Source organism: Macaca mulatta, chromosome 9 (genome assembly GCF_049350105.2).
Source record: "Macaca mulatta isolate MMU2019108-1 chromosome 9, T2T-MMU8v2.0, whole genome shotgun sequence".
Taxonomy (NCBI): Eukaryota; Metazoa; Chordata; class Mammalia; order Primates; family Cercopithecidae; genus Macaca; species Macaca mulatta.
The window spans coordinates 101,344,313-101,453,241 of record NC_133414.1 but is presented as its reverse complement, the minus strand read 5'-3'; the positions used below and the strand labels follow the sequence as shown (position 1 = coordinate 101,453,241).

General features: G+C 41.4%; 3 protein-coding genes and 2 long non-coding RNA genes across 6 annotated transcripts in view; 1 reads left to right on the top strand and 4 right to left on the bottom strand.

Moving 5' to 3' along the window:
• The window catches only part of IFIT1B (interferon induced protein with tetratricopeptide repeats 1B), a 7,338-nt gene extending 620 nt beyond the window's left edge, over positions 1–6,718 (bottom strand). The window contains exons 1-2 of the mRNA XM_015147650.3: positions 6,465–6,718; positions 1–1,267 (exon numbers count right to left, since the gene is read on the bottom strand). The exon at positions 1–1,267 is cut by the window's left edge and continues 620 nt beyond it. Coding sequence (XP_015003136.3) covers positions 1–1,267; positions 6,465–6,469 — 1,272 coding nt within the window. The 5' untranslated portion in view covers positions 6,470–6,718. The remainder of the gene's footprint in view (positions 1,268–6,464) is intronic.
• Positions 6,719–38,560: 31,842 nt separating this feature from the next.
• On the bottom strand, positions 38,561–49,902 carry IFIT3 (interferon induced protein with tetratricopeptide repeats 3). 2 transcript variants are annotated; one of them, XM_001086192.5, is made up of 2 exons: positions 49,796–49,902; positions 38,561–40,550 (listed from the first exon to the last, which is right to left on the bottom strand). In XM_001086192.5, exons 1-2 carry the CDS (start codon positions 49,798–49,800, stop codon positions 39,092–39,094), a joined length of 1,464 nt encoding a protein of 487 aa, XP_001086192.3. In that variant the 5' UTR covers positions 49,801–49,902; the 3' UTR covers positions 38,561–39,091. The 2 variants fall into 2 exon arrangements, with proteins under 2 accessions (XP_001086192.3, XP_028682465.2); XM_028826632.2 differs by lacking the exon at positions 49,796–49,902 and adding an exon at positions 45,685–46,070.
• Positions 49,903–49,924: 22 nt separating this feature from the next.
• Positions 49,925–85,086, top strand: LOC144331164 (uncharacterized). Its single transcript, XR_013398117.1, has 4 exons — positions 49,925–50,048; positions 80,520–80,645; positions 82,104–82,209; positions 83,444–85,086. It is a non-coding gene; the product is annotated as an uncharacterized LOC144331164 (long non-coding RNA).
• Positions 50,150–64,834, bottom strand: LOC144331163 (uncharacterized). Its single transcript, XR_013398116.1, has 3 exons — positions 64,684–64,834; positions 60,976–61,043; positions 50,150–50,204 (listed from the first exon to the last, which is right to left on the bottom strand). It is a non-coding gene; the product is annotated as an uncharacterized LOC144331163 (long non-coding RNA).
• Positions 66,476–73,439, bottom strand: IFIT2 (interferon induced protein with tetratricopeptide repeats 2). Its single transcript, NM_001261730.2, is given in 2 exon segments — positions 66,476–69,102; positions 73,291–73,439. Coding segments are annotated over 2 exon segments (1,419 nt in total). The 5' UTR covers positions 73,296–73,439; the 3' UTR covers positions 66,476–67,688.
• Positions 85,087–108,929: the final 23,843 nt, after the last annotated feature.

The window sequence follows — 108,929 nt, the reverse complement described above, 5'->3', positions numbered from 1 at the left end:
TTTCTCTAAAGCATTGAGAAGTTTTTCCCTGGAAAGGGACATTTTTTCTATTTTCAAACCTTTTAAATAGTGGGTGATTGCTTTATCTTCAGATTTCCCATGGTGTTCTTGGAAAGAGCCGTAGCGGTAATGAATCTCTTGCTTTAGCTGATCTTCAAAGATCTTCATGCGTAACACTTTCTGAAAATGTTCCTCAGCCTTTCTGTGGTGGCCTATTTCTGCATACATTTCAGCCAGCTCAACATAGGCCATCTCAAATGTGGGCTTTAACATTATAGTCTTTTCAAATTTGCATATAGCCAGTTGAACCAATCTGTTCACAGTTTCCCTATCTTGCCCTCTAGGCTGCCAGTTTGTAGCTTCCTTGATTTGGATCATTTGTGTCTTGTAGCAAAGCCCCATTTGGTGATGCAGGAAGGCAGAAGTGGGTGTTGTCTCCAAGGCCATTTTTAAGAGCTCAAGAGCTTTATCCACAGACCCTTTTCTTCGATAAAACTTGGCTGCATATCGAAAGACGTAGGTCTGTGAAGACATACTGGTCAGAGCTTCTTCAATGTATTTTTCTCCTTCAGCTTCCTGTCCTCCATCCTGAAGCTTCAGGGCAAGGAGAACCCTAATATATACATCATCTGGATTTAGCCTGACAGCTCGTTTTAGGACGTGCAGAGAAAATGTCTCATTCCTCTCTGCTGCTATGTTAAAGTTATCCAGGCGATAGACAGTGATCGCATACCCGGTATTGAATTCAGGGTTTTCAGGGTCCCCTTCCAGAGCCTTTTCAAAGCAGGCCTTGGCCCGTTCATAATTCTTCCCTCCACACTTCGCCAAGGCCCATCCTTCCTCACAGTCCATCTCTGGACACTCCATTCTATAGCAGGAAGGATTTGCAAACTTCTTGCAAGTGTTCTCCACCTTGTCCAGGTAAGTCTGGGCTTCTGCCAGTCTGCCCATGTGGTAATACACCCAGGCAAAGTTGCCCCAGGTCACCAGACTTCTCATATCTGCTTGGTTGGCATGTTCTTTCTGGATTAAGTCTTCAGCCTTTTTCAAGGTCACCAGGGCTTCCTCATTCTGGCCTTTCAGGTGTTCCACGTAGGCTAGTAGGTTGTGTATTCCCACATTGTATTTGGTATCCAGGAACTGAATCTCTTCCCAGATCCTGTTTTCTAAATCAGGAATTTCAGGGGCTTCAATTAACAACTTCCATGTAAAGTGACATCTCAGCTGAATCAGGCTGTCTTCGATAAGCTTTCCATCAGATTCTTCACTGTAAAAGTATGCAGGAATTAATTACGTTTTAGGAAAGTGTTCAGTCCACTGAAAATGAAGCCAGCACTTCAAATAGTCAAATATTCTCTGTCCTAGTATCCCTGCCTCCATTATCGGGTGCGTCTCTGGGTTCTACGGCCATGTCATTAGGAAAGAGAACAGGTTGACATAAAAACCATGGGGAAATGCTAATCATCTCGTAGTGCCAACAGATAGGTTACGTGAAGTTGAAAAGTCAACTCAAAAGAAGTTAATTCTGTTAACATCAAAATAATCTCAGCACCACCCTCAAGATTGCAAAACCCATCTTCTTTCTGCTTCCTCCCGACTTTGCAGTGCATGACTAATGCTGTCAGAAGAAATGTGGAGAGAGGGTTCACAGAAAGGTGGGTTCCTTACTCATTTTTTTCAAGTTCTCAACACGTAAACACATTTTGGTTTTCTCTCCTCCCATGAAGTGTTCTGAGTAAAATATGAGAGCTGAATACGGTTTCAAATGCTGGACTTCATGAATGCTCAAGCCAGGCTGGAGAACGTGGTAGTGTTTCCTATCTCCTTTGCCTGTGTGAACTTACTCAACCAATCCTAAATGGAGGGGTTCCAAATGGGTGGAACTATCTCACAATGGCAGCCTTACTGATGGGGACAAAAGGAGAGGCATGAATGAACATTACATAGGGAAGATGTGTGTCTTTGAAGAAGTGGCACGTCCCACTTTTGTAAGTCAGTGTTCCTGATGTCAGGTAACCGTGAAGCCTAGTGGAGTACAGGCTACCAAAATCTCAACAATTGGAGTAATCCTCAGCCACCCACGAGGAAGAGAGAATAATATGAGGTCAGTGGGACCAGAAGGGTTTTTTTCCCCATTGGTTCACGCTCCTCTGAAGTGGAACTGAAGTCCTAGTGTCCCTATAAGAACATGAAGGAAGAAAAAGACATTCGTCCTTAATAGTTGAAAAAGTGGTCCTCACATCCCATGTAAGTATATTTGCTTCTGTGTTCTCAACTAATTACCTACCTTATAGTCTATACTTGACATATTTTCTATCCATTAGGCCCAAGGAATGATCCCAGAGAGGACCATTATGAAATTTTCTTTTACTCTCTATATAGCAACGTATAGCAAAAACTATTTTTATATGAATCCTGACTCAATATAACCATAATATAATATAACCACAATCTAATCCCAAATAAACAGACTATTAAACATTCTTTTTTGAAAATAAAGGGAAAGAAAAAGTTCATGGCCGGGTGTGGTGGCTCACACCTGTAATCCTAGCATTTTGGGAGGCTGAGGTAGGTGGATTGCCTGAGCTCAGGAGTTCAAAACTAGCCTGGGCAACATGGTGAAAACTCATCTCTACATCTCTACTAAAAGTACAAAAAATTAGCCAGCGTCATGGCACATGTCTGTAGTCCCAGCTACTCTGGAGACTGAGGCACAAGAATTGCTTGAATCTGGAAAGTGGAGGTTACAGTGAGCTGAGATCATGCCACTGCACTCCAGGCTGGGCAATAGAGCCAGACTCTGTCTCAGAAAAAAAATTAATAATGAAGAAAAGAAAGGAAAGGAAAGAAAGGAAGAAAGGAAAGGATTCACAAGATAATGAATAGCACCACAAAGTTGGGCAGAGGATACTCAGGCTTATGACTGCCGCTTCGAGCACAGCTGGCAGCTCAATACAGCCCTTGCTTTTCCCTCAGAGTCTCCCCCTAAAAAACTCCCTACTATGCTTAGACCTTCCTTGAGAGCATTCCTGCCCACAATCCCAAGCCATCTTCTCCATCCTTGAGTCTGTGGAATATGAGAGTCCTGGCACTGTCTCTTCTTGCTTTATGATAGCATTGTGTAGTTGACTGCTGAGATGAGGAGTTTCAGAAATCTTCCTTCCAACTGTGGCCCAGGAAGATTACCCAATGAAACTTGTGTGTGAAAGTGTGTGTGGGGGACATATGCTGGGTGAGGTGGGGTCAGGAGTAGGTAAAATCAATATTCTGCTTAAGAATCCTCACTGAAAATAGTCACCACCCATATAGAAGATGGAATCAGCAGGAGTTTTTGACCCAAATCCTCCACTCATGCCCACTGTGGCCTGTGCTATATGATGAGAACAGACACTACCCAGGGAAAATAATCCACACATGCTTCCATTACTCTAGAGCTTCTGGAATATTTGAAGATAAGCCATTCCAAGCTTTCTAAATATGTACCCAATCTCAGCATCTCAGCTGCTGGCCCACCCAGCACATTTGTGAGCAGTAGAAAGATATCAGTCTTCCTCTGAGTGATCTAATCATGGCCATGCATTGATAGATGGAAAAAAGTATACTAGATTTTTGTCTTTCACTGAGATTGTAGAATTTCAAGTGCACAACTTACACAACCTTATAAGGCTGCCCTGCCAAATTCCAGAAGAGAATTATTGCTCTTTCTTATAGGTGGTTGTTCATCAACAGGTATTTTCTTGACTTGGACCCTGGGAAGACTACGGAGTAGACTATCACCCTAGAGGTGTCCTCACTCTCTAAAATAGAAATGCTGAGAGCCTAAAGTCCTCCTTTTACCTGGTGAGCATACAGAAAGTGCTGTTATTAGTAGTATACATATTATCATCAAATTAGGCCCCAGCGTGGTGGCTAATGCCTGTAATCCCAACACTTTGAGAGTTCAAGGGAGGTGAATTGCTTAAGCCCAGAAGTTCATGACCAGCATGGGCAACAAACACAGCGAAACCCTGTCTCTCAAAAAAATACAAAAAGTAGCCAGGCCTGATGATTCACACCAGTAGTCCCAGCGACTTGGGCTGAGGTGAGAGCATCACCTGAGCCTGGGGAGGTGGAGGTTGCAGTGAGCTGTGATCATGCCACTGCACTCGAGACTGAGTGACAGAGGGAGGCCCTATCTGAAAAAAAAAAAAAAAAATGAGTTTGTGCATGTATGTAGTGGCCTAATCCCTGTATGCCTGTGGCAGACAGGGACTCATCACCATATTTTGTCAGGCATTTCCCTGGATCTTGTCCACTTAAGCTCCACTTAAGCTGTCTTGATCAATAAGCATGAATGGAAGGAGGAGCTCAGTCTGCTCCTTTATCCCTGAACCAGTGGGATCAGGAGTATTCTGATGTGGGCATTATTCAGTCTGGGATAGTCCAGATTCCCCTTAGGCCACCTCAGGTCAGTGGCTTCTAGAAACATAGGCACAGGCCATTGCAAAACCTTTCACACAGACTAGCTACCAAAGCAGCGGGGAATGAAAGGCTTGTTTTCTGTCAACTCCACAGATGCAGACACAACTAACACATTTTTTTTTTTTTTTTGAGACAGAGTCTCACTCTGTTGCCCAGGCTGGAGTGCAGTGGCACAATCCCGGCTCACTTCAAGCTCTGCCTCCCAGGTTCACACCATTCTCCCGCCTTAGCCTCCCGAGTAACTGGGACAACAGGCGCCTGCCACCACACCCGGCTAATTTTTTGTATTTTTTAGTAGAGACGGGGTTTCACCATGTTAGTCAGGATGGTCTTGATCTCCTGACCTCGTGATCTGCCCCCCTCGGCCTCCCAAAGTCCTGGGATTACAGGTGTGAGCCACCATGCCCAGTCACAACTAACATCTTATGACCAGGGGCCCATTATATTAAAAAGAGAGACTTGGGTACTCTTGTGGTGAATTTTTTTGCAATCCTTCACTTATAATTTCTTCTCAAGACAGGTCTATGTGTTTGCTAGAAAGGAATCTCAAAAGAAGAGTCCCTTTTTCTGTAAGTTCTTCCTCTCCCACTGACTGCAGCATCAGATGGGAGAACTCTAGCAGGTCAGAATACTTTTGAGTGAAAATATTTTCTGCAGGTCACTAGTTCTAAATACAGCAGGAAAAAAAGAAATATATATTTTGTGGAACAAACATATCACAACACCTACAAAATTTCTTATTTTCTAACATCTAGTATAGTGGTTTTTCAAATTTTAGCAGGCAACATGATCACCTGGAAAACTTAGAACACACAGATTGATGGGCCCCACCCTAGAGTTTTTGAGTCAGCAAGTTTAGGGTAGGACCTGAGAATCTGCATTTCTACTACCTTCCCAGGTGATGCTGATGCTGCTAGTCAGGGGACCACACTTTGAGAACAGTTAATTCAGTGAAAAGTAAATTTCATAGTAATCACAGTTTCATAGTTTCACAGTAATCACAAAATTTGACTTGGTTCAAAAACAAACAAACAACAGAAAAACAGCCATCTCTGAAAGTAGCTTCTTTTTCCCACCAGAATTTAACCAAATTATCAAATAAAAAGAAAAATAGCTGCTTCTTCTCACCTGGATGCCTAAAAGGATCTCAATGCTCTTGCCCTGACTGGTCCCCATGCCAGTCTCCTCTCTAGACTCAGGCCTCTGTTCCCTGGTGAACAGTCTTTAAGTGTTGCCTGGGTAATTGTCCCTCTATTAGAAAGTGCTACAGAAATGACATCTTTGGAAATAAGATATCCAAACTCTTTCTCGTTTATTTCCTTAAGAGCATTGCTGCTCTTATTAAGTCAGTTGCCCTTACTAAGCGAGCTCTGTAACAGGAGTTAGGAAACTTGCCTCTGTACGTATATTCTCATCTTGCCCCTCTGGATCTACTTTCCTACATTCTTCGCCATGCTCTGTGCTTGGGAAGCTGACTCTGGACTTTATTAACTCCAAAACTCTTTTATTTTTTACTTTCTTCTGGGGTTGACCCACTGGGGAGCACCAGCCAGATATTCAATTGCAGGAGGAGGTGAAGGTCATGGTATTAATTCTTAAGCTCCCACTGTGCTCTGCTTGAGGTTGTCAGTGATTTTTTCACTAAAGACCTCTTGAGAAGCCCCTCCCCTACAGCCATAGCTTAGAGTCTCCTTGGGTCTGGTTCTCTCCTCTTGCTCCTGTAGGCCCAGGATTATCATGTTACCACTGTTGTAAAACAACACGCCTCCTCCCTCTCTCCTGCAACCAACAAGCACCATCTCCTGATGATTTCCCTAAACTTTGCCCATATTGTCTTAAATAGCCCCCTTATTAAACTCCTCTCAGTTATCATGGTTAGGGTCAGAACCACCAGTGAGACAACTCCCTTAGGAGAAGGCCTGTCAAAAAACTGGCCCTTAAGGAAAGTTTTAGAATTTCAAAGTGTGCAGAAATAAGGTCAGTGAAGCAGAGAAAGCCTTTACCTCATGATGCTGTGAAGACAGTAGTGCTTTGGTTCAGGCTTGGAGGCTCCTTCAAGGTTTGTCCACAGAGTTTTAGGGCTCCTCAGATAAGCTGGGTGCTTATATATGGGAGGTATATCCAGGCAGTTTTTTACACCCTTGATGCCCAGTGAATTGGCAGGGTGAAATGACACAGAGAGAGAGGGGTGTCTCTGCTTTGATTACAAAATACATGCTGAGTTTTGGCAGCTAAGAGGATGTGTGTGTGAGAAACAGTTTTGATATGCAAATTCCCTTGCTGGGGTCAATGTGGTGTAGGAGATAGAGGATAACTGGACCTTATGATGACATTCAGTGTTGTGGAAAAACCAGTGGCAGACAGGAACGTATACTTTTGTGAATCATGTCAGACTCTGTTGTCAAACTTGTTACTATCACATGTATCCAGCCAGGTGGTTCCAGGGACTTCTACAATGGAAGCTCCTTAGACCAGAGTCAGTGGTTTGTGCCTAAAAGAATACTGTAGAAAGTCATTGTCAATTTGTGGAAGAATGAGGTTGCAGATGGTTAGGTCTTCTTCTGTGGGGCTGTGTTAGGCAAAACAACCCCTTCTCAATTTTGAGATATTGGTCTGTAAGAAAGGTCCCATACTGGTTACATCCTCCAGTAGCATTTGCATTACTGCAAACCCTGACTATAGTGGAACCTACTCAAGTGTATTGACTGTTTTGATGATCTTTACTGTTCACCATCAGTGATTTAAACAATATTTTAGCTGATCAGTAGAGAAACATACGTAATGCAGTCAGAGAATGTGATTGGGTCATGGGGGTTAAAAATCTAAATCCAAATTCACATAGTTCTTCTGAGTTGTCCTTATGTTTCTTCTGTTTCTACTGCTTTGAAGATTATCTGTTACAAAGCAACAACCATCAGAGAGTCAATCAAACAATATTCACATGTTAAATGAAAAATTTATATGATACCAAGGCTGATGTAATTACCCACACAATTAGTAGGGGAAAAGGAAAATTTTGCAAGCTGCTATTCTGAATTCCTCTTGTGAATTGTTACAACATCATCCTGTAAGTTTCTGGATCTTGGTTTTGTAAGGGGTAGTGCACCAAGATAAACAAAAGGGCAAAGACTGAGAGCGATTTCCCTTTAAGTGAATATTTCAAGGTAGGGTTATTAACTTCATTACTGTCTTCTCATAATTGCCAAATGAAACTGTAGCCTGGCTGTGCTGTTTTTTCTTTGTCCTGGGCCTGTAACTAGACTATATTTCCCAGGATCCCATGTGGTAAGGTGTGGTCATGGGCATGGGACGGGAGGCTGTCAAGAAGCAGAAATGATTCTATAATTGGGTATCTTAAATTGTATCTGGAAAAAGAGAAGACTGGACCAAGGCTACAGATGTAATTTGAAAGGAAGCAGCAGTCACTCATATTGGCCAGTTTAAGGGGCTGCTTGATTATTTTTGAATCCAGTTGGAAAATATTCATATTTTTGTCTGCACTCAGACATGATTACAGAATGGCCTTGTATTTTGTCTTGACCCATCATGGTCACAGGGTGACCTTGTTTGATGTTGATAACGTTCTTTGAAATTGTTTACATGCACAAAACACCAGGCCAGCTCTCAGATGTCTGGGGCAGCTCTTCTCTTTCTTTTCAGGGAACTTCTGAGTTACTGCTCCAGCATCTTCTGAGTTACTGCTCCAGTTACTGCTCCTGACCTTTCTAAAGCCAAAAATTATATAGACAAGAAGGACTGCCCAGAGAAGGAGCATCAAATAAGATTTTATGCATTCACAGTTCAATTGAGAGCAGATATCTTAGGAAAAGAATAGCTTAAGAAAGAGTATAGTATATAATCTGTCTATGTGAATTAAAAACCCTTCCCCATGTCTATTCAAGTAAGGATTTAGGCAACTTGAGAGATAGACCACATCTCCCCATTCACATGAGACAAGTTCTTAGAAGAATGTGCTGGACCTCTTGACATCTTTTTTTTTTTTTTTTTTTTTTTTTTTTTTTTAAAGATGGAGTCTCGCTGTATCACCCAGGCTGGAGTACAGTGGTGCTATCTCTGCTCACTGCAACCTCTGCCTCCCAGGTTCAAGCGATTCTTGTGCCTCAGCCTCCAGAGTAGCTGGCATTACAGGCATGCACCACCACACCCAGCTAATTTTTTGTATTTTTAGTAGAGACGGGGTTTCACCATGTTGTCCATCCTGGTTTCAAACTCCTGACCTCAGGTGATGCACGTGTGTTGGCCTCCCAAAGTTCTGGGATTACAGGTGTGAGCCACTGCACCTGGCCCGTCTTGACATCTTACAAGCACAGGATATCATTTAGATCCATGTATTCTTCCATAAACCCACCAAATCTCAACATTACTTAAATAGTGAGAACTCCCATTTTATTCTTTGAGTATACTCTAGTAAGAAAAGTAGGAAGAAAACTTCTCTAAGCATAATGACAGCACAGAAATGGAGGTTAGAACCACTCAGGGGAATGAGGTAAAAGAAACTAGGCCCACATAGCCCTGCTGTGGAAGACCAAGTTTGCTGAAAGGCAAGAATGATTGTTAGTCAAATATTGTTTCATCTGGGGTTCAGCAAACCTAGGGCATTACATTCTACACCTGTCAGGTGACAGAATCACCGGATGGAGGGAGTTTCCCGCAGATATTTGCCATCTTGTTTATTTTGGGGCTGTGTGCTCTGAGTACAAGACAGTAGCGCGCCATCATAGAACAACCATTACTCTATACTTGGGGCCAATGGGATGTTTTCTTCTGAGGTTTCCTTTCTTGCTCTGCAGCTTGAGCATAATGAGAAATATTAAAACCCTTTATCTTTACTTGTCCTTGTGCACACAAGATGGTGTTGCTCAGTAGTGAAGGCCACCTGGAATCAGACCGCCTGGGGTCATTAACGGACTTTGCTGCTTACTGGATGTGTGATCTTGGGATAGTTGGTTCACATTTCTAAGCCACATTTACTTACCCATATAATCAGAACAGCACTAGGACTTTTGTCATGGGGTTATGTTGAGATGAAGTGGGATATTGCATGGAAAGCATGTCTCATTTAACAGCATTCAGTAACTATGAGTGTTGCTTTCACAGTGTGGGATGAGTCCCTTTATCTGTGCAGTCTGTGCTGACCATCAGCTGGAGCCCTTCCCCCACTACAGTTTTTCCCAGTGGGCACTGAGAGAGAGATGTCTCATGTCGTGTCTGACTGTGCAGCCGCTGAGACAGGAGTGTCCTGTTCTGAGCTTCAGGCCAGGACAATCTAGATCTTCCCATCTCAGGCTCAGGTCAGGGAACCCTGGCCATATCTACACATAGAGCCCAGCAGTACCTCTTGGGCAGCAGGCATTCAACCCCTCCCTAGTGAGGATGGACCTGTGTAGGGGGAGAATAGATTTTGGAATGGGACTCATTTCCTCTCCGCTCTCTCTCTCTCTCCAGTTCTGTATCATATGGGAAGCTTCTAGGAGGCCAATCGTGTTTTTAGATACAAATATCTTCTGTAAGGCACTAGCCCTGACTCAACTCTAAAAGGGATAGAAACATAAGCAAATACTGAAATGAACATTAGGAGAGCTGCTTACACTGAGAGTAGTATGACTTTGGAATTTTCATGCATAAAATTATTGCTTACTAACAGCGTGTCAGAGAAACAGAGTGAGTGTTTGTCATGTGGTCACTGAATTTGGCAGCAGTCCTGGTTCTGTGAGGCTCTGGCTCAACTGATTAGGTATTCAGGATCTGGCCCAGTGTGTCCTTGGATAAACACAGCCATGAACCACACAGGACAGAGCAACAATAAGGAAACAGCCAACACATTGTGTAAGAGAGAGAGAGAGTCTACAAATAGGAAAAAACAATAGAAACTAGAGCGGGAAACTCATTTCTCATGGGCAGGATGCCTACTTGTAGAAGTGAAACTTAAGCACTGGAAGAAATAAAACTTAACCACTATCAACATTCCAGGACCAGTTCTGTGTTCGACTAACTAGCTGAGTGAATTTGATTTCACCTAAACACTGAGTTTCCTCATCAGGTATAGAAAAAGGTTGGCCTTGAACAGTGTTTTACAACCTTTGCTGCAAACTAGAAAATTCCTTGGAAATCTTTTAAAAACGCAGATGCCTGAGCCAGTCTCCAGCCCAATCAATCAGAATCTCTGGAAGTGAAGCCCAGGTATGAGTATTATCAGTAAGTTTTCTGAAAAAAGTAATCCCAAAGTGATTTTTTTGTGCGTGGTTTAAAACCACTAGACTAGATTTTTGCCACTCAGGATATGGTTTGTTACAGTGGCATCATCATCTACTAAAAGCCTAGAAATGCAGAACATCAGGCCCCTCCACAGATCTCCTGAATGAGAACTTGCCTTTTAGCATGGCCAGATGATTTGCTGGTACATTAAAGTTTGATAGATACTTTTCCAAATGATCCCTGGATCCCTTTCAGGTCCAAATGCTTTGGATCAGGGACTTATTCCTAATAAATACCTATCTTTCTATGAGACTCTGAGTCTAGAACTTTATTCTTCTATGCTTTGGTTTCCCCATGTGTACCTTGATAATCCATGCAATACCAGAAAGGATGTAGGTCAAAGTGCATTGACCTCTACAGAGAGTGTCTGATGTTTGCTTTTGAGACTACTCATGTTTACAAACTTGCACCAATCGTATCCACTGAGACAATGCTCAGCTACTAGGAACTTCTCTGCTCTGAAAGTCCTGGTAATCTTCATACCACCTCAGGGGTCTTGATGGCTATCTTTGGGCTACTCTGATTTACTTTTCTGGCTGACTCCCACGTGTTCCAGTTCTAACCGAATTTCTGTGCTTTCATTATTTTACATGTCAAATATTCATTCACTTGGAGTTGTCTATATAAATTGTAGGAAACATTTACATCACTGAACTAAACTCAAGATATTTCATAGATCCTATAATGTCTGTTGGAGAAGTCCTCAGTTGCCTGGAAAGCAAGTTGTTTTTAGACTGTCTGAAGTATCTTGGGACTTGAAAAGTCCATACCTATAAAGGAAATGAGAAGAGGTGAAGATGTTTTCTAGATGTAACTGAAATTTAGGATTATAAATTGAGCTGAACAAACAAGTTCTAACAGTTGTGCCATTCCCGTGGTTCTGGGAAAACCAAAAAGGTTTAAGGAACCTGTGATCCAAACATATCGTTAGCATGGTCAAGGCAGCCTTCATTGCTCTAAGCTCCTTGTCGATTTCCAAAATCAGCAAGCTATGAATTATCATTAGGTACAGGCCAGGTACTCTGTTGGGACCCACAGGACATGTTTCCTCTTCTCAAGTGACCTGTCTTGTAGCAGGAGACAGATTGATAAGCACTTAATTTCCTTTTAATAAAAGCAGTACACATTGGTTGCTTTGAAATAACAGAGAATTGAATATTTATCTCTTCCTGAGGTTCATGAAAAACTTCCTTGGTTAACTTTTGGTCTTCAACCTGAAGTGTTTGGCAAAATCCTAATCCTGTTGTCTCCCCTACTGGGAGAATAATCCCAAGACTGTCTAGTCTGTGAGCAGGCCTGACCCCAAAGGGGCCCCGTGGCTACTCTTGCAGTGTGCAACGATGCTGGCTGCACACACTAGGGGAAAGGCTTTGGTCCAGGACCATAAAACTGTTCTGGTATGTCAAGTCATGGTAATCCTGCAAAAGCAGATAAGAAGGAATGTGCAACAGTGAAACTGCCTGCTGACTACACAAATTGGTACACTGGAGACAGGAAGTTTTGTGTGATAGGGGCCTCTTAGAGGGGCTTCCTCCTATCATCTACCCTCAGGTAGGTCCCATATTTGTGTTGTTCCCTTCTTTGTGTCCATATGTACTCAGTGTTTAGCTCCCACTGGTAAGTGAGAACATGCAGTATTTTGTTTTCTGTTCCTGTGCTAGTTCGCTTAGGATAATGGCCTTCAGCTCTATCCATGTTGCGCAAAGGACATGATCTTTTTCTTTGACTGCATAGTACTCCGTGCAACCAAAATTTAGAATCCGAAATTAGATGGGCTAAAAAGAACATAGATCAACACCCATGTTATTCTTATAGCTCTGAGAATTCCAAAGATGTTTAAGGTTCCAACAGTAAAAATAATTGGTCAGGTGGTAGGCGATCTTCACAAGTAGTACTCACAAGCCTCCAAAGCAGCATCCATTGTTAGGGGCTTCTCGTCAGTTCAAATGTTCAGCAAACCAGTAATGCTCACCTGTGGCATGCCTGGCATTCTGAGAACACCAGTTGGGAAAATGATGGAGATGCCCCTTCTTCCCCTCCATCGACAGTGGTTTGCTATCTTGTGGGAGACAGAGACAGATTAGAACATATTTGATTTTATTGTACTAAAACATGTACAGTTCTGATGCTGTGTAAGCACAGAGAAAAGAAACACTACTTTGTGAGGCTCATAGAAGACATTTTGGATCATGTTATTGATCTCCAACCTTAAGGTAAATAAAGAGTTATAGTTCTGATGTGAACTAACATGGAGAGTCATGGAATTATCAAGATTCCCCATCTGTAAGCAGGCCACAAGCTTAGCCTTATTCACCCATATGTCTTAAGCCGTATGCATTAAGTGGCAGTGGAACATGATGTAGGAGTGCCTGGTCTTTCATTAGATACTCTTACCCACCAACTTAACCAGGCTGTCTGTGTGAGTTCTGTGATATCTCCTTTTGGTGGGATCTGACCAATCCGTACTTGAACTGATTATTGCTTTAAATGAAGTGTTCTCAAATGGGGGCAATTTTGCCCCTGGGGGCATTGGTAATACCTGGAGTACCTGGAGATACTTTTTTTTTTTTTTTTTTTTTTTTTTTTTTTTAAGACAGAATCTTGCTCTGTCACCCAGGCTGGAGTGCAGTGGTACGATCTCGGCTCCCTGCAGTCTCTGCCTCCTGGATTCAAGCAATTCTCCTGTCTCAGCCTCCCAAGCAGCTGGGAGTACAGATGCCCACCAGCATGCCCAGCTAATTTTTGTGCTTTTTGCGTAGAAATGGGGTTTCACCATATTGGCCAGGCTGGTTTTGAACTCCTGACTTCTGGTGACCTGCCTGCCTCAGCTTCCCAAAGTGCTGGATTACAGGCATGAGCCACCACACCTGGCTCCTGGAGACACTTTGGATTATCACAACTGGAGATGTGGGTGCTACTGACATCCACTGGGTAGAGGTCATTGCTGATGCCAAACATCCTATAATGTACAGAACAGCCCCTCACAGCAAAGAGTTATCTGGCCCCAAATGACAATAGTGCTTAGACTGAAAAACCCTACATTAGTTCCAAAAGGACTTTCTGCAATGTTAAAAATGTTCTAGGCCAGGTTGGGTGGCTCACACCTGTAATCCCAGCACTTTGCAATGCCACGTTGGGAAGATCACTTGAGCGTGGCAGTTTCAGACCAGCCTGGGCAACATGGAGAGACCCTGTCTCTACAAAAAAAAAAAAAAAAAATCTTAGCCCGGTGTGGTAGTGTGAGCCTGTAGTCCTAGTTAGTTGGAAGGCTGAGGCAGGAGGATTGCTTGAGCTCAGGAGTTTGAGGTTGCAGTGAGCCATGACTGTGTTGCAGCACTCCAGTCTGGGCAACAGAGACAGATCCTGCCTCAAAAAGAAAAAAAAAAGAAAACATTCTAAATCTGTGCCACCACTAGCTGTATGTTACTATTGAGCACTACAGGTGTAACTAGTGCATCTGAAGAATTGGGTTTTAGATTTTAATTAATTTAAATAGAAATTGAAATAACTGCATAGTGGCTTCATATCAGACCTCCCAGCTCTACATAAAAGCCTGCAGTATCAGATGCTTGATACAACACCTGATGGAAGCAGCACATGCCTTAGGCAGCACATACCAGTTTCTTGAGCTGCAGCTTTTACAGCTTTAATGTAGTTCATTAAGAAACTTCCTACATGTTCTGGGCACAGTGATCTTTGGCTATATGTGAGGAATATAGTATGCATCCCTGCTTCAGAGGAGACTAGGAATGCCATTCTCTCTGCCTTTCCTTCCATCCATATATCCTGATGAATCTCCTTTTTAAAAAACTCAAAAGATTTGTGTGCTATATCTAAGGAAGACTTTATATTCAGGGGATAATTTGCTGAGAAGTAGCAGCTGAAGGTAGTAGAGGGTGCAGATACCTCCATATAGGAAATGGTTCTATTTAGGAAAAACTCATTGAAAAACATTGTCTGTTGTCCATAGAATATTCCTTTATGACTCTCCTCATTAATCTCTCTTCTTCAGCTTTTTCATGAACTTTTTGAAGTTTCTTGATAAAGATAACTCCAACATACCAGTTTTCAGAACTTAGCTCAATGGCTTGGTTCCCAGGATTGAGAGAAACCACTTCTTGGCTGCTCACTGCCATCCCCTCCTCAGCTGCCTGAAGTGAAACGGCACAGAGATGACTCTTAATCATTGTCCAGTAGAATAGGCACAGTCCAGGAGCCCAGCCTGGCAATTGAATCTAGAAGCTTGCAGAGGGAAGACGTGGCCTGTGGTCAGTGGTTTCCTCAGCCCAGTGTCCTGTTTACCAAGCACTAGTTGGAAGGGCACTTAAGAGACCTTCTGGGGCCCCAGAAAGGCAGGAGATGAGTTTCTCTTCCCTGAGCTTGGAGTGAATGCTTCTTTTGTATGTAGAAGAAGAATGTACAAGTAAAATGCTTCTGTTGTATGTACGTGTCATTCTAAGGAGTTATTTCCTTTGCCGTAGGCTGTGGAGAAGGCTGTGGAGTCAGCACTGCCCAAGGAAAAAGACTGACATTGAGCTTAAGGAATATAATCCAATCCCTGTGGTAGACACCTGGCAGCTCCAAAGAATTCCAGAGCTGGGAAAAGCAGATTCAGATGCCTTCTAACCATGTGTGTATGTGTGTGTGTGAGTTTTGTGTTTGTGTTTTTGAGTGTGTGAGTTTGTATGTGTGTGTAAGTTTATATGTTTGTGGGTAGTTAAAGTGATGCTCTGGGGGCATATCTTTCTCTATCTGCTTTGGATTCCTCCAAATTTTTTTCTCCATCCTTAGCAACTTGAACCTGAGTTATAATTAGCACCAAGCCAGGGCCAGAGCAGGAAAAGTGGACAACTTACCTGATGTGTTAGACCTGGCTATTCTTTTTTTCTCTCACCATCTTAATTTTAATTTTCTTTTTTTTCACCATGTTTATATCTTACACACATTGAGAGCTCAATAAGTACATTTTAAAACAAATATTAAATATGTGTATATTTTCTATAATCCACTTAAGACAATGGTCCCAAGAGAGCAGTAAGCCCATGAAATCCATCAGCAGAACAGTGAGTGGAGTTGGTGTCCGGAGGGGCTGGAGAGGAAGAAGGTGATGAATATCGGCTGAGCATGTTTGTGGAAGTCCTCTTTGGAATGTTTGAGAGAGCTGGGGACCCTTTCTGGTATTCTGATCTGTTTGGGCTAAAGCTGTCATAATTTAGGCCTAACACACAAATGGAATGTAACCAAAGGCTTGTGAGATGTGGTGCATATGGATTATAGATAGAAGTGTAGCCAGAGTTTACGATAGGATCACTGGGGAAGATTTCGTAATAGCTCCGTGCTAGTGGAATATGAATTCACAAGTTCACCACACTATTTTCATTCTTCCCTCTTTTCCTCCAGGTCTTGTGCCCCATAGAAAGCACTCATATGCAGCCCAACATCAAGAGAGTCAATTGACGACACTTCAAAATCAACTTTGTTTAATAGTTTCTTCCCAGAGCTTTGACAGGCCAAGGCAGGAGGATTGCTTGAGATCAGGAGTTTGAGACTAGCCTGGGCAACATAGTGAGACCTAACTCTGCAAAAAATAAAAGAAAAATCAGGCAGGCATGGTGGTGCACACCTGTAGTCCTAGCTAATTGGAAGGCTGAGGTGGAACGATTCCTTGAGCCGAAGAGTTTGAGGCTGCATTGAGCTATGATCATGCCACTGCAGTCCAGCTTTGGTGACACAGCAAGGCCCTGTCTCTGAAAAAAAAAAGTTTCTGTTTCTGGCACAAGTAAAATTCATGGTGTATTGAAAACCTCAGTTAGCAGTAATTACCCAAATACACACACAAACACTCAAAACTCACATTCACAGTTCTCTCATACATAATAGGTGCTGGTTACTAGGGAAACCAGCTTTGGTTTCCAGCACCAGGGGAAGGTGTGAAGGAGCACAATGAGATTCAATATCTCCCCATCAGATTTATGCAAATGAACTTGCCTGTTAGTCAACTTCTGTAAATAATGCAATCTAACTTGTAGTAAATTTTCTATGTAACTTTTAACCAAGAAAGAACAATATGTCCTTTGGTTTCTATATGCCTAGATGAGCCAGTAATGGAAAACTATAGCCATCTTGTTTACAAGAATGAGAAGTAGGTTGTGTATTCCCACACTGTATTTTGTGTCCACGAACTGAATATCTTCCAAGACCCTGTTTTCTAAATCAGGAATTTCAGGGGCTTCAATTAGCAGCCCCCATGTAAAACGACATCTCAACTGCTCAAGCCTATTCTTGACTCCATGATAATCAGCATTTCTACTGTGAAAATAAGCAGGAAGTATTTGCGTGATTTTCTGATGGAAATGGAATGCTATCTAATGAAAAGATAGGTAGAAACATTGTTAAATAGTTGGACACAGTGGCTCATACCTGTAATCCTAGTACTTTGGGAGGCCAAGGTGGGCGGATAGCTTGAGCTTAGGAGTTCAAGATCTGCCTGGGCAACATGGCAAAACTCTAGCTCTACAAAAAATGAAAAAAAATTTATCTGGGCATGGTGGCACACACCTGTAGTCCCAGCTACCCAGGGAGGCTGAGGTGGGAGGATTGCTTGAGCCCAGGATGTTGAGGCTGCAGTGAGCTATGATCATATCACTGCCCTCCAACCAGAGTGACACAGTGAGATCCTGTCTCAAAAAAAAAAAAAAAAAAAAGGCAGGTGCAGGGTGGGGGGTGGATTTTTTTTTTCCCCATAGTTATTTTCCAGGAGCATAGGGCTTAGATAAAGTTTAACATTGTCAACGTCATTCCATATTGCCAGGTGTTTGGTGTTGCCCCTACAACACCCTAAGGAGAAGCCATACGAGGCTGGGAAGCCTTAGTTAAAAATTATCAACATTGTGATATCAGCAAATGCATTTTGTCTGCTTGAATATCAGCTGAAAGGGATTAAATCTGCCAGTGACTTAGATTAGTTTGAAAACTAATGCAGTTTTGAATTCCTCAATGCTATATGACACTTATGTTTCTCAGGATTTCATAGCAGATCACATGTATCAGAAAGCAATAATGCTGTCAGGAGAAATGAACTGGGGCAAGGAGAAGCTCTTTCTCACTTTTCTCTAGGTTTCCAACTTGGTCCATTAAAATATGAAAACAACTGCTTCTTTCCCCAAGGCTGAAATAGTGAAATAAATATTTCTAGTTTTATTCTTTCCCCTAAAACAAGACGGTGGGATGGGGCAAAGTGACTTTTCTGAATAAACTCAGTATCAGGCATGGTCTTCTCCTTTTTCTTACAAAGAATTATTTCTTAAGTCATCAACATGCCAAAAGAGAATTGGTTAGGAGCAGCTTTTGAGCCAACTACTCCTTTATGCTCAGTCCTATCTATGACATTTTCGAGGGTCTTTTCGGTTGAACTGTGTCCACCAAAAAGATGCTCTGAAGTCCTGGCCCTCCGTAGCTGTGAATGTGACCTTATTTGGAAACAGGGTCTTTGCAGATATAATCAAGTTAAGATGAGCGCATTGGGAGGAGGTTAACCCAATGTGACCGATGTCCTTATAGGGAGAGGAAATGAGACACAGAGTCAGACACACACAGAGGGAAGATATAAAAACACAAGGAAGGATGCCATGTTAAGAGAGAGCATGGCACCTAAGAGGAGGTAAGGAAGGATTCTATGGGGAGTTTCAAAGGGAGTGTGGCTCTGCTGATACCTTGATTTTAGACTTCTGGGCTCCAAAACTGAGAGAGAACAAATTTCTGTTGTTTTAAGCCACCCAATTTGTGGTACTATGTTATGGCAGCCCTAGGAAATTAATACACAGAGAAAACATTGAAGTAGGAAAGATCATTTGGATTGACTGCTATGACCTTAGGGAATCCCCATGTTTGATGGGGAATGAGCCAGGTTCGGTGGCTCATGCCTGTAATCCTAGCGCTTTGGGAGGACGAGGCAGGTGGATCACCTGAGGTTGGGAGTTCGAGCCCAGCCTGACCAACATGGAGAAAACTGGTCTCTACTAAAAATCCAGTTCTTTTTAAACTATCACTCTTAGCCTCACATGCACCACCTCTAGTCTCTGTGGTGCTTGTGCAAATTAGGAAAGAGTGCCCTTTTCTGTGAGTATATGTGTCCCTTGCCAGGACGCTTATCTTGGTGAGCCAAATGTAGACTCGTTTTCATTCTCCTCCCTTGTCCTTTTGGCTAATGAATAATCTGAACAATAATGCCTTGGCGACAAGCAGGAGACATTTTTCTTTTGTGTTGATTATGGGTTTGTCCTCCCTGACATGGGCCATCTTTTCTGAAGGGGTGGCCTGCCCCTCCACACCTGTGGGTGTTTCTTGTTAGGTGGAACGAGAGACTTGAGAAAAGAAGTAAGACACAGAGACAAAGTATAGAGAAAGAAAAGCGGGGGCCCGGGGGACCAGCGCTCAGCTTACAGAGGACCCACGCCGCACCGGTCTCTGAGTTCCCTTAGTATTTATAGATAATTATCTTTACCATCTTAAAGATAAGGGAGTGGCAGGACAATAGGATCATTTTTAGGGAGGAAATCAGCAGTAAGACATAAGAACAAGGATCTTTGTGACATGAATAAGTTTAAAGGAAAATCCTGTGCCTTGAGATAAACCTTTTAGCGGCATTGTTTCATCCTATCACATGGGGATAAATCTTGGACAATACCTAGCTTTTTCTAGGAACAAAGACACACCCTGCACGCCCAAAATCCATTAAACCTTGAGTTACCACAGCACATGTCTCTTGCAAGGACAAGGTTAGGGGTAGGGTCACAGATTAACAGCATCTCAAATACAGAACAAAATGAACTCTCTTATGTCTACTTCTTTCTATATAGACATAGTAACAGGCTGATCTTTCTTTTCCCCACATTTTCCTCTCTAGATTGTAAGCCACAGGCACATTCTGGAGTGAAATGTTATTAAACAGTAGTTGTTACTCTCTCAATAGATGCTAAGCACACAAAATCCTCCAAGTTCCCATTTCTTTTAAAAACTGAGCAAATAAAGGGCAGTAAGACAGTTCATTCTCATATGTTTTATGATTAGGAAGCAGAGAGTCAGGGAAGCTGGTTAACAACACAATTCTGCCCCAATTAGTACATGTGTGATTTGAAGTAATTAACTTCAATTTCCAAATACTTCATTTGCAAAATGACCCAGTAATAGTTATAATCATTCCTAGTTATAGAACTATAGTGAGAATGCTGAAGTAACGCAATAAGAGATCAAGGCAGAGTGAGCTAATTATCAAGCAGAATATAGAAATTAGTCAATAGCATTAGGGTTGACATTATCATTGTGTGTGTGTGTGTGTGTGTGAGAGAGAGAGAGAGAGAGAGAGAGAGAGAGGAGATCCAGGCCCTCGGTGGGGATGGGTCAGAGGAAGATGCCCATCAACAAGTAAGTGACAAGTGTTTTCCCATGTGAGCTCCCCTTTTGTCAATGTTTGGCATTTCTGGGAGGAGCAGCCCACCTTGGCATGATCTTGAGCCTCTGGAAATAGGGGCAGCTTGATGAAGGCTTCAGTCCAGCATAACCTAGAAGTTCTCCCTGAGGCCCTTCAGATCAGAGAGCTCTGGACACACTCAAGCATTTTGCTGACAAGCAGGCTGGCTGTTAAGGCCCTGGGCAGGTCAACCTGGTTTCCTGGTCAACCCCATGTGTAGCACTAGGATTTACATGATTTCATGACCAGGAAACCTCTTAGTACTGAATCTCTCTCACCAATATCCTATTCCTCAAATACTGCCATGCAGGGCATTTATTTTTATTTTTAATTAACTAATTCATCAATTTACTTATTTTATTGAGGCATAATAGTTTTATATATTTTGGGGTACAAAAATATAAAACATATGTGCCCCAAAATGTGTCCTCCATCTCTAAAATATGCCTAAGGCAAACTCTCCAGATTATGTTGGACTGAAGCCCACATCAAGCTTCTTCTATTCTCAGAGGCCCAAGACCACGGACAGGTTGGGCTGCTCCTCCCCAGCAGTGCCAAAAATGGACAAAAGGGCAGCTCACCTGAGAAAACCCCTGGCACCTGCTGGCTGAGGGGCATCCTCCTCTGCCCCATTCACTGAAAGAACTGATATTTTGATACATGTATACAGTGCGTAATGACCAAATCAGGGTTATTGGGATGTCCATCATCTCAATAATTTTTTTTTTCTGTGTGTTGAGAAATTCCAATTCTTCTAGCTATTTTGAAATATACAATAACTTATAGCCACCCTATTGTACTATCGAACACTGGAAATTATTCCTTCGATTTAGTGATATTTTTGTGCCCATTAACAAACCCCTCTTTATCTTCCCTCCCCTGTACCCTTCCCAGCCTTTGGTAAACAACATTCCATGCTGTATGTCCATGAAATCCACTTTGTTCTTAGTTCCCACATATGATCAAGAATGTGCAATATTTGCCTTTCTGTGCCTAGCTTATTTCACTTAACATAATGACCTCCAATTCTATCCATGTTGTTGCAAATGACAGGATTTCATTTTTTGCAGTTGAATAATATTCCACTGTGTATATAAGCCACATTTTCTTTATTCATTCACTGATGGACACTTAGGTTGTTTTTATATCTTGGCTATTGTGAATAGTGCTCCAATGAACGTGAGAATACAGGTATCTCTTTGATACTTTGATATCAATTTTTAAAAATATATATCCAGCAGTGGGATTGCTGGATTGTATAATAAATCCATTTTCAGTTTTGAGGGGAAATGTCATACTGTTTTCCATAGTGGTTGTACTAATTCACGTTCCCACCAACAGTATATGACGTTCACTATTCGCTGCATCCTTACCAGCATTCGTTATTTTTGTTTTTTTGATAGTAGGCATTCTAACTAGGATGAGATGCTATCTTACTGTGATTTTGATTCTGCAGGGCATTTAATGGGAACTCCCGGGACTTGTGGTTTAGGTGGCCAGATTATCTTCTCACCATATGGAGGAGCTAATAGGAAGTGGTCTCCGTCCTTCCTGCAGAACTCTTCGCAGCAGGCAGTTACAGGTATTTAAATGGTGGAAAATGCATCTGAGAATAGGGTCCTCTTTTTTTTTTTCTCAGTTCTCCTTCTCCCGACACTATATCAGATGGAAAGAATCTAGCAAGCCTGTCAGTATAATGTTGAGAAGAAAATACTTTCCTCAATTTACCAGCAAAAAACCAAACAGGAAAGAGAGGAATGTGTATCTTTTGAATAAGATATACCTTAATTTTGGTTAGGTTTTAGATTTCCTAACATTCGTTGAAAAGATAAATCTTATTTTAATGGTTATCATCACAATAAAACCCCAAGCATTGATGCTTTCAAATAAAAACCGAACATAGCTACCTTTAAAATTCTTGTATTTTACTACCTACCTTTGAGTGATCCATCTTAGCCTGAATAGATTAAAACTCACTCCTCCCATCATCCTGTCCTACTCAACTCCTCTCATACCTCAGGTCAGTTTTGTCTGGTTTGCAATTCTATGAGCATCTCTTGTATCTCTTGTGATGTCTTCATTCAGTCAGAATTATGACACAAATGCAATGACTTTTACTGTTAACACAACTTTATTTTCTTTCTGGGTCTGGGTCTGTTAACTAATAAGAAAGCATAATAGAAGAGTTAAAAAATTTGCCTTTCTTAGGAGGAGTCTGCAGGGAATTTGCCTTCAAGAAAAATACAAGAATTTAAAAATATGCTAGAAACAAAAGTCCAGGAGCACCAAGAGGTTGATCTCATGGTTTCTGTGACAGATACAGTTACTACGTAGTGCTTGGTTCCAGCTGAGAGGCTCCTCGGGTTTGTCCTGTGTCTTTTGGTGCTTCTTAGGCAATTGAGGGGTTTACATTCAAGGAGGATTGCCTGGTGATCTTGTTTCCCATGTAAATATGACTGCTATGGTATAATACAAAATATCTTTTTAGCCTTTGCCCCTGGTTCCTGTCGCAGAGCTTCTAAAATCCTTGGAATTTCCAAGAGTGATATGAAGCATGTTTTCTTATTCATAACAGGCCCCTTTCAACCATGCCTGAGTTTCTGTTAATGAAGTCACACTTTTGGGGGCCCCTAGATAGTTCATTATGGAGGTTGGTTGCCAGAAAGACCAAGGCATGATTAGACGGTTAGAACGTTCAGCCCCATCCCCCAACCTCTGGAGAGGGAAGAAGAGCTGGAAATTGAGTTCAATCACTAGTGGCCAAGGATTCAATCAGTCACCAAATTCTTACCTATATATTGTGATCCTCCATAAAAACCCCTCAAGCAGCAATCCCCAACTTTTTTGGCACCAGGGACTGGTTTCTTGGAAGTCAGTTTTTCCACAGACAAGGGCAGGGATGGTTTTGGGATGATTCAAGCACATTACATTTATTGTGCACTTTATTTCTATTATCATTACATTATAATATAAATGAAATAATTATGCAACTCACCATAACGTAGAATCAGTGGGAGTCCTGAGCTTGTTTTCCTGCAACTAGACGGTCCCATCTGGGGGTGATGGGAGACAGTGACAGATCATCAGGCATTAGATTTTCATAAGGAGTGCGCAATCTAGATTCCTCACAAGCACAGTTCACAAGAGGGTTCACACTCCTGTGAGAATCTAATGCTGCTGCTAATCTGACAGGAGGTGGAGCTCAGGCAGTAATGCGAGCAATGGGGAGCAACTGTTAATACAGACCAAGCTTTGATTGCTCGCCTGCCACTCATCTCCTGCTCTACAGCCCAGTTCCTAACAGGCCTCAGACCAGTACCAGTCTGTAGCCCAGGGATTGGGGACACCTGCTCTAAAGGATGGAGTTCTGAGAGCTTTTGAGTTGGTGAACACATTGAGGTGCTGGAAGAGTAGCATCCCAAGCAAAAGTAAGGAAGCTCCATGCCCACCCTTCCTCCCCCTATTCACCCCATACCTTGCCCTATACAACTCTTCCAGTTGGTTGTTCCTTAGTTGTGTTACAGGAAAGTGGTCCCAATCCAGAGTCTAAAAGGGGATTCTTGGATCTCACACAAGAAACAATTCAGGGCAAGTCCACAGAGTAAAGTGAAAGCAAGTTTATTAAGAAAGTAAAGGAATAAAGAATGGCTACTCCATAGGCAGAGCAGCAGCATGGGCTGTTCAACTGTGTACATTTAAAGTTATTTTTTGATTACATGCTAAACAAGGGATGGATTATTCATGAATGTTCTGGGAAAAGGGCAGGCAATTCCCGGAACCGAGGATTCCTCCCACTTTTAGACCATATAGGGTAACTTCTGAATGCTGCCATGGCATTTATAAACTGCCATGGTGCTGATGGGAGTGTATTTTAGCATGCTAATGCTAAATTATAATGCTAAATTTAGCATTATAATTAGCATATAACGAGCAGTGAGGATGACCAGAGGTCACTTTCATTGCCATCTTGGTTTTGGCTGGCTTCTTTACTGCATCCTGTTTCATCAGCTGGGACTAGAATGCCTAAGCTCTTGGGAGTGCAGCCCAGTAGGTCTCAGCCTTTTTTCACCTAGCCCCTATTCAAGATGGAGTTTCTCTGGTTCAAATATCTCTAATAGTTGTATCCTTTATAATTTCAACTGAAGAATAACAAAGTTCATTAATTTTGAAAGGAGAGCTTTATTTCTCATAAGGCGATTGCAGCCTTCAGGCTGAAACCATCTTTGCAAAAATTGTATCAGTGAGAAAATTATGACAAGGAATGAGATCTGAGCTAACTCACCAACCCCCATCTTACCTTTCCCATAATTATTTCTGGATTATTGGGTTGAGCTAACTTCAGAAGACATAGGTTTAAATGGTAATAGGCTGTCCCCCAAACTCAACCACTTTTGTAAAGCTAAGGAGAGTCCCTCAGGCTGCGTGGAGGAGCGAAACTTGAATCCTACTAGGGGGCAGACATAAATGATTGACAGCCATTATTCCTGAGGTTAAACAACACACAACTTCCCCAATTACTACTGCAAATAACACCACTATTGTAGGACCCTAAGATTGGCCTTTTGACACATCTTTTCGGATTTTATGCATGTCTGACACCCATGGCTCCACCTGGACCCACCTGAACCTACCAATCCTCCTCCTGTGGCCCCACCCAGAAGCAATTCAGCATGCAGTAGGACAGCTTCAACAGTCTATGATTTTGTCTTGCCCAACCAGTCAGCAGCAAGCCTAGCCACCTCCATGCTTTGAAAAACTTCTAACTTATGCTGGGCACGGTGGTGCACACCTGTAATCCAGCACTTTGGGAGTCCAAGGCGGGTGGATCATGAGGTCAGGAGTTCAAGACCAACCTGGCCAAGATGGTGAAACTCCACCTCTACTAAAAATACAAAACTTAGCTGGGCATGGTGGTGGGCGCCTGTAATCCCAGCCACTTGGGAAGCTAAGGCAGTAGAATCGATTGAACCCAAGAGGCAGAGGTTGCAGTGAGCCGAGATTGCACCATTGCACTCCAGCTTGGGCGACAGAGTGAGACTCTATCTCAGAAAAAACAAAAACAAAACTTCTAACTTATGAGCTTTGAAGGAGAATGACTTGAATACGAACTCCATCTCCTACATGGCATGACTAGTTTTGTGTCTGTCAATGAAGAGAGTCAAACTCTAAAATATTTGAAAAGATTTATTCTGAGCCAAATATGAGTGACCAATGGCCCATGTCATTGCCCTTAGGAGATCCTGAGGACATGTGCCCAAGGTAATCAGGGCACAGCTTGGTTTTATACATTTTAGGAAGACATGAGACATCAATCAATGCATGTAAGATGTACATTGGTTTGGTTCAGAAAGGTGGCACAACTCAAAGTGGGAGCTTCCAGGTCATAGGTGGATAAGAGACAAAAGGTTGCATTCTTTTGGGTCTTTGATCAGCCGTTCACTGAATACATAATTTATATATGGTAGTGGGGTAGAGGAATAGTCATTTGGTTAGCAGCAGCAAATCCATACAGGTTTGCAGCAACCTTAATTTTTGCCTCCTTAGAAGAAAGAATTCAACTGAGGGGAAAAGGCAAATAGAGAGATTGAGGCAAGTTTCAGAGCAGGAGAGAAAGTTTATTAAAAAGTTTTAGAGCAGGAACAAGGGGAAGTGAAGTACTTAAATGTACTTTATATTCTTTTTTTTTTTTTTTTTTTTGAGACCGAGTCTTGCTCTGTCACCTAGGCTGGAGTGCTGTGGCACAATCTCAGCTCACTGCAAGCTCTGCCTCCCTGGTTCACACCATTCTCCTGCCTCAGCCTCCGCAGCAGCTGGGACTACAGGTGCATGCCGCCACACCCAGCTAATTTTTTTGTATTTTTAGTAAAGACAGGGTTTCACCGTGTTAGCCAGAATGGTCTTGATCTCTTGACCTCGTGATCTGCCCACCTTGGCCTCTCAATGTACTTTATATTTTTGACCTTGAAAGAGGGAGAAGAGGGTAACTGAAGAGATTCAAGTGCATGGTTTAACCTTTGACTTGGGGTTTGCAAGTTGGCATGCTTCTGGGGTCTTTTGTTATTTCTCTCCTGTTTCTTCCCTTGGGTTGGGCAGTCCATATGTGCAGCGGTCTGCCAGCACTTGGGAGGGCCTGCATGCTCAGCGTCTTTACTGAAATTGTGCACATGCTCACTTGAGGCATTGTTTCCCTACCAGTTGAGTGTTCCTAGAGGAAGTTCATATACCAGTTCAACTCTGCCATTTTGCCTCTTAGTGCACATGCTTGAGCCCACTTGCCCAACTCCTGAGATCTTACTTGGAAATTGCTGATTACCAATTTCAGGTATTTCTACTGGGAGATGGCCCTTGCCTGGCATTGGCTTCAACCAATGATCATTTTGGGGACAGTTTAACAACTGCCTGACCATCACCTGATGGTCGCCTGGTAGGAGAGGGGTCTCCTCTCCTGCCCTGTTCATGTCTGACTAACTACCTACTCTAACAATTTATGCCTTAGTCTGTCTCAGTGAATCTGCAGTTTTACGTGAACCATAGGGCAGAGGAAGCAACCAGATAGGCATTTGTCTCAGGCAAGCAGAGTTATGACTTTCTGTCCCATGCTGGTAAAGACAAGCTATCAGTTTATGTTGCTAGGGTAAAATTCAACAGAACTGTTTTTAGGGTAAAGATCTTGAGGCCCACAAGGAATTTCCTTGTGGGCAAATTGTGAAGGAGGTATGTAGCTTTTTCTTTTTTTTTTTTTAAATCTTTGTAGCTATGTTATTTAGGAATAAAATGGGAGCAGGTTTGCCTGATGCAGTTCACAGCTTGACTTTTCCCTTTGGCTTAGTGGTTTAGGGGTCCCAAGATTTATTTTCCTTTCACGTGTCTATTAAAATTTTCTCTACCACAATTCTATGGTCTTTGTGCAGTGGGCGGGAAAAAACCCTCAGGCAGTTACAAAGCTAGCCATTCTGATAAGCTGGAAAGCATAGCCTCCAACCAGAAGCCACAGGCACTTTGTGGGAGGGAACACTAAGACAAAAATTTTTGCTGAATGAGGTGTCCAAATATACATATTTGATAAACTATAGGAGGAGTCATGAATATTCATGAAAGGGAAAATATGCACATGTGCAATTGAGCCATGTGCAATTTAGCCTTGTGCCTTTTCATGAATCGTATGTACAAAAGACGGTGGTGTTAGTGTGATCCATCGGTGGAGTTTTTGGCCTTCTCTTATCAAAAGGTGAAGTACAGGACATGAAAACCCACACTGCCCTTCCTCTGTGATTGGGCCAAAACTGGTCTGGGAATAGAGATCAGTTTTTAGAAAGGGTTGCGTTGTGAAACTGGCCAGCTGTCACGTTGAAACTGCAAAGAGGGAGGGGGAGTTGAGCGGTGGCCTCAGATGATTGGCTAAAGGCAATAAAGGAATGTGTCCTCTGTTTCTTGTTTTCCAAAGAAGCTTTCTGCTTACTCCTTAGGAAAGAATTCTGATTAAAGATTAATAAGGAAGGGATGTGTCTGACTTTTCATCCCATCATGATCGGGCACTCAGTTCTTAAGGTTTCACTGGGATCCCCGTGGCCAAGAGGGGATATGGAAAAATCCTAAGCCCTCATGGGGCTTAGGATTTTATTTTTATTTCTCAGAGGTTGTCTCCAGATGGAGACACACTGAGTTTGAAAAATTAACTTTTAGTTGCTAGAGAGACCTTGTGATGTCAGATGTCGGACTCTTTAAGGCTGATGATTTTCCAGGCTGATGTGCATATTTTTTGAGTAGGTCAATTAAAACTCTAAGCCTGACAAAATAAAAAGGGCCTGGGAAAGCATTTCTTGTCCCTTGGACTTGGACTGTGGCTCTCTGACCCTAAAGTATCTCGGTTTTGTTGCTGTAGGAAGAAAAGCAGCTGGCTCCTTTGAAATCCAGAATTCACATATTCTAATTGCCTGTTCTGACTTTAAGCTGAAACCTGTGGCTGCCTGCTGTTAGGTCGTTTCAGCCTTAGTTTGTGCTGTGCTGAACCGAAAGCAGACATAGGCTCAGTGGACAGAACTCCGATTCTGGGATCCTTGCAAATCACTGCTCTGTGGAGCCCTAATTTATCAAATCATCATGGATACTTTTTGGATTTTTCTGGACTATTTGGATTTCTCTCTGATTAGGCCATCTGAAATCCAGTTGCTGATTGCATATTTGTGATTGTAGAAGAGGAAAACACATTCTGTGCATTAAAGATTTTTATTGAGACAGGATTTCTGCTCTGTTCCCCAGGCTGGCGTGCAGTGGCACGATCACAGCTGACTGTAGCCTCGACTTCCTGGGCTCAAGCCATCTTCCTACCTCAGCCTCCTGAGTAGCTGGGACTACAGGCATGTGCCACTACACCTCGCTAATTTTTGTATTTTTTATAGAGACATGGTTTTGTCATGGTGCCCAGGCTGGTCTCAAACTCCTGGGCTCAAGTGATCCGCCCACCTCAGCCTCCCAAAGTTCTGGGATTACAGGCGTGAGCCACTGTGCCTGGCTCAGCAAACATGATTTCCTCTTCCTATCTTACATTCGTAGGTTGGGGCCCTATTGAAACAGGAATTAAAAGAAATTAAAGAGTGTGTAAGCAACAACTCCGTTGTATGTAAGAAAATCCCCCTGAGAAACAGAAAGAACTGGAGTCCTTTAAAAAATTAACTGCCTGTTTTTCTGTGGCTAGTGAGCCTTATCTCTCCTCCCTTCCCAGGCATTGTGAAGACCCTGTTTCCTTAGCTGTGCAGCAGCAAGGTCACTAGACAGATAAACTCAAGTCGCAAAACATGCTTTTCCTTAAAAAGTAAGAAATGATATAATGCATGTCTCAATTGAATAACTGCCTTTGTTTCTCTCTTCTGTAGTATGCTTCCCCCTGCACAGATCTCCCCCCCACCCAAGAAATGCTTAAAAGGTAACTTCACTCTTTGTTCGGGGCTCAGTCCTTTAGATATTAATCCGACTGGGCTGGTGCACCTAAATAATTAATAAATATCATATCCTCCTGAACCCCATCGTTCTTTCTAATTCCTTAAAGATTCCACAACACTGCAAATTAGACTGACATGAGACAGATTAACAAGAGAAAAACAGGCAGATGTTTATTAACACATACATAGTGCATACACACTGGAGAACTCAATGAGCAAGTGGAAGAAGTGGCTAGAAATTGGGGCTTATTGAGCATCTTAACATACATTTTTAGAGAAGTGGCCAGATAAAAAAGAAGGAGCTTTGAGTCTGAGGGTGTCAAATTGCGCAAAGACAAATATTTGGGGGAACTAATGGTAGATGAGGGCTAGTTATTAAGATTTGTTTGTGTAGACTTTGTCCAGTGATAAGGTTGTTATCCCCTTTCTTGAATGGAAGTAGGGGTTGGGGATACCATCGCAAGAGACATTTATGTTCTGCTTTCAGGCAGATAGAAGTAGGGCAGACAGCTCATCCTGTCTAAAGGGAACATTCAATTCCCTTTAGCTCAAAATAATTCTTATGTCAAAATGGCATGTTTTGGGGTGGCATAGTCCGAGCCCCTTCATGATACAGAGGCTAACTGCATTTCTGATTTATAATCCCCGTTGAAAGCTGTAAGTTGGAGGAGGACACATCACAGGGAGTGTGACCCCTCCACCCACTCCTGACAGATTGGACTCTTCCCATCTTGAGACTATCTCATTGCTGTTGACTTGCTGTTTTCAACTTTCCCAATTAGTTTCAATCTGTGAAAATACACTGACAGCCTGAATCTGCATCTTTCACCTTTGTTTTAACACACACACACCTTAGTAAGGTAGGGGAAGGACACATTTTCCCCTATACCTTTTGAGGGCTTGATAATTGAATCTATGAAATAAACTGAAAACTGGCAGATTAACAGGACAAAAGGTATACAAACTCATTATGTGCATGGGGCATGATACGAAAGGAAAGTTAACGCCCCAAACCCAGGGAGATCTAGAAGCTATGTACCTTCTTCTTAAAGGAGAGGGGAGGGGAGATGTAGGCAACTTAGCGGGAGTAAATTGTTTTGGTGAAAAATGAATGAGCCCTCAGAAGAATATGTGACAGCCTGTGACAAAGTCTGTCTGGACACGGGGTCAGCCTCCAGTATCCTCTCCAGTGATCCCAATTTAATCTTCCCTGGTTGATAAGATTCCCTGGGAAGGGATTCATGACATCTGAGTTCCTTTTGGAGGGTCTATCTTTATGCAGATAAAGGGAGCTCAGAGAAAGTCCTGTCTTGCATTTGCTGTTTCTCAAGCACCTTCAGTTTTAAGTCCAAAGCGGTATATTTTGGGATGGCATTTCCTGACCTTCAGAAGTTTGATTATTAAATGCAATTGACCCCAGAAAAGGATTATTAATTTCTAGGCTCACTGTATAATTTGGATGAAAGAGGTGGGAGTTTATGCTAGCCAATTTTTTAAGTTTTTGAAAATTCAGGATTTCATTCTGGACATAAGACGGAGCAGGGACTCCTTCTTAGTGGCCTGCCAGGACCCCCACGCAAGCATGGAAATAAAGGAACATCTGAAGTTCCTTCAAGGGAAATTCCAGGCACTAGCTGGCCCTAAGAAGTAAGTTTGCAAGCTGATAAACAAGAAGGTAATAATAGCTTAAAACAATAGCCAAGGAAGTTAGAGTCAGGTGATGTTTGGTTCTCTATAGAAACTAAAAATAGGGTCTTCAGTGTGAGTTGCATGATTCTCCTTGTGTGGGAACCTGCAAACAAATGCCCTCCTTTCTCTTGTTGCAAAACCCCAGTGTGGGTGTTTAGCTTTGCTGGGCTGGGCAAGTGGACCCCAGTTTGGTTCAGTAACAGACAATATGAGCATGATATCTCTTTATGCTTAAATTGCATGCAAATGTTTTTTGGTGAAAGTCCTTTTGTCCTTTTTGTATACACTTTTTCCAGTTGAAAAATCTGCATGAGAATGAGTTATAATTTTTAAAAATATGATATGATTGCTGAATAGGACCTCTGACTTTTTCATAGCAATGAAAAAAATAGAAACTCAGACCCCCAGGGAGGCATAAAGGAGAGGAAGTCATTAACAATCTTTTTGTTTTTCAGAACTGTTCCTGGAAGCTTTCCCTTCTGTCTGACAGAAATCTTCCCACGCTGTCTTTCCAAACTCCTACTTAATGCTTTGAATTCAGACTGCTGAGTCTCTGAGCACACCAGACAACACTGGGGGTGGAGGTGGGGATCCACTCCGGAACTTCCCATCCAGAAAACCTCAGGTGTCATCCTCACTCCTGTGTTGGGAACTGATAGCTTGAAGGCAGTTCCTCTGAAACCAAGGACTTCAGTGAATTTTTTGGACTGGAATGGAAACCTTATGGTGCTAGGCCCCACCGTGGAAGGCCACGGCATGGAAGGCCGCTTGGTGGGGGTTGTTAACCTGTACTGCCTAAGGCATGTCCTGCTTGGGCTGCCATGCATGTCCTCTGGGATTGTGCTTTGTGTCTGTGTGTACCTGATTATCATGACACTGTCTCAGCCCAGGAAGATGTTCAGGTCCACTTTACTTTCCTGGCCTGAGTTGTGATGTGCCACCAGGTAAAAAGTTTAATATAGACATGTACAGAGGAAGCTACCTGGACTTCTAAGATAGACCTTTATAATTAAGCAGATTTGTTGAAGCTGGCTAAATTCAGGATCCTTAAAAGAGGGTAAATACTGAGTGTATTGGAAAAAACTGGGATCAATCCTGACAGAGATCCTACAAATAACACTTTTACTATATTTTGCCTTGCTAAGGACTAAGGGGATGGACCATGCAGAGTTAGCAGGGCAAGTTTGAGACTGTTATCTTTAGAAAGACTTGCTTGAAAGGCTGGCCCTTGGCTAACATCAGGGAACTTGGATTTTTGGAGTTTTCTAGCTATTCTATAGCTGATATGGTTGGCTTACTATGCTAAGACTGTTTATGCAAATGATGGAGTTTATGCTAACACTTGCTTCCCTTCTCGAAGCCTGGAATTTTGGTACATGCTAGGCAGAGGGTGTGTACATGATCAGTCCCCAGTAAAACCCTTGGGCACACAGTCTAACTGGCTTCACATGTGTTGTCACAGTTTGATGCTGGAGGAATTAAGCACAACCTGATGACTCTACCAGCACTCTTGGAAACCTATACCTGATTTTCTTTGGACTTGGCCCCATACACTTTTTGTCTGTGCTAATTTTGCTCTGTATACTTTTGTTACAACAAGTCTTAGCTGTGAGTATGACCATATGTTGAATCCTGCTCATCTTTCTGGTCATCAAATCTAGGGGTAGTCTTGGAGACCCTGATGTCAACTTCCAAGAATTCTCATTAGAAAAAAGACAAAGCAGCAGTCTATTAGAAGATAACAGCTACCTCTGATTAGACCAAAGGAGAGAAAAGACAGGCTAAGGTTGACTGAGTGTGACTCTTTCTCCAACCTACGCAATTTCCTATGAGGATTTCCCTTAGTAAGACTTTCCTTCCACACAATAGCTGCCCCCAGATTCCTCAACCATCCTGCACGTGGCTGGGGATGTTGCATAATTCTTGGGCATACCTAGGACAACTGTCCATCCCCTGGTGGATCTTGGTTCAGGATTTTGTTGCCAGTATGTTCCACAGAAATCAGAAGAAAAGAGGTACAAGGTCATCAAAAACTCTTCTGTTTATTACATCAGACTGGAGTCAATGTCTTTCCCTTTATAATCGTGAGGGAGCTCAGGAGGGTTGTGTAATGATATTTGTCAGGGAATCAAGGGAAGAGAATATTCTAACAGGAACCACCCCAACCTTTATGCTTTATGAGATATTCATATAAGGGGACACTGGCAAAGAGAAAATCATTTTATTCATCAAACTCTGGTTGAGCAGAGCTTGTGTTGCAAGGTGAATTATGACATTGTGAACAAAGGTCATTTTGGGGAAGATCCCAGGTTGGATGTTGAACTAGAAGAAAAATATTAGTGGTACAATTGGTAAAATTTGAACAGGACTTGTAGATTAATTGATTATATATTGTCAATGTTAATTTCCTGTCTAAAAGATTATTCTATGGTTATGTAAGGTGTTAACATGATGGGAAGCTGCATAAAGGGTATATGGGAACTCTGGGCACCATTTTTACAACTTTAAGTCTAAAATCATTTCAAATAAAAAGGCATTAAAAAGTCAAATTCTAGGCTGACAATTATTTTCTCTTGGCCTTTTGAAACTGTCCACTGTGTTTTGGTTGCTATTGAGAAGTCCAAGCTTAACCTAATACCAATTCCTTCAGAGATATTTCTTTTGTTTTTTTGTGGTTTTAAAAATCTTTCTGCCTCAAAGGCACTTAAACGGTACCACTATGTTTTTAGATGACATCTGCTTGGGTGATCTTTTTGGAATTCATGTATTTGAGGATTAGCATTTTTCATTAATTCCAAAAATTTCGGTCATCGTCTCTTCAACTATTGCCTTTGCTCCATTCTCTTTTATTTGTCCTTCTGCAACTCAGATCGTGTGTATTTTAACTTCCTCACTTTGTTGTCCACATCCCTGAATATCTCTGTCGATTTTCCATCTCATTGTTTTTCTATGCTGCATTCTGAGTAGTTTCTTCAAATCTGTCTTCTAAATCAATAAATGCTTTTCAGCTATGTATAAACTACTTTTCAACAAATCCTTTGAGTTTTTAATTTCTATTATGTTAGTTTTTTTATTTCCAAGTTTTGTTTGGTTCTTCTGCAAATATGCCTAATCAAATTTAATACACTATTGCTCCTTTATTTATTTTTTTTTTTTTTTGAGACAGAGTCTCGACCTGTCACCCAGGCTGGAGTGCAGTGGCACGATCTCAGCTCACTGCAACTTTTGTCTTCTGTGTTCAAGAGACTCTCCTGCCTCAGCCTCTCAAGTAGCTGGGATTACAAGCACCCATCACCACACCTGGATAATTTTGTATTTTTAGTGGAGATGGGTTTTCACCATGTTGGCCAGGCTGGCCTTGAACTCCTGACCTCGGGCAATCTGCTCACCTCGGCTTCCCAAAGTGCTGGGATTACAGGCGTGAGCCACCACGCCTGGCCTGTTCCTTTGTTAAAACTTAATTTTTTCTTTCAATATCTTGAAATTTACTAAATACATTAATACATTCTTTTTTTTTTTTTTTTTTTTTTTTTTTTTTTTGAGATAGAGTTACTCTGTTGCCCAGGCTGGAGTGCAGTGGTGTGATCTCAGTTCGCTGCAACCTCCATCTCCTAGATTTAAGACATTCTTCTGCCTTAGCTTCCCAAGTGACTGGGATTACAGATGCATGCCACCACGCCTGGCTAATTTTTGTATTTTTAGTAGAAACTGGATTCTACCATCTGGCCAGGCTGGTATCTAACTCCTGACCTCAGTGATACACCTGCCTCGGCCTCCCAAAATGTACTAAATACATTCTTTTATATTCTATATTCAATTGCAATATCTGCAGTTTTGTTGCTCTGGCTTATAGTTTACTATCTGGTAACTTTTGCACATTGTGGCTTATTTATTTGTGTGTATTCTTTGATTTTGTATTATGACCTAATATTCCTTGGAACTTTATCAAACTTGAAAATTCTTTGGGAGCTATGTAAGAAATATTTCCTTTTGAGGGGTGTTTTTATTTGCTTTTGTTAGGTGCATGGGAGCATTACCAAGCCAGAATTGCTTAAAATGAAATTTTCTACCTGAGGTTTTTTTTTTTTTTTTTTTTTTTTTGGCCACATAGTGAGAATTTCAGACTGAAACAATCATGCTTCTCTGCTTAAGATTAGAAATTATCAATGACTTTTTTCCTCCCTGCTTTACTTAGGGCCAAAGCCAAAAACAGGCATGTGTAGTGCCATCATTTAGGTCTGCAAGGAGTTTGTTCTCCAGTTTAACCTCTGAATGGGTCCTGATTTTATGTGACTTCTATGATACAATGTACCATGTGCAGGCCCCAGACTTTGTCTTCTATCTCCTTCATAATGTAAGGTAGGCCACCAGAAAGTGATGTAGATCACCAACACAAATGCACACATGCTTATTCTGGTGGATTTTCACTTTCCTGACATTTCTGGACTTCAAGGAATTCCTTACTCTCTTTTAAATGCAGTTATGCATTTAAAAAATATGTTTTGCAGATTATATAGCATTTTTCATTGTGATACACAGGCTTTTTGTTCTGTGTGTATCTGGTCTACCATAATGCTTGTAAGGAAACACATTTAATCTTCTGTGAGGTATAATTTATTATTCCCAGGTTTTCTATAGGAATGTCTTAGGGTCACAGAGTTTAAGTGATTTTTCCCAACACTGTAGAGATCCTAAGTGATGAAGATGAGGTTGAAATAGGTCTAAACCCAAGGCCAAGACACCTTCAAAAGATTAATAAAATTTGTCAAATGATACTTGGACTAACTCCTGTCTGAATTAAGCTAGAAATTGATATAAGTTCTTTAATTCAGTTAGGAAGATCCCAAATCAGAAACAAATCATAATAAAAATTGAGATCAGGAAGTTTTCTGAGTGTAGCTCCTCATATCACTGTCCCACACATAAGTACTGCCCTATACGGCAATCAGGAAGCCCCAGGAATGCTTGCTAGGGTCAGGCCCTGCTCCTCTAAGTTAGTTGAAAACTCCCTCCCTCAGTGACTGCTCTCATACTTCATTGTAGCTGTTGGCTCTCAGAACATGATACCCAAAGTATAGCGCCTTGGCGTGCTGAGTACTTTGAACTGAAAGACATTGGAAGGGCCTCCGAAGAAAGATCTCTTTGACCTCCTCCTGCCCTCCTGTCTTTCATGCTTCTTTCTCCCCTGGAGTGTACCGTGGAAATTAGAATTCCTCTTCCGCAAGACAGATCATAGAAACTAGAAGCCCTCTCCCCAAAGCAAGCCATAAAACTTAGGAAGGTCACTCTCTCCCTTCTCCCTTCTCATTTGAAGTCCCTTATTCCAGAGGAATCCTGCTCCATACTTGCAAAGAAGAAATGCTACACAGAGAGTCCAAGAAGAATTTGAACACACTCCCTCCTTCACCCCCAGTCTATAACCATAAGATCATACTCTTGTCCAAACACATATCTACACAGCTGCCCTTAGGTTCTTCATGGAACCTAAGCGCAAAACCAGTTTTCCTTGGATCTTTGGGTCTTCATTTCTGAAGGCTCTCATATCACATAAAACTTTGATTAAGTAAATTTGTTTCGCTTTTCTCTTGTTAACTTATCTTTTGTTATAGGAGTGTCAGCCATGACTCTTACAATGAGTGATGAGAGGTATTACCTCCTTTACCCCTACATGCTCTTGGAGCTGATCATCACAGTTTATAATTTTTCTACCTTCCATTCCTGCTTCTGTGTATTTTGATAAATTTTTGCAGGTCACTAGACTTCCCATGGCAGAATACTTCCTGCTTCTCACCAGCCCTTAAGCCAATCCAAGGAAAACAAAAGAACATCATAGTGCTTTATATGACAAGATTACAAAAGCAGCATCCAGTGGCAGAATGCCTGACTGCTCCTGGACACAGCCAATAGCCGACTTCAGTGCTCCCCATCCCTGCTTGTCAGTGATTAGTCTAAATTGTTATCACAAGCCCAGTCTGATCAATGAGTGTGAGTGAGGGGCCATTTTGATTGTCAGCTCCTGATTCTGCAGAAAACCTGAAACTGAGCTGTACAAAGATGCTGATGAGGGACTGCAGCATGCAATTCACTTCACCAGCAGTCGCTAACTAAGGTCTGATCTCTTTTCTAACCACACCTGGAAGATGGGATGCTGGACCCAGGGTATGCATAGAAAATGGGAGTCATTAGGAAAGCAGCTTTGCTTGCTTTAACCCAGGAATTGTGTTTCTGGTATGCTGTTTCCTTTTAGACAATTGCCCTAAATCTTCTCTTGTTTAAGGAGCAGGAGGATAGGGGAGATTATTTCTGCTCTCAGCAAAAGTCTTAGAACCAGGGTCTCCTCGTTTGTAAGGAAGCAAGTAGGTCCCTGGACCTGAGCTGGGATACGGTTTGTGATCAGCCAGGCAAGAGTTAAGAGTGGAAGTCTGTGCTCTCTGCCCATCTTATAATATCTTAAGGGTGATCATCTGTGGTATTCTTGAGTGATATATCCCATTCCATCTAGCATTTCAAAAGAATTATTGTATAAATGATGACAGGCAGAGGACACTTGACATGGGAATGCTGGACCTATTGGATGTTTACTCATTAGCTGCAGTCACCACACATTAGCTTTTTTTAATAAAAAGTAAAAATTTAGTTGACATGTAAAAATTGTACATATTTATGGTGTACAGCATGTTTTAATATCTGTATACATTGTAGAATGGTTAAATCAAATTATTTAGCATATGCATTACCTCAGCTACTTACCTTTCTTTTTGTAGTGAGAACACAAAATCTACTCTCTCAGCAATTTTCAAGTATGCAACATATCATTATTAACTATAGTCACCATGATGTACTATGTTAGCCTCTTAATATGGTATAATGCTTTGGCAAAACTCAAAATCCCTAGCAGGTCTGGATCTTTGAGTTTGGAAATGGTCCAAGGTGTATATACTATGTCTGTGAATACCAGAGGGCAACTGTTTGTGGGTTCCTGGTGTAGGGTCTAAATTCTAAATTCAGAGAGATGAACTCCTTTGGGGCCACAGTCTTTCTGCCACTTATGAACCTACAAGCAAGTTTCTGGATGTTAAATCATCTAGGGAATCATTTCAGAATTTATTTCAAATATTACATTAATTCCTAGGGGATAAGGAATTTAAAAGGAAAGTGTTCAAATTATCATCTTACACATTTATACACTTTTACCTTTCTGTTGACACCCTTGTCACTAGATATTACATTCATGAATGAATTAAAAATGAACTGCAGATGAAAATCTTAAAAGTGCAGGGAGACTATACCCATGTGTTTAAGAGACCCTTGCTGTACAGGTCTGACTTTAACCTGAACAAAATGGAGCTCACCATGTCACACGCTGGCAGTTTGAAAGGGACTGCTGTAGACCTGGATGGATCTCTGCCCTTTTGGCCAGCCTCATAGTGGTGTCCCTCACACTCTGTCAGGGAGCCATAGCATACCCTGTCAACAGCAGCAGCTGCTAACTGGGCACGGGGCTTAGCTGGGGCTCCTAGGCTGGAAAGAGAATCATAGTTCCTACAATGTAAGGATAAGCTGGCTGCACGGGGAGGGTGTTCATTCTGAGGGAGGGGCTCAAATGGACATGTTGAGAATTGTACAGTGTGGCTTAGCAATTACCCACTGTTCCTAGTAGGAGAAACTTTGGGAATTAATGTTACTGTCATAGTCCCATACACAAACCACACAATTACTTCTATTCTAACAGAGTTGAAATGTATGGATTTATTGTAGCATTACTATCAAGAATACACATTGATTACAGTATTGCTATCAAGAATACATATAAATACAAGGCTGAAGCCATAAGTGAGACAAGAGATACTCCAGGGTTAGTCAAAAGTTAATCTTTGAGGTCCAGAAGGCTAGATGAAAATGAGATGAGACTGCAAATTTTGTTGTTAGGCAGTCACCAATTATGACTCTTGGCAGGAAGGGCTGGAATGAGGGTTATATGGTGAACTGAATGAAAACTCAGAACTAATCAGCAACATGTGGGCCTGAAGCATTTATTGCTACCAGTGATTAGTTATCAGAACTTCTGACTACATAACTTTAATTAACTATAATGAACATGCGAAACAATTCTTTAAAAATGTACTTTAAAGCAACATGCAAAACTTCCCTGCTCAGCAACCCCAAGCTGGGGCCCCCTGTCTTCCTATCTTCCTACCCTTCACAACCATCATTTTAGGCTTCTGATGCTCTGTTTTCCTCCTCTGTCTCAATTCAGTTACTCTGAGTTAGAGACGAGCTCTCTAGGATTGGAGCTGACTGTGTCCTGGCCCATTTCCTCACTGCCATCCTCAAGCTCAGATGCTGACAGGAAAAAACTGCCTATGCCTGAAGGGGCATTCCTTAGCAGGCGGCCCAGTTCCTTCTCATAACATTTGACTGCTTGCAGCAGATCTCCATTCTGCTTATGAATTAATCCTTGATGATACCAATAATTCGGTGCATTTTGTGGAAGCAGATTTTCAGATACATTCTGTGGTTGGTCTTTGATCTCTTCCTTCTCAGTTGATTTTTTGCTTATGGACAAACCCTCTAAACCACATTGGAGAGCAGTGTCTTCAGACTTCCCGTTATATTTCTGAAGGTTGCAATAGTGCTGATGGGATTGTCGCTTCTCAGCATCAGGGTCTTCCTTACTGAATGGTGTCTGATAACATTCTGCCTCCAGGAACTCAGCAAGATCGGAGTACGCATCCAGAGGATTCAGTCCCTTCTCAAGAGCTTTATTCGAATAGTCCATAGCATATTGCTTTAGTGCTTCAATCTTCTCTTTATTTCCACTAGCTTCAGATTCTCCTGTATTCTGCATTTGCCTTACTTTTGCCTTGTAGCAGCACCCAATCTGGTGATAGAGGTAGCCATTGTTTGGTGTGGATTCCAATGCCCGTTGAAACAGTTCAATAGCTTTGTCTAGGTCACCTTTTCTTCTGTAAAATTTGGCTGCACTGCGGAGGACATCTGTTTGGCAAGGAGCCTTTTCCAAGGCTTCTTCAACCAACTGCTCTCCTTCGGCTTCTTTATTCATCTTCTGCAGTTTGAGGCCCAAGAGAACCTTGACATACTGGTTATCAGGACTCAGCTCAATGGCCTGTTTCAAAACATCAGTAGAGAACTGTTTCTCTGGGTTATTATCCAGATGGTACATCGCAATTGCCAGTCCAGAGGAGAATTCTGGGTTGTTAGGTTTTTCTTCCAGAGCCTTCTCAAAACACACCTTCGCCCTTTCATTTCTTCCACACTTCAGTTGTGTCCACCCTTCCTCACAGTCAAGTTCAGGATACTCAATACTGTATGGATTTGAAAATTTCTTGCAGGTTTGTTTTACCTTGTCTACATAAATCTGAGCATCTGAGAGTCTGCCCAAGTGATAGTAGACCCAGGCGTAGTTTCCCCAAGTGACTAGACTTCTGATTTCTGCTTGGTCAGCATGCTCTTGCTGGATTAACTCTTCAGCTTGCCGTAAGCATTCCAGGGCTGCCTCGTTTTTACCATCTAGGTGTTTTATGTAGGCCAACAAGTTGTACATTGTAGCTTTGAACTCAGTATTTAAAAATTCAATCTGGTTACACACTCTGTCTTCCAGATCCCTTGAGACACTTTCTTCCTTGAATAAGTTCCAGGTGAAATGGCATTTCAGTTGTGGAAGGATTTGCTCCAGGGAATTCTTGGTGACCTCACTGTGGAGAAAATAAACATGGTCACTGTGATGTACACTGCCAAGCACTGCACCCTGTGATCATTAATTTTATATGTCAATTGAACTGGGCCACAGGATGCCCAGATATGTGGTCCAACATTATTTCTAGGTGTGTATGTGATGTTGTTTCTGGAAGACATGAACCTGTGAATTAGTGGACTGAGTAGAGCAGATTGCTCTCCCCAGGATGGGTGGGCGTCTCCATTCTGTTGTGGGCGTTAATAGAACAAAAAGGCAGAGGAAGGGAGAATTCTCCTCTGCCCGACTGCTTGAGTGTTGCGGGAAGTCAGGAACCCCGAACGGAGGGACCAGCTGAAGCCGCGGCAGAAGAACATAAATTGTGAAGATTTCATGGACATTTATTAGTTCCCCAAATTAATACTTTTATAATTTCTTACACCTGTCTTTACTGTAATCTCTGAACAAAAATTGTGAAGATTTCATGGACACTTATCACTTCCCCAATGAATATCCTTGTGATTTCCTATACCTGTCTTTACTTATCTCTTAATCCCGTCATCTTCTTTGTAAGCTGAGGAGGATGAATGTCGCCTCAGGACCCTGTGATTGTGTCAACTGCACAAATTGTTTGAAGAGCATGTGTTTGAATATGAAATGTGGGCGTCTTTAAAAAAGAACAGGATAACAGCGATGTTCAGGGAACAAGAGAGGTAACTTTGAACTGGCCGCCGGTGATCCGGACGGAACAGAGCTATATTCCTCCTCTTTCATAAGCAAATAGGAGAAATATCCCTGAATTCTTTTTCTCAGCAAGGAACATCCCCAAGAAAGAGAATGCACCCTGAAAGTAGGCCTAGAGACGACCCCTTTTTAAGGTGTCCTGTCTTTTATGGTTGAAGCCAATGGGATGAAATAAGCCCCGGTCTCCTAGGATGGGAAAATTCCTACCTAATAAATTCTGGTCAGACAGGTTACCAGCTCTCAAACCCTGTTTCCTGATAAGATGTTATCAATGACAATGCGTGCCCGAAACTTCATTAGTAATTCTAATTTCACCTCATCCGGTGGTCCTGTGATCTCGTCCTGCCTCCATTTGCTTTGTGATATTTTATTACCTTGTGAAGTATGTGATCTCTGTGACCCATACCCCATTCGTGAACTCCCTCCCCTTTTGAAAATCGCCAATAAAAACTTGCTGGTTTTACGGCTCAGGGAACATCACGGATCCTGCCGACATGTGATGTCTCCCCCAGACACCCAGCTTTAAATTTCTCTCTTTCCCTTTATTTCTCAACCCAGCCGAGACACTTAGGAAATAGAAAAGAACCCATGTTAAACATCGGGAGTGGGTTCTCCCGATACTTGAGCTAGGACATTGATCTTTTTCTGCCCTTGGACTAGACTTGGACTAGAACTTTCACCATTGGCTTGCCTGGTTCTCAGGCTTTTAGACTTGGACTGGGACTACACTATCAACTTTCCTTGGTCTCCAGCTTGCAGACAACAGATTATGGGATTTACCAGTCTCCATAATCAGGTGAACCAATTCCTCATAATAAATCTCTTTATATATAGATGTTCCTTGACTTATGATGGGGTTACATCCTGATAAACTCATCATAAATTGAAAACATTGTAAGTAAAAAGATGCATTTCCTTCTTTCCTTGCTTCCTTCCTTTTCTTGTAGAGACAGGGTCTCACTATATTGCCCAGAGTGGTCTCAAACTTCTGGTCTCAAGCAATCCTTCTGCCTTGACATCCCAAAGTGTTGGGATTACAGGTGTGAGCCACCACACCTGGCCCTAGGGGTTTTCAATTTGGCTTCACCTGGGGATTCTAACTACCCTGTATGAAGGACTACAAGTCAAAAGTCAAGTTAGCAATTATTTAAAAAATGAATACCAAGAGTAAGTTATAATGATGATAATTGAACAACTCTGCTTATGTCTGTTATGCCACTAAATCATAATAAAGTCATGGAAACAAGAGTTAACTTTGCAGATGGGTGAATTAGGAAGGTTAGAAGGAGAAAGGAGAGAAAGGGTGAGTCTCAGATCAATAGAATGTATCTGCAAATTTGTAGGTACATATAGGTGCCTGAAAATAATAGCTGAACACTCTAGTGATTAATAGAGAGTATACAGTGGACCTGCAGAATGACAAGAGACATTGGTTGTGTTTACCTCAATGAAACCAGAAATCACCTTGCAACTCTGATGACACTATCTCTCTCTCTCTCTCTCTCTCTCTCTCTCTCTCTTTTTTTTGGAGGGCAGAGGGCTTCGACATATCAATGCACCAGGGATCTTACTAAACTAAATTTTAAGCACTTATAGCTCAAGATTCTCCCTCTAAGATGAAATATATTTCCACCCTGTCATGTATCAGCTTCAGAAGGTATCAATTGCTCAAGAAAGTGTTGGACAAGCCGAAAAGCACACTGAACATTTCTGGACTTGTGAAAGAGCTCTGAATATGGATCTCTCAGGGATATTCCATCCCCACCAATGCTTTACCAATGCCAGAGTTGGCCAGGCTGAGACATTTAATGATAACATGGAGCTATTTATTCAGGAAGATAGCCAACCACTCATATGACTTTATGATTATAAAACGCACTGAAAATTGGAATTCAGGTCCCTTGATTCTCTTGATTTTTCCTAAACCTTACTCCCTAAAGTTTCCAATTTGATGAGGTATTTGATACCTGCTCTCTCCTTGAAGTAAAATTTGGAGCAAAATATATTGGACTGGAAGCCCTAAGACCTTGATAAGAAGAAACATGAACCCTAGAGCCAGAGGTCAGGAGGTTTGCATTATAATACTATTGCCCTCTTAAAACAAATACTCCATTTGCCAAGGTTTCCTCACTTAATAATTTCTCATATGCGTTTTTGAAAGTTATTCTGAATACTTCTTATATGTATAAATAAGTTAGTTAATAGTAATTAATGCAGATATTTAAAGAAATACAAGCAGGCAGGTGGGATGATGACTACAGTCACTTGGTAAAGAAAGCTAGGTGGCCGGGTGCAGTGGCTCACGCTTGTAATCCCAACATTTTGGGAGGCTGGGAGGGGGTTGGATCATGAGGTCAGGAGTTCGAGACCAGCCTGGCTAACATGATGAAACCCCGTCTCTATTAAAAATACAAAAATTAGCCGGGCGTGGTGGCGGGTGCCTGTAATCCCAGTTACTCAGGAAGCTGAGGCAGGAAAATTGCTTGAAACCGGAAGGCGGAGGTTGCAGTGAGCCGAGATCGGGCCACTGCACTCCAGCCTGGGCGAAAGAGCAAAACTCCGTCTCAAAAAAAAAAAAAAAAAAAAAAAAAGCTAGGTTCAGATGAAATGTGGGGAGTAAAATGCCAGTCCTACCTGGATGGTCTGCATCTAGTAGAAGACCTTAGGGAGATAGGATTCCCTCGGGTGCAGAAAGAGATTTCCCATGACACCAGATTGCAGACATGAAATTTCGCTTACTAAAGCAGTTAAAGTTAGTGCTGCTAGTCCTCAGGAAATCCCCAGAATCAACATAGTTACAGTCTCTCACCTAACCCAGATCGTGATCGCCTGTCTTGCTCACAGACTCCAGGGTAGATACCACATCTCCTTCCCAGTCAAAGCCATTACTAGAGTAGAATCTTGAAATTTTCAGAAAGTGGCCATCTTGAAGTGGTAAGAGTGGGGATTTCCCCACTCTTGTCTGCACAGGTGCAGCTTGTCCCGCACATGTGCTGGTTATGCTCCAACTGACTACCTGAAGGAACCCCAGCAGACCTATGCTCAGTTGGTTGGTCAGAACAGGCCCTATCCAAGGAGTCCCTCACTTTAGAAAGCAAGTGAAGGAACTCTCCAGAGCTGGGCTTCTCAACCTTTAATGTACTTATGGACGCAAACACCTGGGAATCTTTTTAAAATGCAGATCTGGATTCAGATAAGCTGGGATGTTGCCTGTCTTAGAACTTCCGGGGGGATCTCAGATTCAGACCACACTGTGAGCAGCAAGGCTCTGGGAAGACTTCCGTTTTTAGCAGTGATTTCCAGTCCCCAGTTTCCCATACTTAAAATACCCCTTAAACAGGCAAGCTTTGCTTCATTTTTATTTTTGTTTTTTTGTAGGTCTCACTTTGTTGCCAAGACTGGTCTCGACCTCCTGGTCTCAAACAATCCTCCTGCCTCAGCCTCCCAAAGTGCCGGGATTACAGGCTTAGCCACTGTGCCCAGGCACAAGCTTTGCTTTATTTCAACGTTCTTCCCACCCCTCCCCACTCCTGACTCTTGGGGTTTCCTCCTTCACATGTACACACATACAACGCAGGAAGCCTTGTATGCATTTAAGGAAGAGAGGATTTGGAGATGGACATTTCTTCTATAAGCCATTCAGTGTGCCTATGAAGTACTTGTGGTCCTCTTTAAATATGTGTTTGTTTCTGGACCTTATTTCTGTTTTACTCAATCAGGATTTCAGAATGCAGTACCTAGAAATTTGCATTCTATCATAAGACTCAGGTTGATATGATTCATGCCACTCGCAAACCACAGTTTGAGAGACTGCAAGCAACACTTCCTCCCTGTTCGTTGATCACATGGGAGGCTTAGCAGGTCACTAGACCTCCTAGAGGACAACTCAGGTAGACATATCCCCCAATTATGAAAAAGTGCATTGCAAGGTAAAAGTGACCTCAACATAAATTGGAATTTCGCAGTGCTGAATTAATCATTGACACATTTGCTGAGAAGCAAGCATAGTTTTAAAATAACCACAATCACAACAAAACCCACAAACCTCTGACTTAGGCTTTCTAAATATAAGAAACAAAAGATGAACCCGGACCTCCAGTAACTTCCTTCCAGGCCTCAACTTTCACTGACCCGATTTTGCCTGAAAGGATATGAGCACGAGCTCTCTAGGATCTCTCAATATGCCCCGTCCCTTCCCAGCTCCCAGCTCCCCTTTCCCTGCGTCCTTTGGCTGCCTGACTCTATACATCACAAAAAGCTACAGAAATAAAAATGCACAAATGGGTAAGGCAGATTTATGCTTGAATTAGATAAACGCATATTTCATCCCTAAGCAAACACTGAAATAGCGTAAGTCAGCAAGTTGTACCTAAGAAATTCTGTTTCCTATCAGAGAAGCAGGGACTATTTACCTCATGATGGCTGTTTCCCTGCAGTTCTGAAAAGCTGGGGTCCCAGTTGATTTTGTTTTTAGCTTATTGATTCCAAGCAAATGCTGAAGAGGTTTCTAACCAGGCTGCTGTTAGGTCTGTGCTTTTATGAAAGGCGAAAGGAAAGTGAAACTGATGGAACCCTATCAAGATCCTTCTTGAAGGGAAACTGAAACAGAATCTGTAAGAACTGAGCTGACTCGTGCCAGGAATATGCTCCAGACAGATTTGGAAAACTGTAGTTTGAAAGTTGTAAAAATGCACTGTAAAAAGAAAATAAAATTTTAAAAGCTTCCAAATGTATTATGTCAAGAGGCAAAGTTAAGCCCTGAAAACTGACTCACGTAATGTGACTGGTTTTTTTTCTCAGGTGCATGACTGTTGCTCCCTGACCTGTGTGGTGAGAGGTTACACATTAACCAGACTCACAAGTCTCACTGCAACTTCTCCCTCTTGGGTTCAAGTGATTCTCCTGCCTCAGCCTCCTGAGTAGCTAGGATTACAGGCATGCACCACCATGCCTGGATAATTTTTGTATTTTTAGTAGAGGCAGGGTTTCACCATGTTGGTCAGGCTGGTCTCGAACTCCTGACCTCGTGACCTGCCCGCCTCAGCCTCCCAAAGTGCTGGGATTATAGCCGTGCACCACCGTGCCCGGCCTCAGACAACCTAGTCTTTATTAAAACCTAGACCTCATGTTATGGAAACAGAGACCCTTCTGATTGTTACTTTTTTTTTTTTTTTTTTTTGGAGACAGGATCTCACTCTGTCATCCAGGCTGGAGTGCAGTAGTATGATCTCAGCTTACTGCAACCTCTGCCTCCCAGGCTCAAGCGATCCTCCCACCTCAGCCTCTCCAGTCGATGAGACTATAGGCACATGCCACCACGCCTGGTTGATTTTTGTATTTTTAGTAGAAATGGGGTCTCACTATGTTGCCCAGGCTGGTCTCCAACTCCTGAGCTCAAGCATCTGCCCTCCTCTTCCTCCCAAAGTGTTGGACTTATGGGCGTGAGCCACTGTGGCCAGCCATGTTACCTCTTTGCAAAAGAATATTAAGCAATTCCCTTGGACTGTAATCAATAGTAGCCAATCAAATTGTATATCGGTATGTTTCCTCTGTATGGAAGATGTTGGCCAGGCACGGTGGCTCATGCCTGTAATCCCAGCATTTTGGGAGGCCAAGGTGGGTGCATCACTTAAGGTTAGGAATTCAAGACCAACCTTACCAACATGGCAAAACCCCATCTCTACTAAAATACAAAAAATTAACCAGGCGTAGTGGTGTGCTCCTATAGTCCCAGCTACTTGGGAGGCTGGGTGGAAGAATCCCTTGAACCCAGGAGTCTGAGGCTGCAGTGAGCCATGACTGGGCCACTGCACTCCAGCCTGGGTGACAGAGTAAGACTCTGTCTCAAAAACAACAACAACAACAGAAGCTGTCATTCTGTTCAACACCTCTGTCTTTGCCTATGTAAACAGTCCTCATTTTTCTCTACACTGGGAATGTTGTTCACCATTCTTGGGTGTAGCTCTACTCCTGGGATTGCCGCCCTCAACTTTTTGCTGGAATAAACTCTTTTAACTGGATCCTGAGCCTTCTGATTATTGTATGTTGACAGTACTAATTATATGGTCCTACTCCCCGAGATTCTGGTGCAATGAATCTGATGTGAGCTTAGAAACCTGTGTTTTCACAAGTGCCTTGGAAATTCAGTGGCAGGAGCTCCTGTACCACATTCTGAGAAGTGCTGCTGTAGACGTATTTTTAAAAGCAGCTTTCCCCTTTATTTGTGGAGCTAATGTGGTGAATTAAGAAGCATTATCAGACAAGCTTGAGTGAAGGGAAAAAAACCACAGGACACCTGGATTTCAGTGACCTCTTTACTTAGTTCTGGGATATTTCTTGAGTCACATCACTGAACCTCATTCTTTTATCCTTAAAACGCCCTGGGATGAATTTCCTTTTTCCCTCCATCCAATTGATAGAAAATTATGCCCTGGGGAGAACCACTTTCACCCTTCTCCAAGATCTGGGTTCAGCTCTTATGGCTTTGACCACTCTAAGGGGTGGGTAACCATCAAAGACTGGCCCAATCTCTCCAGATAGGAGGCCCATCCCTGGCCCCCTCTTTAAAGTGAGCATAGTTGAAAGCATTAAGATCTTTCACCTTTTGACCATGGGGCATAGAGTCAGATGATCAGCATTAGAGTTTGGCACCTCCATTAATGACACTGCTCTGACACCTGCTCTCTACCTGATGTCTTGGGCAAGTAATTTGCCCTTCTAAGCCCCATTTTGGTCATCTAGAAAATGAGGCTAATAATGGAAATAATAGCTCTTACTTCTAGGGCTGTTGGAAGGGTGATATGAGGTCATGCATAAAAAGCGTTTAACACCGTGCCCACTAACTACAGATCACAAAGAAATGTTACCACCATGATTGCTGGTATTAATATATTTGTGTTATAATTTTAAGTGAATTTTTGAGTGTGTAAAGGGGGCAACAGAGTTCCTCGGTGGATGGGGCAGAGGAGGATGCCCATCAGCTGGCATGTGCCAGCGAGTTCTCCAGGTGATTTTCCCATTTGGAAATTTTTAGCACTGCTGGAGAGGAGCAGCCCAACCTCTTCCTGTTCCTACAGCCTCTGGAAATAGGAGCACCTTGATGTGAACCTGAGTCCAGCATAGTTCAGAGAGTCCCCCTCAGACCTCCTCAGGTCAGTGGCTATAGACAAAGCTAAAGACAGGACCCTGCAAAACCTTTCCTGCAAGCTGCTTACTAAGATGCTGGGTAGTGCCTGGCTTCTGGTCAACCCCACTCACACAGACACAACTGACATCGCTCTTGACCAGGAACTTACTCTATATAAAAGGGTTAGCCTGAGGTATTTGGCAGTGAATTCCTCTTACCCATTTCATCCCCAAACATGACATTGCAGAGCATCTTCAAGTCCTTGGGGCAGAGGATAGGGAATCCAGTTTTCCTTTTCTGTCCCCCTAAATGGTTGATGGGGTCTTCCCTCCCTGGCAATCACTTCCTCACTCCTTCCCTGGAGATGCTTGGTGGGAAAGGCATCCTTTTCTCTTAGTTCTCCCTGACGTGCTATCCCCTGAAGAACTCCAGGAGGTCAACATATATATTTAAAAATCAAGTTTACTGAGATTATACTTTATATACAATAAGATGCACCCATTTTCAGTGTATAGTCTGATGAGTTTTGATAAATGTTTATGCTTATGTAGCCACCACCACTACCTCCCTATAGACTATTCCTATGATTCCAAAAGATTCTTTTGGGAGCCTTCCTACTCAATCCCCCCCATCTCCAGGCAACCACTGATTTGCTTTCCATCATTAGAGATTAGAACAGTTTTAGATAAGAGATTAGGTCATTACACTTTTGAGGAGAAATTCTTTTCTGCTGCTGACCAGCATTCACTACATCAATAAAAATAAGTGCTAAACTTTGGGTTTGTTTTTATATAAGAAATGACAAAAACGCTCCTTTGTAAGAATTGTTTCTTGCACTTCCCACCTTAAAGTAATGCAACGTTTCAGGGCAAAATTGCCCTCTTCATGAGTGGGTCTGCGGTATTGATTATATCTTTCACAGTATCTGTTGAAAATAAATTCCTCCTTTTAAAATTACAAGAAAAAACGCCTGTGACTTAATCTTTTCAAGCAAAATGGCAGTAACAGAAAAGCCCCAGAAGAGTAATTCCCTTAGGTCTACCCTTGAATCAGCAAAGTTTGTGGCTGAGTGAAATACACTGCTCCTGCCAAGCCTTCCTCTCATCACAGGGAATAGCTGCACACAAGGAGGAAACATGAGCTGATGCATTCCCCACTCTGCCTCCCCCGTATATAGTTCCATAGGGAACAGTTCCAGAAACTTAAGGAGCCTGTGTATACACCAAAAAAAGCCACAGGGAAAAAACCCTCAAACATCTTATAAATGCTCAGACTGATAAAGACATATTGAATCTATAAACATCAGGACAATTCAGGAATGTGCCTGCACAGTAAGAAGCTCAACTTACAATGTGCACTCAATAACAAGCATGATTCTGCATTTTTATTTCACTGACCTCATGACTGCTCTCTGCGTCTCTGCTGTTCCAAAAAGCTGGTAACCAGGCTGATTTGTTCTTCAGAAATCTTCCTGTCTGCCTCAACTAAATACTGAAGGAACTACATAAAGGGGTGGGAGAGTAGGGCACGCATCAGCTGATGTTTTGAGTAATTGCTCTTAGGGGAAGGAAGAGGAAACTGGAAAGTGAAACTAATTTAAAATCGTCAGGAGGAGGAAAATGAAACCTAACAGCTTGAGACCTGCAACGGGTGAGCCAGAGTACATTGTTCAAAATCATGACTAAAATTTGTTTGAGAGAATGTGGAAGTATTCCTAATGTAAATCAAAAAATTAAATTCTAAGGCCATACTCACCAACCACGTGACTGGACCCCTGCTTTTGGCCAACGGCATTCCAAAGTTAACCTGAAAATTGATGGGAAGGGGAAGCTGGATATACCTCATTACACCCTTTTTCCTTTTAGAATTACTAATAGAACACACTCTTTTTTTTTTTTTTTTTTGAGACAGGGTCTTACTTTGTTGCCCACGCTGGAATGCAGTGGCATGATCTCAGCTTACTGCAACCTCTGCCTTCTGGGTTCAAGTGATTCTTTTGCCTCAGCCTCCCGAGTAGCTGGGATTAGAGGCGCCCACCACCACGCCCAGCTAATTTTTGTATTTTCAGTAGAGATGGTGTTTCACCATGTTGGTCAGGCTGGTCTTGAACTCCTGACCTCAGGTGATCCACCCACCTCGGCCTCCAAAAGTGCTGGGATTACAGGCGTGAGCCACTGCACCCAGCCACAACATGCTCTTTTCAAGTGTTACAAGAAACATTTATATCCTATTCTCTCTGAAGTCTGCTACCTGCAGGCTTCATCTGCATAATAAAATCTTGATCTCCACAACCCGGACATTCCTTTCTATTGATTGTCTATTGAATTTCTACTGAATGTCTCCAGACATTCCTTTCTATTGATAATAACTCTTTCAACCAATCATCAATCAGAAAATCTTTGAATCTGCCTATGACTTGGAAGCTGCCCTGCTTCCCTGTTTCCAATCGTCCCACCTTTCTGGACCTAGCCAATGTACACCTTACATGTATTGATTGATGTCTTATGTCTCCCTAAAATGTATAAAAACCAAGTCGTAGCCTAGCACTTGTTCTCAGGATCTCCTGAGGGCTGTGTCATAGGCCACAGGTCACTCATATTTGGCTTAGAATAAATCTCTTCAAATGTTTTACAGAGTTTGACTTTTTTTGTCGATATTAGGTATCTGACCATAGGAAACTGCATTTTTTAAGCCAATTCTTATTTAAAAAAATTTTTGTGGCCACATAGAAGGTATATATATTTATGGGGTACATGAAATATTTGATACAGCATACAATGAGTAATAATCACATCAGGGTAAATGACCTCAAGCATTTATTCTTTGTATTACAAACAATCCAATTATACTCTTTTAGTTATTTTGAAATATGCAATAAATTATTGTTGACTATAGTCATCTTCTTGTTCTAACAAACACTAGATCTTTTTTTTTTTTTTTGAGACGGAGTCTCACGCTGTTGCCCAGGCTGGAGTGCAGTGGCGCGATCTCGGCTCACTGCAAGCTCCGCCTCCTGGGTTCACGCCATTCTCCTGCCTCAGCCTCCTGAGTAGCTAGGACTACAGGCGCCCGCCACCGCGCCCGGCTAATTTTTTTTTGTATTTTTAGTAGAGACGGGGTTTCACTGTGGTCTCGATCTCCTGACCTTGTGATCCGCCCGCCTCGGCCTCCCAAAGTGCTGGGATTACAGGCTTGAGCCACCGCGCCCGGCCCAAACACTAGATCTTATTAATTCTATCTAGGTATATTTTTGTACCCATTAAGCATCCCCACTTCCCCCACTACTAGTCTTCCCAGCCTGTAGTAATCATCATTCTAATCTCTATCTCCATGTGTTCAATTGTCTTAATATTTTTAGCTTCCACAAACAAGTGAGAATATGTAAAATTTGTCTTTCTGCGCCTGGCATAATTCACTTATAATGACTTCCAGTTCTATCCATGTTGTTGCAAATGACAGGATCTCATTCTTTTTGTGGCTGAAGAGTACTCCATTGTGTAAATGTATCACATTTTCTTTATCCGTTCTTCTGTTGATGGACACTCAGGTTGCTTCCAAATCTTGGCTATTGTGAATAGTGCTGCAATAAACATGGGAGTGCAGGTATCTCTTTGATGTACTGATTTCCTTTCTTTTTGATATATTCCTGGCAGTGGGATTACTAGATCATATGGTAGTTCTTTTTTTAGTTTTTTGAGGAACCTCCAAACTGTTATCCATAGTAGTTACAATAGTTTACATTCCCGCCAACAGTGTACAAGGGTTCCCTTTTCTCCACATCCTTGCCAGCATTTGTTATTGCCTGTCTTTTGGATATAAGCAATTTTAACAAGGGTAAGATCATATCTCATTGCAGGTTTTTTTTTTTAACTTTTATTTTATGTTCAGGTGTACATGTATAGGTTTGTTATTTAGGTAAATTGCATGTCATGAGGGTTTAGTGTACAGATTATTTAGTCACCCAGGTAATAGGCATAGTATATGATAGGTAGTTTTTCAGTCCTCTCCTTTCTCCCATGCTTCACCCTCAAGTAGGCCCCAGTGTCTGTTCCCCTCTTTGTGTCCATGATGTTCAGTTCCCACTTATAAGTGAGAACATGCGGTATTTTGTTTTCTCTTCCTGCGTTAGTTTACTGAGGATAATGGCCTCCAGTTCCATTCATGTTACTGCAAAGGACATGAGCTCATTCTTTTTTTTTTTTTTTTTTTTTTTGTGGTTGCGTAGTATTCTATGGTGTATATATACCACATTTTCCTTATCCGGTCTCCTGTTGATGGGCATTTAGGTTGAGTCCATGTCTTTGCTATTGTGAATAGTGCTGTGATGGTTGTGCATGTGTCTTTTTTTTTTTTTTTTTTTTGGGTGTCTCTTAAATTAATATTTTTATTTTTTATTTATTTATCTTTCTTCTCCACACAGGAGACATGGAGCCCACTTACAAACTAGATCCAATTCCATGAAATCCAATGTTTTTACATAATTAATTTTATGTATACTAGTTTTTCAAACGTGCCAACAATTTTTGTGGTGTCAGGCTGACATGTAGCTTTAGAAAACATTATTTCTAGAATTATACACATAACATTGCATTACAACAAACAAAAGTCATTTTTAAATAGGAATATTCTAATGAAGAAGTGTTGTGTTTCATTCTCTAACAAAATTTAGACCCTTTAAATACCATATTCAACTATTTCATTGACATTCTGGTGGGCTTCCCTGGGTTTCTCTTACCTAATAATAAATTATCAGGGATTATTATTTTTTTTTAATTTATTTATTATTATTATACTTTAAGTTCTAGGGTACATGTGCATAACATGCAGGTTTGTTACATATGTATACTTGTGCCATGTTGGTGTGCTGCACCCATCAACTCGTCAGCACCCATCAACTCGTCATTTACGTCAGGTATAACTCCCAGTGCAATCCCTCCCCCCTCCCCCCTCCCCATGATAGGCCCCAGTGTGTGATGTTCCCCTTCCCGAGTCCAAGTGATCTCATTGTTCAGTTCCCACCTATGAGTGAGAACATGCGGTGATTGGTTTTCTGTTCTTGTGATAGTTTGCTAAGAATGATGGTTTCCAGCTGCATCCATGTCCCTACAAAGGACACAAACTCATCCTTTTTTATGGCTGCATAGTATTCCATGGTGTATATGTGCCACATTTTCTTAATCCAGTCTGTCACTGATGGACATTTGGGTTGATTCCAAGTCTTCGCTATTGTGAATAGTGCTGCAATAAACATACGTGTGCATGTGTCTTTATAGCAGCATAATTTATAATCCTTTGGGTATATACCCAGTAATGGGATGGCTGGGTCCGGTACATCTAGTTCTAGATCTTTGAGGAATCGCCATACTGTTTTCCATAATGGTTGAACTAGTTTACAGTCCCACCAACAGTGTAAAAGTGTTCCTATTTCTCCACATCCTCTCCAGCTCCTGTTGTTTCCTGACTTTTTAATGATCGCCATTCTAACTGGTGTGAGATGGTATCTCATTGTGGTTTTGATTTGCATTTCTCTGATGGCCAGTGATGATGAGCATTTTGTCATGTGTCTGTTGGCTGTATGAATGTCTTCTTTTGAGAAATGTCTGTTCATATCCTTTGCCCACTTTTTGATGGGGTTGTTTGTTTTTTTCTTGTAAATTTGTTTGAGTTCTTTGTAGGTTCTGGATATTAGCCCTTTGTCAGATGAGTAGATTGCAAAAATTTTCTCCCATTCTGTAGGTTGCCTGTTCACTCTGATGGTAGTTTCTTTTGCTGTGCAGAAGCTCTTTAGTTTAATGAGATCCCATTTGTCAATTTTGGCTTTTGCTGCCGTTGCTTTTGGTGTTTTAGACATGAAGTCTTTTCCCATGCCTATGTCCTGAATGGTACTACCTAGGTTTTCCTCTAGGATTTTTATGGTATTAGGTCTAACATTTAAGTCTCTAATCCATCTTGAATTAATTTTTGTATAAGGAGTAAGGAAAGGATCCAGTTTCAGCTTTCTACTTATGGCTAGCCAATTTTCCCAGCACCATTTATTAAATAGGGAATCCTTTCCCCATTTCTTGTTTCTCTCAGGTTTGTCAAAGATCAGATGGCTGTAGATGTGTGGTATTATTTCTGAGGACTCTGTTCTGTTCCATTGGTCTATATCTCTGTTTTGGTACCAGTACCATGCTGTTTTGGTTACTGTAGCCTTGTAGTATAGTTTCAAGTCAGGTAGCGTGATGCCTCCAGCTTTGTTCTTTTGACTTAGGATTGTCTTGGAGATGCGGGCTCTTTTTTGGTTCCACATGAACTTTAAAGCAGTTTTTTCCAATTCTGTGAAGAAACTCATTGGTAGCTTGATGGGGATGGCATTGAATCTATAAATTACCTTGGGCAGTATGGCCATTTTCACGATATTGATTCTTCCTATCCATGAGCATGGTATGTTCTTCCATTTGTTTGTGTCCTCTTTTATTTCACTGAGCAGTGGTTTGTAGTTCTCCTTGAAGAGGTCCTTTACATCCCTTGTAAGTTGGATTCCTAGGTATTTTATTCTCTTTGAAGCAATTGTGAATGGAAGTTCATTCCTGATTTGGCTCTCTGTTTGTCTGTTACTGGTGTATAAGAATGCTTGTGATTTTTGCACATTAATTTTGTATCCTGAGACTTTGCTGAAGTTGCTTATCAGCTTGAGGAGATTTTGGGCTGAGACAATGGGGTTTTCTAAATATACAATCATGTCATCTGCAAAGAGGGACAATTTGACTTCTTCTTTTCCTAACTGAATACCCTTGATTTCTTTCTCTTGCCTAATTGCCCTAGCCAGAACTTCCAACACTATGTTGAATAGGAGTGGTGAGAGAGGGCATCCCTGTCTTGTGCCAGTTTTCAAAGGGAATTTTTCCAGTTTTTGCCCATTCAGTATGATATTGGCTGTGGGTTTGTCATAAATAGCTGTTATTATTTTGAGGTACGTTCCATCAATACCGAATTTATTGAGCGTTTTTAGCATGAAGGGCTGTTGAATTTTGTCAAAAGCCTTTTCTGCATCTATTGAGATAATCATGTGGTTCTTGTCTTTGGTTCTGTTTATATGCTGGATTATGTTTATTGATTTGCGAATGTTGAACCAGCCTTGCATCCCAGGGATGAAGCCCACTTGATCATGGTGGATAAGCTTTTTGATGTGTTGCTGAATCCGGTTTGCCAGTATTTTATTGAGGATTTTTGCATCGACGTTCATCAGGGATATTGGTCTAAAATTCTCTTTTTTTGTTGTGTCTCTGCCAGGCTTTGGTATCAGGATGATGTTGGCCTCATAAAATGAGTTAGGGAGGATTCCCTCTTTTTCTATTGATTGGAATAGTTTCAGAAGGAATGGTACCAACTCCTCCTTGTACCTCTGGTAGAATTCAGCTGTGAATCCATCTGGTCCTGGACTTTTTTTGGTTGGTAGGCTATTAATTATTGCCTCAATTTCAGAGCCTGCTATTGGTCTATTCAGGGATTCAACTTCTTCTTGGTTTAGTCTTGGAAGAGTGTAAGTGTCCAGGAAATTATCCATTTCTTCTAGATTTTCCAGTTTATTTGCGTAGAGGTGTTTATAATATTCTCTGATGGTAGTTTGTATTTCTGTGGGGTTGGTGGTGATATCCCCTTTATCATTTTTAATTGCGTCGATTTGATTCTTCTCTCTTTTCTTCTTTATTAGTCTTGCTAGTGGTCTGTCAATTTTGTTGATCTTTTCAAAAAACCAACTCCTGGATTCATTGATTTTTTGGAGGGTTTTTTGTGTCTCTATCTCCTTCAGTTCTGCTCTGATCTTAGTTATTTCTTGCCTTCTGCTAGCTTTCGAATGTGTTTGCTCTTGCTTCTCTAGTTCTTTTAATTGCGATGTTAGAGTGTCAATTTTAGATCTTTCCTGCTTTCTCTTGTGGGCATTTAGTGCTATAAATTTCCCTCTACACACTGCTTTAAATGTGTCCCAGATATTCTGGTATGTTGTATCTTTGTTCTCATTGGTTTCAAAGAACATCTTTATTTCTGCCTTCATTTCGTTATGTACCCAGTAGTCACTCAGGAGCAGGTTGTTCAGTTTCCATGTAGTTGAGCGGTTTTGATTGAGTTTCTTAGTCCTGAGTTCTAGTTTGATTGCACTGTGGTCTGAGAGACAGTTTGTTATAATTTCTGTTCTTGTACATTTGCTGAGGAGTGCTTTACTTCCAATTATGTGGTCGATTTTGGAATAAGTACGATGTGGTGCTGAGAAGAATGTATATTCTGTTGATTTGGGGTGGAGAGTTCTATAGATGTCTATTAGGTCTGCTTGCTGCAGAGATGAGTTCAATTCCTGGATATCCTTGTTAACTTTCTGTCTCGTTGTTCTGTCTAATGTTGACAGTGGAGTCCCATTATTATTGTATGGGAGTCTAAGTCTCTTTGTAAGTCTCTAAGGACTTGCTTTATGAATCTGGGTGCTCCTGTATTGGGTGCATATATATTTAGGATAGTTAGCTCTTCCTGTTGAATTGATCCCTTTACCATTATGTAATGGCCTTCTTTGTCTCTTTTGATCTTTGATGGTTTAAAGTCTGTTTTATCAGAGACTAGTATTGCAACCCCTGCTTTTTTTTGGTCTCCATTTGCTTGGTAAGTCTTCCTCCATCCCTTTATTTTGAGCCTATGTATGTCTCTGCGTGTGAGATGGGTCTCCTGAATACAGCAGACTGATGGGTCTTGACTCTTTATCCAGTTTGCCAGTCTATGTCTTTTAATTGGAGCATTTAGTCCATTTACATTTAAGGTTAATATTGTTATGTGTGAACTTGATCCTGCCATTATGATATTAACTGGTTATTTTGCTTGTTAGTTGATGCAGTTTCTTCCTAGCCTCGATGGTCTTTACATTTTGACATGTTTTTGCAATGGCTGGTACCAGTTGTTCCTTTCCATGTTTAGTGCTTCCTTCAGGGTCTCTTGTAAGGCAGGCCTAGTGGTGACAAAATCTCTAAGCATTTTCTTGTTTGTAAAGGATTTTATTTCTCCTTCACTTATGAAACTTAGTTTGGCTGGATATGAAATTCTGGGTTGAAAATTCTTTTCTTTAAGAATGTTGAATATCGGCCCCCACTCTCTTCTGGCTTGAACAGTTTCTGCTGAGAGATCCACTATTAGTCTGATGTGCTTCCATTTGTGGGTAACCCGACCTTTCTCTCTGGCTGCCCTTAACATTTTTTCCTTCATTTCAACTTTGGTGAATCTGACAATTATTTGTTTTGGAGTTGCTCTTCTTGAGGAATATCTTTGTGGCATTCTCTGTATTTTCTGAATTTGAATGTTGGCCTACCTTGCTAGGTTGGGGAAGTTCTCCTGGATAATATCCTGCAGAGTGTTTTCCAACTTGGTTTCATTCTCCCTGTCACTTTCAGGTACACCAATCAGACGTAGATTTGGTCTTTTCACATAGTCCCATATTTCTTGGAGGTTTTGTTCATTTCTTTTTACTCTTTTTTTCTCTAAACTTCTCTTCTTGTTTCATTTCATTCATTTGATCTTCAATCGCTGACACCCTTTCTGCCACTTGATCCAATTGGCTACTGAAGCTTGTGCATGCATCACGCAGTTCTCATGCCATGGTTTTCTGCTCCATCTGGTCATTTAAGGTCTTCTCTATGCTGTTTTTTCTAGTTAGCCATTCATCTAATCTGTTTTTCAAGGTTTTTAGCTTCTTTGTGACGAGTTGAAGCATCCTCCCTTAGCTCGGAGAGGTTTGTTATTACCGATTGTCTGAAGCCTTCCTGTCTCAACTCGTCAAAGTCAATCTCCATCCAACTTTGTTCCATTGCTGGCGAGGAGCTGCATTCCTTTAGAGGAGAAGAGGTGCTCTGATTTTTAGAATGTTCAGCTTTTCTGCTCTGGTTTCTCCCCATCTTTGTGGTTTTATCTACCTTTGGCTTTGATGATGGTGACGTACAGATGGGGTTTTGGTGTGGATGTCCTTTCTGTTTGTTAATTTTCCCTCTAACAGTCAGGACCCTCTGTGGCAGGGCTGTTGCAGTTTGCTGGAGGTCCACTCCAGACCCTGTTTGCCTGGGTATCACCAGTGGAAGCTGCAGAATGGCAAATGTTACTGCCTGATCCTTCCTCTGGAAGCTTCATCTCAGAGGGGTACCCCGCTGTATGAGGTGTCAGTTGGCTCCTACTGGGAGGTCCCTCCCAGTTAGGCTACTCAGGGGTCAGGGACCCACTTGAGGAGGTAGTCTGTCCATTCTCTGATCTCAAACTCCATGCTAGGAGAGCCACTACTCTCTTCAAAGCTGTCAGACAGGGATGCTTAAGTCTGCAGAAGTTTCTGCTGCCTTTTGTTCAGCTATGCCCTGCCCCCAGAGGTGGAGTCTATAAAGGCAGGCAGGCCTCCTTGAGCTGTGGTGGGCTCCACCCAGTTCGAGCTTCCTGGCTGCTTTGCTTACCTACTTAAGCCTCAGGAATGGCGGGTGCCCCTCCCCAAGCCTTGCTGCCACCTTACAGTTCAATCTCAGACTGCTATACTAGCAGTGAGCTAGGCTCTGTGGGCGTGGGGCCCTCTAAGCCAGGTGCGGGATATAATCTCGTGGTGTGCCATTTGCTAAGACCATTGTAAAAATGCAGTATTAGGGTGGGAGTGTCCCGATTTTTCTGGTACTGTCTGTCACAGCTTCCCTTGGCTAGGAAAGGGAATTCCCTGACCCCTTGTACTTCCCGAGTGAGGCAATGCCCTGCCCTGCTTCAGTTCACGTTCCGTGGGCTGCACTCACTGTTTGACAAGCCCCAGTGAGATGAACCTGGTACCTCAGTTGGAAATGCAGAAATCACCCATCTTCTGTGTAGCTCACGCTGGGAGCTGTAGACTGGAGCTGTTCCTATTTGGCCATCTTGGAACCTCCTCCAAAACTGCATTTTTAATAATGTCTCAAGGAGATTCTGATGTAGGGGTTTCTGGGACCCAGTTATATGAAAGACTTTCAAAATTTTTTTTTTTTAAATAGTAGTTTTGTCCAGTAAATTATCTCCCAGAAGTAAATTTAGACCTGAAGACCTAGATTTAATTATCTCTGTTTACCTTACTAGCTCTTGAATTTTCCAGGGGCCAAATCATTGAGCCAGAATTTCCTTTTTGCTTCACACTAAACATATGGAGCCAGGCCCTGGAGAGATCTCTGAGCTGTTTAGCTCTCCAAGGTCTGGATAATAAGTTAGTTTACCCAGCTATAAAATGAGCAAAAGTAATACACATATTATTGTTTAATGGATGGATTATATATTTATGCTTTGAGCTCTGAAGGAGTTGATACTACCCTGAGAGGGTTTTTTTTTTTTTCATTTTATAATACTTCCCAACCATGCTATAAATATTCATAAAAACCTAGGAAGTATAGTTGTAATGACTAATATGATGATGAAGGAATTAACTAGAAGCATTCCCTCTATCTTGTAATTGCAGAGATTCTTTTGTAGCAAAATTGAGGTGACATATGGTGTTTCCAACAACAGAGTCTCATGAGATACTTTGAGTTCAGAGGTTGTTATATTCTATGAAAGTAACCTGCAATTTGGAAAAGTCTAATTCTGATTGGTTGTTTAACTTAACAATTTGTTATCCTAGTCATAATAAAGTGACATATCTTTATAAAAGGTACAAATATTTGTGATATCATAAAAGGTATAAATACCATCCCTACACTCAGTTAAGAGGTGCCTTTGGCCTCATGCTTTAGAGGGTCCCACATATCACAGATAAAAACATACAAAAATTTAAAAGAACAAATAGCCCCTCTGTTACTCAGAATCCAGTGCTTTATTCTGGTAGAATCCGATTTGAAACCCCAAACATCCAGCCCAGGGAAAAGTTGTCTATCTTCTCTTCTTTGCTCACAATGAATGGAGATCTTATCATGCATGTTTGTGCATTGTGAGGGAGCTGATTTTTAGACACAGATTCTGCTTCGGAGTTCAGAGAGGATTGTAGCAATAAAGATCAGAGAAAAGACAAATTCAACAAACTACTCAAAGCCTTTCTTTCACCAGAATGCAATAGATTCTTATGTAATGAAGAATTATATTTCCAGTACAGTAGCACCTATTGTCCATTTTTTTGCTTTTCTTTTTGTTCTAATTCCTGGCTCAAAAAGTACTCATGAATTAGCACAGTATTTGCAACAGTTGCACATGGTGACTGAATAACAATCTGCATCATTAAGAAATTCATATTATTATTTTTTTTTTCTTTTTGACAGAGTCTTGCTCTGTAGCCAGGCTGGAGTGCAGTGGCACAATCTCAGCTCACTGCAACCTCCACCTCCTGGGTTCAAGAAATTCTCCTGCCTCAGCCTCCCAAAAAGTTGGGACTACAGGCACCCACCACCACACCCAGCTGATTTTTGTATTTTTAGTAGAGACGGGATTTCACCACATTGGCCAGGATGGTCTCGATCTCTAAACCTCATGATCCACCTGCCTTGGCTTCCCAAAGTGTTGGGATTAGAGGCAAGAGCCACTGCGCCTGACCTAAATTCACATTATTCTTAAACTTATATACATGCAGATGTGAACTTACCTATGGAGTCAAATTCTCTTCTGTATTTGGACTCTTTCTTTGCGCCAATTTGCCAATCAGGAAGGTTCCTGCATATGAGTATTTAAATATAAAATCAGATGGGATTAGATTTTTGTAGCATACCCAACTCAGAAAATAGAATACGTAACTTATTTAACATATCTACTGAATGTGAAAGCAACAATAGTATTCAAAATGCTACTAATAAGGGTACAACACAACGAAAACAAACTTCGAAGTAAAAGTAGATAACAAAAGAAAAATTTTCCTTATTATATTTGGAACAAGAGTCCCATTTTTTAACAGCTATAATAAAATATAATTCACATATCATACAATTCACCCATTTAAAGTATACAATTCAATAGCTTTCATTCTATTCACAGTTATGCAACCAGCACCACAATCAATTATAGAACATTCTCAAGCTGGCATCTCCCATCGTCCCAACCCCCTCCCCTACCCTTGGCAACTGCTAATTTACTTTCTGTCTCTACAAATTTGCCTCTGTTGAGCATTTCATATAAACAGAATCATACAATATGTGACCTTTTTAAATTGCCTTTTGTCATTTTGCATGTTTTCAAGGTTCATCTGTGTTGTATCATGTATCAGTAATTACTTCATTTATTTTTGTTTCCAAATAATATTCCATTATGTGTATATACCATATTTCATTTATCACCTCATCAGTTGATGGGTCCACCTTTTGGCCATCATGAATAATGCAACTATGAATACAGCTATGAACATTCATGCATAAGTTTTGTGTGAACATGTTTTCATGTTTTCCTTTTTCTTACATACGTATCTAGGAATGGAATTGCTGGGTCATATGGTAACTATGTTTAACCATTTGAAGAACTGCCCAACTATTTTCTAAAGTGGCTACACCATTTTACATTAAACATACTTATTTTCGAGGTAATACAGATTTTCTTATCTGAGCTCTTAAGAGATGAGTTACTGAAAGAGAGAGAAGGCTGTAGGAAGGACAATGTGCTGGTATGATTCATCTTCATTTCTGACTAAAGGATGTGCTGAAAAATGGAACCAGATTGAATTGGTTGCAGTTCAGTCTATATCTCTGCTATTCAAGGTGTAGTTTACAGACTACTGGCATTGATTTGACCTGAGAGCTTGAGAGAAATATAGAGTCTCAGGCTCCACCCAGATCTACTAAATCATAGTCTACATTTTAACAAGATCCTCAGGTGATTGTGCACATGAAAGTGGGCACTGCACATTAAAGTTTGAGAAATACTGGAAGAGTTAGAATTCTAGATATTCTACAGGTAATAACATGTAAGACAGCGCTGGACTACACACAAAATTTTGTGCTCGTGTGATGGAAAACTAGAGTGTATTCTAGGTATGCAAGCCATGTCCTCTGCCAGTCATTTCCTCTCTCCTCTTATGTCTCCTTCTTGGATAATTTGCTCTCATTCCTGCAGAAAGCCTGCACTCAAAGCTCCTGCTTTGTCTGGCTTATGGTCTCATTCTCTTGGTCAACTGGATTCTATTGGTAATGGATATTGACTTGAAATGAGACAAACAGATTTTTCTTTGGAATTTTGATCAGAAGAAAGTGATTCTAGAAAGTCATTATTGAATTATTGTTATTTATTTTTTGAGACAGGGTCTCATCCCACTGTGTTGCCTAGGCTGGAGTGCAGTGACATGATCTCAGCTCACTGAAGCCCCCACCTCCTGGGCTCAAGCGACCCTCCTACCTCAACATCCCAAGTAGATGGGACTACAGGTGCATGCCACCAAGCCCAGCTAAGTTTTGTATTTTTTGTAGAGATAGGGTTTCACCATGCTGTCCAGGCTGATCTCGAACTCCTGGGCTCAAACAATCAGCTCACCTCCGCCTGCAAAGTGTGGCAATTACAGGTGTGAACCACTGCACCTGGCCTCTGCTGAATTATTAGGAGAAGAGATAAGTAAACTGGTAGGGATGTTTTCCACTTCATGCACAGAGACTCAAAGTCATCTCTAGAAAGAGAAACTTGAAGGAAGAAGACATAAAGGGAAGATGAAAGTGAGAAAGAAAGAGAGCAAAAGGAAGAGAGAAGTGGCGGGGGGAGAGAGAGAGAGGAAAGAAAACTAGCATTCTGGGTTTGAAGAGGATTTCTGTCATACAGATTCCACACTTGAACATTTTATTTATCTGTGATCTATATGCCAGCATCTTTTTTGGAAATATATGCATGCACTCATCAGATTGACAAAAATTAAAGACTGGTAATATTCAGTATTGGTGAAGATGTTGGAAATAATATTTCTCATACATTGCTAGTGGAAATAATAATTTCCTTTTTAACACCTAGACAAATCAACTCTTTTCCATGACCTAAAAGCCTTACTCATTATTTAAAATGTTTCCATATTTTAAAATATTCTAGTAAACTCTAGTTTTTCTTAATCAACAATTAGAAGATATATTACATAGTTTTATACATATATTTTAAAGCTCCAACTTATGTAGGCTTTTTCACTAAATGCAAAAAATGTACAAGTAGGTTTGAGTTTTTTTTTTTTTTTTTTTTTGAGACAGGTTCTCCCTCTGTCACCAAGTGCAGTGGCACCATCTCACTGCAACTACCACCTCCCAGGTTCATGAGATTCTCCCACCTCAACCTCCTGAGTAGCTGGAATTACAGGCACACGCCACCACGCCCGGTTAATTTTTTTTTTTTTTTTTTGTATTTTTTTTTTAGTAGAGACGGGGTTTCACCATATTTGTCAGTCTGGTCTGGAACTCCTGGCCTCAGGTGATCCTCCCTCCTCGGCCTCCCAAAGTGCTGGTATTTTAGGCTTCAGCCACTGTGCCTGGCCAGGTTTGAGTTTTTAAATGTACTGCTTGATGACAAATTAGTAAGTTTAATTTAAAAATGAGAAAGGAAAATGTGTGCTCAGTGGTTTTATATCACAGTATCTCTGCTGCGTAATATCTGTAAATCAAAAGCAGAATATAAATAGGCTCATTGACTTGGGATATCCAGGATGCTGGAAAGGTAAAGAAAGACTTTTCAAATATTTTAATTAGATTATATATATATAAACACACTGGGGCCAATTTCCAGGTCTCTAGAAGGGTTTCAGAAATTTCCAGGTTCAGGGCAGAATTTACTACATATTTTTACATGTTACCCAATTCAGAAATAACACAAACTTTGACTCATTATGTTTCCAAAACAAACGAGACATAAATCAAGGCTCTGGGGTCAATATGTATCATTTACCTGTTTGGTAGCCTCCTTTTCAATAGCAGCCTGCAGAGAACCAGAGGAGAAGAACTGTTTGGGATTTGTTTCCACAGGCTTCCAACAAATCCTGCCTCTGGTCTCTTCTCTAGTCTTAAGTCCTGTATGTAAAGCAGCTGAAGGGAGGCCCCATGTAGAGCTGAGAATGTCTGTCTTACAAGTGCATGCACCTAGGTACATCTAAGGATTTTAGTCGGTTTCCCTCTTTGCAGCCTCCCTAGAAGGTGTAGATAATCAGCAATGAGATAGCTGCACTATTAATCATGGGGAAAATTTCTTACATATTAGTCTAAGTTAGTCCCTTTTCCAAAATCAGCGATGGGGGAAATGGAGGAAACGAGGAAATGGGCATGTATGATCTCAGGTTGGAAACTACAACCCTCAGATTGGCATCCAAGGTTGATTGCATGTATGGTAGGGATCCTAACACAAGGCCTACCTGTGTTATAATCAGGATTCTAATACATGCAGTCTTCCAGTTGCACTGGATCCAGTTGTATTTGATGTGTCAGTTGACATAGGGGATGAAGGAAGGTGAAATTGCAGCATGACTCAAGGTCAGCTGTCCCCAGGGACTGTGTCTGAGCTCTGTGGAGAAAGACAAGCAGAAGTCAATGAATCTTTTTCACTGAGGACTCTGAGGCAGAGAAATAAATAACAACTACTTGGAAGCGACACAGAGAAAAGAGGAATTCTTCTCACTCTTTCACTGACACTAACACACTTGAAAACATTGTTGGCAGAGATATTAAGGTGGCAATCAAATACGGAGAATGTGAAATGTATTGAAGGCAGTTTTAGGGGCAATGGTCATTGATGGATATGGGTGTTGAAGCTACACAAGTAGCAAATGTGATCAGATAACTCTGATAGACATGTTCATCAGCACGTAGGAGACATCTACTAGGGGCTTGCTGTGTTGGGTGAATATATGGAGGGAGTCAAATGTCCTGCCCTGGGAAATGTGGTTAAAAGGCAGGGAATTACAAGTCAAGCCCAATTAATGTGACTCCATTTGTTATTCCTGGATGGTGAAATTTCAGGAAACAGGAGCTATGTACATAATTTTCTTTATTGTTTTCCAATCATTTGTTAAGTCCCCAAATAAATATTAAGTGTAAGATGTTATGTTTCCCTTTCCTACCTTTCTTTCTGTTTTCCCACTAAGGGTCCTGTTCCAGCAAGGGACTGGTGGCATGACGTGCAAGGACAAGATTACATACATCTGTCTTTAGTACACACAGGTACCAAAGGTCCTCTCTCAAGGTCGGCATGCCTTTCCATTTTAACCTTCCACTCAGAATATGTGTGGTGTTCCTTCCCAGGAACCAGATGTAGTCTTAATTTACTCAGGCAAGGTGAGCTAGATCTACCACTGAAACATACACTTGTCCATTTTGATCCAGTGAAATGAGTTTACCTTTGCAGTTGGCATGATTTGCATTTTCCATTAGAGGCCTCTTGAAAAATAACGGAGATTTCTTGTCTCTTCCTATTCTTTACTTAATAGGGAAGACTCTCTAACACGCATTTGGATTGAGTCCAGGATGGGGCATAAAATGGAATCAGTGACATTTATTTCTCATAATAGAGGTCAGAATAGAGAAAATGTGATAAAAGCACAAAATTTAACAAAGAAAAGGGCAGTAGCCCACCCACCATCAAGGTGGAGACAGAATGTCTGTGTTCATGTAGGTCAATGGTAGCAGGTGGCAGAAGGCAGCTGTTATCCGAAGCCCTGGACTCTTAAAGCTGAGGAAAAAGTTTTGTTCTGTTCAGGTGATTATGATAGTAGACCAGCCTAGGTTATTTGGATTTGGTTCATACTTGTGCAACATTTCATTTATCAGTAGCTGAGTCTGAAAGGTTTAAAGTACAGCAAAATTCCAGATGAATCAGAACACTGCTTTATGTTTTATCATATTTAGGTTATTTATTAATGAAAATATATGGCATTTTCAGGAATACAAATTTTGCATCCTGATGACCTCAAATGCATGCAACAAGATTTTTAATACAGAAAATAACACAAAAATTGTTGTTACAGTGGTTAGAATTTTTAACTTTAAAAAACCTTGAATTTTTATTGTTTTAATTGCACAATAAAATCATGTTGATATATACTTAAGCTTAAATTAATTCCAACAGGCAAACATTTTCCAACCCAGAGCATGACTGATGGTCTCATGCTGGGTCAGCTGACTCTATTTTGGTTCACACCAACTTTGATGTCTAGGCCATTCAGTATCTTCCTAGAAAATCCCAGTTGTCCAAGAATACCATGAATTTTGAGATTTCTCAGAAGATTTTCAGAGTTAGAAGTGTTTATATCACTTAATATCCAACATTTCTAAAGGGGGGAAAACCCCACCATCTATTGTCAATGACATTTCCCAAGACCTTGCACCAGGCCCTTAGTCACCAGGTTCCCCATTTTGTTGCTTTCCTATCATCTCAAACCAGGTTCATGAAAGCATTTGAACAAAGTCAGTCTTCCTTTTGCCAAAAAAAAATTCCTAACAATGGCTAAAATATTGAAAATTTCTCCATTTGATTACAATCTACAAAGATAAACCAGCATTCCCTTCTCTTTCTCTCTTTTGGTTACTTTTTCCCTATCCCTACAGATGGAACATTTATTTTTTCCACACAGGTTTTAAAGAAATACATTATGTTGGTTTTTAGCGTATTGTACAGAATCCATTTTCATTCTTTACATGTTACATTATGACTATGAGGAGGGCAGAGTAGAGGTGAACTCTCTCTATGCTTGCTGAAAGTCTTGTACACATTGCTTTTTGCACCCATTGCTTCTAGCTATGTCTCTTCCTGTTCTCTGCTCTCTTCTCAACTATGTTGCCACCTCAATTAATCAGGCACTTGAATTCACGTTGTGTAGAATACTCAAGATTGATGATAGGCTGGGAAGGAGGAGGAAGGAGGCAGAGGTAAGAGATGGGGGATACCGAGCCCTATTTAGACTTTGGCCCCCAGCTTTTGGATGAACTGAGCACATTACTGGCTATGCAGGACTAACCTCTATGGGATGCAAAATGGCTCCAAATGCGGAACAACATTGCAAAAATGGACTTCAATATTACATGAAGGATTTGGCTGCTTTATATAAACATAGAAACAAGCCCAGTGGACTACTCCACTAAAGGTGACTAAGCAAATGTTACAGTTCAAACTGCACTCAAGAAGTCAATTGAGAAATAATTCTATCACCAAGCCCTTGGACCTACCCCCCAATCTGGTCCCTCTCCCAGAACTCCTTGGGCTTTCTGAAGACCCAGCAATTAACATAGTCCTGTCCAGTGGTATGGCCAGTGTCTTAGTCCAATCTTTTGCCATACCAGTCATTACATATTTTGAATACCAACTTGGTGGAGGAATTTCAGCTCCCTTTCAGCAGTAGCCTAGTGGGCACCACATCTCTATTCTTCATTCCCCATTCCAGCTTGATGCTGAAGGGATGAGGCTTCCAGACTCCAAACCCCTCTCAGAGTCTTCATCTGCTTGTTGCATTTTTTTATTCAGCTCCTGAAGGAATGCCAAGACATGCAAAGCCTCAGAATCTGCTCCATTTTTAGAAAGTCGCATTTTGGCAATTTTTTGCAGTTTGTCTTTCATCTTTTCTTTCTCCCTTGATTTCTGGTTTATTTTTACTCCCTCTATAAAGTGGTGGATGGCCTTGTCTTCACACTTCATTTGATACAGCTGAAAGTTGCCATACCGCAGATGGAGCAGTTGTTTCGCTACAGGAGTAAGCTCTTTACTGAATTCCTTTTGGAAGTAATACTCTGCTTCTTCATACTGATCTGCTAGAGCATGGAGGCTGGCAAGAATGGAACAGACACGGAAGAGATTATCATTGGCCTCATCAGCTTTCTTCAGATGAGCCACAGCGTGTCCTATTAGTTCCAGTAACTTTCTTTTCCCATATATTCCATTCTCTCTTAGATTCATTACTTGGAGGACTTTTGCCCTATAGCAACACCCAATTTGGCAATGCAGGTAGGCATTGTTCGGTAGATATTCTAAAGCCTTTTTAAGCAGTTCAATAGCTTTGTCTGGCTCATCTTTTCTTCGATAAAACTTTGCTGCGCTGCGAAGTACATCTGTTACACCTGGGGCTTTCTCCAAGGCTTCTTGAACTAATTTCTCTCCTTCACCTTCCTCTTCGCCTTCTTCACGCATCTTATGAAGCTTCAGAGCCAGGAGGACTTTAAGGTACTGGTTGTCAGGATTCAGCCGAATGGCTTGCCTCAGAGGGTCAATGGCGTTCTGAGATGGTGGCCAGTTGTCCAGACGGTAGCTTGCTATTGCCAGTCCAGAGGTGAATTCTGGGTTCTTTGGTTTCTTTTCCAGAGCCTTCTCAAAGCATACCTTCGCTCTTTCATTTTGGTTTCCTCCACACTTTAACCGTGTCCACCCTTCCTCACAGTCAAGCTCTGGACTCTCAATTCTGTAGGGACTGGAAAACTTCTCACAGATGTGCTTCACCTTGTCTACATAAATCTGAGCGTCTGAGAGTCGGCCCAAGTGATAGTAGACCCAGGCATAGTTTCCCCAGGTGACTAGACTTCTGATTTCTGCTTGGTCAGCATGCTCTTGCTGGATTAACTCTTCAGCTTTACATAAGCATTCCAGGGCTTCCTCGTTTTGGCCTTTGAGGTGCTTTAGATAGGCCAGTAGGTTGCACATTGTGGCTTTGAATTCACGATTCTGAAACTCAGTCCGGTAAAATACTTTGTCTTCAAAATCATCCAAGGAATTTTCTCCCTCCATCAAGTTCCAGGTGAAATGGCATTTTAGTTGCCGTAGGCTGCTCTCCAAGGAATTCTTAGCGTTCTCACTGTAGGGGAAAACAGAAAGATGGACACTTTGAGAAATAGATTTATATGTCAAGAAATGGGAGCAAGGCAAATAAAATTCTCCTCCTCCTAAAGACTGTTAACACAAATCAAAGAAAGTCTCCTTCTTTTCTTTCTATAATATGTTTTGCCATATTGTTAATTCCTGCATGTTGTAGCAGGAGTTTAGAGACTGTGAGCAGCAGAAGAATTAGGGCGAGGGCAGTGGGTTATTCTCTGAGTCTATGGCTAGATTTTCATGAATAAGACAGTTTTTGTTAAATCGCTCTGCCCTCTGCTTTTGAAGGCCTCTGTGGAGGCTTGGTTTTATTTATGTAGTTTTAAAGAAGTAAGTGGTTTTCATTGCTTTTTGTTTCTGTTCTTCATTCTTCCCTAGCTTTACTTTTGTACTTTGAAAATTTCAGCTTTATAATTTTTTAGTCTTTTGATGTTTTGCCATACTGATTTTAATTTCTCATCCCTCTGAAATGCAGCTTCATTTTCTTTGATATTCTTAATTCCTTAGTTTTCCTTCATTTGCCTTTAAAGAAATCTTGACCACTTTCGATTTTCTATTTCAGCTTTTAATAGATCCTTCATTTATTTTGTCTATTCAAACTTTCTGAGCTTTTATCAGATTGGTTTTATTTTGTATTGGTTTATTACTTTACGATGCTACATTTTCATTTTTTTCTGTTGAATTTTTCCATTTTAACTGTTTGAATCTTATTTTCAACCATTCTGAATTTTTACTCATTTTATCTGCTTTTGTATTATTCTCTCATTTAATTTCAAGTATCATTTATGTTAGCAATATCTTAAACATTTATTTTGGAATAAAATGTAATTTTTTTCCCTTTCCCCCACCCCCATACCTCTACTTCTTAAAGTGGTGATTTCTGTTCTTAATACATCTCATTGAGTTGCTCTATTAGTAATTTTGTACTTGATTGTTTTAATTTTTTTGAAATGTTATTTTTCTCTTCTGCGTTTTGCTTTTATAACAAAGGGCAAGAAGTGCAGCTACAGGGAAGGCTCATAAGGCCACTAGCCCCTTTTCTTATAGAAAGGGCTCTTTTTCCTTTAGGGTACCCTTAGGACTCTCCTGGAAATATTTTCCATTCCTTTCAGTGTTGGTCCTCAAAAGAAATAAATAAACCAAAACCAACCAAACCAAAAAACAAAACAAAACAAACAAAACAAAACAACAACAAAAAAACAAGCGAAAAAAACCAGCAAACAGAAAAATGAACAAAAGCCTGTACTTCGAATTACTTTGGAGATGAATAACATTCCACGCCCCAATTGTTTCTCAACACTGTCTGTGTATTGGAGTCTCTGTAATGTTGCTTTTTCTTACTTAAATTTTTTTTCGTGGTATCTGTACAGCAACCCTTGTATATATTTCTAAATAGTATGCTATATTTCTAAATAGTATGGCTTCTTATACAACCAATAGATATCTGGAATGTCATGCAATGTGGCAGGATCACTTTTGAAATATATGTCTAGATAGAAGATTATATGACCTCTCTTTCTTTTTTTTTTTGAGACGGAGTCTCGCTCTGTCGCGCAGGCTGCAGTGCAGTGGCCGGATCTCGGCTCACTGCAAGCTCCGCCTCCCGGGTTTACGCCATTCTCCTGCCTCCGGAGCCGCTGGGACTACAGGCGCCTGCCACCGCGCCCGGCTAGTTTTTTGTATTTTGTAGTAGAGACGGGGTTTCACCGTGTTAACCAGGATGGTCTCGATCTCCTGACCTCGTGATCCGCCCGTCTCGGCCTCCCAAAGTGCTGGGATTACAGGCTTGAGCCACCGCACCCGGCCTATGTGACCCCTCTTTCTAACTGCCCCTCTCTCTCCTACTTTTTATACCAATCCTTCCCACTCCCATTTTGATTGGGAATCTTCCTGTAACCTCACTAAGAATAAAAACAGATCTGTTTGGACATGAGCTTTTCAACGGGAATGCTGCTGCCATTAGGATGCCTGATACCAAGTCAAGCACTCCCCAGGGCTCCCGCCCCTGGGGTTAGTTACATTAAGAGGCTTAGACAACCTGACTCTTTGCTAAGACCTATTTGGAGCTTTGAATGAAAGGCGGGTCCTTCCTACAAACTCCTGCGTATTTTCCATCCTATTTTTGTTTGTTTGTTTGTTTGTTTATTCTGCTTGGGATAGTTAAGTCTCCACTTGTTCCAAGAAACAGAGATGAGCAGGAACTGATTTAAAGTTCCTAGAGTGCCTCGCAGGACCATTGGTAGAACTGCAGTGACCCCAGGAGGATCAGAACAGGACACTGGGGAGCACGGAAGGCTCAGACCCTGTGTTTTCTCCATGTGCATCCGTGTCATACTCTCTACTGTACTGCATTCATTACAGAATATGGTGAGTCCTACAGAATACGGCCACTCTCAGATCCCAAGCATGTGCAGCACGCATCCTAACACCTGAAGACTCACTCTAGCTTCCTTGCTCCCTCTCAATTCCATTTCCAACTTCCATTTGAGTTTGACATTGAGTGTAACACATACACTCCTTAGCTCCTTTCTCATTTTACAAAAGAAACAGAGAAAGTAAATAGAATTGAGATTATCTCCACCATAGAAAACATAAAGTCCATTGTGCATTTGCAGGATAGAGACATTTAATATACACACTTATGTAAAATCCCTTTGAGCAGCCATTTAAAAGGCATCCAACTTCACTGCTTGATTTTGGGTTCTTATTTTCACTGTTAAGTTAGAGAAGTCGGTCTCAGACACTTGCTTCCTGGGCTCTGGCTTCTGAGGACCTATTCTCCTGATTCCTATAGAAGTTCCAGTTGTATACACAACAACAACAATTTCTTCCATTGCCTCTTATCTGGATAAAAGCAGCAGTGACATTATCAACCAGGCTCAGAACTAACGCTACCACCACAGTTTCTTGGAGCCGTCTTAGAATCACGGAGGAACCTTTTAGAAACACACATCCTCAGACTCCACCCCCTCCCACTTAATGAGAATCTCTGGGGAATTGACCCTAGAACTCTGTCCTTAATAAGCTGTCCAGGCAATTTTTATGCATGCTCAATTTTGAGAACCACTGTCTTAGAGCACAAGAGCAATGCCCAGTGAAAGTCACAATAGATAAAGAATAAGGAAAGCAAGAAGGAGGGATGGGTCTGTATCATAATGGGAAGAATTCTAAGACCATGCTAAAATTCTAACAAATAAGAAAAGGGTTCTATAGATTCTGGGTGACTACAAACAAAAAAATCTGTAAATATCACAAATCTTTTTTTTCTTTTTTCTTTTTTTTTAAATCAGGCAGAACATTTAAACTAGCAGGAAATAATATTGTTTCAAGAAGAGAAATCAGGGACCTCACAGAAGTAGGGCAAGGTGTCTCATAGGAAGTAAGCACTGGGGTTGGTAACACGGGATTCCAGAGCTCCCAGAATGAGGGTGAGGCAACCAGGTCCGGCCACCCCACCCTCAAACTGGAGAAAATAGTTCCCTTCCTACTCAATGAGCTAACACTTCCTCTCCAGGGCAGTCTCATGTTTTGGGGATAGAAGGGAATGTTAGAGGTGAGAACTATTTTCTCCAAGCACTCCATCTCTAATTCATACTCAGGAGGACTCTAACCAATCAGTAGCATTTTGGGGTGAAAATATTTAAGCTTACCAGCCTTTGTGCAAATCTGAGATGAAAGACTACATTAAAAGTAAAATTCACCTTAGCAGGAAGTGGGGTTTGCTATTCTGTGTATATCTTTAACAGTATCTGTTGAAAATAAACCTTTTGTTAAATAATTGTATTATGAGCCCCCAACTTAGTCCTTTCCAATATGAAATAAGAGAGGGACCGTGCACAAGAGCAATGCCCCCAGACCCATCTTTAAGTGAAGCGCCGGGGGGATGAAACATCCCTCTCTGCTGCCTTCTTTCTCTGATTGCAACTCAGCTCCCCAGGCGAGCAGTTCCAGAGATGAATTTAGGAAGCTTGCCAGCGTGAAGCAGAAGATTGTTTAGGAGGGAACAAACCAGCATTGGTAAGACAGATTTACAACCGACAGAGGTAAAGGCATAGTAAGGCCATAAACAAACATTAAAATGGAGCTGGCCCTCTGGAAGCATAGCTACTCAGGATTTGCATTGGACAAGATGACTCAACAGCACTATCGGATACGAAGGGAAAATCTTTACCTCATGGTTGCCGTGCAATTCTCAGCTGTTCGGCAGGGCTGTGGTTCAGGCAGCTGCACTCTTCAGAAATCTTCCTCTTCTGCCACCAATAAATGCTGAAGAAACCTATATATACAACTGGCCTCTGGTTCCTTTCTGCTTGTTTCCCTTCAGCTGACGTTGCAAAAGGGAAAGTGAAACTAGAAAGTGAAATTGGCAGGACTCTTTACAGGGAAATGAGCACTCTTTTCCCTCGGGAGCTGAGTTGCGATCAGAGAAAGAAGGCAGCAGAAGAGGGATGTTTTATCCGCCTGGCGCTTCACTTAAAGATGGGTCTGGGGGCATTGCTCTTGTGCACGGTCCCTCTCTTATTTCATATTCGAAAGGACTAAGTTGGGGACTCGTAATACAATTATTTAACAAAAGGGTTCTTTTCAGCAGATACTGTTAAAGATATACACAGAATAGCAAACCCCATTTCCTGCTAAGGTGAATTTCACTTTTAATGTAGTCCTTCATCTCAGATTTGCACAAGGTCTGGTAAACTTAGATATTTTCACCCCAAAATGCTCTTGAGTAAGAGCCAAGCCCCGCTGGGTAGTGAGTTAGAAGAACTTCCTCTTTGTGGAATGTGTTGATGACATCACGGGAGCACAACTCGGAGAAGGACATATTTACAAAGTACTCTGCCTTGTGATTACCATATTAACACATCTTTGCTCTGCTTTATACCAATATGATCCACAGGCCACTGTAAGGAGCAGTTATCTAGCCTCGACAGGTCAGGGGATTTTAGTCTGAATCATTGCTGAATCTCCAGTCCCTGCAAAACTACCTGCACATTGCATGGTGTGACAAGCATTACAAAAGTAGTCGTTGAATAAATGAATACATGATTAGAAGCATGGGTGGTGATGTCTGTCTATCTGGATTTGAAATCAGCCCCCACTTTTATGCTATGAAACTCTGGGGAAAATTATTGAACGTCTCTGCTTTGGTTTTGTAAATTGGGAATAGTACCACTACTGGTTCATTGTGGTGTTAGGAGGATGAAATAAGAGAATACATGAAATGTCCTTAGAATAATGCCTGGCAGTAACAAGTAAATGTTAGTTTCTATTATAATTATTATCTAAAATCGTTAACCAAAGTGATCAGAGGGGAAACTTTCTTTTTTTCAGGCTGGAGTGCGGTGGAAAGATCCTGACTTACTACAACCTCCACTTCCCTAGTTCAAGTGATTCTCCTGTCTCAGCCACTCGAGTAGCTGGGATTACAGGCACGCACCACCATGCCTGGCTGATTTTTGTATTTTTAGTAGAGACGGAGTTCCACCATGTTGGCCAGGCTGGTCTCGAACGCCTGACCTCAGTTGATCTGCCTGTCTTGGCCTGCCAAAGTGCTGGGATTACAGGCGTGAGCCACTACGCCCAGCCAGAGGAAATTTCAATGTTTGCTTTTTCCAGAACTTTATCTCCCCTGATATTCAACAATCCGTCATGATCACTGACCTAAGCCAAACAATTCCTAACATCTCCTTATGTTCTTGGCTTCCCCAAGCCGCACAATATTTTCCCCCTTTTTATTGATGTATAATAATTTACATATTTATGGGTTGCATGTGACTGTTACATGCAAAGAATGTTTAATGATCAAGTCAGGGTAATTGGGGTATGCATCACCTTCAGTCTTCATCATTTTTATGTGTTGGTATCATTTCAAGTCCTCTCTTCTAGTTACTTTAAAATATACATAATATTGTTGTTAAGTATAGTCACCCTAGTCTGCTATCAAACAGTAGAACTCATTTTTTCTATTTAACGATATGTTTGTACCCATAACCTCACTCTCATCTTCCCACCACTCCCCTTCCTAGGGGGGACATTGTTCTATTCTCAGTGTCCATGAGATAAAGTTTTTCAGCTCCCACATTTGAGTGAGAACGTGCAGTATTTTGTCATTTTGTGCCTGGCTTACTGCATTTAATGTAATGGTCTCCAGTTCCAACTGCATTGCAAATTACATGATTTCATTCCTCTTTAATGGCTGAATAATATTCCATTGTGTGTATAAATAATATTTTCTTTATCCATTTGTTCACTGATGAGCACCTATGTTGATTTTATATTTTGCTATTATGAATAGTGGTGTGATGAACATGTGAGTGCAGGTATCCTTTTGATTTACTGATTTACTCATTTTTTTCCCTTTGATTAGATACCCACTAGTGTGATTGCTGGGTCTCATGAAAATTCTATTTTTAGTTTTTTGACAGCTTTCCATACTGTTTTCCATAATGACTATACTAATTTACATTCCTACCAACGGTGTGTAAGAGTTCCCTTTCCCCGCATCATTGCCAGCATTTGTTATTATTATTTTTTTAATAATAGCCATACTAACCGGGATTAGATGATATCTCATTGTGATTTTTTGCATTTCCTTGGAGTTGAGTGATGTTGAGTATTTTTTTATATGCCTGTTGGTCACGTATACCAGAGCTCCTTTGTAGGTGACGAGATGCTTTTCCTTTGCCGTCTTTAACATTTTCTTTTTGTCACTGAATTTAGAGAGTCTGATTATAATGTGCCATGGAGAAGACCTTTTTGCACTGTATCTGATTGGGGATTGCTGGACCTCCTGTATCTGGATGTCTAAATCTCTTACTAGACTTGGGAAGTTCTCATCTATTATTTCATTATATAGGTTTCCAAACCCTTTCAGTTTCTCTTTGTCTTTTGGGATACTGATAATTCATATATTTGGTCACCTTACAGTGTCCCATAGATCATGAAGACTTTGTTCATACTTTTTAATTATTATTTTTTCTTTATTTTTGTCTTATTGGGTTATTTCAAAAGACCTTTCTTCAAGTTCTGATGTTCTCTCTTCTGCTTGGTCTAGTCTATTGTTGAAACTTTTTGTATATTTTGTATTTCATTCAAATTCTTCAGTTTCAGAATTTCAGTCTGGTTATTTTTGTGATATCTATTTCTTTGGCACATTTCTCATTCATATCCTGAATTGTTTCTCTGATATCTGTGTATTGTTTGAATTGTATTGGATTTGGAATTCTCTTGTATCTTGCTGAGCTTCTTTAGTATTATATATATATATATATATATATATATATATATATATATATATATATATTTTTTTTTTTTTTTTTGAGATGAAGTCTCACTCTGTCGCCCAGGCTGGAGTGCAGTGGTGCAATCGCTGCTCACTGCAACCTCTGACTCCCAGGTTCAAGTGATTCTCCTTCCTCAGCCTCCCAAGCTGGGATTACAGGCATGTGCCACCATGCGTAGCTAATTTTTGTAATTTTAGTAGAGACGGGGATTCACCGTGTTGGCCAGGCTGGTCTCGAACTCCTGACCTCAGGTGATATACCCACCTCGGCCTCCCAAAGTGCTGGGATTACAGGTGTGCGCCACCGTACTTAGTATCACAATTTTGAATTGTTTTTCCTGGGTTTCCTAGGTTTCTTTTTGATTGGGATCTGTTGCTGGGGAATTGTATTCCTTTGAAGGTATCATATTTCCTTGCTTTTACATGCTTCCTGTGTCCTTTCACTGATATCTGAGCATCTAGTATAATAGTCACTTCTTTCAGTTTTTGAATTTGCTTTTGTAGGGGAGGACTTTTTCCTGAAGATATATCAACAATATTGGTTGAGTAAGGCACTTTGGCTTTGATTCTGAATGTACATGGTAGTGTAGTCTCTGTAAAATTTATTTGGCTGTGATCAGTGATATATGTTATTTCCTTGATGGTTTAGGGTGGGGTTATCAGTGGAGGCTATCGTGATATTTTACTGGGAACATGGTTGCCATGTGGGCCAGTCTTCAGTCCCCAGTGGTGGCAGCAGTGGGTTGAGGATGTCTGAACTTGGGCCCCAGAACAACATACACTGGCACTGGTGTTAGTGGGACCAAGTAGGCTAATTCCTGGGCCCCCAGATAGCTTGCTCAGATGCTGGTAGTTGCAGCAGTGGGCTAGGTGGGTGACTGGGTTCTCAAGTCCCTGGGCAACTGATGTGATCTAGACAATGGCAGTAGCCAACGGTGGGACAACCCCTTGGGTTCTGATAAGTGCACACTGATGTTGGCAGTGGCTGTGGTGCAGGGTTGCCACCTATAGCCCCAGACACACAGCTCTCAGGCTCTTTCATTCTCTATAACAGCAACCCCGCAGCACTGTACAGAGAGAGGAGAGACCCTGTTCTTTATGTGTGAGCCTAGGCACAGAGGCCATGCGTCCAGTGGGGGTGCAGTCACCACTCACAGCACCAGACAGGCAGCCCTCTGGTTTCCCTGCCCCAGCCTCTCTGGTAGTAGCATCAGTGGCTGTGCCTGCAGCAGTGTGTGGAGGGCAAGAAGGGGTTCCGCTCTCTACATGTAAGCCCAAGCACCAGTGGGAGGGTATCTTACTATCCACTTGTGAGGCCGAGTACAGAGTTTGTGGTGCTGCTAAGTGTAGGGTCACTTCTCACAGCCCCAAACAGGGGACTCTGGAAAGGACATGTTTTGGTTTCCTTTGTATCAGGGGCTGTCTTTTTGGCACATTGCACCATTCTTTCCCTGGGGAGTAGTACTCTCTGTGGGCTGGGGTGCTGCGGACCCTGTATTACCTTTGGGTCTAGCCAGTGCTATGTCACTGCAGCTCACTGGGTGGACACTGGGAAATATCACTGGGGGCTCCTGGGATATGGAGATACGGGGGCTGTGGTTCCCAGGATAGGACACAATTCCATGACTATAGTCTCATAATGGTGCTGCTTAGGTCTTGGGGACCTGAGAGACCCAGCGTGAGTTTCCTGTCTCATGAAATACCCTTGTGGGGTCTCCAAATCACCACCCATACTGGTGCCAGAGTTTGTATGGGTAGAGAAACTCTCTCATGTTTCAGATTGCCGCAGTTTGCAGGAGGGATGTGGACTGCTGAAGTTCTCTCATTTGCCCTTTCCCTGAAATGCCAAGGCCCTCTGGTCTCCTGGCCAATCTCAGCCAAGCTGGTCACTTGATTCCTGCTGCTTCTATGCCTCAGGTGTTTCCCATGACTTCTCTGTTGAATTCTAGTGTTCTCTCCTAGATGTTCTATTCGAGGTATAATTATCTATTCATAATTTTGGTTCTTCTTTCTAAAGAGGGTGGGTGTCTGATGTCTCTAGTCAGTCATCCTGAACCAGAATCCCCACCATATTTTAAATCCCTGCTTGTTGCCCTGGTATTTGGCATCCCCAAATCACAATGTACAGCTGTAGTGTTTTGGAATGATAGAAGAAATGTATTTTCCTTGATTTTTCCTTATTCATACCCTTAGTCACAAAGGGAGTAATCATGTATATAGACCCAAAAGAAAATAATAGTACCTCAAAGATTGAGGTCAGAAAATTACACAAAGCACAGATAGAACACTTTCTCCAGCAAAACTGAGGTTGTTAAGTAGGTTATTCAGTCTTGGGAAAGGTTATTTATCATATTTTTTTTCCGCCTAGGGCAGGGAGGAAAAAGAAATTGTCCTTCCTAAAAAGTCTCTACCCTTTGATTAGGATGCACAGCTAAGCCTGCTCCAGTTGGAAACCCTTACTTTTGTGTCTTACTCAAGAGCTTCAAGTTCCTTTTCTATTTACAAGTTCCTCCTCCTCCGCTGCTCCTCCTCCTTCGCTGCTGCTGCTGCTGCTGCTTCTTCTTCTTCTTCTTCTTCTTCTTCTTCTTCTTCTTCTTCTTCTTCTTCTTCTTCTTCTTCTTTTGACAGTCTTGCTCTGTTGCCAAGGCTGGACTACAGTGGTAAGATCTTGGCTCACTGCAACCTCTGCCTACCGGGTTCAAGCAGTTCTCGTGCTTCACCCTCTTGAGTAGCTGGCACTACAGCTACCAGGCCCAGCTAATTTTCGTATTTTTAATAGATATGGAGTATTGCCATGTTGACCTGGCTGGTCTTGAACTCCTAGCCTTAAGGGATCTGCTCGCCTTGGGAAGTACTCCCAAAGTGCTGGGATTATAGGCACGAGCCACAGCACCTGGCTTCTATTTACAAGTTCTATTAGGTACTTATAGAAATATATGTTAGGTTTTTAAGAAATGCTGAAATAGGAAAGTAGAAATGCTGTGGGTTTGTTTTGATTTATTTTTTGGACTCAGTATTCAAGACAGGAATTTGGACAGGAATTTAAAAATCTTATCAACAAAGGTACTGGTTGGGGAGAAGCATAGAGAAAGGTTTTTACCACTGTGCTTTGAAATAGTTGAGATACTGATTCACACTTCAGAAATTTGTATGGCTAGTGCCTGTATATAATGTTACCACAGCATGCATCAGCTGATTTAGTAGCTGGGCTAGTGTGAGACTGCATGCAATGTGATTGCAAAATAGCAACTGAAAAAGAAAACCAACTTTCTCCTGGTGTTATTTCTGTTATGAGAAAATGAAACTTACTAGAAAGAGTTCTGATTTCCCTGGTTGCTACAAATATATATGTGTCTTTTTCCTGGAATATAGGCCCTGTTCATATTTCCTAGGACAATAGGTTTCGTTTATATATAATATAGATTTGCTTCCTGTTTCTGGAATGGGTTACATCAACTACAGATGGTATAACACAATAATTCTCATATTGCAACTGGCCACCAGCCGTATCAGCATCACCTGGAAACTTGTTAGAAGTGCAAATTCTTAGGCCCCATTGTAGACTGATAAAATCAGAAATTCCAGTGTGGGACCCAGAAATCTAGGTGTTGATATGCCTTCCAGATAATTATAATGCATGCTAAAGTCTGAGAACCAAATAATATATTGAATGTAGGCAAAAATACTTTTACTTCTATAAAATGAAACTCTATGCTTTTTCCTTGAGATTTTTTGTAAAAATCGACCCTCTTGTTGTTTCGAGTCTATGTTTAACTGTAGTTTTGTCCACCTAGAAGAGGTGGTGACTAGTTCAATAGTATTCACACTTATTAGAGGAATACTTAGGTAGACAGTGGGTTCTCTTGATCACCACAATGGGCTATAATTTGGAAACAGTGTGTTCCCACCTATATAACATTCTCTTCTGTACTCATTCACAAATATATATGTTTAAAATGATCTTCCAAGTGAACTTCAAAAATATTGATATGGTTAATAAAATAGCTCCCCATTCTTTTTTCCTTTCCTTTCCTTTCTTTTCCTTTCCTTTCCTTTCCTTTCCTTTCCTTTCCTTTCCTTTCCTTTCCTTTCCTTTCTTCCTTTTTCTTTCTTTTCAGACAGAGTCTTGCTCTGTCACCCAGACTGGAGTGCGGTGGCACAATCAGAGCTCGCTGTAGCCTTCACCTCCCTCCCAGGCTCAAGTGATCTTCCCATCTCAGTCTCCTGAGTAGCTGGGATCACAGGTGAGTACCACTACACCCAGGTAATTTTTTATTTCTTGTCGAGATAGGGTCTCAATATGTTCCCCAGGCTGCTCTCAAACTCCTGGGCTCAGCTGATCTTCCTGCTTCAGCCTCCCAAAGTGCTAGGATTACAGGCATAAGCCACAGCACTTGGCCAGCTCCCCATTCTTATTCTTTTTCAAAAATTAATTACACACCGTTTCTTCTTGCTGTGGTTTGAATATGTTCCCCAAAGTTAATGTGTTTGGAAACTTGATCCCCAATGTGGCAGTTTTGGGAGGTGGGACCTAATGGGAGGTATTTGGGTTATAGGGGCGTTGTCCTCTTGAATAGATTAATGACATTATTGAGGGACTGAGTTCCATATAAAAGGATGACTTCAACCTTCTCTTGCTCACCCTCACCCCCTTTTTACCCTTCCATCATGGGATGACCGGTGAGAGGGCCCTGGCCACATGTGCCTCCTTGATTTTGAACTTTCCAGCTTCCAGAACCATGAGTCAATAAATGTCTGTTCATTATACATTACCCAATCTCCCAATCTACCAATCTGTGGTATTCTGTTACAGCAGAACAAAATGGACTAAGACATTTTTCAACATTAATTATTCAGACTGCAGTTGGGCAGTCTTTGAGTGGAAACTTGATGTGGGTAAATGACTTTACTTTTCCATAGTCCTATTCAGAAATAAGACTCCCCTAAATAAACTTCTGCTGGGACAATTTGTACCCTTATCTCTGTTAGAACACTAGGAGTGCTTGTTTCATTCATTCATTCACCATTCATTCATCAAGTCAATACTTACTGAGAATCTACTATGTGCTAGACACCATTCTAGGCACTTAAGATACATCAGTACACAAAGATCTCTGTCCTCATGGAGCTTATATTCTATTAGGAGAGAGATGACAGGCCGGGCGCGGTGGCTCAAGCCTGTAATCCCAGCACTTTGGGAGGCTGAGACGGGCGGATCACGAGGTCAGGAGTTCGAGACCATCCTGGCTAACACGGTGAAACCCCGTCTCTACTAAAAAATACAAAAAACTAGCCGGGCGAGGTGGCAGGCGCCTGTAGTCCCAGCTACTCGGGAGGCTGAGGCAGGAGAATGGCGTAAAAACCCGGGAGGCAGAGCTTGCAGTGAGCTGAGATCCGGCCACTGCACTCCAGCCTGGGCGACACAGCGAGACTCCGTCTCAAAAAAAAAAAAAAAAAAAAAAAAAGGAGAGAGATGGCAATAAGCTCAACTGCTATGGACTGAATTGACTTCCCCACTCCTTTCCCAAAATTCATCATCGAAACCCTAACCCTCGACATAACTTTGGAAATAGGGCCTGTGAGGAGGTAATTAAGGTTAAATGAGGTCTTAAGGGTGGGGCCCCTAATCTGATAACACTGATGTCTTCATACAAAGAAGAAAAAGAAGAGACCTCAGATCTCTCTCTCTCTCTCTCTCTCAGCGCACACAGAGGAAAGGCCATGTGAAGACAGAGAAAAGGCTGCCGTCTCCAGGCCGGGAAGAGAGGCCTCACCAGAAACCAAGTTGGACTTCTAGCATCTAGAACTGTGAGAAAATAGATTTCTGTTGCTTAAGCCACCTCGTCTGTGATTTTTCATTATGGCAGCCAATGCAGACTAATACAATAATAAATAAGTTAGACAATATGGGGTAAGTGAATGGGAAAAAAAGAGTAAGTGGGGGCAGTAAGAGGAATTACATATGGTTAGAGAAAAGGGGTCAGGATCTGACAGCTGCTGCTAAGTAATAGAGGTGGAAACTGTGTTAGTCTGTTCTCATACTACTAGAAAGATATTACCCGAGACTGGGTAATTTATGAGGGAAAGAAGTTTAACTGACTCACAGTTCCCCATAGCTGGAGAGGGATTAGGAAACTTGCAATCATGGCAGAAGGCAAAGGGGAAGCAAGGCCGCTTCTTTACAAGGCGGCAGGAGGGAGTGAATGTAAGAAGGGGAAATGTCAGAGGCTTATAAAACCATCAGATCTCATGATAACTCACTCACTATCATGAGAATAGCATAGGGGAAACCACCCCCATGATCCAATTCTCCCACTAGTTCCAGCCCTTGACATGTGGGGATTATGGGGATTATAATTTGAGATGAGATTTGGGTGGGGACACAAAGCCAAACCGTATTAGAAACCTTTCTGTGCCTCAATTTCTTCATTTTTAAAATGGGAATTGTGCCCAGGTACAGTGGCTCATGTCTGTAATCTCAGCACTTTGAGAGGCAGAGGCAGGAGAATTGCTTGAGGCCAGGAGTTTGAAACCAGCCTGGGCAATATAGCAAGACCCTATCTCTACAAAATTTTTTAAAAAATTAGCCAAGCATGGTGTCATGAGCCTGTCCTTCTAGCTACCCAGGAGGATTGCTTTAGCCCAGAGTTCGAGGCTGCAGTGAACCAAGATTGCACCATTGTACTCCAGCCTGGGTGACAGAATGTGACTAGGTCTCTAAAAAAAGAAAAAGGAATTATGTTAGTACTTACCACATAGGGTTTTATGGAGATTAAGTGGACTACTATGTATAAAGCTCTGAGAACAGTGCTTGGCACATGGTAAATGCCAAATAAGTGTTAGTTATTACTATGTACTACTGCCACCACTACCTTTTACCATATTTGAATACCACTTACTTCTAAGACCAGAGGTCACGCTACTGAAAGTGGTCTGTTCTCTAATGTGGAGCTTTGACTATAGTATTATCAGGTATTGGTAACTGCAGCTGGGTTGCTATTTCAGATCCTCTTTTTCCTTTTATTCTCTTTGTTGGCCACAGTGAGAAACTGGGATGCTACTCCAGAAGAAGAAGAATTAGTGCCTCTCTACAAAGGGATCTTTGTGCTGCCAAAAGAGTAGAAAAGTTTATCCCAGAACCAAAATATTTCAGAATTGTGGAAAAGCAAGGTTTGGAAACCTACTCAAAAGAGAAGAAATATTGCTATCATGGAATCCCTGAATTAGTATATGCCTAGCTGCTATAATAAAGAAGTTCAAAAACATAAATGACACTGTAAAAGAAGTTTATTTCTTGTTCACATAACTGTCCAAGGCTGCTGTTCCTGGGCACCTGGCAGTTCTCTTCCATGCAATGATCCAAGGACACAGAGTTCTTCCATCCTGTGACTCTACCATCCCCGAGAGCCTGGAAATTGAGAGTAAAGAGGGTACACCTGATTCTTAACCATCTTCACCTGGAAATGACATACATCACATTCACTCATATTCCATTTGGAAGAACTAGTTCACAGCCCACCTGGGGAGAAGTGAAGGTTAGTTCATGTAGCTGTGAAATAGGAAGCCCGCTTCCTGGTGACAACTTCATATTAAAGGGGAAACACTAATTTGGAAGGATCATGAGTTGTTTCCACCACAGTATCCTACTCTGGCCCTAAATAACCATGTATACCCTTCTTCCCAAACATAGAACATAATCAGACCTTTCCCAGGGGAGCCAACCCACAGTCAAGGAATCATTGCACTCAGCTCATGGTCAGGGATTTCTGAGTAAAGCGCTGTCCTACCTAAAGGTGTGTATGTGACTCCTTGTGGTCTGGTGCTTAAAAAAAAAAATCAAAAGGCTAGTTAAGACTAGATAACTCATGTGTATCATGGTATCATGTGTATTGTGGTAGGTTAACTATAATAAATACTTTCAATTGAAAAAAGAAATGGAAGAATCTCAGAGGTCAGGAATCTATAGCAATGATGAAATTCTGCTGGATAGACATTTTGAAGATCCCCTTCCCTGCTAATGGCAGAAGTTTCTTAATTAGACCCTGATTTTGCTATCTGATAAGAACTATCCAGCCATTGTTATTTTTTATTTTTTTTATTTTTTTTGAGACAGAATCTTGCTCTGTCACCCAGGCTGGAGGACAGTGACACAATCTCAGCTCACTGCAACCTCTGCTTCCTGGGTTCAAGCTACTCTCCTGCCTCTACCTCCTGAGTAGCTGAGACTACAGGTGCGCACTACCATGCCCGGCTAATTTTTGTGTTTTTAGTAGAGGCAGGATTTTGTCATGTTGGCCAGGCTGGTCTTGAACTCCTGACCTCAAGTGATCTGCCTGCCTTGACCTCCCAAATTGCTGAGATTACAGGTGTCAGCCACCACACCTGGTCTGAGTCATTGCTGTTCATTCACCTGGCTCCATCCTCTGGGGAGGTTCTTTTTGACATTTAGTCTTTTATACTCATCCCTGCCACTAAGGGATAGGGGTTTTGTTTTTACTTTGTTTATCCCAGAACCTGCTGTATTCAAATGGAAACATTGTCAATAGTATACCTTAAAAGAGAGCATTTATTCAAAAATAGATTTTATTTAAAACATTTCTTCAAAGACAGTATTTATTCAAAACATTGCAAAGAATGCCTCAAATATTTTTCAATGTTTGATTCTGAGAATAAAAAATTTAAAAATAGTTTATCATGAAAATATTGGTGAGTAAAAGGGAGATGAAAAAGGTCATATAAAGGATGGTAAGGGTAGTCAGAGAAAATATGTGGAAATGTTTAAGTGTTATCTGCAAGTATATGACTTTCTGATATTTTTGAAATCAACAGGAGGGACAGCTCCACTTCTCTCATCAGCTGCTTCACCAGGTCCTTACAAACCAAGCTTCTAGGGTGTTTCAGTTTTCCATCAGACGCTGCACCCTCCTGTAGACTCCTTTTGTGCCTAGTAAAAGGATGCAGGCAGAGACTCTCCTTGCCCCCACCACTTACTCACTCAAGGCCAAGCACCACAGGCTAAAATTCCCCCACAATGTCAGGGAAGATAAGTATTATTATGAGATAAAAGCCCTGGTCCCTGTCTTTCTGGAGTTTGTAATCTGATTGCAAAATTAAATTTACATACATCTAAAGAGATGGAGAGAGGAAAGCCCGTCAAAACTGAAGAGCATATGGAATGGTTGGAGCTACTCCTGCTTTATTGGTAAATGAGACAATGGAAGGGGGTGTGTGTTCTCAACCGGAGCACAATAGCTCAATATTGTCATGCGAACTGCTATCAACTGGAGCACCATAGCATGGTATTGTAGTGTGAACTGCTATAGTTAGGCATGGGCCTTTTCATTTGCTACACTCTTGTTTATCACATTACTTGACAAACACTGGGAGTCCAATAAAGGTTTTTTGCACAGAAAGTAAATTCCCTAACAGTGATAGCAAAACAAAACAAACGAACTAGAGCAGAGTATGATAGACAGAGGACAGTGGTCAGAGCAATCTTCTGGAGGAGACTAATTTTTCAGAAATACTCTTTTGAGATGGATGCAATTATGGATGAGCAAAAAGAGTTGGAGGGCATTTTGTGTGTGTGTGAAGAGGGGGAGTGGATGGCTGGTGGTAGAGATTTTCCAGGGGAGACACCTGGAAATAAACGTTAGCCAATGATGTACATTGATTAGTGTGGCTTTATACACAGTAGGAAGTTTGTGGAATGGACACTAAGGTGTTCACAAACATTCTGATCTAACCATCTTTGCTTCCAATTTTGTTTTGCTGCTTACTTTGTTTGACTATATTATATATACCAACCCCCTAGTCATGGACCAGTACCTGTCTGTGTCCTCTTAGGAACTGGGCCGCACAGAAGGTGGTGAGTGGCCAGTAACTGAGCATTACCATCTGAGCTCCGCCTCCTGTCAGATCAGTGGCGGCATTAGGTTCTCACAGGAGTGCAAACCCTATTGTGAACTGCCCATGTGAGGGATGTAGGTTGTGCACTCCTTATGAAAATCTAACTAATGCTTGATGAAACAGTTTTCCAGCTGTGTTTAACACCAGGCGAGGTAGTGGGAGGCGAAGGGAGAATGTACCCAGGAGACCCCTCCCCGCCTTCTAGTGTCTCAAGGAACCTTTTCCTGCTTCATTTCCTGTTTGCCTGAGAGCATGTTCAGGCAACGACTGGGGAGAGAGATTCTTCCTTTTGCTTTTTTTTTTTTGCTACACATTGATACCCTTAAATTTTTGGCATATGTTTTCTAATTATAAAAATAAAAATCTATATATTATAAACTCATCAATATAAACAAAATAAAAGTCTGAAGTTAAACTTCGATCATAATATCCTTTCATCACTCCCCACCCATGTTGTTTTGTAGCTGTGGTTTTCAATTCAATGATAAATCTTGGATATCTCTCCCAGTCAGTACTTATAATCTTGCTATTTTTTTCAAGGACAACATTTAATAGGCATATTTTAGTGTTTAATTAACCTATTTTTGCTGGACATTTAAGTTATGTTCAGATTATCACTATTACAAACAATGCTGAAATGAATATCACTGTACGTCCGTCTTTGTACAATTGTCTGGGTTTTTCAATATGATGCATTCCAGAAATTAGAATTTCCAGGTCAAAGAAATTGACCAGATGCTTCACACCATGTCTTAAATCCTGGCCCCATTTTTTGTCCAAAATGGTGTTGAGCTGCTATTTAATTCACACATGGCTACCATTTCCCACTTCCTTACTGAAGTACGGTGCTTATAGCCCAGATTTAGGCTAGAAAATTCCTCTTTGCACTGTCAATTCTGTTACCTCTCTGGGAGCATGGGAAGGTCACTTTTTTTGTTTGTGGGTTTATATTTTCCTATTACTTTCTCAGGAAATGAATGGAGTTTTCTATCAATTGTTCTCTATCATCCCTTGTGGCTTGGCTCAAAGCCCTGCTCTCCAATCAAGGGTCATGACAAGAACTTTGTTCCTGCCAATACATTTGGAAATCTGGAATCCTTCCATAGATGCAAACCCCTTACACTCTTATCTTTCCCTATTTTCTGCCACCTGGTAGAAAGCAAATCCCTGAATGCATCTCCAAAACTCTCTTCCAGCCCTAGGACCACCCAAGGCCTCCCTCACACTCTTCATTTATCTGCTAATTCATTCTCTCTCTCATTTTCTAGAGAATAGTCCTCTTTGGCTGAACTGGTTGGAAATTAAACTCTCAATAAGGTGAGAGAGTAGGAATAAGAGGATATACCATACTATGGGCAGGGAGGGTGGTGGAAAGGCCAGGGTTCATTTCAGCTTTAAAGCACTGGAGCTCCAAATGGACACAAAGCATCACATAGGAACTCATGATCAGTGCAGCTTAGAATGCTTCTCATCTCCCTTTAGGGGTTATTCTATTTCTATTAATGTAGTCAAGAATGGTGGCTGTTTTTCTGGGGGCAGATCATTTGGTACTAACTGGTCTTTCACAGAAGCCATTTTATCAAGTATGTTATACATTAGCTATAAGCAATTGTTGGTAAAAACCTCTTATCATTCTGTATGTTGCCATTATATATATGTCTCTGTGTGTGTGTACATATGAAAGAAGACTATATATTCTTTTTATCAAAATATATTTAGACCATGTACATTCTTTTAATTATACTATATATAAAAGTAATTTTATATTCTATATTTTAAAATATAAATATATGTAAATAAAATTACTATAACACATATGTAAGTAGCATATATTTTGTGTTCTTCATTATTCCTTTTTTTAACCTAGAGTGAAGATTTTACATTTTTCACAATTCGATTATATTTTATGAGACTTCTTACTTTTCCAAAGCATAAAGAACTATTTGGAGCCTGTCTTTGTAATTTTATATTTTTGGTTAATATTCCAAACTCATATACCATTGCCAGGTCTTCCAGGTCTGAAGCAAAATACAGCAGCGTTTTAGTTGTGTGGCCCTGGGGAAATTGCTTAACCTCTCTTTGCCTCTGCTTCCTATCACAGATGTTTACTGTAAGGATTAAATCAGCTAAACCAAGAAAAGCCCCAAACTGCACGCTGTTAATACGTGTTACTGGACCCTTCTCCACACCTCCCTGCCGCACTAAAGCAGAGAGAATTATCTCCTGAATCATGTTTACAGACCTTCTGGGCACAATGACTCAACTCCTATCTATTCTTGCCACAGGTTTTATCTCTTGGAGTCAATCCAGCCATGGAGATCACTGGTCTTGTGAGTTATTTTTTCTCTTTCAGTATGAAATCATTAGAACTGAGACAATGAAAACATTCCTGTTATTACTTCCTGAGAGAAAGAAACTGAGTAACATGTTTTGGTAGAAATTGTTCTTCTTTCTCTTGCTGTGACCCTCTTGTTGGTCCCACCAGGGTTCTTGGTCCTGAGCCTGATTTATACCAGGAGCACAATCTGATCAAAAAGAGGGAAACTGAAGAAAAGAGGCAGGATTATATGAGGGGTTCTCAAAATGGCAGTATATAATCTCTTACACCTCGCATTTATGTAGCCCTCTGTGTTTCCAAGTTATTTTTGTAATATAGGTAAGTGAGCATGAGACACTTAAAAAAAAATACAAACAAAAACAAGAGAAGCATATTTACATAAGGAAAGAGTGCAGAGGGTTTCTTGTTTTCTTTTTTTTTTCTTTTTTTTAAAAACAACAACAACGTAGAGTAAAAGTCACTAGATAAGTTCAAATATAGTAGTACTTTGTTTTCTTGGAAGATGATTGAAAGAAGGCACCTTACTGCCTCCAATCCAGTCATATCTCTAAACCCAATCATGACCAGCAGAGGTTGTTCTAAATTGTTTCCTCCAATATAGAGATAATTGCCAATAATTTTTCAGTGGTTGTTCTCTCTGTGTTCTCTGTATTTTTCTGAATGACTGAGGAAAAATTTAGGGAAGTTGAACTCAGAAAACATACTTTGTCCATCCAGCCATCCATTTATCTTTATGGATCCATCTTTATTCATTCATTAATTCACTCAGTATATATTGAATTTCAACCATGTGTCAGACACTGTTCCATGCCTCTAATGTTCTGCGTATAATGCAAGTAAAAATAAAGATAGCTTTATTTTTTGTAAAACTTTATTTACAAAAACAGGTGGCAGACTGGTTTAGGCCCATGAGCTGTAGTGTGTTTACCTTTGCTCTCTGGCCCTGTGAATTCTTCATGCTCACAGAGCATCTTGAAGAAATGAGGCCCAGTAAAATACCTGGTTTTATTTCTAATCTGCCTTCTTGCTATAAATGACCAATAGCTCAAGAATATCTCAATGAATACCCACATATGCTGTCTGTCTTTACATTGGCTAAGTCCTTTGACCAGATTATGAGTAATGTCCTGTCAGTTGTGGCTTTCTTCTTTCCCTAGCAGGCTCCTCACAGTTCCCCACTTCACAATATTTTTTTCAGCACAACACTTTTCAGGGTGTCAAAAATGTTCTTAACCATCAGCTCTGTTTCCTCAGAGCCTTTGTTGATGCTTTACAGAAGCCTAGGTAAATTGGGTTCCAGTCTCATGGTCTCCTGAGCTCCTGCTTCCCTGACACTGTGTTTATGCTGCTTGTGTTGATCCAGATGTGAAATTAACTTCCCAGTACCCCCAAAATAGTCACACATAGTGCCACAAATGCTTCCTCTTTCTCATCCAGCTCCCCCTACCTCTAACTCCATTTTTCCAGAGGACACCCAGCTCCTCCTCTCATCTTCCTCCTACAATGAGGGACAAAATGTTCCACTCTGACTCTAGAAAATGTATCAAGTTAATTTCTTTTATAAACAAAAAGAAAAATAAAAAAAGAATTCTTTATGCTTCCCTCCCCTCCACCAAAAGAGGAATTCTGATGTTAGCTGTTTAGTCTTCATTTCTGTGATAGGGCACAAGGTTGTAGCTAGTGTTTCTAACTTCTTTCTTTTACCTGTCTTCAGAGTGACCAGACAACCTACAGAATGGGAGAAACATTTTGCAATCTATGCATCTGACAAAGGCCTAATATCCAGCATCTGTAAGGAACTTAAACAAATTTATAAGAGAAAACAACTCCATTAAAAAGTGGGCAAAGGACATGAACAAACACTTCTCAAAAGAAGACATACATGCAGACAACAATCAAATGAAAAAAGTTCAACATTACTGTTCATTAGAGAAATGCAAATTAAAACCACAATGAAATATCGTCTCACACCAGTCAGAATGGCTGTTAATAAAAAGTCAAAAAATAATAGATGCTAGGGAGGTTGTAGAGAAAAAGGAACACTTTTACACTGTTGGTGGGAGAGTAAATTAGTTTAGCCATTGTGGAAGACAGACAGTGTGGTGATTCCTCAAAGACTTAAACACAGAAATACCATTCAACCCAACATTCCCATTACCAGGTATGTACCCAGAGGAATATAAATCATTCTATTATAAAGACACATGCGCATATATGTTCATTGCAGCACTATTCACAATAGAAAAGACATGGAATCAACCTAAATGCCCATCTATCATAGATTAGATAAAGAAAATGTGGTACACATACACTATAGAATACTACGCAGCGATAAAAAGGAATGTGATTATGTCTTTTGCAGGGATAAGGATGGAGCTGGAGGCCATTATCCTTAGCAAACTAACACAGGAATAGAAAACCAAATACCACATGTTCTCACTTATAAGTGGGAGCTAAATGATGAGAACACATGGACGCATAGAGGGGAACAATGCACATTGGAGCTACTGGAGGGCAGGCAGTGGGAGGAGGGAGAGGATCAGGAACAATAACTAATGGGTATTAGGCTTAATACCTGGGTGATGAAATAATCTGTACAACTAACCCCCATGACACACATTTACTTATGTAACAAACCTGAACATCGTACACATGTGCCCCTGAACTTAAAACAAGTTTTTTTTTTTTTTTAAATTTTCTTTTTTAAGACAGAGTCTCACTCTGTGTGCCCAGGCTGGAGTGCAGTGGTGCAATTTTGGCTCACTGAAGCCTCAACCTACCGGGCACAAGTGATCCTCCCACTCCAACCTCTTGAGTAGCTGAGACTACAGGTGCATGCCAGTATATCTGGTTAGTTTTTGTGGGTTTTGTTTGTTTGTTTGTAGAGCCGGAGCTTCGATATGTTGCCCAGGCTGGTCTTGAACCCCTGAGGTTCAAATGATCTGCCTGCTTTGGCCTCCCAAACTGCTGGGATTAGAAGCGTAAGCCACTGCGCCCAGCCTATAACTTCCTTCTTTTACTACCTATTCCATATTACACTTGCCCTTGGCAAACACCGGTTCTTGTCATGACTCCTTATCTGGTAAGCTGTCCCAGACCTCATTCTTAAAGGGTCAGTGCCATTAGCAGTCCTCACTGCATTGAATTGTTTTCATTTTAATATTGATTTCAGGATATGGGAATACAAAGAGGCACCCCAGAAGACCTCCTGCAAGCCACCATACTCCTTACCCACACTGTGTGGTAGCAACCCCATTTTCCCTTCATAGCCAGGATAAATCACCCATCAGAACAATAATCACCTTTTCTAAACCTGTTGGTTAATTAGCATAGGGAGTACAAAGTGGCTGGGGACAGTTTTACCTTCCAGATTAATGGAGCCACAAATCAATGTAAATTCATCACTCTGGTCATCTCTCCTTCTAGGAACAATGAATATCCAGGTGAACCATTCAAAGCTCTTTCCACTGGGGGAATCTCCCATAACCACTGTCTTCAGAATCGTCCCTAAATGTGACAGGAATACTGCATTGGCCATTTTTGGGTAATGCCAGTGTATTGTGCAGAACCATCTATAAAGTGTACCAAATAGTCTCTTCCTCAGTCAACTGGTTACATGGAACTCCCCATGAGAAGACAGATGAGAGAGAAGGGGCAATGTAGTATGCGTAGGGGTCATGGGAATCTTGCTCATGTGACTTGTGCCTTCAGGACCTATGTAAGTCTAACTTCATTTACCACTTCCGTATGATGGAATGCTGCTGTGCACACTCAACTTTAAAGTTTGATAACATCCAATTCATAGCTCAGGTCTTGGGCCATTGTTAAACATTCAGTCTCTACTAGAGCCCCAAAGTAAGTCAACACTGTTCATCAAAAGAATAGTTATCTGCAGGGGATGACATAGCTGTTCTCCAAGATCCTAAGGGTATCTTCTGTGATTTACCTGCTAAAGATGCCACAGAGCATCCCTATCCGTCACAGACACTTTGAGCACCATCAAATCTGTTGGGTCATATGATATGAGTAGCAGAGCAGCTTGCCTTTAGCTTACAGCTGTTGCATTCTCTTGCTCTGGGCTCTACTCAAAGCTGGGAGCCTTTGCGGTTATTCAGGAAGTGGGCTAGAGGAGCAGGCCCAACTGAGGTATATGTTGACCTCCAAAGAGGTCCACTAGCATTAGTGCCTCCTTTTCAGTGGTAGAAGAAAACAGATACAGAAACGTATCCTTCACATTGGAAAGGACATATCAACATGCTCCAGACAATGGACTTCTGGAAATCGCGATAAGGTGGCAGTCCTCTGAATTTATAAAGGGTTTATTTCCCTCCCACTTGTGTCTTGCCAACGTGTCCAGAATGCGTGCTATTTCCTGCTTACTTGGTCTAAATCAGCAAATACTATCAGTATCACATTGGACCACATGATATATTGTGAAATGGAGAAGTATAAGTTTTTGCTGGTAAAAATCTTTGCAGTTCTGGAGAATTACATATCCCTAAAACAGGACAATGAAGGTGGATTTCTGGCCCTGACTGGTGGAAGCAAACTGCTTCACCTGATCTTTACCAACACAAATAGACAACATAACATTTGTCAAATATATTGTGGCACACCACATGCTAGGGAATGTGTCAATTATCTCCAAGAAAAAGACATTTAGAATAGTAGCTACATTGGAGTGACCACCTGATTCAGTTAATAATAATCCACAGCTATTTACCAAGATCCATCTGCACTTTGCACAGACATAACTGAACAATCCTTCAAAGAGGAAGAAATTGGAGTAAAGGTCACACAACTTATGTCTGACCAGAATTCAAAGCACTCTGTCTCCAAAGTCTAAGCCCACATACCCACAACTTAAGACCTTAGTGGCTCTGTAATCTCATCAAGTTGCCACCTACAAATCCGTACCTGCAGATTCATGGTTAAAAATTAGTCTCAATTTTTAGTAAAGAATAAAGTTTTAAAAAAAACCTCATCCTCCCCCAAATTTTAAATACAGCAAAGTATGGAGGGTCAGTTATAGAACATTAACCTTTGGTAAGGAAATTAATATTTTTGAAGCTACAATTGCATTGCTGTATTGCCAATGCATCACTTTACATTTCCCCAAAAGAGGAGCACGTAAGCTTCAGAAACTCCAGCCTCTCATGTACAAACTTTCATGTCATCTTAAAGGATTATATGGCTGACTTCAGAGAAAAGTAATGATTATGTCATCAAAGTTTTATTTGTCAAATACTTTGGAGCCTTTACACAATGTTGAAGAGAAGAATAAAATATTAATTAGAGCAAAAAAAAAATCTTTGAAGATATACCTACATTACAAGTTTTGTTTCTAGGGCATGATCCCAGTGAAATTACCATGGCTATAGAGCTTATCCTGGCTTAAAAAAATAGAAGTAAACCAAACTTCTTAAAGAATTCTTTTTTTTTTTTTTTTTTTTTTTTGAGATGGAGTCTCGCTCTGTTGCCAGGCTGGAGTGCAGCGGTGTGATCTTGGTTCACTGCAACCTCTGCTTCCTGGGTTCAAGCGATTCTCCTGCTTCAGCCTCCCGAGTAGCTGGGACTACAGGCATGTGCCACCTACTTTTTTTGTATTTTTTAGTAGAGAAGGGGTTTCACCGTGTTGACCAGGATGGTCTTGATCTTTTGACCTCAGGTGATCCAACTGCCTCGGCCTCCCAAAGTGCCGGGATTAGAGGTGTAAGCCACCATCCCTGACCCTAAGTATTTTTAAATAAAGTAAATCATTTAAAATATTTTTACATAAAGTAAATCATTGTAACTCCAAATGACAAAATAATATATGCAACCATTAAAAATGATTTCAAAAAATGCTGAATGACATATTTAGATTTCTATTATTGAGTGGGAATAAAAGTGGATAATGAAATAATATATATAGCATGAGCCCATTTTTGTGAAATTATGTATCAGAGGAAAACAAGTTTGAAAGTACATACCAAAATGGTAACTATATTGAACCTACATAGTAACTAGAATCCATTAATAATCAGCAAATAATTTGGATTCATAAAAAAATTACTGTCAGGAAAAATATTTTAAAATACACAATCAACTAACATCGATGGAGTGCAAGGTGCTATTCTAGGCACTTAACACATACTATCTTGTCCAAACTTTGAGATGTCCCTAGACAATATTAATTCTATTTTACAGATGAGAAATCTGACTCAAGAAGAAGTTAAAATTCTTACACTAGTTTGCACAGCCAGCAAATTATAGATGTTGTCTTGAACGTGGGCAGCCTGACCCCTGAGTCTGCACTCCTAACTACAATCCTAGACCTCCCATTTTCCTCTTCCAAAGGAGAGTGAATAAAGATCATGTGAAGGATCTCTCACATGCAGCTGACATTGAGTATTTGGGGCACACATTACATGAACAGGAGGGTTGAAGATAATTTAAAAATAGATAATTTGTGGGAGTAGACTTGATGGTCATAAACAAAGATATTTTAAGTTTCATATTCATAGCCACCCACAGCTTATTCCCCATTTCTTATGTCCCCTGAGTTCCGCTTTCCATCATTCTCCACTCTACCCTGTAAAGTGGGAGGCTTACAGCAGACTATACTTGCAGGTTCCAGTGTCCTCCAGCTACTGGTTGGGTTTTGTTGAAAGGTGGCACCTGCAGGAGATTGAAAAGAAGGAAAAAGTGATGGTAGAGTATTTATTTCTTTGGTTCTCTCCCTGCTGGGACTGCCTGGAGCAGGCTGTGTCAGTCTACTGAGGAATACTTTTCCTTTCAAGGAAGCTTCTATGAGACTTTCTCCTTCCATTTTCCAGTAACAACCTCATCTCTTTGAGCCTAAGGGTGGTTAACAGCTGAACTGTTACTTACCTGGGGCTACTGCACTGTCTTATGGTTCCCCTGCCCAACAACTGTTAAATAGTCTGTTTGCAAATCAGCTGTCTTTGAATCCTTCCATTTTGAATGCCTTGTTAGGATCCTGACATACAAGTTGTGATCCCTGCGTTCACAAAGCTGACGTTGAGTATTTTGGAAACACATCACATGAACAGGAGGGTTGAAGACAATATAAAAATAGATAATGTGTGGGAGTAAACTTGATGGTTATAAACAAAGACATTTTATTTGACATTCATAGCCACCCACACCTTATTCCCCATTCCTGATTTCTCCGTCCTAGATAGGCTAGATACACTTTAGGAATGTTTGTAAAGCATGTTGCATGGTAATCTGGATGCACTCTACAGTTTTACAGATGCTGCTATCTCAGAATAATTACACAAAAGCAATTCTCTCTGCACTTCTCAGGGCAATATACAGAGCTTCTGGCAAACACAGACATTAAGTCATAGAGCATTTTATAGACCACTCTTGCTCTGGAACATATTGACCCTCTTTAATTAGAAACTGGGAAATAGAAAATAGTCAGACATGAGTAAAACATTTTTTTATAAAGTCCATTTATGTTCTACTCAAGATAACATAAAGTACAGATTGAGTATCCCTTATCCAAAATGCTTGGGACTAGAAGTGTTTCAGATTTTGGACTATTTGCATATACATAATATTTCAGGCATGGCATTCATATACAGCTTATACACATAGCCTGAAAGTAATTTTATATAAGATTTTAGATAACTTTGTGCATAAAACAAAGTTTGTGTACAGTGAGCCATCATCAGAAAGTACAGGTGTCACTCTCTCAGCCACACATGTGGACAATCTGTGGTTGTTTGGCATCACCATCACTCTTGACTCTGAATTTATATGCTACCAATACACAGTCATTTTCTTACATTAATTCACACATAAGAATTTTACAGTAAAAAAGGATATATCATTAATACAGTGAGAAAGAATGTGTCTAGGGTAACTAAACAGCACCATAGCATCACTGGCATATCTGCGTCAGCTGTTAAATGACAGCAACAACGAACAACAGCAGGCTTTCAGTCTCCACCTATGATGCTGTGTTTTGATTAAAAAGTTACTGTACAAGGTATTTTTTAATGTGAGAATCTGGGGATGTGTAGAAAACATATATCACAGCTGAAGTGGGCTGGGAGGTTCTTTCTTAGGGACGCTGAATAAACTGTGTGTTGTACACATGCATTTTGACTGCAACCTGTCACATGAGGTCAGAAAGGAATTTTTCATGTTGGCCCAAAAATGCTTTGAACGCCAGAGCATTTTGGATTTTGGATTTTCAGATAATGAATGCCCCAACTGTAATAATAACATAGCATTTTCTTTGGTTTTTAGTCCTCTAATGTTGAGGTCTCTCTCATTAACTAGTGAGCTATCCTACAAGTCTGAACACAGCAAAGATTGGAGAACTTGCAAGTTAGGAGGAGCCAAAGAAAAGGTTTGTCTACAGCCAAGCACCATGGACAACATCTTCTATGAGTTTCCAATCTTTCCCAGTGTTAGACACTAGACTGCACATTATCAATACTCACTAGATATTAATTGACCCTATGAGCAACGTTTAAAAATGTAAAAGAAAAGTAAAATAATTCCAATTCAAGTCCCAAAGAACAAAAGCATCTTTTCTGTATCACTTGTTTTATGTAGTTGAAAGCTACTTATACACTGTTCAAAAATGATTTTCCACAAAAGGATATGTTTACTGATTCTGATGGCAGCAGTGGCCCATCTGGAGTGGCCTCTGTGAAGATGCCAGCTGCACCAGGAGAGGTGTGACCAGGACTGTGTACTCCATGGAGCTGGCGGGAGCCCTGTCTCCTTCTGAGTTGGCAGGTCAGGAGCCCCACCCTCCCAGGCACAGCTACAGCTGCCTAGCTGTAGCTGCAGACCTGGTCATTCCTGCAGTTTGGGGGCCCAGGACCCCATGGCCCCCACTTCCCCAACCCTCCTGCATCCCACCCCTTGCCCCTTGCCCCTTGCCCCTGCAGGCTCAGAAGTGCCTGCTCCTACTGCCTGGCCCCTCCCTGCTCCTGGCACCCTCTCCAGAGCAAAGCTGTGGCCAAGCCTGGGTGCTGTTGTGACCTGGTTAGATGTGGATGTGCTCAGGGTGGCACCAACATGCCAGTTCCCTGCTGCCTGGGCCTCCTCCAGAATTTGGGTGCCAATGAGCATGGGAGGGAGGCTGAGGAGGATGGTGCTGAGGGTTGCTTAGCATAGGCCTGCAGGTTTCTCTCAGCACAAACAACCCAGGTGCCGTGGATGACATGCAGATGGCAGCAGGAAGCAGATAGGCCCCTGGGCAGAAAGGGGCAGTCCCAGTGAAGCACCACCTTGAAGCCAGGAAGGGCCTGAAGCCTGGGGGCCGACCTGTCAGTTCCAGGTGGTGTCCACAGCCCAGAGTTAGAACTTATGGTGCTTTTTCTGGGCCCACCCATGGCCACTCATGGACCAATCAGCATGCACTTCCTCCCTTCTGAGCCCATAAAAACTCAGGACTCAGCAGACTCAGATAGATGTCAGGATGACCTGCCTATGGATAGGAGCTACCCACTCTGGGTGTCTTCTCTGCTGAGGGCTTCTGCCCACTTGTCAGGACAACCTGCCTGTGAATAGGAGCTACCCACTCCAGGTTTCCTCCCTGCGGAGGGCTACACACTTGGGATTACCTGCTTGTGGATAGGAGCTACCCACTCCGGGTCTCCTCTCCACTGAGAGCTGCACAGTCATTGGGACAACCTGCCTGAAGATAGGAGCTACCCATGGGGGATCTCCTCTCCACTGAGAGCTGATCACTTGTTGGGATGACCTGCCTGTGGAAAGGAGCTACCCACTTTGGGTCTCCGAGAGCTGTACTGTTGCTCAATAAAGGACCTCTTCACCTTGCTCACCCTCCAGTCGTCTGCATACCTCAGTCTTCCTGGATGTGGGACAAGAACTCAGGATCCCCTGAATGGTGGGACTGAAAGAGCTGTAACACAAATAGGGCTGAAATATGCCCCCACCACCCTGTCTGCTTGCCATGTTGCCGGTGCTGAGAAGGAGAGAAGGGCAGCAGAGAAGAGCAGAGGCCCTTCCAGGAGCCCAAATCTAGGGGCTCCCCAAGCCAGGGCTGTGACACCTTCTTTGGGATTTTGTGGTTTCTGGCATCTCCAAGTCTCTGAAGGCCAGCACATTCCCCTCATCTAGACTTGGGTGCCCACAGCAGAAGCTGCTTGTGGTGCATCTTATCCAGCAGTAGGCTGGCACAGAGCTGGCTTCTGTACTGGTGCCTGCAGCTGCCCACCCCACTAGAGCAACTGGCTTGCCTGACTCTCCGCAGTGGCTGGACCCCACACTCACTTGCTCATGCACCCCTTGCCACTGTACACCTGGCTTGCCCTTGGAAGGCATGGGATCTGGTCAGTTAGCATGAGCCAAGCACAGCCTGCCAGGCCGAGTGGGCAAAACAAGCCCAGCAGGCCTGAGTAAAGCTCAGGCAAAGGTGCCAATAGCCACAAAGGCTTCTGGCTGGAAAAGTGACACCCTAAGTATGTTATGACAGTTCCATATGCTATCAGAACTTCTTTGAACTAAATCTATGCTTCTCAAGGAACTTTTGATTAATCATAACTTTCTGTGTAGGTTTTGTATTGCTTTGGCATGACACGTTTGGTAGAGTTAGAGGACAGGAGAGTTTTTACCATGGCAAATAGAAAGGATCACAGAGATGAAGTTGTTTTCCTGAACATAAAACCAACCAAAGATGCAAGCATATCAAAAGTGTTATTTGTAGTTTTTGGTAGCAATCCACCAAAAGATATCTGGTAATTTCCCACAAAATGGAGCACTTAGTAAGTAAAATCCAATACCACTAACACGACCTTCTATTGTTTTTATAATCTTTCTAAAGTCAGAATAAGGTCACCAACCCTGGAGCAAAACCAAACCTGTTGTCATCCAGCAGGAATTCAGGATCTATTCATGGACCAATAGGCTTGCACTTCATTTAAGAAAGTTCACTGAGGGAGTCTTGGAGGTGGTGAAGGGCAATTAGGAGGAAGAGAAGTGAAAGTCAAAGCCAAATTGGCCCTGATACCCTGATATCTATTTTGTATGTGAAGAGAAGTTCCGGGAAGAAAGGAGTAAGAAATGCATGAAGACTTGATGGGATCTCTAGTTGCCGCTCCTCTTTATTCTGCATCAGCTGCCAACAGCAACATGTTAGTATGTTTTCATAACTCCAACAACTGCACATGTGATTGGGCTTGGCAGTTTTTACTGTTCGCTTCACAAAAAGTGATTGTCAACTGTGAGGAATCCTAGATAAGGGCCCACTAGGATTTCTGAGGAAACGTGAGGAAAGGGTTTGGAATTGTTTTGATGAAATTTACTACAAATATGAAAAATACGTTTAACATATAGAATTAGAATCTTGTAAAGAGTGCTTCTCAAACATTCCTCATGGGAATCACCCCGGGATCTGATAAATATGCAGACTCTGATTCAACAGTTTGGAGGTGAGGCCGGAATTTTGGCATTTCTTACATCTTCCCAGATGATCTCAAGGTGCTGGGCCAGGGACCATTCTTTGTATAGCAAGGTTGTAAAAAGGCTGGGATAGTCTGAGGACATCTGCGGAGTGAAGATATAAAAATGTCAAGGTTTGCTTTGCAAAGCTGTGATTCAGACAGGAAGAAAGATACTGAGTTTCCATGACCCTGTGCTCATTGTGGTGTCATTTAGGAGCCTTAGGCTGTAGGTATAGAGAGAAAAGGAAAAGAGAGATGCCAACAAGTGCTGAATGGAGAATGCAGAGGCAAAGAGAATGGCTTGTAAACAGACTCCAGGGATGACCTGTGGCCACTGAGGGAAGACTTACTAGACACTCAATGCTGTTTAATTCATGCCTCATTGCCTGCATAGTAACTTGCCACTGTCAGATGTTATATTCTGATTTTTCATTTTGGAAAGTTCAGTCCATTTGTGTGTGCTAAATGAGAGAACTAGCAATCGTATCCTTTCCCATAGGGAATACCAGGAGTTTACAAGTCCTCAGCACCAGTCAGGTAACAAGAAAAATCTCCTTTTCTATTGTCTCATCTTTTCCTGATTCTAGCTTGAAGAAGCCAGCAGTAAGCATTGGGTAGGTAGGTAAGGAAAGACCTGGGAAAAGGGAAAGAGCAGATCACATACTATTTCCCATGGCTGGACTTCATCTTAAGCAGGTCTGAAGTAAAAAAGGGGGAGCACTTTGAATTGAAAAATGAGATTGGAATTGGATTGGTTACGGCAAAAAATCAACCGGGCTGTTAAGTGATAGGGAGGGGAGCTCAGAAACAGCACATTGCAGGGCAATCATAGAGAGACAGAATTTCTTAATGTATCCCAGCAAGTTCAGCCCATTCAATATAAACTAGTGTTAGATGCACAGGTCGGAACAAGGAAGAAGAATAATAAACCACAGAAGGTACAGAATGAGACGAGTTCTATTTTCCTTTGCACTGACAGGCGGCTGGACTTGACCTATGCCAATGAATTTTCCCACAATTCTAAGACATTTATTTCATCTTGTAATCAAGAGCCAGCATTCTCTCTGTTTTTCAAGAGAAGCCAGGATTATATATTTTTATGTGAGCTCTTCTGATTTTTTAAATTTTAATTTTTATTTATTTATTTATTTATTTATTTATTTATTTATTTATTTATTTATTGAGAAAGAGTCTCGCTCTGTCACCCCGGCTGGAGTGCAATGGCACGATCTCAGCTCACTGCAACCTCTGCCTCCCGGGTTCAAGCAATTCTACTGCCTCAGCCTCCCGAGTAGCTGGGATTACAGGAGTCCGCCATCACACCCCGCTAATTTTTGCATTTTTAGTAGAGATGGGGTTTTGCCATGTTGGCCAGTCTGGTCTTAGCTCTTCTGATTTTTAACTGTTGACTACTAATTCAAATTTCTAGAACACCCAGAGGGTCCAGCTATTTTGGCAAAGGATGCATATCTGAAGGCCTCTGGCTATGACTTCTGGACTAGGCATCACATCCAATTCCTCACATTATGTGGGAGGACACTGAAAGCTTGGACTTAGTCATTTCTGTGTCCTCAGCTCCAGGCTAGTTCTTTAGTAGGTGTCCATACATGTTGTTAATAGGAATCAAAGGCAACTATGGGCTGGAAATTAAAGACCCTTAGACAATAATTTCTAGAAATTCTTCTGGTGCTGGAATGTGTCACTATTAGCTACCTTTCACCTTTTGTCATGAAACTGACTGAGAAGCCCAGCATAGGAAAAGGAAGAGGAACCCTTGCTCACCATCGCGGGTCAAAGCCTGGAGTGTCCTGGATACCTGAACTCCATCTTTAAGTGCATGTTAGTAAACCTTTTATCAGCGCTTCCAAAGGAAACAAAACACAGTGGGACATGTTTAAATTGCCTCCCTTTGGGAGGCAGGGCAGTCTGCCCTGTATGTGCTCTGTAAAGCCTCTTTCCCTTTACTGAACATATGGAGATGGAGGACCTTGAATTACTAAGTACTGAAATGTGTGTGAAGGTGGGGAAAACATAGCCAAAGGCCTGTGAGACTCTGAGGCCCCAGTACCAAAATGTGTCGGCACCTCCCAGGAGGAGGCCCAAGCCTGCATAGGTCCAGACTCGGTCTTCCTGGGGAACTTCTGCCCCCTGCTGGCAATGAAGGGTGAGACAACATTCAGTTCTAATTGGCTCAGCCAATCTCCGCAGCTACCCAACCTCTCATCCACAAGCCAGGTGAGCTGGGCCTTCCTGTTTTGAGCCTCAGGTTCCCCATCTTCTTGCTTCCTCCACTAGGCACTGAGGGTAGGAGCCAGGTATCCTTGTTCAGCTCTGAATCTCCAACCCTCTGGAGAGTGGCCTGTCGCTCAAAGAACTGCTGAATGAAAATGGGTTAAATTCTTGATAGTGAAGAAGAGCTGGATCTTTGGGGTTAAGCTACTTGAGTTTAAATATCATCTCATGGCTTGAGTCTCTATATCATCACCTGAAGAAAGGGAAAACACCTCTGTTGGGTGGTTACTGATTCAACAAGATAATGAATGTAAAGTATTAGGATTCTATCTGTCATCTAGCGAGGGCTCAATAAATAGTGACTATTAGTATTTTTTAAAATAGGCTTATCCAAGTATGACAGATGAAGATTAAACGGCACATATTTAAATTGTACATTTTGATGAGTTTTCATATGTGTATATACCTGTGAAACCATCACAACAGTGAAGACAGCAAATATATTTATTTCCTCCAAGTTTCCCCATGCCTCTCTGTCATCCAGCCTCCTCTCCTCTCCAAAGAAAAATATCCCCTCTCCAGGAAACCATTAATTTTCTACCACTGTAGATTAATTTACAATTTCTATATTTTTATGAAAATGAAATGAGACATGTACTGCTTTTGTCTGTCTTCTTTCTCTTAGCATAATTATTTTGAGTCATTCATGTCGCTGTGTGCATCAGAAGATCACAATTCTTTTATTGCAGAGTAATATTCCATTGTATAGATACACAACAATTTGTTTATCCATTTACCTGTTGATGGGCATTTGTGTTGTTTCCAGTTTATGGCTATTACAAATAAAGCTGCTATGATCATTTGTGCACAAACACTTTCATTTCTCTTGAGTAAATACTTAAGAGTAGAATAGCTGGGTCATATGATAGATTTACTTATAATCTTTTATCTAAAGTGATTGTCCCATTTTACATTCCCATCGGCAATGAAAGAGATTCCTGGTTGCTTCACATCCTTGCCAACACTTTTTAATTTTAGCCATCCTGGTGGGTAGAATAGTGTTATCTCATCGTGGCTTTCATTTGCATTTTCCTAATGATTAACAGTGTTGAGCATCTTTTCACATGTTTATTCATCATCCATATATCTTCTTTAATGAAATGTCTGTCCAAATATTTTGCTCATTTTTGATTGGAGTTTTAGTTTTTAAGAAGCAGACCAAATCATTTTATAAAGTTAAAAAATACTTACTGAGATACAATCAGCATACCATTCAATTCACCATTTAAAGGGAAAAATGGCATTCAATATATTTGCAGAGCTGTGCAACTAACATCACAATTAACTTTAAAACATTTTCATTACCCTAACACCCTCTCCTCCCCATCTTTTAGCCATCAACCCACCATCATCCCTAGGCAACTGCTAACCTACTTTCTGTCTGCAGAGATTTGACTATTCTGGACATTTCATGCAAGTGGAATGGTCTTTTGTGAGTGGCTTTTTAAATCTGACATAATGTTTTCAAGATTCATCCATGTTGTAGTTTGTATAAGTACTTCATTTTTAAATTATGGAAGAATATTCCATTGTATGAACATATCAAATTTTATTTATTCATTTATTCATCAGTTGATGAACATACAGTTGTTTCCAATTTTTGGCTATTCTGAGCGATGCTCCTACGAACATTCATGTACAAGTTTTTATGTAAACATCAGTTCTTATTTCTATTGGGTATATACTTAAAAGTGCAGTTGATGGGTCATATGATAACTCTATGTTTACCCTTTCGCGGAACTTCCAGACAGACTGTTTTCCAAAGTGGCCACACCATTTCACATTTCCAGTAGCAGTGTGCAAGGGTTCACAGTTCTCCACATCCTCATCAACACTTGTTATTACCTGTATTTTTTCTTATAGCCATCCTAGTGGGTATGAAGTGGTATCTCATCATGGTTATAATGTGTCTTTTTTTAGAGAAAAAAGTTATTTTACTTTGAAGGGGTCCAATTTGTTGATATTTTTTCTTTTATAGGTTGTGCTCTTTGTGTTGTGTTTAAACAATCTTTGACAAAACACAAATTCCTTAAGATTTTCTTATTTTCTTTCCGGGAACTCCTGTAGTTTTAACTTTCAAATGTATGTGTACAGTCCATTTTGAGTTAATTTTTCTATGACTTAAGGGTCTAGGTTCATTGTTTTGCATATAGCTATTTAAGTGTTCTAGCACCATTGTTAAAAAGATTATTCTTTCCCCATTGAATTGTCATGGAACATTGATAAAAATCAGTTGGGGGTCTACTTCCCAGTATTCAGTATTCTTATTCTTATTCAGTATTCTTATTTTTAAAAGGCAGCCTTAATTTAGGGCTGATCTTGCTCCAATACTGAGACAATAGTGTTAAGAATTTTTTATTGAGTGCGTTGTGTATTACAATGTTTTCCCACTCTGGCTGATTGTAACTGAAACCATTCCAAGTTCTGTGTGAGCCTTGGGGATCTTACTGTTTGCAGGTGGTTCCTTCCGGTAAACTATGATCTAGCATAGTCTCTTCACATGCAAACTGTTAGTTAAAGACCTGAAGGAACCCATCTGCAGCTTGCCACAGCCTCCCTCTCTTCAGCTCTCTCTGCTCCAGTACTCTGCTCTGCAACTCTGCTGCCTTATGAGAATTCCTACTGCCAGATGAGAATGCCTTCTGAATTCTCATGTTTCTCCTCTATTCAGATCAACGGCTGGATTTTGCTTGGATTTGGCCTCCCTAAAGTACAGCCTGGAAAACCTCTCCAGGCAATTATCTGAGGCAGTGCAGGGATCATTTCACTTGTTTTCCTCTTCTCAAGGATTGTTCTTTCTTTTGCACTATTTGTTGTCCAACATCTGAAACTATTGTTTCATATTTTTTCCACCTTAGCTGTTTAAAGTAGGAGAGTAAATCAGGTCATTGTTACTCTATCTTTGCTGGAAGCAGAACTGCTATTAGTATTGTTTCTGTCTTTAATTCACCAGTCTGGCTTATTATATAAAGTGACCATCCCAAACACACATGTGCATATATGGACACACACACACACCACTGCTACCTCCTGTTTTCTGTAAAACTTTCTTTTTATAGTTGTGAAAATTGTCAAAATCAAAATGAAGTCCTTTATATTAAAGAACTGGCAAATGGACCCATGGAAGGTCATAAAGCGAGTGTTCTCACACACATGCCTGAAAATCAGAACTATCACAAAAGACTGCCAAAAATGCAGCCTTGCACAGAAAATACTTCCGCAAGGACGTCTATTCAGCAACTGTCTGTCAGACCTTGGACCAATGCCACCCTTGTTATTGATCCTTGTAGCCAAGGACAATTGATTCAAAACAACTTATTTGTTCTTTCTCATTTTGCCTTTAAAAACTTCCCCTTGTCTTAACCTCTTTAAATATGCACATAGTATAATATGGTACACTTATTCCCATTGCAAACCTGAATCAATGTCATTTTCTTCTGTAGAGTCTCCTTTTCTCTTTCATTAAGTTTAACATGGAAAAGGTATGCGTCATCCACCAGTCATTGTGGATCACAATGGCCCAAAGCAGGAAGTAGGAGAAATCTTCCCCTACCTGGGTGAAGGAACTTTGTGGTTATATTTTCATTCATTCACTCACAGATGAAAACCTGGATTCAGTTTGCCTGGGTTGTATTTTGGGCTGCATCACTTTTTACTTTTGCGAAATTGTGCTAAGCCCTCTACATAGAGTGTTTCATTCAATCCTCAAAACTACCTTTATATCCCCATTTTACAAGTGAAGAAACTGAGGCTTAGAAAGGTTAACTATATTGCCCAATGTCTGACACACAGAAATGCTGCTCAATCTGTTGCTCATTTCTCAGTACTCACTTCACTTAAGCTATCATTGGCACTTGCCTGGGCTGATCATTTCCTCTTTCATGAAATTTCTTTCTTCACTTCATGTCAAGTACAACACACTCAGTTCTCCTCCAACCTCATTGTCTTCTCAGCTTTTATGTCTTCTGAATCTCTATGTGTGTTCTTTGCTACTTATGCTTACTTTACAGGGGATCTCATCCAGCCTCATGTCTTTAAATACTGTTTCTAATATGATTAGTCACAAATCATATCTCTAGCCTGGAGCTTGAATACAGCATCTATATTTCCTAGTCCCTACTCAACATCTCTATGTGGATATTTTGCCAATCTTCTCCTTTTTGTCTCCAAATCCATTCCCTGTCCTACCCCTGCTCTGCTCTGTCTTGTGGAGGGTGGAGTGGTCTGACCTCTGCAGGCTCTTGTGTCAGCCAGCTTTAGCCTGTCTAGGATCCTCAGAAGGGACTTGTGGAAGACTGAAGGAAGAAGGAAGGGAAGGTCCAGCTATTTCTAGCTCCTTTCTTTCTTGGCAAGGGGTAGTGTCTCTGACGGAGGCTGCTGCTCAACTTCTGGTCTATGGTATGATACTTCCTTCATCCAATGATACTCCAGCTCTTCCCACTGTTGTTAATAATTTCTGTGGTGCCACCCGAACCCTGGTTGTCTTCTCAGCAATGCCGTCACCTGTGTAACCATGTCCTCTGTTTGCAATGCCTAGAGTGGCTTCTTCTTCCTGATGTGGCCTGAGTTGATACAGGTCTCTAACAGGCATCTCAAAACCAACAAATCTAGAACAAACTCCTCATTTCCCTCTCAAGTTGCTCTTCCTGGTACTTTGTCCATTCAAATTCATGGCAACTCCATTAGTGCCATACTTGATGCTACTGTCCCTCTCATACCTGTATTCAATCCACCAGCAAGTCCTGTTGGTTTGACGTTATAAACATACCTAGAGTTGGCTATTTTTCTCCACTTTCACTGCTATCACCATCCTAGTCCAAGTCATTATTAACTCTCACTTGGACTATCGTGGTAGCCTTCTGATATGGTTTGGCTGTGTCTCCACCCAAATCATTATCTTGAATTGTAGTTCCCATAATGCCCACATGTTGTGGGAGGGACCCAGTGGGAGATAATTAAATCCTGGGGGCAGTTTTCCCCATACCTTTCTCATGGTAGTGACTAGGTCTCATGAGATCCGATGAGTTTATAAGGGGAAACCCCTTTCACTTTGTTCTCATATCTTCTCATGTCTGCTGCCATGTAAGACATGACTTTTGCCTTCTGCCATGATTGTGAGGCTACCCCAGCCATGTGGAACTGTGAGTCAATTAAATCTCTTTCCTTTATAAATTGCCTAGTCTTGGGTATGTTTTTATTAGTAGCATAAGAACTGACTGCAGTGAGCCAAGATCACGCCACTGCACACCAGCCTGGGTGACAGAGCAAGACTCCATCTCAAAACAAAAAACAAAAAACAAAAAACAAGAACTGACTGACACAGTAAATTGATTCCAGTAGAGTGGGGTGCTATTGTAAAGATACCTGAAAATGTGGAAGTGGCTTTGGAACTGGGTAACAGGCAGAGGTTGGAACAGTTTGTTTGGAGGGCTCAGAAGAAGACAGGAAGACGTGGGAAAGTTTGGAACTTCTTAGAGAACTGTTGAATGACTTTGACCAAAATGCTGATAATGATATGGACAATGAAATTCAGGCTGAGATGGTCTCAGATGGAGAGGAGGAACATGTTGGGAACTCTAGTAAAGGTGACTCTTGCTCTGTTTTAGCAAAGATACTGGGGGCATTTTGTCTCTGCCCTAGAGATTTGTGAAACTTTGAACTTGAGGGAGATGATTTAGGGTATCTGGGGGAAGAAATTTCTAAGCAGTAAAACATTGAGATGGTGACTTGGGTGCTGTTAAAAGAATTTAGTTTTAAAAGGGAAACAAAACATACAAGTTCAGAAAATTTGCAGCCTGACACCATGATAGAAAAGAAAAACCCATTTTCTGAGGAGAAATTCAAGCTGGCTGCAGACATTTGCATAAGTAACGAGGAGCCAGATGTTAATTGCCAAGACAATGGGGAAAATGTCTCCAGGGCATGTCAGAGACCTTTGAGGTAGCCCCTCTCATCACAGGCCCGGAGGCCTAGGAGGATGAATAGTTTCCTGGGTTGGCTCAGGTCCTCCCTGCTATGTGCAGCCTAGGGACTTGTGTCCCAGCCGCTCTAGCCATGGCTAAAAGGGGTTAAAGTACAGCTCAGCCCATGACTTCAGAGGGTACAATCCCTAAGCCTTGGCAGTTTCCATGTAGTGTTGAGCCTGTGGGTGCACAGAAGTCAAGAATTGAGGTTTGAGAACCTCCACCTGTATTTCAGAGAGTGTATGGAAATGCCTGGATGTCCAGGCAGAAGTTTGCTGCAGGGGTGTGGCCCTTAATGAGAACCTGGGCTAGGGCAGTGCAGAAGGGAAATGTGGGATTGGAGGCCCCACACAGAGTCCCCACTAGGGCACTGCCTAGTGGAGCTGTGAGAAGAGGACCACTGTCCTCCAGACCCCAGAATGGTAGATCCACTGACAGCTTGCTCTGTGCACCTGGGAAAGCTGCAGACACTCAACACCAGCCTGTAAAAGCAGCCAGGAGGAAGGGTTGTCCCTGCAAAGCCACAGGGGCAGAGCTGCCCAAGACCATGGAAACCTACCTCTTGCATCAGTGTGACCTGGATGTGAG